The following is a 144,179-nucleotide window of genomic DNA, read 5'->3' on the forward strand; positions in this document are numbered from 1 at the left end:
TGGGGAAAATGAAAAGCATCCTTCAACTTGTATAAAAGAACCTTTCCTTGCTAAAGGATCCCAGGATTGTCATTACTTTATCTTGTCACCTATACCCCAGATAAGATAACTGCCAATATACTTTCTATAAACCACAGGGGAATTGGATTCTGTACTAGATAGATGCAAAGGATCCTTTCCAGTCCTTGAATAAGAAGATTTTATGGATCATTTCATAGTGGCTGCATTTCTCATCTCCCAACTATTACTAGACGGTTGCTTCTTAGGATCTTTAAAGAAAGCAGCTCATCAAGAGAAAATAGATCTGTGTCTCTGGGCTTCCCAGTTCTATTTACAGCTTGCTACTGTGCCTTCACAGCTTTTGGAAGAGTGTGCCAGAGAGATATCCTTGAGGCTTGCCCAGTTACCTCAATCACGTGGGCTGGGCAATTTTCTTTAAAGGTCCTGGACCAGCTCTGATATCAGGGAGCTACAGCTCTTAAGAGATAAACAAGGCTTTCTGCAGGGAGAAAAGGATTTGAAAAATAACCTGCCACAATGACAGACAGAAGCCCCTTCGAAACGGACATGGTCACACTGACCCGATATGTTATGGAAAGGGGGCGTCAGGCGAAAGGGACTGGAGAGTTCACGCAGCTGCTAAACTCCATGCTGACGGCCATTAAAGCCATTTCCTCAGCTGTGCGCAAGGCCGGCCTGGCCAACCTGTGAGTCCTGGGAGCAGGTGTGGGTACACAGAGCCACCCTGATACATGGGCACAGGGCCCAGGTGGGATGTGGGCAAAGCTATAGGCACTTGTCAGAAAATCTTGTCAAAGCTCTTTGCCTAGGTGCCCTGGACAGATGTTGCCTTTTAAGTTTCTGTCACATGTGCTTTGATAAAGAGGACTTTGAATTGTTTCAAGAAAGAACAAAATACCTGGAGACATGTTATAGAGAAAAAAAAGAAATATATATATAATTTTTCCAGTTGCCATGTATTATAATGCTAACAAGCTCAGTGGTTTGTTACATTAACACATATTGAATGATGGTGAGTTTTGTTTTTGCATTCTCACTGGCACAAAGGAACAGCCAGGAGACTGGAGAGGTCTCTTTATGCCTTTTGCAGAAAGGAGCATTTTATTGTCCCGACCTTTGCCAATACATTAGAGGCTAGGACCCATTTACCGATGTAGGCCCCAGCCTACAAAACAACTCTAATTTCTCCTCTGTGAACTCTTCTTTTTTCTTCTCTGCTTGGTGGGCAGAAAGCTGGGAGGACAAAATGCACAGTGTTCTGCACTTTGTTCTCATTGGTGCTTTATACAAGCACAGGAGGCCAAGTTCAGGCTATGGCTGCTGATCAACAAAGCAAGTGTACGGTTTAAGCCTGTAATAAAAAAAAAGCAGTCTACTTTGGGCTTCCCTTTTCATTGCAGTAATTCCAATGGAGTTCCTTTCAGAAGTTTAAAGGACTTATTATTATTATAATTAGTATTATTCCAAAATGAAGAAATAACAAAGACCAGTATTTGAAATATTTATTATTAACACTTTAGTGCTTTTAACACAGAAATGTGATAGCATTATATGACAAGATATGATTATCACAAGATAATTATAGAATTATTTGTACAAGGTTTTATGACCCAGTAATGGGATCCAGGTTAAGATGCCTTATGATCAGTTTCTTTGCACTCTGTGTATTGCTATCATTTGGAGATAATGGCCAAGCTCTACACTTAAGGATGTTCATGAATGTGAGATGCAGCCATTTGCCTCTGTCCTGCTTTGGTCAGACAATGAGGTCTGCTGAGTGACACTGAATAGTGACTTGGTCTCTGCCTGTATGTGGGCTCCACTTTGCTTAGTACTCTTTCCTGCTGACATCTCAGTATTATTGACCTGTCCTTTGGGCTCCAGCTCTGGGCAGGATGCTTGGCTGGGCAGTGGTTGCCGTGGTAGGGTTGTACCAATCAGCTGTGGAATGGAATCTATGCCCATTCATTGTCCAGATGAAGTGGACACAGTCAGGAATTGGATAATTAAGGTGCTCATCTGACTTGGCTTTTCCTTCCATGTGATCATGGGCAATGATCTATTCTCGCTAGGACCTCAGTTTGTAGAATGGACAGGATCCTAACAGTCCCTAACTTTTAGGGTTATTGTAACTGTTAGCAAGTCCATGTGATGATGATTTCGATAGTGGCAACCTAAATGTGAAGTACATGCTCTTCATTCCCACAGTTTAAATTTAAAGCCCCATTCCAGGGAAATTTGCTAGTTGGCTGGTTACTGCTGCAGAATGACCATTAGGTGGCAGGCGCAGCCTGTGGAAACAAGACATCAGAATTCCACATTTTCCAGGGGGCTGAATTTCCCTTGGTCTGTCAGGGGCTCCACATTCTGACGGTTCAAACACCACCTCCACCCCACCCCCGTCTTGCCTCTAAAAGACACCCTAGCAGCAGGAGAAGCGCATTGGTTGGGAATCCTTTCTAGCAAGATGCTGAGGTTGTTTTAAGAGGCCCCTGGTGTTGTTCTCAGAGATCAAAATGGTGGTACTCTGTCCCAGAGGAATTCTGCTCAGGAGAACGGAATTTTCATGTGTACCTGCCACTTTCCAGTTAGGGAGCCTCAAGTCCCTCACTCTTTGCACGTTCTTTTTGCAAAGGCATTTCTAGGCACACGCTCTATTAATGCAACTTAAAAGTGATGAGAAATTTTCATGGTTTCCTTCTTTTTTCCTGCAAAAATACTGAAACAAATATTGAAACCTAGGGCTGAGGGGAATGCCAGAATGCTCCCCCCTCCCCCCCCAAAAAAACCTCTCCACAGCTTTTATTGTCAAAATGTTTGAACATCCTGCTTGAAAATGGTCAGGAAAGCTTTAGTGTAGTTAAAATGCCAGAAGGTATTGTCCTGTGGGTAAAATGCCCCTAACCCATGCTCTAACTTGGACTGGTAGGTAGGAAATCAGGCCTCCTTGGGAATATGCCTTCATTCTTTCTAGAAGGTCAGGTGTGGCTATGGGTTTTTCACAGCGGGATGCCCAGTATCTTGAGGGAGGGTGAGGGGAGCCTGTTGAGGTGGCTGTGAAGGTGTGGTTTGTGGGGTGGTGGTGGGTGGTTTGCAAGCACAAGATAAACCTATTTCTCAACTCCACCCACCACAGGGCTTGGGAACTCCAGCTCTTCATTCTCCAGCAGCATCTGCTTCCAGAATCCACATTAAACAAGAGGTTGGGTTTGTGGTGCCTTTAAATTCTAATGCAAAATAACTCAGCTTGGTTGTTGCTGTTATTTGTTTATTTGCTTTTGTTTTGAACCAGAAACTACACTCTTTGCGGCCAGGCTACCACTATTGTTTTACAAGGCAGCTGGCTCAGTACACACATCACAGCAGATGTCAAGTCACAGGGCAGGGCTGTGTGGGAGGGAAGAGGCTGTCAGTCAGGGAAGAGAGTGGGAAATGACTTGTCCCCCTTGAGAGTAAATCTGAGGTTCTCAACTCAGGCCACCTGTTAGACCACCTGAGGATTCCTTCAACAAATAAATAGTGTCAAAAAGGGAGAAGATTACTGTTCTGCTCTCCCTCTTTTTTGTCATTCAATGAGCATATATTAAGCACCTCCTATGTCTCTGGATACTATGGAAATAAATATAGTAGTTCCACTCCTTGCCTCAGTGGGCAGATAATCTAGCAGAAAAAATATTCCCATAAACAGAGTGTGAGCCGATGTGGATGGGATAGCAAGGGTGTGCCTGGTGTATGGTGGTAACGTGAAGAGGGACCAGGGAAGCTTCCAGAGTGGGTTAGGGGACCCAGTAGGGAAAAGCTGATGGTGTGCAGGGAGTATTTCTGTGGAGAGAGAGCCATGTGTGAAGATGAAAAGGAGAGGAGCAGCTTGCTGGGTGTCAGTGGCCACAGGACCTTTGCAGCTGTTGGACTGCAGAAGGCTTAAGTTGGGGGTGGTCATGTGGTTCTTAGAGAGAAGAGCATCGGGTTGGGGCAGTAAACCCAGGGGTTGATCCTAAGGCAGATGTGTGCCCCATGGGCAATAAGTCCAGAAGCTGAGACTGGCCAAGTGAGGGAGAGAGGCACAAGAGAAAGTGCCAGTGTGGAAACAGGTACTGCCAGTGGGGCCTGTGCAGTCCCCCTCCCTCTGTGGGGACTTGGGAGTGCTGGGTGGACAAGTGATCTTCTATCAAGGTGGAAGGTGTGAAACCTTTGTATATTAATACTCTGAAACACAAAGGCTCTAGATAGAACTTTATAGTAATGTTCTTCCTGATACTGCATGAGAAGAGAGTGAAAATTATATTAAATTAGTTAGGTCAGTCTCCAAATTTCCTTCTTATTCAAGTAACACCACCCTAAAGCAGGGCTATTTTTAACTCAGCCAAGCAGGCCACTATTTGAGGATGAATATCAAATATTAAAACCCTAGGGCTGGAAAGTCTTAGTTCCTTATTATTTTTGGAGTCATTAATTAGAGGACTGTGCCTCAGGCAGGTTTGTAATTTCCAATAGTAAGACTGAATTCTGGTTAGCACGTTGGGAGGGCAGCGGACTAGGATAATACCCTGGAGGTGTAAAGAAAGCAAGGATGAGAATCACTGCTGTGGGACAGAGTATACTTGGTCTGTGATTATAACTTAGAGACTCAGGAGCCATGAAGGGAAAGGAGACACCCTGGTGGTGTGTTAGTGTCTGGACTTATTTGTTGGAGTTCAGGATCTTTTGGTGATGTCTAGTGATATGATTGAAATAATTTTTTTTTGTCTTCTTAGGTATGGGATCGTGGGAACCGTGAACGTGACGGGGGATGAGGTGAAGAAACTGGACATGTTATCCAATTCCCTGGTAATCAACATGCTTCAGTCCTCCTACAGCACCTGTGTACTGGTCTCAGAAGAGAATAAAGAAGCGATTATCACGGCCAAGGACAAGAGGGTACGTGAGGGAGGCAGGGTGCAGTTCCGCTCATCACCTCTAGATGGTGATACTGAGTTGAGAAGCCGGTTGCCTTGCATTTCTTTTATTTCTGCGATTTTCCTCTACTGCTTAATTTTGTTTTCCAGAAACAACTGCATACTTCTTTACTTAGAAGTCTTTCTTACGCTGTCTGGTAAAAAAAGACTCCATAACTAGCAGGTCAGTGATTCATTCAGGAAATAAATCAGAGTGATTTACCAAAATGCCTCAGTGTGTAGGGTACATGGGTTTTCATTTAACCTGCTGATCTGCAAGTGCTGGCATTTTGGGGAGACTTGAAAATCAGTAAGTTCAGTAAGGAATTGAGTTCCTGGGAAGAGTCGTACTATATAGCATCTTACTTTTTCCCTCCCCACTTCTTTTCACAGCCTGCACCCCCCCCCCACCTCCACACACTTCCTCTCAAGGAGATTATGGTTTCAGCAGAGGTTTCTTTATTTCCGACACATTGCCAGACTAATACAGAAAAGAAAACATAAAGATGGTGGCTCTCTTGCATTATTAGTACAATTGTTAACTTGGTTAGTGCAGGGCATGGCTGGGAGGGTCCATATTCACTCTGGTTTCATGAGCAGTTTACTAAAGAAAGAGGTTTTTTGGTGGTCGAAACATTCAATCACGTTCTTCTGCTGATACAGTAATACAAAATACATACTTGGACTTTTGTCCCTTGATTTATATACTGGGTCTTGGAGACAAAGTGCCATTTCTTTATGATTAGCTGGTAGTGTGGAAAAGGTAAAGCCAAATTTACTAAGCACCAGCCATATGCCAAGGGACTGTGCAAAGCACTTTACTCCTCTTGTCTCACATAACTGAAGCTAAATCAAAACTATTCTTTTCGACTTTCAGTTTCCACTCATATGACCCTCAAGCCTCTCTCCAATATGATCTACCATTGTCTTTCCCAGATGGCCTGAGCTACACAGGTCTTCATACTAGTTCTTGAATACTCCATGCCTACTCCCATATAAATTCCTTAAACACTTTCCAATATATGCTAGATGCCCAACAAATCTGTTGAATGAATACATGAATGAAATTACAAGCTAAGTTGGATTATCTGCAAGGAGAATGAGAAATATGAATTACCCCAAGTCTATGAATTACCCCACTAATTTGTGCTGTTTCCTTCCATCCTTGCACACTCCAGTTGAACAAGGTGATAAGAAAAGGAAATAAAATTCAACTTAAGCAATGGAAAAGTAATTTTACTGACAGTAGAAGTTACTCCCATTTTACTTCAAGGTTTTTTTTTTTTTTACCATATTTAATTAATAGAAGGGGATACTCCAATCCCCATCACTAAGTCTCTCATAGGGCCTCGCACAAAGGAGGCCTGTAAAAGTATCTGGTGACTTCTCCCCATGAAGTGTTGGCTGAAGTTGTCTGTGACAGACAACCCACAGCAATGTGGGGACATGTGAGGAACATGGTATCACAAGACCCTACCTGCTCTGTCTTCTGGTCTTCATGTCAGACATGTGGGTTGGATACAGCAAAATGCAGAAGAGTATTTTATTTTATCTATGCATACCAGCTATTTATACATACCATCTCTCTTAATAAGATGGACCCAAAGGCTCTGGGCTATTGCTCTGAGATTTTCCTCTTTTTTTTTCAGAAATGCTCCAAAATGAAAAAATAAAAGGCCTGTCTGGGAAGAGGGTCAGAAAGAATTATCAATAAATCCATAACTGACATTGCTCTCAATGTGGGTGGAGTGAGTCTGAGTTTATCCTCAGTTTCACCACCTCTTCCCTGCAAAATGCCCTGTTCAGACCTTGTTACCTTTCACCCCCTCAGCAGTTCTAAGTCTCCACGGACCCAAGTAGGAAGGGATGATGCAGCCAGAGGAGGTAGAAGGGAAGGTTTCTGGAGGTAGAGCGAAGTCCATTGCCCTGTACGGCCACAAATAATTTGTTGTCCGCAGATAGGCCCTGACCTTACAATTCATATATGCTGATACACTTCACCCTCCTTAAATAATTACATTTTTTTAAGAATATCCCTTTGTTCTTGGTCGCTTTTTGGTGTTGTATTATCTGCCCCTCACAGTTACTTAGGCTGTGTTGATCTGAAGTGGTTCTTCCTTCTGTGCATTTAGGGGAAATATGTGGTCTGCTTTGACCCACTGGATGGATCTTCCAACATCGACTGTCTGGCCTCCATTGGAACTATATTTGCCATCTACAGAAAGGTGAGTAGACAGTCTGATCTTTAATGCCTTGTTTCTCTGGTGGTTTCTGGAAGGTTCCTGGCCTGGGAGCCACAAGTCTGGAGTTCTAATCTCTATCCTCCCACTAAGTAGGCAGGCCACTATAGGCAACTCATGAACCTCACTTTGCCTCAGACTCCTTACTGGAGGAATTGAATTGGTAATTTTCTCTCCGCCTTCTTCACTGCTTTCGTGGGAAGGTAAAGTGAGAGGACAGATGGGGTGGTGTATTGAAAACCCCGATGAGACAAAACGTCAAACATGGTATTAGGTTCCAGGTAGCATCTGTTTCTTCTTTATGGATCTCAAATCTGACTGCATTACTTTTCTATCACTGCCATAGCAATTTACACACATTTAGAGCTGAAAATGACACCCACTGATGATCTCCTAGTTCTATAGGTCAGAAGTCTGGTAGGCGTGGCTAGGTTCTCTGCTCAGAGTCTCCTAAGGCCAAAATCTGGGTGTCAGCCAGCCTTGCCACACCTTTTGAGAGGTGGTGCTGTGCGTGTAAAATTAACTTCCAGGTTTATTTAGGTTGTTGGCAGATTTCAGTTCTAGTCTTTTGTAAAATGGAAGTCCTCGTTTCCTGGTTGGCTGATGCTGGGGGTCCTTCTCAGTTTCTAGAGGCTTCCTGCATTCTCTGGCTTATGACTGCTAGATTATTAAGTCTAGCAAAGGCAAAATAAGTCTTTCTCACATGTCCAGTCTCTTCGACACCCCCACTTTGCCTCATTGCTTGGCCTCCAGCCACATAAAGAGTTATCTGCTTTCAAGTGTTCATTCATCTCACCAGATTTGGGGTCACTGAATAATCCAGAATAAACTGCCTATTTTAAATAGGTAACTAGTTATATTAGCCAAGTCCCTTTTGCCATGTAATGTAAAATAGTCACAGATCCTGGGAGTTAGGACATCTTTGGGGCCATTCCATTTACCCCATATACCTAACAATATAGACAGGATCATATGGGTTGGTTTGTGACTATTCAGAAACTTCATGACCAAACACATAATCCACACTCTTCCTCAACTTGAGGATCAGGCCTTGCTCCAATCAGAAAGGCTGGCCTTTGCCTTTGTGGCTTTATGGCAGAAAGAGGCCAGGATTGTTCAGTTGGGTAACTTGCCCTCTGACTGGTTTTTGAGGCCCACCTCTTTGACTCTACAGTACGCATTCTTTCCACTGAACTACTTATGTTCAAACTAATATGAGGGAGAACTGGGTATGCTTCACAGTATCTAATGTGCTGTCTGTACATTTTGATAATGCAATAGATATTTTTGCTTGTCTGATTGTTGTCCAAAAAAAAAAAAAAAGGCGGGGGGGGCAGTAATTTGATTTTTCAGGGCAGGAGTTTAGTAGAAAACTAACCTTAGCAGAATGTTGGAATTAACGTAAACTTTCTTGGAAGAAAAACAAGGAACAGGTAAGTGGTCTATTCCTCCTGTGTTAAAGAACAAAATGGAAGTTGAACCAACTTGGGCTAGAGGAAGATGTTGCTTTCCCGATTGGTGTGTCTCCTTTCTCTCTTCCTTTTCTTTTCTTTCTTTCGAGGGAAAATAAGACTTTGGTTGGGGGAACAGGAGAGAAAAATATAAGATACTTTCTATGGTATTTGAGAAAGTTAAAGCTGAGATTTGGTATATGTATTATTGTGAAATAATAAATGCAATAAGTTTATTTCACATCTGTCACCTTATATAGTTACAATTTTTTTCTTGTGATGGGAATTTTTAAGATATACTCTTATTTAGCAACTTTCAAATACACAGTACTACATTATTAACTATAGTCACCATGCTGTACATTACATCCTCAGAACTTACTTATAACTATAAGTTTGTACCTTTTGATCACCTTCACCCATTTCTGCCCCCCACCCCAATCTCTTGCCTCTGGCAACCACCAACCTGCTGTCTGTTTTTATGAGTTCTTTTTTAATATATAGAATCAACATGTAAGTGAGTTCATATGGTATTTGTCTTCCTCTTAGTGACTTATTTCACTTGGCACAATGCCTTCAAGGTCCATCTATGTTGCTGTAAATGGTAGAATTTTCTTTCTTTTTTATGGCTGAATAATATTCCATTGTATATATACACCATATTTCTTTATCACTTCATCTAGCTATAGAAACTTAGGTTGTTCCATATCTTGGCTTTTTAAAATAATGTTGCAATGAACATGGGGAAGCAGATATATCTTCATGAGAGTGATTTAATTTCCTTTAGATAGATACCCAGAAGGTGAATTGCTAGATTATATGATAATTCTATTTTTAATTTTTTGAAGAACCTCCATGCTATTTCCATAGTGTGTGTACCAATTTACATTCCCATCAATGGTACACAAAGATTTCCTTTTCTCCACATCCTTGCCAACACTTGCTATCTCTTATCTTTTTGATGATATTCATTCTAACAAATATGAGACAATCTTTCATCGTGGTTTTGGCTTACATTTCCCTGATAATTGGTGATGTTTGAGCATCTTTTCATTTACTTGTTAGTGCTTCATATATCTTCTTTGGGAAATGTCTATTCAATTCCTCTGTCCATTTTTAATCATATTGGGGTTTTTTGCTACCCAGTTATATGAGTTCTCTTTATATTTTGGATATTAAACCCTTATCCTATGTATGATGACTTAATAGCTTCTTAAGGCCACCTGTTTTAAAAACAAAGAGAAATAATGGGGGAAGCTGTGCATGTGCAGGGGCAGGGGAGTATATGGGATACCTTGGTATCTTCATCTCAATTTTTCTATGAACCTAAAATTGTTCTAAAAATACACAGTATTTAAAACAAAAGGGTGGAATATTATTATACATAATATAGTATATTCACACTTGAATTTAGATGATTTTGAGTGCAGACATTTTGTCTTAAAGTTAAGTATAGGCTTTGAAGGCTAGTCCAAATAACCATGGATTATCTCTGAAAGTATTTCTAAAGAAGAGGAGAAAATTTAAGAAAACAATAAATCTTTTTAAGATGGAAATTATGAAAACAAGAAATGAAGAGACAATTTTGTGATGCTTCAGCAATGCCTAGTAAGAGAGTAGCTTGCTTTGGAGATTGCATGGGGCTGTCACAGCATCTCAGAAACCTGTCAGCACCAGGGTGATGCACATTTCTGACAAGGGCTTCTGGGATTCTCTGATAAGCACTGAGATAGAAGTTTCAGGGTAGTCAGAGAGTTGTCAGAGTTATCTTCTTCCCTTTTTCTCTAAGGAGAAATGCTGAACACCAAATACGACATCATGTACTCTTTTCAGCCCTCTGCCATGCAATTACCTTTTTCTTGAAATTGATATTTTCCATTTCCAACAAAGTCATGAATTACACAAAATGAAAACTCTCTTGCTATAAAACGTCCATAAGTGCTGGATAAAATATATCATCCACACCTTTACATGCATAGAGGAGCTCATTGAAATGAACAAGCAATAAACACAAGATAAGGGTCAGGGACCAGAATCACAGGAAACAAAACCAAAGTGCTAAGGAGGATACTGATGCTGGAGTTGTTCTGATGGGAAAAGTGGGTCTATTAAGCTGATTATCTAAGGGTGTGGGTTTTAACACCCTTACAGCATCAGGAGACCTCCTTCCCTCTGTATTATGGTTAACTTTTCCCTTAAAGTCTACTCTTTTGTTGACATAAGGGTAGGTAAACAAATGAAACACAAAAGAGAGTCCAGAAATAAACCCACACATGTATGGCCACATGACCTATGAAAAGATAACACTGAAGTTCAATTTGTACAGGTTGATATTTTCAATAAATGATGCCATGCCAACTGTATATGTGTATGAGAAAAAAAAATTAACTTTGAGCCCTACCTTGTACCACATGCAAAGATTAATTAAAGAAATATCAGAGACTTAATAGTAAAATGTAAAACTCTTAGAAAAAAACACAGGAAAATATCTTCATGCCACTGGAGAAATTAAGAAAAAAATCACTAGCCATGAAAGCAAAGTCCAATGAACTGGACATAAGAATTTTTGTTCATCAAAAGAAAAGATTAAGAGAGTGAAAAGGCAACTTCTGGACTAGATGGAGGCATAGGTAGATACACTTTGCTACCTCACACAACCAAAAGAAGGAAAAACAACCAATTTAAAAATAAAAAATAACCAGACCTGCCAGGAAATCAAACTGTATGGAAGTGTGACAACAAAGGTGTTAAAGAAGAAACATTCATCCAAACTGATAGGAGGAACAGAGATGAACAGCTGGGATGGAGAGAACCTGTGAGAAGGCAGTGGCTAGAGGACCAGGGTGGGCCAAGTGGCAATTGGTGGAGTGGGTGGTTCACATTTGCATGCAGATAAACCGGGAGAAACAACTGGGGAGAGAGATAGCCCTGCAACTGAGGGTTCCAGTGTGGGGAAATAAAGCCTCAAATCCTGTGACTGACGAAACCTATGGGGTTTGCTGCAGTGGGAGAAACTCCCAGGCTCACAGGAATATTTGTTGGAGACACCCACAGGATCATAGAATGTACACAAACCCACCCACCTGGGAATCAGCACCAGAAGGGCTCAATTTGCTTATAGGAAGAGGAGGAAGAGACTGAAAGTCTACTGAGAGCTGAGCAAGTGTCATTGTTCCCTCTTAGACCCCTCCCCCACATAGAGAGCCACATGCAGCACCTGGGTTGCCCCACCCTGGCAAATACCTGAGGCTCTGCCCCTGACTACATAACAGCTATGAAGAGACAAAAAATATGACCCAAATGAAAGAACAGATTAAAGCTCCAGAAGAAATACAACTAAGCGATGACAAGATAGTCAACCTAACAGATGCACAGTTCAAAACACTGGTAATCAGGATGCTCACAGAAATGGTTGGGTATGGTCAAAAAACAGAGGAAAATGTGAAGGCTGTGAAAAGTGAAATAAAGGAAAATGTACAGGGAACTAACAGTGAAGAGAAGGAAACTGGGACTCAAATCAATGGCTTGAAGCAGAAGGAAGACATAAACATTCAACCAGAAAAGAATAAAGAAATAAGAATTCAAAAAAACAAGGAGAGACTTAGGAAATTCTGGGACAACTTTAAACATTCCAACATCTGAATCATAGGGGTGCCAGAAGCAAAAGAGGAAGAGCAAGAAATTGCAAACTTATTTGAAAACATGATGAAGGAGAACTTCCCCAATCTGGCAAGGGAAATAGACTACCAGGAAGTCCAGGAAGCTCAGAGAGTCACAAAAAAGTTGGACTCAAGAAAGCACACACTAAGGCGCATCATAATTACATTACCCAAGATTGAATACATGGAGAGAATCTTAAAAGCAGCAAGAGAAAAGGAGACAGTTACCTACAAAGGAGTTCCCACAAGACTATCAGCTGATTTCTCAAAATAGACCTTACAGGCAGGAAGGGGCTAGAAAGAAGAATTCCAAGTCATTGAAAGCAATCACCTACATCCAAGATTACTCTATCAGCAAAGCTATCATTTAGATGGAAAGGCAGATAAAGTGCTTCCCAGATAAGGTCAAGTTCAAGGAATTCATCATCACTAAGTCCTTATATGAAATGTTAAAGGGACTTATCTATGAAAAATAAGATAAAAATACAATTAGGAAAATGACAACAAACTCAGAACTGTCAAAAACTGAACCTAAAGAAAACAAAAACAAACTAAGCAAACAACTAGAACAGGAACAGATTCATAGGAATAGAGATCATATGGAGAGTTATCAGCAGGGAGGTGGGGCAGGAGAGAATGAGGGAAAAGATACAGGGAATAAGAAGCATAAATGGTAGGTACAAAATAGACAGGGGGAGGTTAATAGTGTGGGAAATGTAGAAGCCAAATAACTTATATGTATGACCCATGGACATGAACTAAGGTGGGGGAATGATGGTGGGATGAAGGTACAGGGCAGAGGGGAATAAAAGGGAGAAAAAATGGGACAATTATAACAGCAGAATTAATACAATGTCTTGTAAAAAAAGAGAATGAAAAGGCAACCATAGACTTGTAGAAAATATTTGTAATACATACATCCAAAAAAGATGCAGACAACATAGATGCAGAATAAATGAAGAATTTGTATAATTCAATAAAAAGTACTGCCAATTTAATTCAAGGAATGGCTAAAGGCTTTAACAGGCACTTCAAAAAAGAGGTCCCCCCCAACCTAGTTAATAAGCACATGAGAAATACTCAACAACATTGTTCATCAGGGAAATAGACAGTAAAATGACAGTTAAACATCATTTATCCCTCCAGAATGGCCAAAAAATTACCAATGCCAAGTGTTGATGAAGAAACTGGAATTCTTATACATTGTTATTGGGAGTAGAATATGATACAAACACTTCAAAAACTTGATAGCACCTGCTCATGCTAAACATATTTATACACTATGGCCCAGCAAGTAGGCACCCAGGATAGATGCATGCTTGTGTCTGTCAAAAGATATGTACAGAGTGAGAAGATGGTGGAGTCCAGTGGTGGCAGCAGCAGTGTTGGCTTTGGCACAGGCCCCAGCCCAGATACCCTAGCAGTTCCTAGCAGTCCACTTCATGGCTCAGTGCCCATGGCCAGCAGTCTCAGTGATAATGGTGTTCACCCACCTGAGGCTACAGAGAGGCTAACACCAACCAGATCTGGACTTCCGCCAAGATAAAGGCGTAGGTGGAAGCACTGTACCTTCTCGCACAACCAAGTTTAAAAACAACAAAGTTTTAGCAACAAAAAAGCAGCCAAACCACAGAAAATTGAACTATATGGAAATCTGACAACAATGAACCCTTCAGCCAAACCAGTAAGAGGGACAGAGCCAGCAGCAGAGCAGAGTCGGGCAGGAAAGATCCACTGGACCTACCCGGGCGCGCGACCCAGGTGCACCAGCAGCCGTGGGTGGATCCCAGGTGTGGAGTAGCAGGCAAACCCACTGAGGGCACAAGGCAGTGGACCCACTGAGGGGTGACCGCGGTCACACATTTGTGTGCAGATAAACTGGTGAAGGAGCAAGCAATGAGATGGACCTCGCAGGCCCCTGCAGCGGGAAGCGGCAGAGGGGACTGCTATTGTCCCTCTCTGACCCCGCCCCCACACACAGTGTCACAAACCAGTGACCTGGGCGGCCCTACCCTGGTGAACACCTCTTCATACATAGCAGGCATGAACAGATCAAAACATGGCTCAAGAACAACTCAGAGCTCCAGAGCCAATAAATCTAAGGGATGAAGAAATAGCCAAACTTTCAGATGCACAGTTCAAAACACCGGTGATCAGGATGCTCACAGAACTGGTTGATTTTAGTCACAAAGTAGAGAAGTAAATGAAGGCTAAACTAATTGAAATGAAGGGAAATGCACAGGAAAGCAATAGTGATGGAAAGGAAACTGGGATTCAAATCAAGAGAGTGAACCAGAGGGAAGAAAAAAATGACCAAACAGAAAGGGATGAAGAAACAAGAATTCAAAAAAATGAGGAGAGGCTTAGGAACCTCCGGATATCTTTAAACATTCCAACATCAGAATTATAGGAATACCAGAAGGGGAAGAGGAACAGCCATGAGTGGAACACTTATTTGAACAAATAATAAAGGAGAACTTCCCCATTCTGGCAAAGGAATAGACTTCCAGGAAATCCAGGAAGCTCAGAGAGTCCCAAAGAAGTTGGACCCAAGAAGGAACACACCAAGGCACATCATCATTACATTAGCCAAGATTCAAATGAAGGAGAGAATCCTAGAAGCAGCAAGAGATAAGGGGACAGTCACCTACAAAGGAGTTCCCATCAGACTGTCAGCTGATTTCTCAAAAGAGACCTTACAGGCAAGAGAAGTATCCCAAGTCATGAAACCCAAAGACCTACATCCAAGATTGATCTATCCAGCAAAGCTTTCATTTAGAATGGAAGGACAGATAAAGTGCTTCTCAGATAAAATCAAATTCAAGGAGTTCATCATCACCAAGCCCTTATTATATGAAATGTTAAAGGGACTTATCTAAGAAAAAGAAGATAAAAAAGATGAACAGTGAAAGGACAGCAAACTCACAGTTACTAAGAACCATACCTAAAACAAAAGCAAACTAAGAGGACAGCTAGATCAGGAGCAGAGCCATAGAAATGAAGATCTCAAGAAGGGTTAGCAACAGGGGAGTGGGAGAAGGAGAAGGGGGAAGAAGGTACAGAAAATAAGTAGCATAGATGGTAGGTAGAAAATAGATAGGGGGGAGGGCAAGAATAGTATGGGAAATATAGAATCTAAAGAACTTGAGACACGTGGTCATAAACTAAAGGGGGGAATGGTGGGGGAGGGGTGTGCAGGGCGGAGGGGAATAAAGGGGGCAAATAGAACAACTGTAATGGCATAATCAATAAAATATATTAAAATACACACACACACACACACACACAAAGATATGTACAAGTTATTCATAATAGCCCCAAACTTAAAAATTCAAATACATATCAACATTAAAATGTTGATAAATTGTGATATATTCATGCAACAGGAAACTACATAGCAATGAAAAAGAACAAACTCCCAAGAGAGGCCTCTGACTTCCAGTTAAGATGGAGGTGTAGGTAAATATGGCTTTCCTCCTTGAACAACCACATCAAAATTACAACTAAATGATAGAAAATACATCAATCAGAACCATCTGAAATCAAGTTGAATGGAAATTTAACAATTCTGGAATTAAAGATAACCCTTTCATGCAGATTGCTAGGAAGGGTTGAGATGCTGAATGGGCTGGTCACACACCCACAGGTGGTGGATAAAAATTCAGGACAGATATCTTGGGAGTGAGTAGTCACAGCTCCACACTAGGACCCCCAGCCAAGGGTTCCAGTGCCAAGATGATAAGTCTCCATAACTTCTGGCTGCAAAAAACCAGTGGGGATTTTGTCTGTGGAAGAATCCTTGGGAGTCCCAAGCAGTTCCTATTAAGTACTCTGTACACAAACTTACTTGGGGTATGCCCTCTGAGCTCCAGCACTGGGGTAGAAGCATGAAAGGCACAAGTAGCATACAGGGAGGAACTGAAGTGTATGGAATCAAGGCAAGAGCTGGGGAACAGCTTTCTCCTGACAGAAAGGTGAGCAGAGGCATGGTTCCTTTTCTGAATTCTCCTCATACAGATCCACAGAGCCTTCAGGTGGGTGTCATATCTGAGAGTCAACCAGCCTGACTAACATTATTTGCCCAGCCCTGGAGATCTTCTGAGGCTTTTCCTCATCCAGCTTATGGGTCCACCCAAGGTATGCACAGTGACTTTTACATATGAATGGATGGATTTGGCTCATACTTTATAATTCCAAAAATGTCTAAAACAAGCAATAGCCAGCATCAGCAAGCCCCCAATTCCAAACCTCTTCCTGAGTGGCCCTGGGCCTGGCTTCACCTGAGAACTTCCAAACCCAGCATAAGTAACAGCCATCTTCATACTGCTTTGTAGCTCATGCATGGTAGCTTTGGGCAGAACACAGGTGGGGGCTGACCTTAGCCTGCAAACCCAGTGGACAGCTACAGACCATGTCAGAGCACCACCACCCTGCCCCTGCACAGCTAATCCTCCATGGCAGGTGGAGGCTGGTGGTCAGTGGCCATAGGCAGTCCTTGCTTCTGACTGGCCTGGGTAAACCCCTCTCATTGGCCTGCCAACAGCAATCAAGGCTCAACTACAAGAGGAGAGTGTACTCAACCCACACGGAGGATGCACCTCGAGTATCCAGCTTGGGTGAAAAGGGAGGCAGTATTATTGGACTCTACAAGACATCCACTACATTAGGTCATGCTACTAAGACAGGGAGTCATAGAAACTCTACCTAATACATAGAAACAAACACAAGGAGGCTTCCAAAATGAGAAGACAAAGAAACATGGCCCAAATGAAAGATCAGATCAAAACTCCAGAAAAAGAACTAAATAAAATGGTGATAAGCAATCTATTAGATGCACAGCTCAAAACAACGATTATATGGATGTTCAAATAACTTAATGAGGACCACAAAAGCACAGAAAAGATCTAGTCAGAAATTAAGGACACATCAATTAAAATAAAGAACAATTTATGGGGAAGCAACAGTAGAATGGATGAAGCAGAGAATCAAATCAAAGTAGAACATAAGGAAGCAAAAAACAACCAATCAGAACAAGAAGGAAAAAGAATAAAAATAAAATGAGGACAGTATAAGGAGTTCTGGGACAACTCGAGCATTCCAAAATTCACATTATAGAGGCAAGGAGGCAAGGAGAAGAGAAAGAGCAAGAAATTGGATATCTATTTGAAAAAAATAATGAAAGAAAACTTCTCTAATTTGGTGAAAGAAGTAGACATGCAAGTCCAGGACACACAGAAAGTCCCAAACAAGATGGATGCAAAGAGGCCCAGTCCAAGACACATCATAATTAAAATGTCAAACTTAAAATAAAGACAGAACCTTACAAGCAGCTAATTACCTACAGGGTAGTTTCCATAAGACTGTCAGGTGATTTCTCAAAAGAAACTTTGCAGAATAAAAGGGATTAGCAAGAAATATTCAAAGTCATGGAAAGTTGGGTCCTACATGCCCTGGCTGGTGTAGCTCAGTGGATTGAGCACAGGCCTTTGCACTAGAGTTGCTGGTTCAGTTCCTAGTCAGGGCTTATGCCTGGGTTGTGAGCCGGGTCCCCAGTAGGGATGTGCAAGAGGCAACCACACATTGATGTCTCTCTCCTCCTCTTTTTCCTTCCCTTCCCCTCTCACTAAAAATAAATAAAAATCTAAACAAACAAACAAACAAACAAACAAAAAAGTGGGGACCTATAGCCAATATGATTCTACCCATCAAAGCTATCATTTAGAATCAAAGGGCATATGAAGAGCTTCCCAGACAAGAAAAAACTGATGAGTTCATCACCACCAAATCATTATTAAATGAAATGTTAAAGGTAATTACTTAAGAAAACAAAGATCAAAACTAGAAGCAATAAAAGGCAATAAACTCATATCTGTCAACAATTGAATCTAAAAAACAAACTAAGAAAATGAAAAGAACAGAGTCTGAATCACAGAGAGCATTTTGATGTTTGCCATAGGGAGGGGTGTGTAGCAGAAGGAGTGAAGAGGTGAGGGGGTTAAGAAGTACAAATAGATAGTTACAGAGTAACCATGGTGATGTGAAGTGCACTATAGGAAATGAAGTAGCCAAAGAACTTATATGCATGACCAATGGACATGAACACAGGTGTATTGCTGAGGGAATGGGCAACACTGGGTGAAAGTGTGTGCTAGGTGAAGGGCAACTAAAGGATAACATTGGGACAACTATACTAGCATAAACAACAAGATATAATTTAAAAAAAGAACAAACTCATGCTATGAGCAAAAATGTAAATATAATCATGTAATGTTGGAAAATATAGTCAGAGACAGAAGAACACATGATTTGCAGTTTCATTTATATGATATTCCAAAACAGGCAAAGCTAATTATCCTTTTGGTGTATGGTTGATAAAGGCCAGAGTAGATAGAGGCTACTTTTGGGGGAGGGCATAGTGACTGAAAGAGGGCATGATCAAATCTACTCAATTGCTGGAAATGTTCTGCAAATTGAGGATGATAGTTACATGAATATATATTATATGTATGTAAAAATCCATTGAACTCTACAATTAAGTTTTGTGTGCTTTGCCATATGTGAGTTACACATAAATGAAAGTAAAATAGTCTACTTTTCCATATCTTCTACTACCAAATACATTAAGCCTTGGCAGTTGTCACTATCTGTTTTGATAAGTGAACAGGAAGCGTGTGACAGATTTAGATATTTTATTGGTGTAGGGAAAAAATAAAAAGACCTGAGAAAGATAACACTAAATTCTTTACTAACTACTCTGAGATTTTCTGAGAAGAGTTGTAGCAAAAAAGATTACTAATATGAGTGGGGTTTTGGTATCCTATAACCATATTGGAGGAAAAACATAAGTTTAGCCTTCTTTTTATACACTGAAATAAATTACAGATGTGTTAATGAGTTTGGTGGAGAGGTGGGAGATGAAACCAGAAAGAAATGGAAGACTACTTGTCTTGTCTTCATGTAGGAGAAGTGCTGTCTAAACATAAAAACAACAGAATAGAATAATAAGGGTTGTAGTGAATTATTTTAAGTACCAAAAACTCTGCACTGTAATTAAAAATGCTATAAATAAAATTAAAAGGCAGATAACAACCAAGAAACATATTTGTAACAGATGTAAGACATTAACATCTTTTACATGTAAAGAGCTATTAAATCAACAATAAGAAGGTGAATATCTTGATAGAAAAACAGGCAAAGACATGAAAGAAGCAACTTACAAAATAAGAAATAAAAATGGTCAATAAACATTAAAAGTTTAGCTTGTTAACTATAAAATAAAAATTAAAAACAAAAGAGATGTCATATTTTAACCTATCAAATTGTCCAAGTTGAAAAGACAATAGTAGCTTATGTTTATTTACTTGCACATTGAATTAAAATGAACATTCTTAGCAGTGGTATGTGTGCTGGCAAGGCTCCTCAACCCAGGTAAGCAGCAGTCAATCAAAACAACAGGGCAAGCCATGAATATGCACAGCAGAGAGCCCTGCCTGGAATAAGAGGAAAGTGGCAGAGTGTTGCATCATGCATGATCACGGGGTTCACCAGCCCAGTCCAGGTTTCTGAAGCAGTTAATCAAACACAAACTTTCAGCTGCCCTCCCCATCTCTGGTGTGGCTATGAACAGCCAGAACTGGCCATGGGCAGCCAAGAATAAGGAGGTACATACAAGTGTGCACACTTGGCTGCACTAGCTTAAACCAATTCCTTCTTGCCAGGTGGCACTTCAGGCACCACATGAATTCCCCTGACTTCAACCAGACTATCAAAACCACCTAGCTCACAGACTACACAGAGGCCACTTCTAAACAAGGCCAGTTTTCAAAATTGGGAGACAGAGCTATTTCAGCTAACTCATAGGAATAAACATATAGAGTCAAACAAAATGGGGAGACAGAAGAATATGCCCCAAATGAAGGAACCAAAGAAAAATAACAACAACAAAAAACTGAAAAAAAGCTCTGATAAAACAGAGATAAGTAATTTCCCTGGTGAAGAATTCAAATAAATGGTCATAAAGATGCTAAACAAACTTGAAAGTAGAAATAGAAGAACTCAGAGAGAACTTCAGCAAAGATTTAGAAAATGTAATAAAGAACCAGTAAGAAATAAAGAATACAATTAACAAAATGAAAAGCACACTAGAAGAAATCAATTTCAAATTAGTTAATATGGAGGAACAGATTAGCAACCTGAAAGACAGAATAATGAAAATCATTCAATCAGGGTAGTAAAAAGATAAGATAATTTTTAGAAAGTGGATAATATAAGAGAGCTATGGGACAACATGAAGCACATTAATATTCACACTGGGGATATCAGAAGGAGGAAAGAGAAAAGTGGGCAGAAAGTATACTTGAAGAAATAATGGCTGAAAACTTTTTAACTTTGGGGAAGTAAAAGGCAATCAGATACAGGAAGCATGGAGAGTTCCAATAAAGATGAACTGAGAGAGGCCTACATCAGGACATATTGTAGTTAAAATAGCAAATATTAAGGATAAAGAGACAGGCAGCAAGAGAGAAGCAATGAGTTACAAACGAGGTAAATCCTATAAGGTCATCACTTGATTTTTCGGCAGAAACTCTATAGGCCAGAAAGGAGTGGCAGGAAATATTTAAAATGCTGAAAGAAAAGAACCTAAAATAAAGAATACTATACCTGGCAAGGTTATGATTTGGAATTGAAGGAGAGAGAGTTTCCCAGAGAAGCAAAAACTAAAGGAGTTTGGCATCTCTAAATCAGCTTTATGGGAAATGTTAAAGGATCTTCTTTATGCAGAAAAAGAAAGGCCAATATTAGAAATAAGAAAATACAGGAAAGAAAATAATTTGGTAAAGGCAAATATATAATAAACACAGTGAATCAGCCACTTAAAAGAAGGTTAAAAGAGAAAGTAGCAAAATTAACTATAACGACCATAAATAAGGGACACATGAAAAAGATATAAAATATATGGTGTCAAAAACATAAAGTGTGAAGGGAGTAGTGATTTTAGAATGTGTTATCAGCTTAAAATTAACTTCTACAGATGTGGATGGATATAATGAACCTCATGGTCGCCACACACCAAAAATCTACAAAAAAAAAAAAAAAACACCCAAAAATAAAGAGAAAGGAACTCAAAGAAAACACTGAAGACCAGGAAGCCAAAAGAAAAAAGATCAAGAGAAGAATGGAACAGAGAACTACTAAAGAAAAAAACCACCCCAAAACCAACTAACAAAAATGATAATATAAATATAGTATCAATAATTACTTTAAATGTAAATGGACTAAATGCTCCAATCAAAAGACATGAGGTGGCTGAGTAGATTAAAAAAAGACCCATTCATATGTTGCCTACGTCAAAGTAGATTTTAGGTTTAAATACAAAACTTTAGAGCTTTTGCAATAAAGCATAAGACAAAATCTCCAGGAGCTAGGGCTTGGTGCAGAGTTCTTAGACATGGCACCAAAAGCATGATACATAAAATTTGAAGTGAACTTCATCAAAATTGAAAACTTTAGCTCTGTAAAGAACTGTTTTAAGAAAATGAGCTTACAAATACAAAATGAGAAAAGTATTTTCAAGTCATAAGTCTAACAGAGGACATATATCAGGAATATTAAAAAACTCTCAGAATTTAACAGTATAAAACTCCAAACAATCAGTGATTATCAGGGATCGGGGTAGTGGGCAAAAGGGTAGGTTTGACTATAAAGAAGTAGCACTAGGGAGATACCTGTGGTGATGGAGTAGTTCTGTATCTTGAAATGTTGGTGGATAAATAAGTCTACACATTATAAAATGGCATAGAGCTATACACACATTTAATACAATGTCACTTTCTTGGTTTTGATATTGTACTATAACATATATATACATAAAGGTATAGAAGATGTAACTATTGGGGGAACTGGGTGAAAGGTGCATGGGCTCTCTCTGTACTACCTACACAACTTCCTTTGAATCTATATATACCAGGTAGGGCCAAAGTAAGTTTACAATTCATATGGAAAGTAACATAATAATTAATAAATAATAACACAAAAATGAACTCTGTGTTTCATGTACTTACAACTATAAACCTCTTTTTGCCCCACCCTATATATTTTAAATAAAATGTTTTAAAAAGTAGAAAACAATCTATACTTTAACAACAGAGGTTGATTAAATTGGGGGGTTCCCATGCAATTCACAATCCAGCATGCTCATGAAAAAGTATGTATGCATGCATATATCTGTATGTGCATGTGTATAAATTTACAAGTATGTGTATGTGTGTGCATATCAGTTGAATGCAACAACCATGAGCCAGATTGTAGTAAGTGGTAGGAAAGAAGATATAAACAAGATAGTCAGTGCTTTCCATCATGCTGCTGACAGTCTATTTAGGAAGTCAAACATTAGGCACACTAATGAATGAGTTGAGAGCTTCAGAAGAGAAGCACCAAGTACCTGGAAAGTCAGGGAAGGCCACCACAGGGAAGCTGATGTTTCATTTGAGATTTGAAAGATAACTATGAGTTCCTCAGGCAAATAGTGGGAGGAGAAAGGAGAAAGCCTTCTGGCTAGAAAGAAGGGCTTAGGTGGAGTTCTAGAGCTCAGATGCAAGGTAAATATTCAAGAAAAGATAAAGAAGTTCATTGAAGCTGCAACATAGGGCACATAAGGCTTAGGGGTGGGGGGCAAAGATGTTGAACAAGGCTTGTCCAATCAGCATGAGGTCAGATCATGGAATGCCAGGTAAAATGAGTTTAGAATATTGGAGATCAAGGCTGTGGGAATCAATGAAGTGTTTTAAACAGAGCATTGACATAGACCTGAGTGGGGTAAGGGCAGAGTGGGAGGACCAGGTGGGAGGTAATGGTACCTCTGACCAAGGGATAGTAGAAAAGATAGACAGGAGGGCTTGGACCTCTGAAGAGTGGGTTGTAGAAGTGACTGGACTTAGTGACTGAGTGGAGGTTGTGGTTAGGGAAATGAAGGAAAGGGTGATTCCTAGGTTCCTACTGGTCAGATGATGGGGCTGTTTGCTCATATGGGGAGCAATATGAGAAGAGCAGAAAATTTAGGGGGTAAGACAGGGCAGATGAATTCCATCTTTGATATGTTTAGCTTGAGGCATTGGTGGGATACCTGAGTAAGGATGTCTGGTGGTCAGGTGGCTCCCAGAGTTGCACCATCAGAAGAGATGAAGATGGAAGTGTGGGAGGCATTGACACCTGAGTAAAGCTTGAAACTTTGGTTGTGGGTGAGAATGCTGAGGAGTGTATAGAATGGGAAGACAAGAGAGCTTTCTTGGTCAGGACTCTGGTATAAATGGCAGGGATGAATCAGGAAGCCCCAGGACAGAAATGTGGCCAGCCTTGGAGAGGCCCTGGGCCAGGGAAGGGTCAAGCTAAAAGAGCTATTTTCCCTCAAGTCTCTCATCTCGACTTCCTGTGGCTACTGTACTCGTTCTCCTCTCTGAAGACCAGTTTGGTTTCTTCTCTGATTCTTTGACTAATGACAGAAGAAAGATAGTCACCCCACAGCTCACAAATTTCCATTAACCAGAATGTTCTAGCCCCCAAATATAGATTTCTAGAGCAGAGACTCTGACTGGTCCAGTTTGGGTCAGGAATGCATCCCAGATCCCATTAAACTGTTGGGAGGGTTTGGGACTCATAACACAAACATAGCAGCTAAGAGTTCTTGCTGTGGGTAGGGTGGCAATGGAAAAGGTCCATTTTCTACTGGGTAAACACTCAAAGGCTGGGGAGGAACCAGGAGGAGCACCAACATTTAAGAAGAGGAGCTAAAAAAAGCAAATGAGAAGGCACATGTAGAGAGTTAGTAATCTATACTAGAGGGAAATGGAGAGAAGCTCTGGAGGGATGCATCTTGAGAAGGATGCAACAGCCAATGAAGGGATCCAACACTGCCTAGAGGGCAGGTAGGAGGAAGACTGGCAAAAGTGAACCAGATTTAGTAGTGGGGTCACATCTGGCAGCCTGGAGTGGAGACAGGAGAAGTAAGATAGTGTAGACAGGCATCCAAGACTCCAGGGGTCCCCTGATCTGTTAGGAACCAGGCCTTAAGAGAAGCTTGCCTGAGCTCTGCCTCCTGTTCCCAGGCTCACACCCCCACCTCCGACCAGTGGATGAGAAAGCTCAGCTGACTTGAGCCTGGTGCCAGAATGATTGGGGACCACTGCTGCTCCAGGATATTGATGAAGAGATAGATGGGGCAGTAGCTGGAGGGAAGTCTTGGGATCTAGAAAGTATTTCTTGTTATTTTTTAAGGCCAAGGAGTCTATGAGTATTTAAAGACCAGTGGAAGGAGTTGGACAGAACGGATTCTTTTTAAACTGCAGTGCAAGCCCTGGCTGGTGTAGCTCAGTGGATTGAGCGCGGGCCTGTGAACCAGACAATCGCGGTTCGATTCCCAGTCAGGGCACATACCGGGGTTGCAGACCAGTTCCCTGCAGGCCAGTTCCCAGCAGGGGATGCATGAAAGGCAACCATACATTGATGTTTCTCTCCCTCTCTTCCCCTCTAAATAAATAAAATCTTTAAAATAAATAAATAAATAAAATAAACTGCAGTGCAAGTTCCCCCAAACCAAGGAGAGGGTGTTATGCTTGCCACAGGCTGCAAAATCATGGCTTAGAGAAAGGAAAATCTCTGATGTGGGAGAATTCTGGTTTTCTATACAGAAAATGCAATCCTTCTGATGGCTGAACAAAGTGTTTTAATGTTTTTTTTTAAAGATTTTATTTATTTCTTTTTAGACAAAGGGGAAGGGAGGGAGAAAAAGAGGGAGAGAAACATCAATGTGTGGTTGCCTCTCATGTACCCCCTACTGGGGACCTGACTCCCAACTGAGGCATGTGCCCTGATAGGAGGATCTGAGCGGTGACTCTTTGGTACACAGGCCAGTACTCAATCTACTGAGCCACACCAGCCAGGGCTGAACAAAGATGTTTTGAAAGCTTCAGTGGGGATGACTACAGATTTTCATTGAAAAACCTGATACTACCTTTGCCTTCTACTTCCCCGAAGGTTCTTAAGAAACCGTGCCTTAGAGCAGTGGTTCTAAAATTTTTTTTTTGTGCATCAGAATTACCAGGAGAGCTGATTCTGAAGGCCCAGCATTTTTGATTCTAGAGGTCTGGGACATGGCCCAAGAATATGCATATCCAACTAGAATCACTGCTCTGGGGCCTGTTCTCAAAATCCGCATGTGGTCTGGGAATCTAGAAATAAAGTGTATACACACAAGTCAAGTGACAATATAACCTAGTGTAAAAAAATGTGTTAGAAATAGTGCAAGACTGTAAGTAAGGAAAAAGACTAGAAGGAATGTGCCTTATTTTATTTTGTTGTTGTTCAAGTACATTTGTCTGCATTTTCCCTACACCACTCCTCCTACCCCCAGCCATCCCAGTCTCTCTCCCGATTCCAACCCCCCCCTTGATTTTTTTCCTGTGTCCTCTATAGTTGCTTCTTAAAACCCTTCCCCCCTTTTCCTCCTTATCCCCTCCCCTCTGGTTACTCTCAGATTGTTCTTCACTTCAATGTCTCTGGTTATATTTCTCTTGCTTTTTCCTTTTATTGATTAGGTTCCGGTTAAAGGTGAGATCATATGGTATCTGTCTTTCACTGTCTGGCTTATTTCACTTAGCATAATCTATCCAGTTCTATCCATACTGTTGCAAAGGGTAGGAGCTCCTTCTGCTGTGTAGTATTCCGTTGTGTAAATGTACCATAGTTTTTTGATCCATTCATTTACCGATGGACACTTAGGTTGCTTCTAGCACTTGGCTGTTGTAAATTGAGCTGCTATGAACATGGGGGTGCATAGGTTCTTATGGAGTGGTGTTTCAGGATTCTTAGGGTATAATCCTAGCAGTGGAATTGCTGGGTCAGAAGGCAGTTCCATTTTTAGTTTTGTGAGGAAGTTCCATACTGTTTTCCATAGTGGCTGTACCAGTCTGCATTCCCACCAACAGTGCACTAGGGTTCTCTTTTCTTCACATCATCTCCAATACTTGCTGTTTATTGATTTGTTTATGATGGCCACTTTATCTGGTGTGAGGTGATATGTTATTGTTGTTTTAATTTGCATCTCTCTGAAGGCTAGTGTTGCTGAGCATCTTTTCCTATGTCTCTGGGCCCTCTGTATGTCTTCCTTGGAGAAGTGTCTGTTCAGGTCATTTGCCTATTTTTAAATTGGGAATGTGCTATTTTTTATTGAATTAACTTGCAGCCCTAGAAAAATAGTAAAATAATAAAAGTATTAAAGGTAAAATGATGCTTCAAATAAATCCTTAAAGAAGGATAAGATTTGGTTTTAAGACAAAGTTGTTAGGATGTTACTGGCAGATGATAAACTGGCCCCATGTTCCATTAGTTTTTGAGAATGACGCTGGCTTTGCTTCAGAAAATGTGGGTCCAGCCCCAGCTTCATCACTCACTGCATTCATGATGTTGTGTGAGTACCTCTTTGACCTCTATTCCTCTTCCTTTAGGAAAATAAAGTGTATTGAGCCTCTCCATTGTTTTACACATACACTATGAAAGCACTTTGAAAGATACAGAGTCCAATAACAATACAAATGATTATTTTACCCTTAAAAGTAATTCTTCAGGAGAGTTAAGAAGCTCACTCCTTGGAAAGGGTTCTGTTCAGTGGTGATAATATGCCATGTTTTTCTCTTCTTCCTCAGATGACAGAGGATGAGCCTTCTGAAAAGGATGCCCTGCAGCCAGGCCGCAATATTGTGGCCGCAGGCTATGCACTCTATGGCAGTGCAACCCTGGTGGCTCTCTCCACTGGGCAAGGAGTGGACCTCTTCATGCTTGACCCAGTAAGTATCCAGCATGGCATTATCAGCTCTTACGACTCCATGGAGCTCTGTACTTCAATTCTAGTCCCCTGGGATAATTTCCTGGCCATTTTTAATACTTGCTTTTGGGGCCAGAGAGCCTAGTTTTAGAGCCAAAACATCATAAAAAAACATTAAGGACCTTTGTCCAAGTGAGGGAATTTGAGGGGTCCTGCAGGTTCAATCATATCAATTCAGACCATGTTCTTAGAGTTTATTCCTCTTTGGTTTATGGGAACACAATGATTTAAGAATCTCAGTGCTGCTGATTGCCAGACAAACATGAATTCTTTAGAGCAGTACCTTACAATAGAACTGTGTATGGTAATAGATATGTTTTATGATCTATGCTGTCTAATACAGTAGCCACTAGCCTCATGTGACTACTGAACATCTGCAATGAGACTAGTGTGGCTGAGGAGCCGGGTTTTATCATTTTATTTCATTTTAATTAACTTAAAAAGCTGCATGTGACTGGTGGCTACCCTATTGGACAGCACAGGTTTGCAGGACCTCCCCTAATCTACATGTTCTTCCAAGTAGACAGAAAGACTGGTAGAAAACTGCTTAATCAGGTTCTGTGTTATGCTCCTTATTTCTCACTGTGAGAAAATGCTCAGTAGTATTTCTCCTCCCCTTGAGAAAATGCTCAAAAAGAAGAGGCACATCCTCAGGGCAGATGAAAAAATCAGACAGTATGATGCAGAGTAAAGGAAGAAATAATTGGACAAAGGCACAAGTGTTCAAATAAGGATGAATTTTCATGGCAAGTGTACATTTAAAATGTTCAGCAGAAAATTTGTAAAGTATTTGCAACTTATAGAATTTCTCTTTAAATTTTTGGATGCTTTGCCTGTCACTTGTGAACCACTTTGCCAAATATAGTCAGGTTTTGTGAAAATTCAAATAATTTTGATTGAGACCATTTCAAAGTTTCTTTTTTTATTTAATTATTTTTCAAGTACAGTATTCTGTCTTTTACTCCCATTCCAGCCCACCCCCGTGCTCCCCACCTCCCTCCATTTCCACCCCCTTAGTGTTGTCCATGTGTCCTTCACACTAGTTCCTGTAAATCCTTCCCCTTTTTCCCTTGAAATTTCCTCCCCTCTTCCCTCTGGTTGCTGTCCCCCTGTTCTCTACTTCAATGTCATTGTTTTTATTTTGCTTGCTTGTTTGTTTTGTTGTTTAGCTTCCTGTTAAAGGTGAGATCATATGGTATTTGTCTTTCAGTGCCTGGCTTATCTCACGCAGCATAATGCTTTCCAGTTTCATCCATGCTGTTGCAAAGGGTAGGACTTTCTGCTGCATAAAATTCCATTGTGTATATGTACCATAATTTTTTGATCCATTCATTTACTGATGGGCACCTAGGTTGCTTCCAGATCTTGGCTATTATAAAGTGTGCTGCTATGAACATTGGGATGCATAGGTTCTTTTGGATTGGTGTTTTAGGGTTCTTTGGATATAATCCCAACAGTGGAATTGTTGGGTCAAAAGGCAGGTCCATTTTTATTTTTCTGAGAAAACTTCGTACTGTTTTCCATAATGGTTGTACCCATCTGCAATCCGACCAATAGTGAACTAGGAACCCCTTTTCCCCACAATCTCTCCAACATTTGTTGCTTGTTGCTTTGTTTATGATAGCCATTCTGACTGGTGTAAAGTGGTATCTCATTGTGGTTTTAATTTGCATCTATCTGATAGCTAAGGATATTGAGCATCTCTTCATGTGTCTCTGGATATTCTGTATGTCCTCCCTGGAGAAGTGTCTGTCCAAGTCCTTTGCCCATTTTTTAATTGGGTTAGATGTCTTCTGAGAGTGGAGTCGTGTAAGTTCTTTGTATATTTGGGGGATTAAACCTTTGTCTGAGGTATCATTGGCAAATATGTTTTCCCATACAGTTGATTGTCTTATTTTAATACTGTTTTCTTCAGCTGTGCAGAAGCTTTTTATTTTGATGAGATCTCATTTGTTTATTCTTTCCTTTATATTCTTTGCTCTAGGGGACATATCAGTAAGAATGTTGCTGTATGAAATATCTGAGATTCTTGCCAATGTTCTCCTCTAGGACTTTAGTGGTATCATAGCTTATATTTAAGTCTTTTATCCACCTTGAATTTATTTTTGTGTGTGGTGTAAGTAGGTGATCAAGTATCATTTTTTTTGCATGTAGCTGTCCAGTTCTCCCAACACCATTTGTTGAAGAGGCTATTATTAGTCCATTTTATGTTGCTGCCCCCTTTTTTGAATTTTAATTGTCCATAGAGATTTGGGTTTATTTCTGAGCTCTCTGTTCTTTTCCATTGGTCTATGTGCCTGTTTTTATGCCAGTACCAGGCTGTTTTGATTACAGTGGCCTTATAATACAGTTTGGTATAAGGTATTGTGGTCCCTCGTATTTCGTTCTTTCTTTCTCAAAATTGCAGCTGCTATTTGGGGACATTCATGGTTCCATATACATTTTTGAAGTGTTTGTTCTATGTCTGTGAAATATGCCATTGGTACTTTAATAGGTATTGCATTGAGTCTGTAAATATCTTTGTGTAGTATGGACATTTTGATGATGTTAATTCTTCCAAATCATGAACACAGTATATGTTTCCATTTGTTTGTGTCTTCCTTGATTTCTTTCTTCAGCGTTGTGCAGTTTTCTGCATACAGGTCTCTTACATTCTTGGTTAGGTTTATTCCCAGATATTTTATTTTTGTTTTTGCTATATGGAATGGGATTCTTTTCTTGATTTCTGCTTCTGATGATTTATTGTTAGTATACAAAAATGCCTTTGATTTCTGGATATTGACTTTGTAACCCGCTGTTTTACCAAATTCATTTATTAGGTCAAGGAGTTTTTGAGTAGAGTCTATAGGATTTTCTATGTACACTATCATGTCATCTGAAAACAATGACAGTTTTGTTTCCTCCTTTACAGTTTAGATGCCTTTTATTTCCTTTTCTTGTCTGATTGCTGTGGCTAAAACTTCCAATACTATATTGAATATAAGTGGTGAAAGTGGACAACCTTACCTTGTTCCTGATCTTAGTGGAAAAGCTTTTAGTTTTTGCCCATTGAGTATGATGTTGGCTGTAGGTCTCTCATATATGGCCTGTATTATATTGAGGAATGCTCCCTGTATTCCCACTTTGCTGAGTGTTTTTTTTTTATCATAAATGGGTGTTGTACCTTATCAAAAGCTATTTCCACGTCTATTGATATGATCGTGTGATTTTTGTCTTTGCTTTTGCTTATGTGGTGTATTACATTTACTAATTTGTGAATATTGAACCATCCTTGCATCCTTGAGATGAATTCCATCTGCTCCTGGCGTATGGTCTTTTTAATGTATTTTTGGATGTGATTTGCCAATATTTTGTTGAGGAGTTTAGCATCTATGTTCATTAGCAATATTGGCCTGAAGTTTTCTTTCTTTGTTGTGTCTCTATCTGGTTTTGGAATTAGGATGATGCTGGCTTCACAAAAAGAGTTTGGGATTTTTTTTATCATTTTGCATTTTTTGGAATAGCCTGTGAAGAATAGGAGTTAGCTGTTCCTTAAATGCTTTGTAGAATTCTCCTGTGAAACCATCTGGTCCAGGGCTCTTGTGCTTCAGGAGATTTTTTATTACTGCTTCAATTTCATCAGCTGTTATTTGGTCTGTTCAGGTTTTCTGCTTCTTTTTCATTGAGTTTTGGAAGATTATATTTTTCTAGAAATGTGTCCAATTCCCCTAGGTTCTCAAATTTCTTGGCATACAGTTCTTCATAGTAATTTCTTACAATCCCTTCTATTTCTGTGGTGTCAGTTGTAATCTCTCCTCTTTCCTTTCTGATTGTGTTTATTTGGTTCCTCTCTCTTCTTTTCTTGATGAGCTTACTTAAAGGCTTGTTTATTTTGTTTATCTTTTCAAAAAACCAGCTCCTGGATTCATTGATCCTAAGAATTGTGCTTTTAGTCTCTATGTCATTTAATTCTGCTCTAATCTTGGTTATTTCCTTCCTTCTACTTGCTCTGGGCTGTCTTTGTTGTTGTTCCTCGAGTTATTGCAGGTGTAGGGTTAGGTTGTTTGTTTGAAATGTTTCTATCTTCTTTAGGTAGGCCTGTATTCCTATGATGTCCCTCTCAGGACTGCCTTCACTGTGTCCCATATGTTTTGAGCTGTTGTGAGTTCATTTTCATTTGTTTCCAGAAACTTTTTGATTTCTTCCCTAATTTCATTCTTGACTCATTCATTGTTTAATAGCATACCATTCAGTCTCCATGATTTTGGGTGTTTTGGGTTTTTTCTTTTGGGGTTGGTTTCCAGTTTCAGTCCTTTGTGGTCGGAGAAAATGCTTGGTATGATTTCAATGTTCTTGAATTTGTTGAGGCATGTTTAGTGTCCTATCATGTGTTTTATCTTCGAAAATGTTCCATGTGCATTGAGAAGAATGTGTATTTAGCTTCTTTGGGATGAAGGGCTCAATATATATCAGTTAAGTCCATTTCATCTAGGGCATTGTTCAATGCCACAATATCTTTGTTGATGTTTCATTTGGAAGATCTGTCCATTTTTGACAGTGGGGTATTGAAATCCCCTACTATAATTATGTTGCTGTCAATATTTTTCTTGAAATCCTCTAAGATTTTCTTTATATATTTGGGTGCCCCTATGTTGGGTCCATATATATTTATGATGTGAATATCTTCTTGGTGGATTCTTCCCTTGAGTATTATGAAGTGACCTTCTGGGTCTGCTTTATGGTCCTTTTCTTGAAGTCTATTTTGTCTGATATGAGTGTTGCTACCCTGGCTTTTTTTTCTTGTCTGTTTGCTTGGAAGATTTGTTTACAGCCCTTCACTTTTAGTCTGTGTAGGTCTTTTGTCCTGAGGTGGGTCTCTTGTAGCCAGAATATGTGTGGGTCATGTTTTCTTATCCATTCAGCTATTCTATGTCTTTTGATGGGAGCATTTAATCCATTTACATTTAATGTTATTTTTGATAGATACTTGTTCATTGCCATTTTTGTACCTGCGTTCCTCTCAGTCTCTCTTACCTTCCTTAAAGCAGTCCTTTTAGCATCTCCTTCAGAGCTGGTTTGGTGAAGGCGTATTCCTGTAGACTTCTTTTGTCTTGGAAGCTCTTTATTTGGCCTTCTATCTTGATTGAGAGCCTTGCTGGGTAAAGTAACCTTGGTTGTAGGCCTCTGGTTCTCATTACTTGGAATATTTCTTGCCATTCTCTTCTTGCTTGGAGTGTTTCCATTGACAAGTCATTAGCTAACCTTATTGGGGCTCCTTCGTATGTTACTTCCTTTTTCTGCCTTGTTGCCTTTAGGATTCTCTCTTTGTCTTGGAATTTTGCCATTTTAATGATATTTGTCTTGAAGTGGGCCTCTTTGGGTTCCTCTTGACTGGGACTCTGTTATTTCTGGATTATTGTGACTTTTTCTCTCATCAAATTAGGGAAATTTTCTCTCATTACTATTTCAAATAGGTTTTCTATCCCTTGTTCTTCTTCTTCTCCTTGTGGTATTCCTATTATTTGGATATTATTACGTTTCGTATTATCTTGCATTTCTCTTAATCCCTCTTCATTCTTTCTGAGCCTCTTTTCATTTTCTTGCTTTTTGTGGGAGTTTTTTTCTACTTTGTCCTCCAACTCACCGATCCGATCTTCTGCTTCATCAATTCTGCTTTTGATTATTTCAAATGTGTTCTTCAATTCAGAAATTGTATTCTTCATTTTCTCTTGTGCCTTGCTGATAGGTTTTTTTTTTCATGTTGACATAGTTTGCTGTGAGATCATTGTGGCTCCCCTATAGTTTCTGGTAACTCATTGTGAGCTCTTTGAACTTCCTGATAACCAGTGCTTTGAATTCAATATCTGATAGTTGACTTGCCTCTTTTTTATCTAACATTCTTTCTGAGGCATCCTCCTTTCCTTTCATTTTTGGATTATTTCTTTGTCTTCCCATTGTTTGTGAGACTCTTGTTGTTAGCCTCAGCTTCTTAAATTTATCTGTTCTGACTTCCTGGGTTTATGGTGTGAACTTCTGTGGTGGAATGCCTGTGAAATTCAGTGGTGCAGACTCTTTTGGTTATCCTGTCATTCTCCACTTCCATCTACTCCTTTTTGTTTTTTGTGATCAGTTGGAGGGGGAGGCAAAATGGTTTATGACAGTGAGAGAGTATTTTGATATTTACAGTCACATCCAGTAGAGAAGAGATAGAAGATCTTTAGGCTATATATACTGTTAACCATAATCTTCAACCCAACTTGCCACTTTTAAGAGAGGATGAACACAAGACAAGTCTCCCGTTGAAGAAGAAAGGCTAGTGAGTTGGATCTAGAAAGCAGTGAGGTTGTGGTCGGTCAGATTCTGGGGTAAGGTGAGAGTACAGGATAGTAAATAGGTGGAGTGTATGAGCAAATAGAGTTAATTACTCCAGTATCAGAATTGAGGAAACTGTGAAGTAGACTAAGATCCAGGAGATGTGTTGTGAAGTATTTACAGTTGTATAGAACAGCTATTATTTACAATAATATTAGAGCAACAATCATATGACAGACTCTGTGTGTTCTGTCTGGATAAGGGGTATGGAACTTTGGGTAGTATGCTAAATGAACACAAGTGACATGAAGAATAGAAAATTAGCAATACAATGTGTAAGAGAGAACAGAGAAAACCTGTCAAATGATACAATATAACCAGCCAAGGCAAAGAAGCCTATACAGACAGAGGAATACAAAGATATTATTAAAATATAAAAGATGTGGGAATAATGGAAAAAATTAATAATTATACAAATATGCAGCAACTGGTGGCTTCTCTCCTACAGCAAAGTGAAATTTGTCTCTCTGACTCTACTGTTGGGCAGCCTCTTCTATGGGTCCAGCTCTAGTCTTTTTGCAGTTTCAAGCTGTTTGTGTCTCTTGTGGGTAAAAGAAAAAAAATAAAAGGAAAAAAAGGCAGGACAATGGAGGAGAAAGCAATATGTTTGGAAAGAAAGGAAGAAGGAATAAAACAGAAAAGAAGAAAAAAGTACTGACAGATAAAACAATAATGAAATTAAAAAAATAAAAGATTACTCAAAAAAAGAAAAAGGAAAAAAAAGAAACATCTTTTGTTGATTTCAAACTGGCCAAACCAGTTTTTCTGAGGGGTGATTAGTGTGTTCTTTCTGCGAGCCCTCTCCCAGGAGCCAAACTGCCAGCACCTCTCCCCAGCTCCCTACGATGAAGATCTAGGCTTCCTCACAGCGCTCTTTTCCCAGGAGTTACCACTGTGGATTGGGTTGCGGGGCGCGTGTGCCCTGCCAGGCTGCCTGGTTCCCACCAGATCCAGCACAGACCTGTCCCAATTCTGTGAGGGAACTCCAGGCCCTCCACCCAACCTCAGGTTCACTGCCAGGCTGGGTGGGGAGCAGACCAGGTGGCTGTGACTATCGGAGTCAGAGCCCCACACTGTGCCTCTCAGTTCTCCAGGGCTGGTGACCACAGAGTCCATGGTTGAGGGCCTTTGTCCTTAGCACCCTCTCTGCAAAATCTGCCAAACAAGTCTGGTGCCCACCAAGGTGCGCTGTGCGCTGGGCACTGGTCCCCGGACTGTGCACCGGCTGAAGACCCTGCTGCTCCTGTCTTTGTTCCAGTCCCTTTGGCAGGCCCAGGGCTCCCGACCAGTCTGAGGGAGATGCACCGGGAGCCGGTCTGGAGTGCTGGGTGCCAACCCAGGCGCACTGCGCGCGGGCACTGAGCCCCAGATTGTGCACCCCCCAAAGTCCCTGCTGCTTCTGTCTTTGCTCCATCCCCAAGACTCTACTGTACTGCTGCCATCTCCCTACCATCTGGATCCTCCATGACCGTCAGGATATCTGGTCCCTTATTTTCATATATGCTGAGGAACTGCTGGCTGCCTGGCTTCTCCTCCGCTGATCAGCCAGGATTCTCTCCCTTGTGTTCAAGGAACTGGAATCTGCTCCGTCCTACTCTGTGGCCATCTTCCCTCCTCTCCCGAGACCATTTCAAAGTTTCTAGTGTTCAGTAACCCAAAAGCACTTGTTCAGTATTTCAATTTAATTTGAATTTACAAATGTTTATGGAGCATCTAGTATGTCCTAAAAGTCCCAAAGCACCATTCTAGGTGGAGATACAGCACTGATGAAGCAGGCAAACATTCCAGCCCTGGTGGAGTTTACATGTTGGTGCATGTGTGTGGAGAGAGGAGGGTAACAACATTTCAAAACAAAGTCAAACTAAACTTTATACAATGGAAACCCAGTATGTTTTCAAATATAAATTTTCATAAATAAACTAATAAGATCAAAACCCACTGATGTTTCAGTGTGCTTATCCCCTAAATTCTCCTTATTTTCAAAGAAACAGTCAAAACTGGAGAAATTATGTAGTTCAAAAATATTACTCTCAGACAATAAAACAACCTTTCTAAAACTGTTCTGCAATAATAGCTGACAGTTATACAGGGCTTATTAAGTGGTGGGTTGCTATCTGTTTCAAGCACTTTGCATGTATGAATGTGTTTAAGCCTTACAGCATCTCCCTAAGGTAGCTCCTCCTATTATTCCCATTTTTAGGTAAGGAAAATGAGGCACAGAGAAGGTAAGTAACTTGCCTAAAGTTATGCTAGTAGCCCTGGAGCCATGAGTCACACTCAGGTTGTGATATTGTGGTTTATAAGAAATGTATATATGTGGTCATTCAGATGACTGAAATGTATTTCTCATATATAGTTAATTTTTGTCCATGGTTCCTGCATGACAGCTCCTCAAACCTTTGGAATTTCCTAAGTGTTGGGAGCGATTAAGGTATCTTTTGTTATATTATTGAGATGGCTTTCAGAAAGCACCTTAGGACGGAGGCTTGTTATCAGTGGAGTCAACCATATAATTAAAGGTTTGGAATTTTCAACCCTAATCTCTGACCACCAGGGGAGGGAGAGGGCCTGGAGGTTGACCAAACCACCAGTGGCCAGTAGATTTAATCAGTCCTGCCTATGTAATGAAACCTCCATAAAACCCCCAAAAGATGGTGTCCAGAGACCTTTCTGGTTAGTGAACACATGGAGACTGGGGAGAGTTAAATGCCTAGAGAGGGCATGGAAGGTCTGTGTCATTTGTTTATACCCTGCCCTATGCATATCTTCAATTTGGCTACTCCTGCATTATATCCTTTTATAATAAATTGGTAATTCAGTAAGTAAAACATTTGTCTGAGTTCTGAGCCACACTATCAAATTAATCAAACCTGAAGAGGAGGAACTGGGTCTTCTAAAAACCTCTGATTTGTAGCCAGTCAGAAGCACAGGTAACAACCTGGGCTTGGGACTAGCATCTGAAGTGGAGAGTGGGGGCATTCTTGTAGGATTGAATCCTTAAACCCTGGAATCAGATGCTGTCTCTGGGTAGATAATGTCAGAGTTGAGTTGAATCAATTTGAATTCTCAGACACCCTGCTGGTGCGTCTGAGACACAAGTACATTGGAATTGTCCTAGAACACCTATTTAAAGCCAGTCTTGTACTTCTCTGTCTTACCAGTTTTGAGTAAACTTTTTTTGCAAGCAAAATATCTCCGAGAATATTCTGAAGTGGTTCTAAAGGGAATAGGTAGGTACATTTAGCTTAGGAGTGCAACTAAGGATTCTAAACATAGGTAGGACTGACAGCTTAACTGTACCTCAGAAAGAAGAAACAAACCCCTGTATAATCCCTGCTGATCCTTCTTTATTAGCATGAAATTCCTTTGGATCACATTACCCTACTAAAAAGTACATTTGAGCAAAGATCCAGTGTAAGAAGCTACAAGTTGTTTGGGAGGTTGACTTCAAGTTGAAGTAGCTTATGACAGTTGTCACAGATAGAAAAAAATCATGGAGAGTGGCCGACAGGTTACTGTGGCAGGGCCTAATGGGACTGAGTTCCTTTATGGGTCAGACAGACCTGTCTGACCTGTGAGTTTGCATAGATGATAATTTTATTTTGTCAGAGAACACATTTGTGTTCAGATACAGAGCGACCATCTCATGTTAACCATTCTCCAGTGTGGTATAAGCCACAGTGTTGAGACATTCATTTACAAATGGCAGATACTGTTTCTGGGTGACAAAGATATAGTGCCTAATAATAAGGTATCTTGTCCTCAAAGCTGTGGGAAGCTTTTTAATAGTCAGTGGTTGTGAGTGATCACAGAATCAAAACAAGGGAATATATCCTCCGAGTTAGGGCAAGACTCCACAGCCATTTCCTTCCCACAGTAGGGAATAGCTCTCTAGGCACCTGAGTATCCTCATCCCCAAGTTCAGAGAGGGATACATAAGAGAATGACATTATTTAGACAATAGTTTTGTATCTGTCTTGCTCTTTACTAATAAGCAAGAGAGAAAAGGATTATGGCTCAATGAAGTAAAGGATGCTACTGCATTCATGGGAAAGCTAAAGCTTTGGGCTAGAAATGGGCAGGTCTAGAGGACCAGGAAATAGCAATCACATGAATGGTCTGGTAGCACAGCAAGTCTGGTCTGAACACCACCCCTGATTTGTCTCTCATTCAAATGCCGGGGAGGAGTATCTAATTTACCACATTAAATCAAGTGCCTGACCTTGAACCAGAGACCATCATGAACATACCTATAATGAAGTAAGATAGGTTTACTGAGCATGGAGAATTCACTATAGAGCAACTGTGGGTTGTTGTGGTAAGATAAGAGAGAGTTGGGATGGGCTTATAATAGCACATATTTTGCGTGATGATTCTAAGGAGGATTTGAGACAGAGTTAGTCCTAGATTGGGTGTTGTCTAGAAGTGAGTAAAATTAATGATTACATACATCGATAATTTTTATCTAGGAGGTGGGAAGATTAAAGTGAGCATGGGGATTCAATGGTAAAGAAGCAGTTATCATTCAAGTTCTGCAGAAGAGAGGAATCTTTAGTTATTTTTGCAGTCACTGAGTATCCTTGTCACTGTCTTATTTCACACATGGTCAGCATGACCTTGTCTCTTTATATTGTGGGAATGTCATGTATGTTCATTAGGAACCTTTTAGTCTAGCTGCCAGCTCTGAGGGATCATCTTGGGGAATTTTCACTTTCTTAGTCTTCAAAATTTATCAAAATTGATTAGATTTCCAGGACCTGGTTTTTCCTCTAGTGACTGAGGGAAATAGCCAGTCTTTAAGATGATATATGCAGCTAACTAATCACATCCACAGGGACTTTCTGACAGATAGTGACCATGGTGACTATATGGGGACTGGGCATGATTTTATTTATACTTCTTTTTTTTCTTTTCTTTTTTTAAATTTTTTTTAAATTGATTATGCTGTTACAGTTGTTCTATTCCCCCCTTCATTCCCCTCCACCCTACCCCCCCCATCCCCACCATTACCCCCCTTTAGTTTATGTCCATGTGTCTCAAGTCCTTTAGGTTCTATATTTCCCATGCTATTCTTGCCCCCCCCCATCTATTTTCTATCTACTGTCTATGCTACTTATTTTCTGTACCTTCTCCCCCCATCTCCTCCTCCCACTCCCCTGTTGCTAACCCTCCTTGAGATCTTCATTTCTATATTTCCACTCCTGATCTAGCTGTTCATTTAGTTTGCTTTCGTTTTAGGTGTGGTTGTTAATAACTGTGAGTTTGTTGTCCTTTCACTGTTCATGTTTCTTTAACTTCTTTTTCTTAGATAAGTCCCTTTAACATTTCATATAATAAGGGCTTGGTGATGATGAACTCCTTGAATTTGGTCTTATCTGAGAAGCACCTTATCTGTCCTTCCATTCTAAATGAAAGTTTTGCTGGATAGAGCAATGTTGGTTGTAGGTCTTTAGATTTCATGACTTGGAATACCTCTTTCCAGCCCCTTCTTGCCTGTAAGGTCTCTTTTGAGAAATCTGCTGACAGTCTGATGGGGACTCCTTTGTAGGTGATTGTCCCCTTAGCTCTTGCTGCTTCTAGGATTCTCTCCTTCATTTTAATTTTGGCTAATGTAATTATGATATGCCTTGGTGTGTTTCTTCTTGAGTCCAACTTTTTTGGTACTCTCTTGGCTTCTTGGATTTCTTGGAAGTCTATTTCCTTTGCCAGATTGGGGAAATTTTCTTTTATTATTTGTTCAAATAATTTTTCCACTGGTGGTTGTGCCTTTCCCCCTTCTGGTACCCCTATAATTCGGATATTGGAGCGTTTAAAGATGTCCTGGAGGTTCCTAAGACTCTCCTCATTTCTTTGAATTCTTGCTCCTTGACTCTTTTCTGTTTGGCCATTATTTGCTTCCTTCTGGTCCACACCATTGATTTGAGTCCCAGTTTCCTTTTCATCTCTATGGGTTTCCTGTGGAATTCCATTCATTTCCCTTAATTTAGCCTTCATATGTTTCTCTAATTTGTGGCTATAATCAACCAGATCTATGAGGAAGCTGATGACCAGTGTTTTAAACTGTGCATCTGAGAGTTTTGCTATTTCTTCGTCACTTAGATTTATCTCTGGGGCTTTGAGGTCTCCCTGCGACATTTTTGGTCTGTTCTGGCCCTTTAAATGAGAGAAGCGGCACCTTGGACTCCCAGGTCGCTGGGTTGTGAGGCTGTATGTGGGGGCGTGGTCAGAGCGGGGAAATGGCGGCGCCCTCTATCGCCCACTCCCTCGCTTGCGCGCAATCAGGCAACCGCAGTCAACATGCTGCATCGCCTCCCCACTGTCTCCTCCGCAGTCGCTCACCCGGTGGGTCGCTCGGTCGCTCACCAAGTCCAATCCTGCATCTGGAACCTGCGCGTCCGGATTCGCGCGTCTGGATTCTGCGCCCGGGTCGACCAAGCCCTCCTTTTCAACTCCTCACCAGACGCCGGTTTCGCCCCTTACCGGTTGGGCTGAAGAATTTGTTGTTAGCGGACTTCCGAAAAGTTCAGTTTTCCGTGTTCTGGTTGTGTTTTCTGATGCTAATATTTAGTTGTCCCTAAACTTGGTTGTGTGCGAAGGTACGGCACATCCACCTATACCTCCATCTTGGCGGAAGTCCTTTATTTATACTTCTGAGAATTTCTTCAATTTTTATCAACTATTCCTTATGCCAAGTACATATAATTTCCGTTGGAAGAGATTTCCTCTTTACCTCATGTAAGAGTCACTGGGGACTTCTGGCCAAGATGGAGGCATAGGTAGATACACTGTGCCTTCTCATACAACAGAAAGGACAACAACAAATTTAAAAACAAAAAACAGAACTGACAGAGAATCAAACTATATGGAAGTCTGACAACTAAGGAGTTAAAGAAGAAAAATTCATCCAGATCAGTAGGAGAGGTGGAGGTGGGAAGCCAGTGTGGAGAGGATCACCCTAGCAGAGTGGGTGCTCCCACATTTGCATGCTGATAAACTGAGAAGAACAACTGGGGAGTGAGACACACTGAAATCCAGGGTCCCAGTGTGGAAAAATAAAGCCTCAAAAGCTCTGACTGAAAAAATCTGTGAGCGTTATGGCATTGGAAGAAACTCCCAGATTCACAGGAGAGTTTTCTGGAGATCCACCGGGTCCTAGCATGTACACAAACCCACCCAACAAGGAATCAGCACCAGAAAGGCCCAATTTGCTTTTGTGTAGCCCCAGAAATGACTGAAAGCCAGCAGAGAGTGGAGCAAGCAGCACTGTTCCCTCTTGGGACCCTCGCCCACTGAATGCATCAAACACAGCAGCTTGAGTTGCCCTGGTGAACACCTAAGGTTTCACCCCTTAATACATGATAGATGCACCAAGACAAAAAAAATTGCCCTAATGAAAGAACAGATCAAAACTCCAGAAAAAAATACAGCTAAGCAATGAGGGGATAGCCAACCTATCAGGTGCACAGTTCAAAACACTGATAATCAGGAAGCTCAAAGAATTTGTTGAGTATAGTCACAAAATAGAGGAAAAAATGAAGGCTATGAAAAGTGAAATAAAGGAAAATGTGAAGGGAACCAACAGTGAAGGGAAGGAAAAAGGGACTCAGATCAATGGTTTGGAGCAGAAGAAAGAAACACTCAACCAGAACAGGATGAAGAAAGAATAAAAAAACAAACAAACAAACAAGGAGAGGCTGAAGAAACCTCCAGGACAACTTTAAATATTCCAACATCTGAATCATAGTAGTGCCAGAAGGAGAAGAGAAAGAGCAAGAATAAGAAATGGAAAACTTATTTTAAAAAACAATGAAGGAGAACTTCCCCAATCTGGCAAAGAAAATAGACTTCCAGGAAGTCCAGGAAGCTCAGAGCCCCCAAGGAGTTGGACCCAAGGAAGCACATAACAAGGCACATTATAATTACATTACCCAAGATGAAAGATAAGGAGAGAATATTAAAATTGGCAAGACAAAATGAGAGAATTACCTAAAAAGAGTTTCCATAAGACTATCAGTTGATTTTTCAAAAAAGACCTTACAGACAAGAAGGAGATGGAAAGAAGTATTCCAAGTTATGAAAGGCAAGGACCTACATCCAAGATTGTTCTGTCTAGCAAAGTTTTTATTTAGATTGAAGGGCAGATAAAGTGCTTCCCAGATAAGGTGAAGTTCAAGGAGTTCCTCATCACCAAACCCTTATTATATGAAATGTTAAAGCAACTTATCTAAGAAAAAGAAGATAAAAAATATGAACAGTAAAATGACAACAAACTCACAACTATTAACAGCCAAACCTAAAAAAAAAAACCCAAAACTAAAATGAACTAAGCAAGCAACTAGAACAGGAACAGAACCACAGAAATGGAGATCGCATGGAGGGTTATCAGCGGGGGAGTGGGAGGGTCATAGAGGGGGAAAAGGTACAGGGAATAAGTAACATAAATGATAGGCAGAAAATAGACAGGGGAAGGTTAAGAATAGTCTGGGAAATGTAGAAGTGAAGGAACTTATTTGTATGACCCCTAGACATGAACTGAAGAGGGAGAATATGGGTAGGGGGTGGTTTGCAGGACAGAGGACAATAAAGGGGGGAAACTGGAACAACTGTAATAGCATAATCAATAAAATGTATTTTTACAAAAGAGTCACTGGGATACCAGGAACTTTTAATGGCTTACAAAATTAAATCACTATGATATAACAACTGGACCACAAAATAGTGTTTGAACTGTATCCCCACCTTTATGAAAAATCTTACTTGTATAACTTTTTCCTCTCACTGCTGATAGTCCAGGTCTTTCTGAAAATAGTAGGATTCACTGAGGGTGAAAACTTGGGTGAAAACTTGGGGGAACAGCTAGGTTCCTTATAAATTAGTAGTCTAGGTGACTCAATATTGTCACCGCTCTTTATGTAACTCAAAAAAAAATATCACTGGCAGGCTTCTGGAGGACCTGGAACCCCCCTGGGTCCTGCCAGGATGACCACATATTTTAATGTTTTCTAAATCTTGGGGAGTGTGCTGTTGGCTTCTAGCATCTCTCTTCTAACTGGTATTTTTGTTCAACTTTTTAGGCTCTTGGTGAGTTCATTCTGGTGGAAAAAGAGGTCAAAATTAAAAAGAAAGGAAAGATTTACAGTCTCAATGAAGGCTATGCCAAGTATTTTGATGCTGCCACTACGGAATATGTGCAGAAGAAGAAATTTCCTGAGGTAAGTGAAGGAAACCTATGGCAGAACGCTATCTCAGCAGGTTCCTGTTTCCACGGTGGCTCTGAAGGCCTGGACAAGAGGTTGGTGCTACTGTTTGTGGCTCTGATTGGTACGGGTGTGGCAGACTCTGCCTTTATAAGCAAATAATACCTTTTATAGCTAAAGTTTATCTATTAATGATAATACTCCCCAGTTGAGTTTTTTCAGGAGGAATTGTTTATGAGCCCATATTTTTAGAATTCAGAGGTTCAGACCAGAACCTTTCTCAAGTCATTTGTTTTCTGGGCTACTACCTGTATAGATTCTGGTCACTGAGTTATATTTGCTTTTTAGAGGGAATAATTATATTGGAAAGTCTCATTCATATGCTCTAATTTATGCCTTGTGTTTACCCCAAGTTTTAGTTTTTGATTCTCAATGTGATCACCAAGTTCTAGACTTCATGAGGCTATTAATACAGCCCAAACAATCTATTAAGCATATCCACCATACAGAGAGAGCTTTTAAGGCAGGAATGGGAACATGGTTGAAAAATTTCCAGATCAAGTGTGAAATCTGGCCTAAACTGGGAGTAGAACAAAAGGTTGTTTCTAAGTGGGACTCCCTCCCACTAAATGGGGGGTGTGATAAGGGAGGTCCCTTTTCACATAGTGGAATAGAATGCCAACCTGGCTGCCCCCAGATGCTCCTCAAAGGGATTGCATGGGACCAGGTGACACTCATTCAATGGGATGCAAGGGCCTGGCTTTTCTGCCTCAAACTGAGCTTTGAAGAGTTTACTTCTCTTTTTCTTTTTTCCCCTTTATTTTTTATTGTTGTTCAAGAACAGTTGTCTCCTTCTCCCACCACCACTTTCCCTTGCCCCACCCTCAATCCTACCCCCTACTTGGCTTTGTCCATGGGTCCTTTATACATGTTCCTTGACGACCCTTCCCTTTCTTTCCCCTGTTATCCCCCACCTTCCCCTCCGGTTACTGTCAGTTTGTTGTTTATTTCAATGTCTATGGTTCTATTTTGCTTGCTTGCTTGTTTTGTTGATTAGGTTCCACTTACAAGTTAGATCATAGGGTATTTGTCTTTCACTGCCTGGCTTATTTCACTTAGCATACAGGTGGCAAACACAAGGCCCATTGGCAAATCTGGCCTTCCACCTTGCTTTATCCAGCCTGGCACCTTGTTTCTACCTGGCAGCTGTGCTGAGCTCTTATTTAACTGTTAAGGAGTAGGTACATTTATACAGTCCTAAAATTGCATTTGGCTCTTTGAAGGTGACCACCAGGCTGATACGGTCCCTGGTGAAAATGAGTTTGACACCCCTGACTTATCATAATGCTCTCCTGTTCCATCCATGTGGTCACAAAGAGTGGAAGCACCTTCTTTCTTTCTGCTGCATAGAATTCCATTGTGTAAATGTACCATAGTTTTTTGATTCATTCATTTACTAATGAGCACCTTCGCTGCTACCAGCTCTTGGCTATTGTAAATTGTGCTGCTATAAACATTGGGGTACATAGGTTCTTTTGGATTGGTGTTTCAGGGTTCTTGGGGTATAATCCTAGGAGTGGAATTCCCAGGTCAAAAGGCCATTACATTTTTAGTTTTCAGAGGAAATTACATACTGTTTTCCACAGCATCTGCACCAGTCTTCATTCCCACCAATACTGGGGATCCCTTTTCTCTACATCCTCTCCAACACTTGTTTGTTGATTTGTTTATGATGGCTATTCTGACTGGTGTAAAATTATATGTCATTGTGGTTTTAATTTGCATCTCTCTGATGGCTAGTGGCACTGAGAATCCTTTCATATGTTTCTGGGTGGTTTTTAAGTGAAAATCTCAAAAGTACAATTTCCTGTGTTTCTCCTTTGTGAAGTAGTATTTACTATAACACACAAACCCATCAGATGTCTTGAGGGCAAAACTAAAGGATATAAATTGTGAGGCTGATTAACTCAAAGTGATTTATAAGTTCCCAGTCTTAGAGATTGTTTCATAGTCATTCCAATTCTAAGCTAAAAAGTGCCTTCTTTAGAACCTAAGGGAAAATGCATAGTTTACCTGTAAAAAATAAACTCTTTTGCCAAAAAAAAACTCTCCATAAATCTTTTTGAAGGGAAAGTTGTAAACTGAAGAAAAAAGTAATTACTATACATGTGACTAACAACAGGTGAATAATGTGACTACCTGAGGACCCTTATAAGTCATAACACAAGGACACAAGGATAAGCAAGTCCTAAATAGAAAATCATGCAAGTCACAGAAGGCACATAGATGTCCTATCAGCATGTGGGAAGGTACTAAAAAAATGCAACTTAAAAATCCAAGATCAGTTTTATATATGGGATATTGCCAAAGACTTAAAAAGATGACTAGTGTTCAGTGATGTGAGAAAATAAGCACTCTCATAAATTGTTAAGAAAAACAAACATCACAATCTTTTTGGAGAGCAATCTGGCAATATGATTTTAAATTTAAACATCCATACCTTTTGACTCAGCAGTTTATCCTAAATTACTCTAGGAATTTGTCCTAGGAAACTCACAGGTCAAATGAAAGAGATAAATGCACAAGAATATCTCATTGCAACATTGTTTATGACAACAACTGAAGTATCAGTTCATCAGGGTGAATTAATATATTGTGGGCATTCACAATGTCCCAGTGACTCCTATGCTACATGCCTGCGCATCCATTAGAAAGGTAAGTTCTTCTTCATATATTGATAGTGAAAATGTTCATAAAATATTCAGTGAAAGAAATGGAGTATTTCCTGTAATAACTATACACATATATGTATGTATGTATTTATGCACACAAATTTATGTATATAGTATCTATATATGCATAAAATGTCTCCAAAGAATGTGCCATTGTGTTAATAGTGGTTTCTGGTAGTTGAGGTTATAGGGTTCCTCATTTTCTCTGCATTGTGTGAATATGTGCAATGATAATGTGTTTCTGAGCAGCAATTCTTTTTATAGAAATTATTACAAAACTATATTTTGAAGAGGCCAACAAGAATGAGACCAAAAAAAAAGTTAAGTAGAAAAAGTTTACCTGGTAGTTACTTAATAAAAATAGCATTTTGGGGAGATTTTATATCGTTTACCATAATTTAATATAGTATAGCTTTAAAATTTTTGTAATATATTGTGATTTCTTTTTCTATTTTTTTTTTGTTTTAAAATAAATCCTCACTTTTGAACCCTCCCCCCCAAAGGAATCATTCCATTTTGACAAAGAAGTCTCCTTTCTCTCCAAAATCTTTGCCTTCTGGAAGCTCTGCTCTGGTATGAGCAGGCAGAGTGTTCCTCTCATTCCTGATTGCTCCTGAGGTCATTGCTTCCCCTTGGGATCTGTGTGTTCTGGATGCCATTGTCTCATACACCACATACACCCCAGTATGTGGGAAGTGGTACGGCTGATCCCTTTCCTCTCTGCCATATCAGCGAGAGCATCCTCCTTTGCTATCTCTGTCCCCGACAATAGCAGCTTTTGCTAATGCTGATTGCATACTTTTACTTCACGTGGATAATAGTAGCTAGTGTATATTGTGTCAGATGCTGTTCCAAGTGAACAGTCAAGTAACTTATCTCAGGTGATCTTACTAATAATTAAAAGAACCAGGATTAAAATCTAGATGGCCTGGATCCAGAGCCCATGTATGCTGTGCAACACAGTACTGGGCACGAAAGTATAGGGAGTTGTAACTGGCATTTATTTTTAGATGAAATAGAACAGAACTGAACTGAATGAAACAGAATGGAATGATGAGAATAGAATAGAATAAAAAATAGTAAGTAAAATAATTATTTTTGAAAAACATTTATTTCAGCCATGTATGTGTTTGGCTGAACACTGTATATTGTTATAAAATGTATTCTTTTTAGTTTGAAAGCATTGTTATGCAATGTGGCCTCTTTATGACTTTCATCAAAACTATGACATGTAACTCAGTATCTCTCTGCACTCTGACTTCTGCCAACATCTGGAGTTATTTAAGAGTCCATGGGTCCATTCAGTAGCTGGTTCATTTAGTGCCTTAACTCCAGGTGTATTCATCCCCATTCAGTTCATCTAGGTGTTTCTATACCTAAATCCTAGGGATTATCAGTTCTTAGGAATTGCTGAATTATGAAACTGTAGACTTTCATGTTTACTCTTCAAACAACCCCCTAAGTTTTCATATATCTTATACTCTATTTTCATTATTTGTACTGTAATAATGAAATACCCAGAGACTGGGAAGCTTATAAACAGCAGAAATTTATTTCTCACAGTTCTTGAGACTAGAAGCCCAAGATAAAAGTGCTGGCAGATTTGATGTTTGGTGAGAACTCTCTTCCTGATTCATGGACAGCCATCTTCACATTGCATTCTCATGTGGTAAAAAAGGTGAAGGAGCTCTTGGGGTTTTTTTTAGAAGACACGCCATTTAAGAGGGTTCCACCCTCATGACCTAATCATCTCCCAAAGTCCTCACTTTCTATAATCGTAGCATTGGGTTTAGGATTTTAACACATGAGTTTTGGAGGGACAAAAATGTTTGGTTCATAGTATACTGCTATGTCCCCAGCCATGATATGGGAGTTCGTCATGTCCCTTGATTCTTCCTTTTTGTCCCACATATTGTCAGTGTTCTTTTATCCTTGTCTTCTGTTCCTCTTCTGACCTTAGCGACACCCCAATAGCCTAACTTATATTATTAACCATATCAATCTACCTGCCTCCTCTACTTGCTTACCTCCTTATCCTTCAACATTCTTCTGACCCTGAATTAATCTCCAGTTGACCCTTCACATCAATTCATGCACTGAAGAATATATTCATCCAAGCAGATGGTGGCACTACAATTGCAGTCACCATGTTTACCAGTCTGTTCATGCCCCTCGGCATCTTGTATTTGACCTTGGTTCTATCTGACAGGGAAAACATATCCCATCGGCTCTCCATCTCACACCTGCAAACAGATGACAATCTCTTCCTTTTTAAATGACTTCAGGTTCAAGGTTCATCTTCCTGCCTGTGCTGTTGGTTCCATCTCTTCATCCTTGCTCCATCTTTCTTCTGTATTTTCATCCTTTTGCTCTCTACTAGTTACTCTCCCTCAGCCTATGAATATACATCTTTTTCATCCTAAAATTCTGCCTTCCACATACTTTTGCAGCTCCAGCCGATGTCAAAATCCTCTCCAATACATTGCAATCAACACATTCACATTCACAGATGCACACACTCACACACACATAAATGATTCATTGTTTTGAACTCCTTTTCTACTATTCGGTCCTCTAAAATTGGGCCTTTGCCCCTACAACTTCATGGGAACTGTTCTTATCAAGGTTAATTATGAGTTCCTTGTGGTCAAGTTCACTAAAACTTTTCTGACTATATATTATTCATTCCCTCTGAGCATTTGGAATTATTGATCACTGCCATCGTGTTGGATTTTTCTTCTCCTCTAACTTCCATGACTACTCTTTCCATTTTACTGCCTCTCATCTCAAGGATGTTTCTTCATCATTATTTTCCTACTGTTAACAGAACTTTAAAAGTAAGGTTTGAGGTGTCATCTAGTTTGAGAGTGGGAAAGAGTAACCCATGTGAATTGAATGGATCAATTAAAAGTTAATATTTCTCAATAGAGGATATGAAGTTTTTTTCGACCAGGCAAACTAATTCTCAAGTTTATACTAAAAATGAACAAACAAAAATAGGTAATACAAGAAAATATTAAGGGGGTAAAGATAATGAGGTGAAAATTGTGGTTCTACCAGATACTATAAAGCCTCAATAACTATAACAATGTGGCATTGGCACATGAACAGTCAGAGCATCAGAGCACTGATCAGAATAGAAGTCTGAAAGCAAATATAATATACATAGGAATGTTGTTTATGAGACAGAGAGAGCCAAACCAACGAGTGAGGATGCACTACTCTCAAACTTTTAACATCCCTTTCCTGTATTTTCTTTCTAAGTCTGCCTTTATGTCTCCTTTCCTTGGTCTATAAATACACTTAAGTGTCTCTCATTAAAAATAGAATAACGAACAACACTCCCTTCCTTCCTGTGTCGCCTTAGTTAACCACTCTTTGTTCTACACACAGCAGCCAAATTCTCAGGAAAAAAATAGATTTTATACATTATTTCTATCTCTTCCCTTTAAAAATATTTTTTATTTAATTATTGGTCAAGTACTGTTTTCTGTCTTTTACTCCCACCCTAGTCCACCCACCCAGTGATCCCCACCTCCCTCCCATTTCCACCCCCTTAGTTGTTGTCCATGTGTCCTTTATACTAGTTCCTGTAAATCCTTCCCTTTTTTCCCCTGAAATTTCCTCCCCTCTTCCCTCTGGTCACTGTCCCCCTGTTCTCTACTTCAGTGTCTTTGGTTATATTTTGGTTGCTTGTCTGTTTTGTTATTTAGCTTCCTGTTACAGGTTAGATCATACGGTATTTGTCTTTCACCACCTGGCTTATTTCACTCAGCATAATGCTTTCCAGTTTCATCCATGCTGTTGAAAAGGGTAGGAGCTTTCTCTTTCTTTCTGCTGCATAGAATTCCATTGTGTATATGTGCCATAATTTTTTTATTCATTCATTTACTAATGAGCACCTAGGCTGCTACCAGCTCTTGGCTATTGTAAATTGTGCTGCTATGAACATTGGGGTGCATAGGTTCTTTTGGATTGGTGTTTTAGGGTTCTTAGGATATAATCCCAGCAGTGGAATTGCTGGATCAAAAGGCAGGTCCATTTTTATTTTTCTGAGAAAATTCCATACTGTTTTCCATAATGGTTGTACCAGCCTGCAATCCTACCAACAATGGATTAGGGTCCCCTTTTCTCCACAACCTCACCAACACTTGTTGTTTGTTGCTTTGTTTATGATTGCCATTCTGACTGGTGTAAAGTGGTATCTCATTGTGGTTTTTTTTTTCTCTAGAGATGTTTCCTGCATGGTTTGTCTCCTCGGTCATTGTCCAAAGGACTCTGAGAAGCTGTAGGAATATGCAGGCACAGACTCAAGGCCCGGCTTTCTCTCCAGCATTGTGGAAAGAGACTGTACATCACAGGGCAGAGCCCTATGCTCCCCTACACCACCTAGACAGAGACCAGGGAGAGTGACCTCCCGGATCATTGTAGTTTTAATTTGCATCTCTCTGATAGCTAGTGATATTGAGCATCTTTTCACATGTCTCTGGATCTTCTATATGTCCTTGTTGGAGAAATATCTATTCAAGTCTGTTGCCCACTTTTTAATTGGGTTGCTTGTCTTGTTAGAGTGGAGTTGTGTAAGTTCTTTGTATATTTTGGAGATTAAACCCTTGTCTGAGGTATCATTGGCAAATATGTTTTCCCATACAGTTGGTTGTCTTTCTATTTTAATACTGTTTTCTTTAGCTGTGCAGAAGCTTTTTAATTGATGAGGTCCCATTTGTTTATTCTTTCCTTTATGTCCCTTGCTCTAGGAACACATCAGTAAAAAAGTTGCAGTGTCAAATATCTGAAATTTTCTTGCCAATGTTCTCTTCTAGGACTTTCATGGTGTCATGGCTTATATTTAAGTCTTTTATCCACCTTGAACTTATTTTGGTGTGTGGTGTAAGTTGGTGCTTGAGTTTCATGTTTTTGCATGTAGCTGTCCAGTTCTCCCAACACCATTTGTTGAAGAGGCTATTATTAGTCCATTTTATGTTGCTGTCCCCTTTGTTGAATTTTAATTGTCCATAGAGATTTGGGTTTATTTCTGGGCTCTCTGTTCTTTTCCATTGGTCTATGTGACTGTTTTTATGCCAGCACTAGGCTGTTTTGATTAGAGTGGCCTTGTAATACAGTTTGGTATAAGGTATTGTGATCCCTCCTACTTTGTTCTTCTTTCTCAAAATTGTAGCTGCTATTTGGGGACATTCATGGTTCCATATACATTTTTGAAGTGTTTGTTCTATGTCTGTGAAGTATGTCATTGGTACTTTAATAGGTATGGCATTGAATGTGTAAATTGCTTTGTGTAGTATGGACATTTTTATGATGTTAATTCTTCTGATCCATGAACATGGTATATGTTTCCCTTTGTTTGTGTCTTCCTTGATTTCTTTCTTCAGTGTTATGTAGTTTTCTGCATACGGGTCTCTTACCTTCTTGGTTAGGTTTATTCCCAGATATTTTATTTTTGTTTTTGCTATATCAAATGGGATATTTTTTCTTGATTTCTGCTTCTGCTGTTTCATTGTTGGTATACAAAAATGCCTTGATTTCTAAATATTGACTTTGTATCCTGCTGTTTTGACAAATTCATTTATTAGGTTGAGCATTTTTGGGGTAGAGTCTATAGAATTTTCCATGTACACTATTATGTCGTCTGCAAGCAGTGACAGTTTTATTTCCTCCTTTCTGATTTGGATGCCATTTATTTCTTTTCTTGTCTGATCACTGTGGCTAAAACTTCCAATACTATATTGAATAGAAGTGGTGAAAGTGGACAACCTTGTCTTGTTCCTGAGCTTAGTGGTAAAGCTCTAAGTTTTTTCCCATTGAGTATGATGTTGGCTGTAGGTCTCTCATATATGGCCTTTATTATGTTGAGGAATGCTCCCTCTATTCCCACTTTGCTGAGTGTTTTTATCATAAATGGATGTTGTACCTTATAAAAAGCTTTTTTCACATCTATTGATATGATCATGTGATTTTTGTCTTTGCTTTTGTTTATGTGATGTATTACATTTACTGATTTGCAAATATTGAATAAGCCTTGCATCCCTGGGATGAATCCCACTTGATTATGGTGTATGATCTTTTTAGTGTATTGTTGGATGTGGTTTGCCAATATTTTGTTGAGGATTTTAGCGTCTATGTTCATCAGCCATATAGGCCTGAAATTATCTTTCTTTGTTGTGTTTTTGTCTGGTTTTGGAATTAGGATGATGCTGGCTTCATAAAAAAATTAGGGAGTCTTCCATCATTTTGGATTTTTTGGAATAGTCTGTGAAGGATAGGGGTTAGCTCTTCCTTAAATGCTTTTTAGAATTCTCCTGTGAAACCATCTGGTCCAGGGCTCTTGTGCTTCAGGGGATTTTTTATTACTGCTTCAATTTCATCAGCTGTTATTGGTCTGTTCAGGCTTTTTGCTCCTTCTTCATTGAGTTTTGGAAGATTATATTTTTCTAGAAATGTGTCCATTTCACCTAGGTTTTCAAATATCTTGGCATATAGTTCTTTACATTAATTTCTTACAATCCTTTGTATTTCTGTAATGTCAGTTGTAATCACTTCTCTTTCATTTCTGATTGTGTTTATTTGAGTTCTCTCTCTTCTTTTCTTCATGAGCCTACTTAAAGGCTTGTTTATTTTGTTTATCTTTTCAAAAAACCAGCTCCTGGATTCATTGATCCTAAGAATTGTGCTTTTAGTCTCTATGTCATTTAATTCTACTCTGATCTTGGTTATTTTCTTCCTTCTACTTGCTCTGGGCTGTCTTTGTTGTTGTTCCTCAAGTTATTGTAGGCCTAGGGTAAGGTTGTTTGTTTGAAATGTTTCTATCTTTATTAGGTAGGCCTGTATTGCTATGAACTTCCCTCTCAGGACTGCCTTTGCTGTGTCCCATAAGTTTTGGGTTGTTGTGAGTTTATTTTCATTTGTTTCCAGAAACGTTTTGATTTCTTCCCTAATTTTATTCTTGACCCATTTTTTTGTTTAATAGCATGCTATTCAATCTCCATGATTTTGAATGTTTTGGGTCTTTTCTCTTGGGGTTGGTTTCTAGTTTCAGTTCCTTGTGATCGAAGAAAATGCTGGGAATGATTTCAATTTTCTTAAATTAGTTGAGGCTTGCTTTGTGTCCTATTATTTGGTCTATCTTTGAAAATATTCCATGCGCACTTGAAAAGAATGTGTATTTAGCTTTTTTTGGGGATGAAGGGTTCTATATATATCAGTTAAGTCCATTTCATCTAGGACATTGTTCAATTTCAGAATATCTTTGTTGATATTTTGTTTGGAAGATCTGTCCATTTTTGACAGTGGGGTGTTAAAATCCCCAACTATAATTGTGTTGCTGTCAATATCTTTCTTGAAGTCATCTAAGATTTTTTTTTTATATATTTCGGGTGCTCCTATGTTGGGTGCATATATACTTATAATGTTCATGTCTTCTTGGTGGATGCTTCCTTTGAGTATTATGAAGTGACCTTCTGGGTCTCTCTTTATGGCCCTTTTCTTGAAGACTATTTTGTCTGATATGAGTAGTGCTACCCCAGCTTTTTTCCCCTGGTCGTTTGCTTGGAAAATTTGTTTCCAGCCCTTCACTTTTAGTCTGTGTCGGTCTTTTGTCCTGAGGTAGGTCTCTTGTAGGCAGCAAATGTGTTGGTCATGACTTCTTATGCATTTAGCTATTCTATGTCTTTTGATTGGAGCATTTAATTCATTTATGTTTAAGGTTATTATTGATAGGTACTTATTCATTGTCATATTTATACCTGTGCTTCTCATTGTCTCTCTCTTTTCCTTTCTTTACTTAAAGCAGACCTTTTAGTGTTTGTTGCAGAGCTTGTTTGGTGGAGGTGTATTCTTTTAGACTTCTTTTGTCTTAGAAGCTGTTTATTTGCCCTTCTATCTTGATTGAGAGCCTTGCTGGATAAAGTAACCTTGCTTGATGGCCTCTGGTTCTCATTACTTGAAATATTTCTTGCCATTCTCTTTTGGGTTTCCTCTTCCCTTGGGTATCCTGGTGTTCATCACTGCTTCCACCTACTCTTTTTTTGTGTGATCAGTTGGAGGGGAAGGCAAAATGGTTTATGACAGCATGAGAGTATTCTATGATATTTACAGTAGCAGCCAGTAGAGAAGAGATGGGAGATCTCCTGGCTTTGTATAGTGATACCCATAATCTTCAACCCAACTTGCCACTTTTTAGAAAGGATCGAAAGAAGATAAGGCTCTTGTTGGGGAGGGAATGTTTGTGATTTGGATCTACTAAGGAGTAAGGTTGGGGGAGGTCAGATTCTGATGTGAGGTGAGAATAAAGGATGGTAAATAGGTATAGTGTGAGAGAGAATAGAGTTAACCACTACAGTATTATAGTTCAGGCAACAATGAAGTAGGCTAAGATCTGGGGTGTGGGTGTTGTGTAGTATTTTCAATAGTATGTAACAGCTATTATTTACAATAATATTAGAGCAACAATCATATGACAGAATCTATGATATACCAAGATTAGGGAGTATTGGCCTTTCAATAGTGTGCTAACTGGGCAAGGGGAAGTAAAGGACAATAAATTAGCAACACGCTATGATTGAGGGGACAGGGAAAACCTGTCAAGTGATACAATATATCCAGCCAAAGTAAAGAAGACTATAAAGAAAGAGGAGGAATAAAAAGGTACTATTAAAATAAAATATGTAAGAATAATGAAAAAATTATGAAAAAATTCAAATATGCAGTAAAGTGTAGTTTTTCTGTTATAGCAAAGTGAATTTTGTCTCTCTGTCTCTACTGTTGGGATGCCCCCTCTTTGAGTCCAACTCTGGTCTTTCGGAGTTCCAAGTTTTTTGTCTCACTTAAGGGTGGGGGGGTGAAAAGAAAAATAAAAGGCAGCAGAAGGGAGGGAAAAATGGTAGGTTTGGAAAGAAAGAAAGAAGGAATAAAGGAAGAAACAAGAAGAGAGAGGGTAAAAGTGTTGAAAGATAAAACAATAATAAAGTTAAAAAATACAAGATTATTTGAAAAATAACAACAACAAAAAACAAAAACCCTTGTTGTTTTTTAGCTGGTCAAACTGTTTTTTCTGGTCACACTAGTTGCAGCAGTCTGAGGGGCATTGTTGTGGCCTTTCTCCCTTCTGGGTGAACTCAGCTAGTCTCATGAGTGCTCTCCCAAGATCTGGTCTGGTGCCTCTCCCCAGCGCCCCACTGAGAGCAGACTTTCTCCAGGATTCACAGTCCTGGGCTGTGGTGTGGGCGCATGCTCCTGGCCAAGCTTCCCTGGTCCTGCAGGCTTGGGTGCAAACTTTTCCCAGTGCTATGGGGGAACACAAAGGCGACTCTCAATTCTCCCAAGCTGGCAACCACAGACTCTATCAGGTGATCAAAGCCCTCTGGTTTGCTTCCTCATGCCCATTCCTCCCTCTGACACTTTAAGCAAACAGCTCTCTCCTGGAGTTTTTCAAACTGCACCCAGCTGGGTAGGGAGGGAGCTGATAACCCAGCTCTCTCCCCAAAACCTGCTGCCAGCCCTTGGCTTCCAGAGACAGAGGCTGAAAAAAGTTTTTTTCACTACAGTGTCCAGCAGAAGTAATGCCCCCTTTTTATTACAAAATCTTTTTTTTTAATCAAAAGCATGTAATTCTGTAACATAACAATTTCACACTCAAGTACAACATTCTCCTACAGTTTATTATCACCAAGTCTGTATTATATGAAATGTTAAATGAACTTATCTAAGGAACAGAAGAAGATAAAAAACTATGAACAGTAGAATTATAACAAACCCATCAAAACTGAACGTGAAATACAAAAACAAAAGCTAAGCAAACAACTAGAACAGAAACAGAACCAGAGAAATGGAGATCACATGGAGGGTTATCAGTGGGAAGGGGGAAGGGAAGAACTGGGAGGGAAAGGTACAGGAAATAAGAAGCATAATTAGTCGGCATAAACTATATGGAAGGAAGTTAAGAATAGTATAGGGAACAGAGAAGCCAAAGAACTTATATATACAGACCATGGACATGAATTAAGGGGGTGGTGGGAATGCTGGAGGGTGGATGGTGCAGGGTGGAGTGGGGATAAAGGGAATAAAAAAATGGGGAAAACTGTGATAGCATAATTAATAAAATGTACTTAAAAATAAAATAAAAATAATATGCCAAATTAGCATATTTAGACATGGCATATTCTGCTTCAGTATATATTTCCCTTTTTTTGACAGTTGCTCTCAGAGATTATTTTGGGATATAGTGTCTTACTCTAAGTAGTCCTATATTTAATGAGTTTAATCACTGGTCATGGTATGGGAGTTCCTAATGAACGAAATGCTTAATTATACGATGTTTTTTAATTCCTAAACCCCTGGAACTCAGAGGCCACAACTGGATATGTAACCCTGAGCTGGTGCTGGCTAATTGCAGAACTCACTACATTTTGTCTCTTCCTTCTTTGCTAACTAGGATGGCGGTACTCCATATGGGGCCAGGTACGTGGGCTCCATGGTGGCTGATGTGCACCGCACCCTGGTCTACGGAGGGATTTTCCTGTACCCAGCGAACCAGAAAAGTCCGAAGGGCAAGGTAATCATCCTTTGTCCACTGGCTGCATTTGGTCAGGGAGCCAGTTGGAGTTTTCTTTCTGTTCATGTCTGTTTTTCAGCTACTGCCTTGTCCTTGGTATGTCTCTCTATGATTGGGCAGGTAGAAGAGAAAATACATTTTCCATTAGTAAATTTTGAGGCTGTTGTAGGTTTGGAGGGGAAGGCTAAAGCTATCATTGGTTATTTCTCTGGCCTTCCCTTCCTTTGGCCTCATGCCCATTATTCTCCATGAGTCAGCTGTGTTTATCTCCCACTTTCCACATGCTATGTCTGACTTTTAGTTTCAGCACCAACTGATTGTGTGCTGAATCTAATGAAACTTATAGACCCATTTCCCAGAAAAAGGTGTGTAGACATACATCACATATGTGTTCAGGGGATTCACAGATGTCCTGAAGTCCATCCACAATCCTCTAGAAGGTTTCAAATAAAAAAAAGAAAATATTCTAAATATCTGATAGAAAGATGGATAATTAAAAAGTGATGTAACAAAGCAATAGACTATTTTGGAACCATAGATATTATGCTTATAATAAATGTTTACTAGCATAGATAAAGGCTTAAAAAAGAATTTTAAAAGCATGATATCAAATTATATAGACTTTTGGTACTTGCATTATAGTAAACAGGATATCAAGGGACTCCCTTGTATTGCAAAAAAGTAAATCCTGTATAACATATACTTTAAAAAGCATCTCAGGACTCACAGTAAATAGGAAAAATTTCTGAGTCTGTTCCCTGACTCCCAAAAAGGGGAAAAGAAATCATGAACTAGCTGTGGAGTAAGCAAAGTGAGAACCAGAGTTCCTTGTGGGCCACTTCCCCAAGCATTTTAATTGTGTGGTCAGGATGGCAAGCCTTGGACTGCTATAAAGATGAGGGAGCTAAACCTGAGCCTCTCACATTAAGCTGAGACCCTCAAAGTAAGCTCAAGAGAGTAAGGGTTAGTGGTTCTCTCCGGCCTTTGGCAGAAGCAGAAACAAAAATTTTTAATATAAAATTATCCCCAACTTCCACTGACAGGATTCTCAAAATTAAAGAGCAAGCAAAAATTAGTTTCTATGAAAAATCACAAATACATATGGAAGTGAGATAGTATGAGTGACAGAGAACAACAAATAATACACTTAAATTATAAGAATTTCAGATATTAGGAATGTCAGATACGGAATACATATGAGCTATGTATGAAATGTTTTGAATAAAAGATAAAAATCTCAGAGCTAAACAAGTAGCAGAGATTATTAGAGAGATCCAGGGGTGGTGAAAATAAAACATATATGAATACAAAATAAAAGAACTTCAACTCTGAACTCATTCAATATTTCTGGAAAGGTAGATTCTGAAGGTCTTGTGTCATTTTATGACACAAAACTGAAAATACTGGTATTATCAAGTAGGAGTCTTATGATCCAAATGTATCAATCTTGAATACACCCTTCCATGGAAAGGTGTTTGATATTTAGCCAATCACAGAAATCATGGATAAGTAGGCAAGTCAAAATAAAGAATTGCCATGTTTTCTAATACACCAACCACCAGCACCCCACCCCTGTGTGTGTGTGTGTGTGTGTGTGTGTGTGTGTGTGTGTGTATATTGGGGTGGGAGATTTGAATTTTTGGAATGGCTGATTCAAAGCCATGATGAGAAATCTAACAGCACATGAGAGCGTAGAGAAGATTTTTAATATGCAGATTGGCATATCAGGCATTTCTCTTCACATGAGTGTTAAGCTCATGTATATGAACCTATTGTACAGAAAAGTATACATAAAAAGATGAGGAAACTCTTAAATAGAACCGCTCTTACCACCTATTCAGTTCCAACAGAAAGAACATAGAGACTGATTATTACTAATTATTAAAATGATTTAAAAGTTGTCAGAAAATACCCATAAATAATTATATAAATGTTTTCATAAGGAAATATAATTCTGTATATAGACCTATATTAACCACATCATAATCACTACAAATATTTAAAGTACCATCGTTTCCTGGCCTCTATGTTTTAACTATGATGGTTTCTGTGACTACATGTGTATGGGGGAGTATTGGGGAGGGAGGGGTTGTTTGACTCTTTTCCTGTGTGTGCTTGTCTCTGGAGCAGCATGTAAATTTTAACCGCAGGGGGAAAAAAATAGATCACACGGCCTACAAGCCAAGGCACCACGAACACCTTGGCATTGTGTTTTAAGGTGAATTTACTGCAACAATGAGATTTTAAGGTTAGGTCAAACCTTGGATCCAAGACAAGCTATCTGAGAATGCTGTGTTTATTTTTTATATTATTTTTGAAGTGTCTGAATCAACATGGTACAAAGAAAGGTCAGTTGGTTACAACCTGATACTTTATTGCTTGACACCACAAAACCCCTGCCCTCACACCTCCGGGATCAGGGTAAGCAGAAGAAAGAGCCAAGCTCTTCAAGTTGCCAGGTAAGAATCTTTCTGGTGGCTAGTCCAGGAAAGCATGGCCTCCAGTGTCCCTCCTGTGGATGATCAGGGACCAAACTAGTTGACTCAAGTGTGTCCACATGCATTGGGGCTTCTCTGTGTCCCTGCCAGGCTGCCCACAATTCTAAAGTCAGGAGGTCTAGGGTTAGGGCATTGCAAACTGTTTTACCAGAATGGTAAGTAAATGCCCTGGAGTCTTTGCTTACTCTCTCCTGAGTGCCTGGCTTCCCAACTTAGACTAGAGGTACTTTATTCTTCTCCATGAAATATCAAGAAATTAAAAATCAGCACAAGATATGACTGTTTCTCCAAGTAGTTTCAACATGTCTTCAAAATGGATCTGGAGAAAAAAAAAGGAAAAGTCTGTACAGACCCAAGTAAACCACTTTCTAAACTGATTAGAGAATTTAAAAAAATACGGATTTTGCACCTATGGGGAAAGGAATAAGAAGATAGTGTGATCATTTAGTCAGAGAGTGCAGCTAAAATGTAACCTTGAATCTGATGTGATATGATGTAATATGATGTGTGTGGTGGGGGGCAGTCTGGGGAAGAAGCCACAACATAATCACAGAAATAGTCCCAAAAAGGACATTTATTCCCACCCATTTCATGGTTCTCATAGTGCCTATTAAAAAAGGTAACAAGTACTATGATCAGAAGAAGCTCAGCCCGACGTTCATGTGCACAGTTTGGCAAGCAGGGCATGGGCTGATTTTACTCCCTATTTCTGCCCTCTATTGGGAGCCCTCGTGCAAGGCATGTCGTAGCCTTGTTTGGACAGTTTCTTTGTGTCAGGGAATGGAGATGCCACAGTGACCAACCAAGATAAATGCCCACAAGGGAGGGTACCTAAGGAGGAAGTCAGATGTCAAATGAACCTCACTGCTGCAACTCTTATGAAAGTGAAAGTGCAGGATGCTATGGACTATAAGCAATGGGAGTTAACTTAGTCTAAAGAGCCAAAAAATAGGCAATGTCAATACCAGCAAACTATGTAGCCAACTTGACACTTGAGACATGGAGTTCCTTTCCACTATCTAGGACACTGTTGTCATCCTGAGAGACAACCCAGATCTGAGGTGACCTTCCAATCTCACCAAGCTTGACTTCTCACAAATGGTGTCTCCTAACCAGGACTACATAGTCATTTACCTCATTATGAAACCATTCAGAAAAGGGTACCAAGAATTCATCCTCCCCAGTGAAGAGGCAGGTGTATCATTGAGGTCATAAGTCAAGCAGTTTACTGACTAGAGGTGCTCAGCAGCTGATATGCCCAGCCTCCTGGAAGGTCTAGATCCAGGTCAGCCCTCTCTTCTGAGGTGCACAAGCCTATTCTTTTTAATAAGACAGAATTCCAGCAGGAACTTCTCATCGAGCTTCAGAGGCATGGCTTGAGATTTTTGGCAACTTACAAAGTTTGTCTGCCTGACTTTCTCTGCAGCTCCGGCTCCTGTATGAGTGCAATCCTGTGGCCTACATCATTGAGCAGGCGGGAGGCTTGGCAACCACAGGCACCCAGCCTGTGCTAGATGTGAAGCCTGAGGCCATTCACCAACGAGTGCCCCTAATTCTGGGGTCCCCGGATGATGTGCAGGAATATCTCACCTGTATACAAAAACACCAGGCAGGCAGGTAGTGAGTCAGAACATGCAAACCCTATTCATTTTGTCTCGTACCTTGTGTGTTAAGGACCCTAAATGAATGATAAGCAGAAACAGTAGTGAGGAGTGACAAAAGGACCATCCACCCAATCACAAGCAGAAAAGCAGCAGCAAATCACTCATGACAAGTCTAAAGGCCAGATGCAACTTTGTGGCCAGTGTAAATGGCTAAAAATAAAAATCCACATGTGAAAAGAACAATTTTGATTTGTCTTTTGTCATGAACAGTGGCAAAAAGAGTTGTAATTCTAAGTCTGTCAGTTCAAGTAATCAGTAGCTATCTACTTAGGTCAAAAAGTATAGAGATCAGTTATGAATTTGTCTGCTTGACTTAAAATTTGAACTTAGTGTCTTATACTGTAGTGATTGATTTTCTTTCTTAAAATAAGTATGTGTACTGAATATATGCATACTTTATGTATATATTTAAATGGCTCCCTTAATTTCTTAGCAGAGTTCTTGCATTATTTTGAATAAGTTCAAGTTAGAAATCTCATGGCTTTTAAATTCTAAAATTGGATATTGAACTTTTGGGGGGAGCAATAAGTTGGATGACTGGTAAAAGTTGAAATGGAAAAATGAGGTTACCTACTGAGAAAGCAACAACATACTAAGCAAAGTTAATATTTAAAATTAACACCTACTTTTCTCAACCTATTGACTTTGTATTTTTGTTTTGGGGAGAAATATTTTAATCAATCCTAGGGCTTAACCAGAGTGCACTGGTTGAATGACTCTTCATTTGTCCATATTATGTCAAATTTGGGATAAAGTGGTATATGCATCAAAAAATCTCAGCTTGTTTTAACAAGACTTGAGATAGATATAGATATAGATATAGATATAGATATAGATATAGATATAGAAACTTTGAGGTCAAAAATTGTTAATGAAGTATTGGTAAATCAAATCCAGAAGTATTTAAAACAAAGATACATCAGGATAATGTCAAGTTTAATTTAGAAAATCAAGAATGATTCACATTAGAGAATTTTTTGTAAAATGGTGGCATAGGTAAACACAACTCACTTCCTTGCATGACAGCATCAAAATTACAACTAAGCTACAAACCAATGGTTATTCAGAACTGGCACAAATTGAGCTGTAAAGAAGTACCACAACTGTGGAATTAAAGAAGAAACCATATCAAGACTGGTAGGAGGGGCAGAGATACAGAACAGGCTGCTCCCACAACCACACATGACAAATAAAAAATGGAAGAGGTATTTCTGGAGTGAGGGGTCTCGGCCCCACACCAGGCCCCCCAGCTAAGGGTTCCAGTGCCAGAAAAATAAGTCTCTATAATGTCTAGCTGTAAAAACCGGTGAGGATTGAGGCTGTGAAAGACAGAGGCTTCTGGAGTCACAGGCAGTTCCTCTTACAGAGCCCATGTATGGACTTACTCAGACTCACTCCCTCTGAGCTTTAGCACTGAGGCAGCAGCCTGAAAGGCGCTTGAGGCATACAGGGAGGAGCTGAAGTGTCTGTTATCAAGAAGAGACCTGTGGGACAGCTTTCTCTAAGACAGAAGTGCTAGCAGAGGCCATTGTTCCTTTTCTGAGTCCTCCCTTGCACAGAGCCACAGAGCCAGCAGGTAGGCACCATAGCTGAGACTCCATCAACCTGAATGACACAGTTTGCCCCACCCCAGTGATTCCCTGAGGATCTTCCCCACCCATCTTTTGGGGCCAATAAAGCTGTTTTCAGTGGCTTTTCTATATGAAAGTCTTATCTTGCCTCATCTTCAGATTTTCCTAAATTCTCTCAAACAATCGATATCTGGCTAAATGTCCACCAGATGGGGTAAATCCCTCGGTGACTCTGGTCTCTCAGAGAGATACCAATAACTCTAAGTGGCCACAAGCCCAGCACTAGCAGCAGTTGGCCTTGGTTTACAGTGTGGCCTCACTTATGTACTTCCAGGCCTAGCACAAGTAGCAGCCAACTGCAGATCACTCTGTAGTCTATGCCAGGGGCTCACAAGTATTGGCTGACCTTGGTGTACACCTCCCTGGTGGACTCAGAGCCTGCAGATCTCATGAACAGCTGCATGGACACATCCCTGCACAGACCATGTCAGAGTACTACCATCCAACTACTTCTACAAGCAACACACTAAAAGAACAGACTCAGTGGGCACCAAAGCCCTGCTGAAATAAATTCTGCTCTGTGGAGTGGCCCCTGTGTAGCTGATCTTCCATGGTGGTCAGAAGTTGGTGGTAAGTGGTCACAGATAGTCCTTGCAGCTGATTGGCCTGGGTAAATTCCTCCCATTGACCTGTCAACATCAATCAAAGATCAACTACAAGAGGAGTGTGTATACAGCTCACATAATGAGCACACCTCAAGTACCCAGGTTGGATAATAGGGGAGACTGTGCCACTGGGTCCTACAAGACACCTACTACATTAGGCTACACTACCATGCTAAGGAGTTGTAGTAGGTCTATAAAATACATAGAAACAAACATAGGAAGGCTGCAAAAATAAGGAGACAAAGAAACCTGGCTCAAATGAAAGAACAGAACAAAACTCCAGGAAAAAGAACTAAACAAAATGGAGACAAGCAATTTGTTAGATACAAAGTTCAAAATACTTGTTATAAAGATACTCAATGAACTGAAGAGAAGATGAACGCAGAGAGAACTTCAACAGCATTAAAAGGAACATGAAAACCATAGAAAATTAGTCAAAAATGAAAAATACATTAACTGAAATGAAGAACAATTTACAGGGAATCAACAGTAGATCAGATGAAGCCCAGAATCAAATCAGTGATTTGGAATATAAGAAAGTAAAAAAACACCCAATCAGAACAGTAAAAAGGAGAAAGTGTCCAAAAATAAGGATAGTGTAAGGAGCCTCCCAAATAACTTCAAGTGTACAAACATTCACGATATGGGAGTGCCAGAAGGATAAAAGGGAGCAAGAACTTGAAAACCTATTTGAAAAAATAATGACAGAAATCTTCCTTATCTTGGTGAAGGAAATAGACATACAAGTCCAGGAAATGCAGACAGTCCTAAACAAGATGAATCCAAAGAGGTCCACAAAAAGATACCTCATAATTTAAATGCCAAAGCTTAAAGACAAAGAGAGAATCTTAAAAGCAGCAAGAAAAATGTAGTTAGTTACCTACAAGGAGCTCCCATAAGACTTTCAGCTTATTTCTCAACAGAAACTTTGCAGGCCAGAAGAGATTGGTATGAAATATTCAAAGTGATGAAAAGTAAGGACCTACAACCAAGAATACTCTACCCAGCAAGGCTAACATGTAGAGTAAGGACAGATAAAGAGCTTCCTGGATAGGAAAAAGCTAAAGGAGTTTATCACCACCAAAGAAGTATTATATGAAATGTTAAAGGGTCTTTAAAAAGATAAAAAACTATGAATAATAAAATGACAATAAAAACATATCTATCAATAATTGAATCTAAAAACAAAATAAAGGAATAAAGGAACATGCAGAACAGTAACAGACTTATACATACAGAGAATATGTTGATGGTTGCCAGATGGGAGGGGGGCCAGAAGGAGGGACAAAAAATGTGTTGGGATTAAGAAGTATAAATTGGTTGATACAGAATAGTCATGGGGATGTAAAGTACAGCATAGAAAATATAGGAAGCAAAGAATATATATATATATACAAGACCCATGAGCATGGACAACTGTGTGGGGATTACTTGAGAGAGTGGGGAGGGTCTGGGTGGACAGGGTCAAAGGGGGAAAATTGGGACAACTGTAATAGCATAGATAATAAAATATAACTTAAATTTAAAAATGATTCACATTAGAAAATCCTTTAAAATAATGCATTAGGTTAAGGCAAAAGGCAGCACTGTGGAGGAGGGGAGATAGGAGAAGCTATGGGAGAAAGTAAGGCTCTCCTTTTCCAGTTGAGCTTTGGGCAGGGTGGTTCATAAAACTTAAAGGAGATTCCCACTTGATTCTAATTCAGGACTCAACATCGTTCTTCAGTCCACTATGGCTTGGCTGCAGTGACGGAGGTAGACAACTTTTAATACATAAGTAAAAAAATACATGAATCAAAAAAATTTTTATCTTCCCAAAAAGAAACAAAGAAATTTTTTTCCCAGCTCTGGCTGGTGTATGGTGTAGCTCAGTGGATTGAGCGCAGGCCTGTGAACCAAAGGGTCACTGGTTTGACTCCCTGTCAGGGCACACGCCTGGGTTGCAGGCCAGGTCCCTGGTGGGGGGTATACGAGAGGCAACCACACATTTATGTTTTTCTTCCTGTCCTTCTCCTTCCCTCCCTGTCTCTTTCTCAATGTAAAGAAATAAAATCTTTTGAAAAAGAATTTTTCATATGAAGAATTCTTATTCTTTTAAAAAAATGTTTTATTTATTTATTTTTTAGACAAAGGGGAGGGTGGGAGAAAGGGAGAAAAACATCAATGTGTGGTTGTTTCTCATGTACCCCCTACTGGGGACTGGACCCCCAACCCAGGCATGAGCCCAGAGAATCAAACTGGTGACCCTTTGGTTTGCAGAACCATGCCCAATCCACTGAGTCACACCAGCCAGGGCAACATTCTTTATTCTAATCAATGGGCTACTGATTAGATACTTTGTTAGACACTCCATTTGAAATATATATCTCAGAGATTCAAACTGAAATATTCACTTCAAAATCTCTTATGAATACCTTGATTTGCTGAGTTTACAGCACATAGTGTAAAGACTAGAGAGCCAGGAGGAGAAGGTTTTCTTGGAGCTGAGAGACAGAACTTTCAATCATGGTGTATGTTGCTTTGAAGAATGATAGTGGATGCTGAGGGAAGATCTATTCACCATTCATATGCATTCTTTTTCAAGCTGAGGCTCTGGGTTTCTTCACATCAAATTCCAGAACAGGGAAATAGGGAAGAGCATGGGACTCTCATTCCATTCTCAGAGGCTATGTATCAAAGATGTCAGGAAGATGAAGGCAACAGTGCCTGAGGGACTGGTGCTTCCATAGTCAGGGTCTAGAAAGACCAATGATTATGCTCCCTGTCCAAAGTGAGCTAAGAATCCTTTTTGTCTAGGTTTCTCATTTTCTCCTGACTGGCTTCCCAGTATGGAAAGAACCCATTGTTCTTTCCATTTTCAATCATTTCTCAAATGTACACTGTACAGGTATATATTCCCAGTTGGGGAAGGTGGGACTATTCACTGGTTTCCATTATATTTTGGGCAGATGGGCTTTAGCAAATGGAAAGCAGACTCATTCACACTTCAAAAAAGAAAAACCATATGATCATTTTAATAGATGCTTTTTAAAAATAAGAAGGAAACACGCTCTTTCAAATTAGTGGGAGAAGAATGTCTGGTGTATGAATAATTAGCTAGTCATTTGAGAAAAAATAAGATTATATCCCCAAAACATACAGCAAATGAATTCCAGAATTGAATATAAAGCATAAAAATATAAAGGTATTACAGAAATATAATGAGGACACTATGACCTTAAATTGGACCAAAAGACACTAAGTAAAAGGTATGTGGTTACACTAAAATAAAAATAACACTCCACAAAGTTAAAAGACAACTGATAGCTTAGATGGAAATATTTGTAACATATATAACAAAAAATGAATATCGACAATCATATATATTAAGAGGGAAAAGACAAACTATCTGTAGAGAAAGAAACTAAAGATATAAAACTGCAATTTGCAGAAAAGAAATCAGAGTCAATAAACATCTGAAAAGATGGTAGCCTCCTTGATGATTCACTTGAGTTAATTTTTGTGTGTGGTGTAAAATAGTGGTGAAGTTTCATTCTTTTTCATTTGGGCATCCAGTTTCCTTCTTTACTTAAAGTCAACTGATCATGAATGTTAATAATTTCTACACAGTAACTTCACAGCAACCTCTAGAATAGTGTCTGACTAAAGAACTGGGCACCATAGCCTACTCTGAAGTACAAACAAGGATAATGACCAAGCTATCATGGTAGGTGAAAGGGGCATTTTGCAAATAGATATGATGGAATGCCATCTTTGTAAAAAAATTTTAAAAACACACAACAAAACTACATGTGGTTTTTCTTGGTAAAGACAAATTAAAGAGGACTATTAATGTTCTGAATTAATAGTTATGGTTACTCCCCTGAGGAAGGGGAATGTTCTGGGGAGGTAGAGTACCAAAAGGGGTATTTGCTTTACTTCCAGTGCTTGACTCAAAACTATGACAATGTATTCATACATAACTCAGGTGTGTCATTTCATTTGGACAACAGATTTTATTGTGTGCCTATGGTTTGCCAGGTCCTTAGCACTGTTCTTAGTGCTGAGGATGGAGAGGTGAACAAAATAAAACTCCTTGATCTCTGTACAGATTCAGTGCTGATGTGTGCAGAGACACAATAAATAACACCAACAAATAAAATGAAATAGTATGTCAGATGGTATGAATACTATAGGGAAAAATAAATCAGGGGATGGGAGAACAGTGCCAGGGGAATTTGTTCTAATTTTAGTTAATGGAGAGGGTGACATTTCAGCCACTTTCAAATGGAGGGGATGAGCCTTGTACACACCTAGGGGAAAGCTTATAGGGAAGGGGACAGAAAACACCTACAAAGACAGTTTAAGTAAAATACTATTTCAAACATTAAAAAAGTACTGTATTCAAGTATTTAGGCATCCTTCCTCCATGATGTCACTCTCACCACCTCTCAGGAATGACCTGGCCTATATTCGATAGCTCAGAAAGTGAATGGGAAGAAGATAAATGAAGGTTCCCAGCAAGGAAATGTTGAACTCTACCAGAGACTGTGTTTTCTGGTCTATTCCTTAACAAAGGAGGTTCTCAGGCACAAGGTTTCTGTTGTGAAATGAAGCTCACCACCAGGCAGCTATCTTTTGAAAGTTAGACTGAAACCCAGGACAGTAGGATAACCATGTGACAAAGGCTCCCAAGACTTCCAGAGAGAATGATGGTGGTAAGGGAGGAAGTGCAGACTGGCATTACTACCTTCATACAGCTGAGCTCCAAAAATCCAAAAGAAGCCCAGGGGAATGAGCACAAAATCTCAGAGGCAGTGATCTCAGCAGAGGACTTATTGTCAGAGATCAGAACTTCAGTGTCCAAAAGAGCAGCAATATTCCCTGTTGCAAGGTAGGCCATCTTGGGTCACAAATACTTTTTGAGGAGCATATGTAATATTCAGTCTTATTTCCATTATTTTCTATGTTTCCTTCATATATTTATTACAATCTTTTCTCCTTCACAAAGAAAAACAGAAAACAATTCATGTCATCCCGTGAAAGAGGTACCAGAGAGTAAAGAACACATTAATTATCACCAAGTTAAAACAAAGAAGCAATGCATGTTTTAAGTGTGTGAGAATGTCTTTCTACAAGGTATTATTTCTGGTACTGACCCCAGCCATGCTAGACTTAGATGAGAGAGGACATGTGAGGAGGCAAAAGATTCCCAAACCTTCTTGTGTCTTTTTTCTATTTGGCACATTTCTAAATTCACTGCTCTAGTGATAACCAGGCTAAGCCATGCTGAATTCTCCTATCTCTTAGATTTCTCCCATCTTAGTTGATTCCCTTGTGGACTATAGCATTTTGTTGAGCTCAATGAATCCTAAGAAACTAAAAGAAAACTTGTGATAATAAAAGTTGGCCTCGATGCACGTAATGAGTGGCTGAAAACCATTTAAAGATGACAGATTTCTTGTCCTGCATGGATGTTCACCAAGTCTAACTTGTCCAACTGGCCTTGACTGGATGAGTCCTGTTGTGCCCTCTGGGTTGCTGAGTAGAACGTGAGGCCAGCTGTACAGAAATAGGTACATTACTAACCCAGGGCTGACATTCCATATTACCACAAACTCATATGCTTAATTATGAGAGTCTAGAGGCTAGAATTCCAAACCAGAGTGTCTGCTGGGCAATATTCCCTCTGAGGGCTGCCGGGCCTGAGTCTATTGTTGCCTCTTCCAGCCTCTGATATTAAATTTATGTTTCAGATAAGACTTTCATGTAATTTAACTTTTTTCATCTTTATTCAATTTATGCTCATTGGCTTATTTTAAAAATATGATTGGCGTAGCTTGGAACTTTTCACAAGTTTAAGTTAATACCATGTGTTTGAAAGTTATAGGAACTTCTAATATGTGTTTAATTATTTAGACATCATTTAGTTTGAAACTATACCCAAGTTTAAACATGTCTTTAAAAATTACAAAAACTTATTATGTGTTTAATCATTTAGAAATCTGAGATGTCTTCACACTTTCTCTTGTTCATATCAGCACCTAGGCAATTTCTCAGTCTGAGTCTGGATTCCAGGATTTCACGGACAGCACCTGAGCTGGCCTGTTATGGTGAAGCAGGATGACAGTCACCAAGAAATCCCTTCTAGTGGATTTTTCAAAGACAAAATGTAAAAGTTTATATCTTTCAAAGATGGTCACAACCATATATTCCATGTCACGTGCTGTTAAGTGACCTCACCTTTTCCAATCAGGTAATGTCCTCTCAGCCCCCTTTCCAAGAACCTGGGCCCTCCAGTGACATCCTCCAAATATGACACAGCAGCAGAGACTTCACTTGGGACTGAGACAAAGTCATAAGATGCCCTGTAGGTCCTCACTGGGCACACTGTCTCTAGGTACACTCTTCTCAGAATGCATCTTCATGCTGTGAGATCCCTAGCCAGGGAGAGGCCCATGTAGGTACTGTGGTCAGCAGCCCAGGCTGAATGCCCAGGTCACACCAGCATCTAGGAGAGTCACGTGAATGAGTTTGCTTGCATATGAGCCCAGTCAAACTTGCAGATTGCAGCACCCATTAGAGACTTTCAGTGGAAAACCACATAGGTAAGCCCAGTTAGGAAACGGGAAAGACTGTTTTTTCAAGTTGGTACATTTCTAGATGTTTGTTTTACAGTAAGAGATAAGCAGTACAGTTTTTACCCTGCACTCTCCAGTGGTTCCCCTGTGAACTGCAATCCCACATGTGGACCCAGCCTCATCTTCCTCACCTCAGCTCACTCACTTCCTACTTTCTCTAAATTCGGTTTCTCTTTTCTCAAGGATTCTGACCATAAGTCTGCTCAGAGACTCACCTTTTTATTCTGTCTGATTGACTGGCTCCTCTAGGTTCACATCAGATTTCTCTTCCTCCTGGTGTTCCCAGGACCTCCCTCTCCCTAGTTACACCTGCTCCTATTTGAGGTTGGGAATGTCTCTTCCACAAGGCAATGACTGGGACACAGTTGGGAGTTACATCAATCCAGATGTTTTAACATAGGTCCCAATCAGCAAAAAGGATTCAGTTCAAAAGCCCTCAAATTTTTTTTGTGAGCACACTTGTTTAGTACTATCACAGAACCTGTAGACTTTCACTCTAAACACATTTGTCATTTCATTTAAAAAGGTTATAAATTGAAGGACTTATGAGGGAAGCCCGCAGTAAGGGTCCAGCTGGGCACATGGTCCAGCACAGATATACCTGAACAGTGGCTGCTGGAGGTCTTGGAGGCTAAGACCCCAGCTGTCCTCTACTTCATGTCCTCATAAGGAATTATGGGATCCATTAAATAAATACTTCCATCTATTTATTTTTCTCTGAGTGGCAACATAAGAACTTTAAACACAAAGACAACAAATGGAACTATATACTTCTTTAGACTGTAGGAAATAGGAAATTTTTCAAAGTAAATCCTGGCTCTGATTTGGGTGGCTCAGTGGGTTGGGTATCATTCCAAAAACCAGGGAGTTGCCGGTTTGATTCCTGGTTGAGGCATGTGTCAGGTTGGGGGTGTGTGGGAAGCAAACAATTTTTCCTCCTCTCTTTTTCCCTCCTTTCCCCCTCTCTAAAAAGAAAGAAATAAAAATAAATAAATAAATAGATTTAGGAATGAGGTAGCTAGAAGGAAATCAGGCCTCAGACTCTCGCTTCTGATGCCCTTACTTGTCTCCTGCCTCTGAAACCATAGCATTATATCCAATTTCAGTTCTAAATTCAGGAGTTTATTCTTCATCCCTTTCAGCCTCAAAGACACACATTTTTGGCACTCCACTGTTTGGTGCTTCCCCCACTGCAAAGTAGCCACATGACTTTTATAAACAGTAGGAGAAGATGTTTCAGAAACTGACACTGTGAAATTTGTCCTGTAACTCAGCTGGATTGTAACCATCTTGAGTCAAATGACCATGATCTCTGAGGCTCCTTTCTATCTGGAAATCCTATGTATGTGTAACCACTTATTTAATATGTGAATTTTTCCTTATTAAAATAATTTACCTTTGTCTTATGGATCACTTGTCAAATTTTGTTCCATCTAAGGGTTAGTTCAGGCACAGCCAACGGGCAGCTGACCTAGGAGCTGCATATTTATCACTAGGAGAGCAAGAAGGCCCCTTGCCATCCTTCCAATGGGCCACTGGCACCTTTAATTATGTCTCAAGAGCCCAATTACACTTTTTGCCATGGAAAAGGTTAACATTTTAAAAACAAAAAAAAAATCCCAGCTCTACTTTGAAATTGAGTTTTATTTTAAAACATAAAAATATACATCCTTTTAAAACATAAAAGTGCAAAAGTTGTTAGGCAAGTCAATCATACCAAACTCTTTATACAATAATTAAAGAAGTGGCAACATTTTAGCAGTATAAGATATCACACAATTCAGATCACAGCTTAGATCTTCAAGACTCAAGTGTTTTATCCCACACAATATGGTCTGGTCAGTTTTCAGATAAAATTCCTCCTTTGGACATTCTGTCTTGATTAAGTCTCTCTTTATCACCAGTATCTCATACCGTAGGATAGCTGGCTTCAGTGGCAATTCCACAGTGGTTGTCCCGGTCTCTGGCCATCTTTATGTAGCCATTCATACCCCAAACTGTACCCCAGCTGAAAGTAGAGAGGGTTTTCTATCTTATATAAAGAATCAGACACATTTATCTTTGTTAACAATAATGGCTGACACTTAAACAATGCACCTGAAGCCCACACAAATTCAGAAAGAAGCAGGAGAGTCAGCTGTTCTTTTTCATGGCTGAGTTCAAAACCTGCACATGACTTCTATCCAAAAACTTCTCACAGAAGTACAAAATTAGAAATTGAGAAAGAAAATTCTTGGGGCCAGATGTGTTTCAGAATTTTTTAAAAAATTCAAATTTAGAAATGCAGTGGTAACAAAACTGTATCAATGCCCTGGCAAGCTTAAGGACCTCTGGCCAGGATGGAGGCATAGGTAGATACACTATGTCTCATCACACAACCAAAAGAAGGACAACAACTGATTTAAAAAAAAACAACTAGAACTGCCTGCAAATCAAACTGTATAGAAGTCCGACAACAAAGGAGTTAAAGAAGAAACATTCATCCAGAGCAGTAGGAGAGGCAGAGATGGGCAGCTGAGGTGGAGAGCACTGGCAGCAAGGTGGCAGTTGGCAGACTGGGTGGTCCCACATTTTCATGTGGATAGACCAGGAGGAATGAGAAATGAGACAGACCCCACAACCCAGGGTTCCAGTGAGGGGAAAGAAAACCTCAAAACCTCTGACTGAAAAAACCTGTGAGAGTTGCAGCGGCGGGAGAAACTCCCAGCCTCACAGGAATATTCATTGGAAAGACCTACAGAGTCCTACAATGTACACAAAACCACACACCTGGGAATCAGGACCAGAAGGGCCCAATTTGCTTGTGCATAGTGGAGGAAATTACTGAAAGCCCAGCAAGTGACATTATTTCCTCTTGGATCCCTCCCCCACATACAAAACCACAATGCAGCAATGTGGGTGGCCCCACCATGGTGAATACCTAAGGCTCTGTCCCTTACTACATAGTATATGTAGGGACATAGTATATAAGGGACATAGTATATGTTCTAAGACTAAAAAATAAAAATAAAAAGCCCAAATGAAAGAACAGATCAAAGCTCTAGAAAAAATACAACTAAGTGATGAGAGATAGCCAACCTATCAGATACACAGTTCAAAACACTGGTAATCAGGATGCTCACAGAATTGGTTGGGTATGGTCACAAAATAGAGGAAAGAGTTAAGGCTATGAAAAGTGAAATAAAGGAAAATGTACAGGGAACCAAGAGTGAAGAGAAGGAAACCAGGACTCAAATCAACAATTTGGAACAGAAAGAAGAATTAAACATTCAACTAGAACAGAATGAAGAAACAAGAATTCAAAAACATGAGGGCAGGCTTAGGAACATCTGGGACAACTTTAAACATTCCAATATCTGAATCATAGGGGTGCCAGAAGGAGAAGAGGAAGAGGAAGAAATTGAAAACTTATTTGAAAACATAATGAAGGAGAACTTCCCCAATCTGGCAAAAAAAAATAGACTTCCAGGAAGTCTAGGAAGCTCAGAAAGTCACAAAGAATATGGACCCAAGGAAGCACATACCAAGGCACATCTTAATTACACTTGCCAAGATTAAAGATAAGGAGAGAATCTTAAAAGCAGCAAGAGAAAAGGTGACAGTTACCTACAAAGGAGTTCCCATAAGATTGTCAGCTGATTTCTCAAAAGAGACCTTAAAGACAAGAAGGGGCTGGGAAGAAGTATTCCAAGTCATGAAAGGCAAGGACCTACATACAAGATTACTCTCTCCAGCATAGCTATCATTTAGAATGGAAGAGCAGATAAAGTGCTTCTCAGATAAGGTTAAGTTCAAGGAGTTCATCATCATCAAGCCCTTATTATGTGGAATGTTAAAGGGATTTATCTAAGAAAAATAACATAAAAATATGAACAGTAAAATGACAACAAACTCATAACTATTAACAACTGAACCTAAATAAAAACAAAAACAAACTAAGCAAGCAATTAGAACAGGAACAGAACCATAGAAATGGAGATCACATGGAGGGTTATTAGTGTGGAGGGGAATGAGGGAAGAAGGGGGAAAAGATACAGTGAATAAGTAACATAAATGGTAGGTTGAAAATAGAGAGGGGGAGGTTAAGAATAGCATAGGAAATGTAGAAGCCAAAGAACTTTTATGTACAACCATGGACATGAACTAAAGGTGGGGAGGGGGAATGTGGGTGGGAGAGAGGGTTCAGGGTGAAGGAGAAAAAAGGGGTGAATATGGGACAACTACAATAGCATAATCCATATAATATATTTAAAAATGCTCTGGCAAGCTTGAGATAATATCTTCACATTATAAGCATATATTCATGTTTGTGTTCACCTTAAGTGGGATTAAAGACTTCTGGGATTTCAGAAGTGTGTTCAAAGGTTTGAGTACCTATATCCAAATACTGATTCCAAAAAGGATTCCCTTTCCAATATCAAACATAATTATTTGTGGCATTTTTTACCTGTTCTTGACAATCCAATATTTATTATCTGGTAGTGCTCCTTCAGAGCCATAGCCAACAACCAGAACACCATGATTCAGGTCCTCACGGCTGCATTTTGGGTCATAATAAATACCTGAGAAAGTAAAAGTCAATGTGGGGTGAGAACCTTCTAGTGACACATGATAGCAATTCAGCCTATCAACCACCATAAGGGAGGCATCCCAAAATTCAGTCAAATAACATAAATCTAGGTAAGATTTAAAAACAAGATTTTTTTGCCCTTGCCAGGTGGTTCAGTTAATTGGAGCATTGTTCCATAACCCAAAAGGTTCAGTTCCCAGTTAGGGCAAAAACCTAGGTTGTGGGTTTGATCCCTGGTCAGGGCATGTACGGGAGGCAACTGACCAATGTTTCTATGTTTCTCTCTCACATTGATGTTTCTCTCTACCCTACCCCTGACCTTCCTCTCTCTCCAAAACCAATAGATATATGCTCGAGTAAGTATTAAAAGAAAATAAAAGATTTTAAAAAATCTAGGCTAGGGTGCTAGGCCCTCCTGTAATGCTAACAGAAATATAAATTGCCACCAGGTATTGTATGTGCCCTAACCAGGGATCAAACCCACAACTTTTTGATAGATGGGACAATGGTCCAACCAGTTGAGCCACCTGGCCGGGACAACCACTATCACTTTTAAGAACAACTTGTCAAGAGGCATAAAAGACCACTCACTGAAACCTTATTCTACTTTAGGATGTCAGTCTAAGAAAACAGCTCAGAACACAGAATTAGTTGAACCAAGGGTTTTTCCAGTTTTAATTTCAGTAGTAAAATTCTTTGAAAATTAAAAAAAAAACTTTTTATCCTCACCCAAGGACATTTTTTTGTTGCCTTTAGAGAGGAAAGGAAAGAAAGAAAAGGAGAGAGAAACATCAATGTGAGAGAGAAATATTGATTGGTCGCCTTCTTGTACATGCCTCAACTGGGGACTGAACCCACAACCTGGACATGTGCCCTGACCAGGGATTGAACCTGTCACCATGTGATTTGTGGGGTGATGCTCCCACCAACTGAGCCACACTGTCCAGGGCAAATTCTCTGAATATTTTAAAGGTCTACCAATTTTTAAAAAATCAAGTAAATTAAGCTGTATTGATCAAATTATGTAGCCACCTGACATATTTACAAAGCACTTAAAATCATGGGGATGTGGTTTAAGTATTGTCAAATGGACAACATCTGGTGCAAATATTACATATATGGGATGCCCACCTATGTTAAATTCACACACCCAGAAATTCTACATTGAATTCTACATAAAGAAGAGCTAGTCTTCCTGTATGTCAGGGTGGTTTTTTATCATTTTTCTGCCTAAATTTATATAAAGAGAAATGCTTACCTCTTTTATAGAATTGGAAGGATATAAGGCTTGCATCTATACCAACAGAAATGGGCCCCACACTTGCCACTGCTTTCATAAGAGATGTCTCCCGCTTATAGATGTTCACATAACCAGTGTCATTGGCAGCAGAAAACTCAGGCTTGTATTTGCAAGATTCATCCTTTAAAGGTAGAAGGGGAGGGGCCTGATTACAACCCACTTCCTGGAGAATGAGTTCAAGAGAGTTTGTAGTTTAATGATTTCCAAAAAAAGATTGTAGTAAAGCATTCCAAGAGGTGAAGTGCTATTGGTTGCTCTGAAATCGAAGAACTAGCTGGTGTGTCTATTCAGTGAGATATTCTCAGTCTACCTGCCCATGAGAATTTTTTTCCTCTGGAGAAATCTGTACTATATACAAAGTGGTGTGTAAATCTCCATGTAGCATGGAAGTAGGAACAGCTATATGGTAACCATCTAAATGGAGATTTGGGTAGTTCTGACAGTTTGCAGATATAGATTGTGCAGATGTAGATTCTACAGCCTAAACCGTGAATTTTGAATATGGCATTTGCTTTCTCTGAGGGGTTCAACTCTCAAAAACAGTGATGAAATAGTAAGATAAGAAGTGTGGAGTTTGGAAGATGTGGCCAAGTAGGTGGAAACTGAGCCCCCTTGCTTGTGTCCCCAGCATGAATTTTTGACTGATCTGAAAAGTGACCTGAAAAATCAACAAAATCTTAGCTGATAAAAATTTTTGAAGCCAAGGAGTGTGGAGGGAGGCTTTGTTCCATCCAGTAAGAGATTTTACAAGTTAAAGGGGAAATACTCTGCATGAAGTGACTGAAGCAAAGAAGAGAGCAGAGGAGACACAGTACAGCTTGGGGGCTCCCACCTCTCTCAGAGTAGGGAGGCTTGGTCCTGCACAGGGAACCCCCAACCCTTATTGGGAGAGACTTGGGAGGATATACAGTCTGGGAGACTTGGGCTGCACACACACACCAAGCAGAATATCCATGGCTGGCAGCACCAAGTGGGAGAGTCTAGGAGACAAATCCTGGCTGTCAGAGGTACGGGCAGGCTGTGGCCAGCCCTGAGCAAGAAAGACCTTTTGCCTTTGGGATAGTGAAGTGTGTGGAGAGTTTCACAGTGGCCCAGAGCTTCAGTATGGATGCTACACAGGGACGTTTTTAAAGAGAGGAATGAAGGTATGGCCGAGCAGAGAACCTGCACACATGCACAGCTGTCCTGCCAGCAAAGAGGCCAGATTCAAAGCACAGTTCATGCCCACTGAGCCCAGCTGGCCAGGAAGAGTAGAAGGCTGCACAGTGAAGGGATTGTGGGGCTCCACCCAGTGCAACTGATGTGCAGGGGGCTGCATGCTGAGCAAAAGGTTTGAGTCTGAGTCTCCTGCAAGAGCAATGAGCCAGGAACTGGATGGGCTGGAGCTGAGTGCCTGAGATTCTTTGTAGTCAGGCAGGGCCACGCAAACTTCAGAATACAAACCTATGGGAAGGAGAAAAATGTGCATCCCCCACATGCGGGATTGCAAACTCTGTAAGGCCAGGCTCAAGAGTCCCCTGCCTGGTGTGTATCCTTAGGGGTAAAAAGGATCTCCAAAGGGGCCCTTTATGAACTTTTCTCAGAAACTCTGCTGGCTCCTCCTCAGGACCTATCCATTGAACAGCAGAACAGAGAGATTAGAAATTGGCACAGCAAGAGTTACTAAGGGCCCCACCCAGCCTTGGCTCTCACACAGAGCTGCCATCAGCACCAAGCAGTAAAGAGCTGATCCTTTTACACAGATTGATCCCTCACATGAAACAGACAACTAATTCATCAGAAGCTATAGATTAGTAAAAATTATCTGGGACAGACTAAGATGCATAGCACAGGGGCAAAGAACATACCCACCACCTTCCCCGAAGGCTGAACAGTACCTCCTGAGGAATGATCCAGGGATCTCACCCTCCTGATTGCACCAGAGGCCCCCACAGGAGGCAGCTGGAGATGGTACATGTGGTGCTGTTGGACATTAAATGAACCACCCCTTGGCCTTGTGCTGATAAAAAGCCAGCAGGACAGAACAGTGGGGACCAGCCAAGCCTGAAGGAGACAGCCACAGACTGTGTATTGCTTGTAGCTTTGAACAGGCTGCTTAAAGCTAGACTGGGACTGCAACTGACATCAGGGACAGATCCTGAAGGAGAAGACAATGGATGAATACTAGACCCTGCTGGAACAAATTCCGCCTTATTATTTTTGTTATTGGTGTTATTTTGTTCTACTGCATAGCTTTTTGACATTATTTCTTTGTCTTCAATTTGTTCTTATCTCACTATTTTTATTTTATTTTACATATTTATTAATTTTATTATTTTAGTTTCAATTCCAAACTCAAATTATACTCTTCTTTTCTCTTACTCCATTTTGCCTTCATCCTTCTCTTTCTTATTTTTATATTAAATATTTTTCCCTTTCTACTCCTTGTTTCTGTTCCTCACTCTATTTCTCTTCCCTCCATCCTCTCAAAACCATCTTTGTTTTCATTAGTCATCTCACATTCTTTTCCCCTTTCTTATAAAATCCTTATTGTCATTCCACATTTATTAATATTTGTTCAGTTGTCATTGATGTTGGGGTTGTTGTTACATTTCTTCAATTTTATCCCTCAGTGATCACTATTTTTTATTTCAAATCTTATATTTTACTGTTTCCCATCCTATTTTATTTCACCTTCTTCCTGCCCTGTCTGATTTTCATTTTAAGCTTTATTTTCTCTCTTTCTTAGCCTTGTTTCTAATGCTTACGTGTATTACTTCTCTCCCTTCTGTCCTCTCAAAATCAGGTTTTTTTTTACTTTAGACATCTCACAATCATTTTCCCCTTTTATTTCTTTTTTTCTTTCTTATAATATTATTCTCTTTCCACTTTTATCAATCTTTGCTCCTTTGTGGTAGATATCACTGCTGTGGTTTTTCTTCAATTTGGTTCTTATTTTTTCAGGATTTTTTCTCCAAATCCTCATATTGTACTTTTTCCTTGTCTTATTCCAGTTTGCCCTATTCCCTCCATATTTTATTTATGTGGTAAATTGCATTATCTCTTTTTCTTCACCTTATTTCTATTCCCTACTCTTATTATTTCTTCTCTCCCTGCCCTCTCAAAATCATTTTTCTTTCCATTGGTTACCTTATATTCTTTTCTCCTTTCATATAATATTATTATTTCCTTTCCTAAATAAATATTAAGCTCATTTGTTGTTAATATCATGGTAGTGGTTGGGGGGTATTTTTACTACTGTGGGTTTTGTTTGCTGGATTGTTTTGTTTTGTTCTGGCAGCTCCTGTACAAGAGCATATGAGATGTGGTGCACTCTCAGTCAGCCAGCCAGAGGGGAGAGCCCAACAATGAATAAGTCAACCAAAATCTAATTACAAAAAAAGAGCCCACAAAAACTGTATAAAATACATCACTAGAGTATCCAGCTCAGGAGTTCGGGAGATTGTACCACTGAATACCACAGGTCTACTACCACAGAAGTTTAAGGGAACAGCAGGATAATATGAAACATAACTATTCACATCATAGAGATTCCAGAAGAAGAAAAAAAAGGAACAAGGGATAGAAAAACTGTTTGAAAACATAATGATAGAAAAATTTCCTAACTTGATGAGGGAAAAAGTCATGTAGGTTCAGGAAGCACAGAGGATCCCAGTCAAGATTAATTTAAAGAGGTCTACACCAAGACACATTATAATTAAAATGGTGAAATTCAAAGACAAAGAGAGAATCTTAAAGGCAAAAATAGAGAAATAGCTAATAACATACATGGGAGCTCTGATAAGGCTATGAGCAGATTTCTCAATAGAAACATTACAAGCCAGAAGGGAATGGAATAAAATGTTCCAAGTAATGAAAATCAAATACCTATGACCAAGACTACTCTACCCAGCAAGGCTCACATTTAAAATGGAAGGCAAAATAAGGAGCTTCCCAGACCAAAAAAAAAAAAAGGCGAAGAGAATACATCTCCACCAAACCAGCATTGCAAGAGATGCTGAAAGGATTGCTTTAAGAAGATAAAGGGCTGCTTTAAGATGATAGATAGATAGATAGATAGATAGATAGATAGATAGATAGAAGAACATAGGCACAGTGGGAAAATATGGCAATGAATAAGTACCTATCAATAATAACCTTAAGTGTAAATATATTCAATACTCCAATGAAAATACATAGGATAGCTGAATGGATAAGAAAACATGCCTCACATATATGCTCTCTACAAGAGACCCACCTCAGAACAAAAGACTTAAAGAGGCTGAAAGTGAAAGGATGAAAAAAATATTCCAAGCAAATAGACATGAAAAAAAAATTGGGGGTAGCAATACTTGTACAGGCAAAATAGACTTAAAAACAGAGGCCATAACAAGAGACAAAGAAGGTCTCTACATAATACTTTAGGGAGTTTTCCAACAAGAGGATATAACCCCTATAAACATATATGCACCCAACATAGGAGCACTGAAATACATCACAAAATCTTGGAGGGCTTTAAGAAGGAGATCTACATCAACACAGTCCCTATAGAAGATTTTAACACCTAACTGTCAACAATGGATAGATCATCCAAATAAAAAATCAACAAGGATATTGTGGCATTGAACAACACCTTAGATGATATGGAACTAATTGATATTTATAGAGTTTTCACCCCAAAGAAGCAAAATATACACTCTTTTCAAATGCACATGGATCATTTTCAAAGAAAGACCACAAAACAAGCCTTAACAAATTCAAGAAAATTGAAACCATATCCAGCATTTTCTCAGATCACATTGTCTTGAAACTAAAAACCAACCTCAAGTAAAAAACTCAAAAATATTTAAATACAAGGTTACTGTACAACATGTTATTAAATAATGAATAGGTTAACAATGAGATCAAAGGAGAAATAAAAAATTACATGAAAACAAATGAAAATGAACACACAACAACCCAAAACCTATGGGGTTTGTGTGGACTCCCTCACAGCAAAGGCAGTCCTGAGAGGGAAATTCATAGCAATATAGGTGTAACTAAAGAGATTAAAAAACTCAAATAAACAACCTAACCCTACATCTAAAAGATCTAGAGGAACAACAACAAACAAAGCCGAGAGTGTGTAGGAGGAAGGAAATAACCAAGATCAGAGCAGAATAAATAACATAGAGACTAAAAGGACAATTCAAAGGATCCATGAATCTAGGAGCTGGTTCTTTGAAAAGATAAACAAAATTGACAAATGTTTAACCAGAATCATCAAGAAAAAAAGAGAGAGGACCCAAATAAATAAAATCAGAAATGAAAGAGAAGTAGTAACTGATACCACAGAAAAACAAAGGATTGTAAGAAATGACTATGAACAACTATATGCCCCCAAATTGGAAAACCTGGGCAAATGAACACATTTCTAGAAATATACAATCATCCAAAACTGTATCAAGAAGCAGAAACCCTGAGTAGTCTGATAACAACTAGCAAAATTGAAGCAGTAACCAAAAACCTCTCAGCACACAAAAGCCCTGGCTGGAAAACTTCACAGGTGAATTTTATCAAACATTCAAAGGAGAACTAACTCCTATTTGTTTCAAACTATTTTTAAAAATTCAAGAAGAGGAAAGACTCCCAAACTCTTTTTATAAGGCCAGCATCATCCTAATCCCAGAACCAGATAAATGCACATCAAAGAAAGAAAATTACAGGCCAATATTGCTGATGAACATAGATGCTAAAATCCTCAAGAAAATATTGGCAAACCTCATCCAACCATCTATTAAAAGGATCATACACCATGATCATGTAGAATTCATCCCAGGGATGCAAGGATACTACAATATTAGCAAATCAATAAACATAATACATCACATAAACAAAAGGAAAAACAAAAATCACATAATCATAGCAATAGATGCTGCAAAGCATTTGATAAAGTACAGCACCAATTTATGATAAAAAAACATTTAGCAAAGTGGAAGTATAGGGAGCATTCCTCAACATAGTAAAGGCCACATATGAGAAATCTACTGCCAACATCATACTCAAAGGGCAAAAACTAAAAGCTTTTCCTTTACAATCAGGAAAATGTCCACTCTCACCATTCTTTTTTTTTTACTTTATTTTTTTCCTCAAGTTATTTTTCAAGTACAGTTTTTTTGCCTGTTTCTCCCATCCCAGCCCCCCACCCCGTGCTCCCCACCTCCCTCCCATTTCCACCCCCCCCCAGTTCTCATCCCTGTGTCCTTCATATTTGCTTCTCCAAATCCCTCCCATTTTTCCCCCTTAAATTCCCTCCCCTCTCCCCTCTGGTCGCTGTCCCCTTGCTCTCTATTTCAGTGTCTTTGTTTTTATTTTGCTTGCTTGTTTGTTTTGTTGTTTAGCTTTCTGTTAAAGGTGAGATCATATGGTATTTGTCTTTCAACACCTGGCCTATTTCACTCGGCATAATGCTTTCCAGTTCCATCCATGTTGTTGCAAAGGGCACTCTCACCATTCTTAATCAACATAGTACTGGAAATACTAGCCATAGTGATCAGACAATAAAATGCATCTAAATTGGGAAGGAGGAAGTAAAACTGTCACTATATGCAGACAACATGATAGTGTACATAGCCTAAATAGCCTCAGCAACCTTGAGAGAGGAGAATAAAGTTGGAGGGATCAAAGTATCTCATAAAACTAACAGATCAAAATAGCCTGGTCCTGGTATTCACAGATATAAAACAAACATTTCAAAATTTATATGGAATCATAAACAACCCTGAATAGCTGCAGCAATTTTGAGAAAGAAGAACAAAGTAGGAAGGATCACAATACCTGATATCAAACTGTGTTATAAGGCCACAGTAATCAATGCAGTCTGTTACTGGCATAAGAACAGACACATAGTTCAATGGAACAGAATAGAGAACCCTGAAATAATCCCATCTCTCTATGGTCAATTAATATTTGCCAAAAAAGGCACAAGCACACAATGGAGTAAATTTAGTCTTTTCAACAAATGGTGTTGGGAGAACTGGACAGGTACATGCAAAATGATGAAACTCGACCACCGACTTATACCATACACCAGAATAAACTCAAAATGGATAAAAGACTTAAATATAAGTTATGGTACCATAAAAGTCTTAGTGGAAAACATAAGCAGTAAAATTTCAAATATCCCACATAGCAATATTTTTGCTGCTATATCTCCTAGGGCAAGGGAAATAAAGGAAAAAATAAACAAATGGGACTACATAAAGTTAAAAAGCTTCCATGTGGTCAAAGAAACCATCATCAAAATAAAAAAGGATCTTATTGTACAGAAAAATATATCTATTAAGGATATTTTGAACAAGGATTGATCTCAAAAATAAATAAAGAACTCATAAGCCAGGCAGTGAAAGACAAATAGTGTATGATTTCATCCGTAAGTGGAATCTAATCAACAAAACAAACAAACATGCAACATATATCCAGAGACACTGAAATAAAGAACAAACTGATAGTAATCAGAGGGGAGGAGAAAGGGGGATAAAGAGGGAAAACAGGGCAAGAGCCATCAAGGAATATGTATAAAGGAAACATGGACAAAGCCAAAGGGGGTAGGTTCTAGTGTGGGAGGCAGGGATGGATGAGGTGGGGGGCATAGTGGGGTGCAAATGGAGACAACTGTACTTGAACAATAATTTTGAAAAAAGAACTCATATGACTCCCATCAGGAAGACAAACAATCCAATTAAAAAATGGGAAAAGGAGCTGAATAGACACTTCTCCAAGGAGGATATATAGATGGCCCATAAACATATGAAAAGATGCTCAACATCACTAGCCATCAGAGAGATGCAAATTAAAGCCACAATGACATATCATTTCACACCTGTTAAAATGGCTATCATTAATAAATCAACAAACAAGTGCTGGTGAGGATGTAGATAAAGGGGAACCTTAGTGGACTGTTGGTGGGAATGCAGATTGGTACAGCCACTGTGGAAAACAGTATGGAGCTTCCTCAAACAATTAAAAATGGATCTGCCTTTTGACCCAGCAATCCCACTGCTGGGAATATACCCTAAGAATCCAAAAACACCAATTCAAAGGAACTTATGCATCTCTATGTTCGTAGCAGCACTATTTACAATAACCAAGTGGCAGAAACAGCCTAAATGCCCATCAGTAAATGAGTGGATCAAAAAACTGGTACAGTTACGTAATGGAATACTATGCCTCAGCTGAAATGACAGCATGGATGGGACTGGAGAATATTCTAACTGAAACAAGCCAGGCAGTGAAAGACAAATACCATATGATCTCACTTATAAGAGGAATATAATGAACAAAATAAACCAACAAGCAAAATAGAACTAGAGACATAAAAACATGGAATGGACTGACAGTGGCTGGAGGCAAGGAGGATAATGGTGAAAAGAAGGGGACAGGACTAGTCAAAGAACATGTATGGATGACTGATGGACATGGACAATAGCGTAGGGACTGACTGAGGGAGCAGGTGATGGGCTGGGCAGAGGGGGACAAAGAGGGGAAAATTGGGAAAACTGTAATAGAGTAACAGTAAATTTTTTTAATATAAGAAATATATTTTACCCTTGCATGATATGGATAAGATGCCTCTGAGTCCAGGCCTTTGTTGTCCTTGACATACTGGAAGGCATTATGTACTAGGCCCCCATTACAGCCATTATTGCCTTGAGGCTGAGAGCAGTCCACCAGGTTCTGCTCACTCAGGGAAATAAGTTTGCCAGTTTTCCGGAACATCTGTCCTTCAAGGGTTCCAGTTGCACTGAAAGCCCAACAGGAGCCACACTGCCCCTGAAAACAAAATTCAAAAGTGCTTAGTCTACAAAACAAATAGCAAGACTTTGACAACAGCTGGTATATTTAAAAAATGGAAACTGCACACTGTTCCATGATCTACCATTTCATGGAAAGCAACTCCTTTATGACTTTACTCTTGGAGAGAACCCTGGTGAATTCTGTTATACCTGATCCTTCACGGGAGTGACATAGCCTTTCTCTCTCCAATCCACATATGGGGGGATCTCAGCAGAGGGAGATTCTTGAAACAATTTCTTTTTCCTGTACTTCTGGTATTGAAAACCATTCATCACTTGCCTAAATTCTTCATTGGTCTTCGAGGGAAAGGAAATAGGATGTTACAAAGGAAGAGATTATTTTGGAAAAGTACTAGGACAGGGAGCACAAAAACTGAAGCCTCCTGTGCCACACTTACCATGTCACCAAAGGCATTCATTGCCATGGTGAAGCTATGTTTCCCTTGGCTATGTTCCTGATTGTGCAGTTCAATCATTTTCATATTCTTCTCCCACACTGCTCTCCTCCATCCTTCTTCATTCTAGAGACAAAAAAATAGGCTATGACATTTATTTTTATTTAAACCAACTCACCTTCACTAGTGATTCCTGTTTATTCACCAAATGGATTTACAGCAGAGAGGAAGACAAACCACTGTCAGTGGAGGTTTTATACTTCTGGGAGCTGTTCTCCAGCACCCATACAGCAAGGATGTATGCCCGTGTTGTGTCAGTGATGGCATAACAGGGGTGTTATGAAGTTATGGCCTTAGTAAGGGCTGGTCTCAAGAAACTACTCTCTGCTTTAAACTCTCCACAGCAAGGGCCATTTTCTGCGGGTTCCCTCCGAGCAGTTTCAGATGTTATCAACCTCGTCATATAGTTTCTTGTGTGTTGTCTTCCACTGGTTCCATCGTACAGCTAATCTGTGATCAAGTTTTGGAGCAGCTGAGGTTATTCCCAAGCAAAGGGCAGCCAGGAAGAGTGAAGGATTCATGTTTCAGAAACCTAAGACGGAAAAAGAAATGAGTCTCTGATTAGACCCATCTTCTGAAAAGCTACCCTACTTTTCTTCTGAGATGTCTCTTCTACAATGGAGTGAAAAACATTTAATTTATCCTTGCAACTATTTACACAAGGTCTGTGGAGGAAGGCTAAAGACATAAGCAGAGAAAAACAGCCCGGAGACTCCCATTCCCACGACCAGACAGAGTAAGGCTCACCGGGGGTCTGAAAAACAGCTCAGGGTCAGGCAACACAGTTTGCTGCGGGCCAAACCCTGCAAGAGGTGTGCCGCCCCGCTCCCAGCCCCTCGCATCCGCCAGCAGCTTCCAGAGGATGTCCAGGCGGTGCAGGCAGCGGCGCCTCCCACTGCCCAGCGGTACGCTGGGTCAGACCTGCGGACGTCGGCTGGAATCCTGAACCCTCGACTCCAAAGGCTGGCGGCCGTCCCAATTGCCGGAGTGGCCCGGCCGCACCAGGCTGAAGCCAGGGGATGCTCACCTGCGGAGGCAGGGGCTGCCAAAACACTGCAAGTGCTGGTCCGGGCTGGGCTGTGGCCCTCAGGCGGTCCATTTAAGGCCCGCGATTTGCTCTGGCCCGGGCCCCGCCCCCCTACCAGCCAGCGCTGAGATTGGTTGAGCCGGTATGTGGGCGGAGCCTTCAGGTGCTTGGACTCAAGAAGCGCGACGAGGCTTGGTCCCAACCTGTCCCTGGGCAGGTGGTACCTACCTCAGTGGAAAACTCGGGAAAACGAGCTGAGGGCCTCGGGACAGCGCTAAGGAGGGTCTCGCTCCTTCCTGGGGACCTGGGTCAACTAAACACCCCGAATTTCTGCTCTTAGCGAGCGGTTGATGGAAAAAGTGTACGGGACGCTCCAAATGGATTTTCATTGTTACCCTGCCTCCTTTAGTCTAGAGTTCTGGTTAAAATCTCTCCAGCGCGGAGAACAGTAAAATCTAGCCTAGTGGTTCCTGTTTATTCCGCAGCAAACTGTGGGGCAGGCTGTAAGATTACTGTGGTAAGTTTAAATATTAAACGGAAAGGATGAGACTAAGAAACTGTTAGAAAAGGGACATGTAGACTGTTTTTAAAAAAATGCTGGAAGAACATGCAGGGGATAATGAGCACAAGACCAGAGCTTACTGAATTTTTGTTGATTGATTCACTTAATGAATGGGTTGACTGTTTTAACTCTACAGGAAAAGCACTGTTTTATTTCTGTAAATAAAACAAGACAAACATACCATGTTTCTGATTTTTGTTCCTTAAATTCTTGATTATGTACTTTAATATTCAATATATGAATATATTTTCATCCATTTAAAATATTTTCACAGACTGTCATTTAAATCCTGACATTAAGTGTAAAGTGGAAATCACTGAAATAAAACTCACTTAAGCAGATTTCTTATATTAAATCTCAAGAAAAGCTCATTGAGGAAGATGATAAATCCAAAACACAAAGTAAGGAGGTAAACACAGTTTCTCCTTTCCTTCTTTTATTAAACCACATGTTTCTGTAAATAACTCAGAAAAGTCCATTATTTTATAAGTGCCTTCTTACAAATATCAAAACTCTTTTCCATGAAACTGCAACTGGTAGTAAACCGCTTTACAAATAGGTAACTTTTAAAAGAATAATTCTTGGTTCATTGAATTTAAACAAATTGGAGGGGGTTATTATATTGGGAAAAGGTGTTAAGTGATCTTGGGCTCTCAAATACCATCACACTAGACTTGTTCATTCCCCTACAGTTTAAATTTTCCAGAGTTAGGGTAAAGAATTATGTCTCATTTTTCTAGTGAGCCAAAGAAATCTAGATAAATGCATGCAAGAATATGCTTTCACAGATGCCGCATTTTAAATAGGAATCAGGTCAGCCTATCAACTGCATTTTATGAAAGGCAGAGCTGAGGATTGGTCAGGTGACTAAAATGTGACCATTTTAATAATAGTACTCATTTAAGTTATCTCACAAAGAAATGGAGATAGAAGAGTAGGAATAAGAACAAAATGGTTAGCATAATGCATCTTTCTGTAATACAGTATTTAACAAATTTTGTATAATTAGATAATATAATTTCTTGCCTAAATAGCATTCTCCCATATTTCTCTGTCATTTAGATATTTCTTGGTTTCCTTCTAGATTTGGGACACATTTGGCATAAAAAGAATCCATGCTTTCTCCAGTGCATTGCACCACATTCCAGAAACTAAAGGGATGGCGTTCTTTGGAGCAGTACCTGCCACACAGCCTGCTGTGGGGCTAAGGTGCAGGTCAGATTTTCCTCCAGCAATCTTCTCCAGCTGTGACCCAAGGGAAACTGTAGAACCATATATTAGAATATGTACTTACATTTCCTGAATGATTGATTGTGTTGAACTCCATGGTATAATTTTTGAAAATTAGTAAGCTTCAGTCATTTACAGTACAACATAAATTTTGTAATCATCTAAGAGCTTCAGCCTCCAGTTATGTTTGAGCTTCTATTTCCTCAAAGATCTTAAAATAAAAAATTTAATGAATTGGATTTTAAAATTGCATGGATTGCCAGACCATTTGAAAGGATGTCCATTTCAACAAATAATGCTGAGAAAATGGGATATCCATGTGAAAAAGAATGAAGTTGGACTCTTACCTTATACCATATACAAATGTTAACACAAAAATGAATAAAAAACCCAAGTATAATAACTAAAACTATAAAACTTTAGGTGAAAACACAAAAGAATAGTATCATGATATTGAACTTAGTAACAATTTTTTGGTTATGACACCAAAAGAACAGACAACCAAAGAAAAATAGATAAATCAAACTTTATCAAAATTAAAAACTTTAGTTCATCAAAGGACACTCTACTTAATAAAAAATAACTCACAGAATTCAAAAATGTTTGCAAATCATATCAGATTGGAATCCTCCCTCTACAGTTGTGGTAGAAATATAAAATGGTGCAGCTACTGTGGAAAACATAGAACAAATAAAACATAGAATTACCATATCCAGTAAATCCACTTTTGGCTTTATGGCAGGGGGCACAGAACATAATGGATTTTTAAAATATATTTTATTTAAAAAATAAATGCTATTACAATTGTTCCATTTGATTATGCTATTATAATTGTCCCACTTCCCCCCTTCAGTCCCCTCCACCCTGCACACCCCCTCCCACCCACATTCCCCACCTTTAGTTCATGTCCATGTGTCATACATATAAGTTCTTTGGCTTCTGCATTTCCCATACTATTCTTACCCTCCCCCTGTCTATTTTCTACCTACTATCTATGCTACTTATTCTCTGTACCTTTTTCCCCTCTCTCATCTTCCCACTCCCCTGTTGATAACCCTCCATATATTCTCCACTTCTGTGGTTCTGTTCCTGTTCTAGTTGTTTCCTTAGTTTGTTTTTATTTTTGTTTTAGGTGTGATTGTTAATAATTATGAGTTTTCTGTCATTTTACTGTACATGTTTTTGATCTTCTTTTTTCTTAGATAAGTCCCTTTAGTATAATAAGGGCTTGGTGATGATGAACTCCTTGAACTTTACCTTATCTGAGAAGCACTTTATCTGCCCTTCCATTCTAAATGAAAGCTTTGCCAGATAGAGCAATCTTGGATGTAGGCCCTTGCCTTTCATGACTTGGAATACTTCTTTCCAGCCCCTTCTTGCCTCTAAGATCTCTTTTGAGAAATCAGCTGACAGTCTTATGGGAACTCCTCTGTAGGTAAATGTCTCCTTTTCTCTTGCTGCTTCTAGGATTCTCTCCTTCATATTAATCTTGGCTAATGTAATTATGATATGCCTTGGTTTGTGCTTCCTTGGGTCCAACTTCTTTGGGACTCTGAGCTTCCTGGACTTCCTAGAAGTCTATTTCCTTTGCCAGAATGGGAAACTTCTCCTTTATTATTTGTTCAAATAACTTTTCTACTTGTTGCTCTTCCTCTTCTCCTTCTGGTACCCCTATAATTTGGATATCGGAATGTTGATCTGGAGGTTCCTAAGAGTCTCCTTATTTTTTTTGAATTCTTGTTTGTTCATTGTTTTCTGATTTGATGTTTTTTTTCTTTCCTTTGTTCCACTCCATTGATTTGAGTCCCAGTTTCCTTCCCATCATTATTGGTTCCCTGTACACTTTCCTTTATTTCACTTACTGTAGCCTTCAGTTTTTCATCTAATTTGTGACTAAATTCAACCAGTTCTGTGAGAATCCTGATTACCAGTATTTTGAACTGTGCTTCTGATAGGTTGGCTACATCTTAGTCTCTTAACTGTGTTTTTTCTGGAGCTTTGATCTGTTCTTTTGTTTGGGACATTTTTTGTTTTTGTCTTGATGAACCTGTTACCTAGTGAGGGTCAGAGCCTTAGGTGTTCGGCTAGGCAGGGCAACCCACTCTCTGGGTTGTGATGCTGTATGTGGGACAAGGGTCCAAGAGGGAACAATGGTGCTTGCTTTGCTCTCTGCCAGACTTCAGTCTCTTCCCCGGGTTCCCACAAGCAAATTGGGCCCTTCTGGTGCTGATTCCGAGGTGGGTGGGTTTGTGTACATTCTAGGACCCTGTGGGTCTCTCAACAAACTGTTCTGTGAAGCTGGGAGTTTATCCTGGCACCTCAACCCCTACGGGTGTTTTCAGTCAGTGTTTTGAGGCTTTATTTCCATGTTCTGGGGCCCTGGGTTGTGGGGTCTGTCTCACTCCCCAGTCTCACCTGGCTTATCTTCAGGTGAATTCAGGACTGTGGGATTCACCAGCTGTGTTGGGCACCCTGCCCCTCCACGATCCGCTGCCTGGTGTGCCTGGATCCACCAGCTGCCTGGAGTCCACCAGCCACCGCTTTACCGCAAGCCCTCTCCATCCTAGCTGCCTCACTCCACCTCTCCTACCAGTCTGGATAAATGTGTCTACTGTAACTCCTTGGTTGTTGGACTTCCATACAGTTCAATTTTCTGTCAGTACTGGTTGTTTTTTGTTTTTAAATTGTTGTTCTTCTTTTGGTTGTGCAAGGAGGCGCAATGTGTCTACCTACATCTCCGTCTTGACCGGAAGTCAGTCAGAGCATTATAGATTTGTGCCATTAAAATGATGGAAAGCATCTTGGAGCAGGATAATTAAGGAGATGACCTGTGGCACTTTTCCCCACACTCCTCATCCCCACCCTCACATTTGTAATCCATAAACTCTCTTTGGAGACCAGAGCATGTCTTCTACAAATCTGACTGGTGTGCTCTGTCACCCAATGATGTCTCCTCCCAAAGTTGTAGACCACCAGCTGGGCACAGGGTGTTGTTACTAAAGAAATCATTTAAGAGAAGTAGTTTGCTGCTTCCTTGGACCAGAACTGTGTTCTGTACTGAGCTCTCACATGCTATTTCATCTGGCTATGTTAGCTGGGATCCCAAAGAAAAGTCAGATTCCTTATTCAGAGGGTAGGTTAGTTCTCAAAAGAGAAAGCTGGGTTCCTCAGTGGGTCCTATGGATTTGAGAGGAAAGTTTAGATGTGCTTAACCCACAGCTATAGGTCTTCTCTGAGAACAATGAAACCAGGATAGGGAGGCTGCAACCACTGGCATTGTCGGGACACAGAGGACATGAGAAAAACAAATAAACAAACCACCACAGTCTGTAGAATTCTAAAGTTTGTATTGAGAGGATTTATCTGTTTTAGTTTTTGAGGTGATCATGTACTGAATAGAGATGCTTGATGATATAGTTGTATTTTCTTTTTTGTGGTCTCAATTTTTTAAAAGAATGTTTTATCTGTGTCTTTAGAATTGGTGAATAAGTGAACCTCATTTTTAAATACCTGACATTGTCATTGGGGCAAAATCATTGGTGTTAGGCTTACAAAAGAGACATTTAAATATCACAGGTAAGGTGTAAAGACTTTACTTGTGAAAAGTGGTCAAGGAAGAAAATACCCAGGAGGCCCAGGGCAAACAACCCTCCTGGAAGCAGGGGGAGAGGTGGAGGCCCCATCCCTGTGTCTAGCAGTTTGCCTTCTGCGTGGCTCACCTGTCTTTTCCTCCTTTCAGCATGCCACCAGGTAAGCCAGTACTGAAGTCAAGAACCTGGTTCTGGGGAGTTTTTGGTGCTGTATCTCACTACAGCATCAGTGCCCACATTGCATCCTTCCTGGTGACCCAGGCACCCAGAGTCCAGTTTGCCAATTAAGCCCTGCTGGCTTAAAGCACATTTCAGTGACTTTTTTTTACTGGAGAGAGGAATTTGGCACCACCCCTGATATTTTTATGCCCCACCCACAGCTGGGACCTCATCTGTAAAATTGGTATACAATAGTACCCATCTCCTAGGGCCATGGTTCTCAAAGTGGGTCTCCCAGTAGCATTAGCAATCTTGGGAGCTTGTTAAAAAAGCCAGTTCAGGAACCCTATCCCAGACACACCGAACCAGACATTCTGAAGGCAGATGTCAGCAATCTCTTTTCACAAGCCTTCCAGGTGATTCTGATAGGTGCTCAAGTATGAGAACTGTGGTCATAGAATTGTTATGAAGAGTAAATGAAGAAGCATGTGTAGCCTTCTTAGAACAGTAGCGGGCTCCTAAAGCACCCAGGTATTATTTAGCTATTAACATCAGCATCCTCACATCATCACAGAATTCCTTCTAATAAAGTTGTAATTCCCAGTAGCACCAGATACCCACAAATGGAGATGCCTTTCCTGTAGAACAAGTTCCTGGCACATCCATGTGCAAGCTGACTCTGAATCAATGCAAAGGGCTTCTCTGTTCTGACCACCTGCCATCATGGTACAGAAACTGATTTTACTTGTATGATGTTTTCTACATATTTATAGATGTGGAATTATTTACATAACATGAAATTCACCACTTTAAACAAATATTTCAGTGGCATTTTTTTCAGTATTTTATGCAACTACCAACACTATCTAATTCCAGAACACGCCCATAGGTAAGGTACAGAGTTTTTGTCTTCAAAAGAAAACTTCTACCCCTTAGTCCCCATTAGTCTCAATTTTATCCTGCCCCATTCCCATAATCTACTTTCTGTCTCTTGGAGTTTGTCTACTCTGACATTTCATATAAATGAAATCATAAAATATATGTGACATTTTATGTCTGGCTTCTCACTTTGCACAATCTCCTTAAGGTTTATTCTTATTATAACATATACTAGTATTTCATTCCTCTTTATTTCTGAATAATCTTTCAATGCATGAATCACCATTTTTATTCATTCATTAATGAATGAGCATTTGTGTTACTTCCACTTTTTTGTTATTATGAATAATGTTGCTATAGACATCTGTGTACAAGTTTTTGCATGAAAGAATGCTTTCTTTTCCTTGGGTATAAACATGGGAATTGGTATGTAGCACTTTTTGAGGAAGTACCAGACCATTTTCCAAAATGGCTACAACATTTTACATTTCCATCAGCACACTATGAGGGTTCTGACTTCCGCACATCCTCTCTAATGCATCTTATTGTTTATTTTTAAATTCTCTCTGTGCCAGCAGGCAGAAGTGACACCTCATTGTGGATTTGATTTGGGTTTTCCTAATGAGTGATGATTTTTTACTACATTTTAATGGGTTTATTGGTTATATATACATATTCTTTGGAGAAATAGCTATTCAAATTATTTGCCAATATTTGTCAGTTAGGTTATTTGTCCTTTTATTATTGAGTTGTAAGAGTTCTTTATATATTCTGGGTGTTTTATATTTATGAGATATGTAATTTGCATTTCCCCCACTCTGTTGGTTGGATTTTTTACTCTCTTGGTAGTGTTATTTTATAAATCACATTGAAATACACACAATATAAAATTTACCATTTTAAGTATACAGTTCAGTGTCATTAATTACACTAACATTTTGTGCACCCGTCACCACCATCTATCTCCAGAATTCTTCTCATCTTGCCAAATTGAAACTTTGTACCCCTGAAATAATACCTTCATTCCTCCCTGCCCCCAGCCACTGGCAAGCATTATTCTACTTTCTGTGAAAGTAACAACCACTGAATTGTACATTTTAATCTGGTAAACTTTCTGATATGTGAGTTATATCTCAATAAAGAAGAGAAAGGGGGATTACAATAGAAAAATGAATTTCTTCCTTATCTACATAGGGATGTGCCAAAAATTAAAATACTATATATCTGCAAAATATTTTAGGATGCCTATTAATTATTTGAGTGATAATATGGGACATGATGCATTCATAGTTGAAATGTTCTGGGAAGGTAAAAAGAAAAAAAGCAGACTAAAAAAGACACAAGTCCCGGTGCTTGGATGCAGCTTGACCTCAAGCTGTGTGATTTTAAGTAGGTTACATAATCTCTCTCTGGGCCCTTTTTCTTCATTTCTAAGAATGCAAATATAAAAGGGAAAAGTTGGACCAGATGAGGCTCAACCTTCTCAGGGTTAGATCATTTACAATTATTAGTTTGTTTAAAGTCAAAATTAGGCTTAATTTTTTTAAAATTGTCAGCTTTATTGAAGTATTGTTTAGATAAAATTCACTAAGTGTACGGGTCAATAGTTCTGTGCCACCACCACCACCAGCACACGGAGGGTATGAAACATTTCCATCACTTCACACAGTTCTCTCCTGCCCCTTTGCAGTCTATCCCCGCCAATGTCTCCTTACTCCTAAATTACTCTCATTTTATTAGGAGCCATGATCTGGTTTAAAGAACACAGACCATTACTTTTTTTCAGAAATTTTAATTTCTGAAAATAAATATTTAAAATAATTGTAGAAAATAATGTAGTAGCTAGTTTCATATCTAAGATATTCATTCAAAGGTTAAGAGGAGGTCTTGTTTCTGATGTTTTACAAAGGAAATCTTTAATATCAAATAACCATACTGAGATTATAATATTTTTGTGGTATAAATTGTTTAAGCTGTTCCATAAGCTTTTACGTTGCAAAAAAAGTGGGGGGCTATGTTGGTGTGTGTGACTTCATAAAGTTTATCAGAGATAATCATGAAACAATGTAGCAATCATTTAGCCCAAAGATCATATTCTCTAAATGTAATATATCTTTGTTAGGGACCTCTGCAAGGGAGCAGCATGGGCTGCTGTGCCTGTGGGTCAAGGTCGAATGCTAGGAGCTGGGCTATGGAGCAGTGTTCCCGGAGGAGGGGTGGCCATGGGAGCTTTCAGAGTTGGTGATGTGACCCAGGAGGCTGGGAGAGAGCAGGCTGGAGCTGGCACAAGACAGGGAGGCAGGCACCTGCACCCAGAAAGCTCACTGACAAGGAGCAGCCAGAAAGCCGAAGTGGCTGCAGCTGCAGGTGAACGCAGTGCCTGTCAGAGAGGCCCCAGAGGATGACGGTGGCACCTGAAGCCAAAAAGACAGGAGTCACTGGAGTCTCAGAATTAGTGGCCCAGTGACCCGAGAGGATGCAGTGGTGGTGCCAGCAACTGGCACCCACCCAGACGGTGTGCACTGGTGCTGCACAAGTGCAGCTCCTGGTGCCTGCACACTGGGGTCTGTCTGGTACAGGCCTAAATTATTTGTCCAAACCCGTCAGGGTGTGACCCAAAAAGGCTCGTCCAGTGCATCTAAAGGGTCATTTGGCTGTGCCAACCTCCCAAGAAGAGAGAGGAAATACCCTGCTAGACCCCATGAGCTAGATGTGCATGTGACACAGGAAGGCTTTGGGTGGGGTTTGTGGCAGTGACTGGAATGGCTTCGTCAACCCTTGGGTCTCTGGTCCCAACTATGGAAGGGAGCAAATGTGCAGTACTCCATGACTGAAAATCAGTCAGCTGCTGTATATGCTGCCCTGTTGGCCACAGAGGCTATAGCAGGAACTGCCCCTGTGACAGTTAGGACCACGTATCCCATTACAGTGTGGGTCCGGGACTGGATGGCCAAGTCTTGTAGTGGGACATCTCAGAAGCTCACATTAGCTAAGTGGGTGGCCTATCTGCAGCAAAGGAGTATTCTGTCCACTAACCCTTTGCAGGCTGAGCTATAGGAAGTGTTAGGTCCAGTGATTCACGTAGATGAGAAATCTAATGTTTCTGTCTCTATAGAAGAGACAGAAGCTAGCCCCTTCCAGGAGGGGCAGGTACCTATTCCCTCAGACGCCTGGTACACTGATGGGTCCAGCAGGGGCCATCCTGCCGGGTGGATGGCTGTGTCAGTCCAACCAGAGACAGACACAATCTGGTTTGACACTGGCATGGAACAGAGCAGCTAATGGGCAGAACTCTGAGCCATGTGGCTTGTGGTAGTCAATGAAACCCAACCCTTGACTGTTTGCACAGATAGTTGGGCAGTGTACCAGAGGCTAACATTATGGATCTCTGCATAGCATACAAATAAATAGTTATGCGTAGACCATTGTGGGGACAGGCTTTGGGGCAAGACTTAATGGGAGTTAGGCCACCAGGATCAAATCTCTGTATATCATGTTACTGAACATACACCTCTTGCTTCCCCTGGGAATGATGAGGCTGATATTCTAGCCAAGATGTGGTAGGTAGAAATTGTACTTGCCAGCGCCTCAGGAAGGGAAGCTGCTCAGTGGCTATACTGTCACCTCTTACATGCTAGGCAGAAGACAACGTGGCCCACTATCAAATCTTGGGGGTCACCTGTTACATTGGTAGAAGCACAAGAAGCTTGTGAGACCTGTGTTTTCTGCTCATGAGAGCATTCCCAAAGGTCTGTGGGAACTTCTGGACAGGTAGTGCAGGGATGGGTACCACTGACCCTGTGCCAGGTGGATGTAATCGGACTCCTACCTAGTTTAGAGGGATATAAGTATGCTATTACAGGTGTGGACATGGCCACAGACTTCTAGCTGCTTATTCTGCATGGCACCCAGATCAGAAAGCAGTAATTGCTGTACTGGAGTGGTTATGGGCTGCTTATAGATTATTCTTAATCATTGAAAGTGATCAGGGGATGCATTTCACTGATGCCTTGGTACAACAGTGGGCTTGGGACTTGCAGATTGACTGGAAACTTCATGTAGCCTATCATCCCCAAGCTGCTGGAATGATTGAATGGTAAAATGGTCTGTTAAAGCAGGGCCTGTGAACTGCAGCTGCCACCCCTATGCTGAGGGGTTGGATGAAACACTTATGGGCTGTCGTCCAGACTCTAAGTGAGAGGAGTCAGAGTCAGGGCCCAGCCCCGGTGGAAGTGTTACTCCACCACACTGCAGCACTAATTTAGCTGCGGGTACAGACTAAGGATGCCTTGCTGGAACCAGGCACAGGAAAACAGGGGAATATTCTCTTGCCTGCTCTGGAGGGCCTAGAGCAAGGGTAAACAGCCATTTGGATGTGGCCTTCGGAAATCGAAGCCCACCACATGAGTTGGGTGGCTCTTGTTGCCCCTTGAGTCAAGGGGTGGAAAGAAACTTACAAATACTGCCCTGGGTGGGTGATTGGGACATGGACCCCAGTTTTAAAGGTGACATATCCACAAAGACCACAAGACCACAAGAAGACCCAAGATCCAAGAAGACCACAAAATGCTTCTTTGTGGCACCTTTGTAATTTCCCTATGGCCCATTTTGAGTTCTCTCTTGTTATTGCAAATAGATGCTGAGCCCCCAGTTGAGGCATGAAAGGTCTGGTATTCACACCCAGGAAGACCCCCTCTGCCAGCCATTGTCTTATCAGCTGACCAGAAGCTTGCTTGTATATTGCCAGAGGGTCCTAACTTGCCTTTACTGGTGCCTTTAACTGCTCTGTCTTTTCGCCCTTAGAGTGCAAGATAACACCTTAGTGGACTGGGCTCATACCTATGCCTTAGTGGCTGACCAATCAGCATGCTGGGTCTGCACTGAACTCCCCCAGAGCATGTTGGCCAGCCTCCCATGGTGCATTTCTCCTGCTCTTGTCTCAAATTGGACTTGGCTTCAGAACCAGTGGAACAGTGAACATCCCTTGTGGAATGCTGCCTGGACTGACATCTATGCTCAGGCAAAGCTGCAGTATGAATGGACCCTGCCGTTAAGCAGCTACTCTGTACGGAATGGCTCAGGGTGGCTCACAGCTGAGGCTGTGGAGCTGGCTGGGCTAATGCCCTTTTGCATTGAGAACTCCAAAGCACAAGCCCAGGTGGGCTGGACTCTGACAGGTCAGTGTCACACCCATATCCTTGGACATGCTGGGAGGTACAGAATAGTGTGTGGGCTGCTGTTCCCACTGGGACCCTCTGGGTGGGTGGTCCACATGAGTGGCCTAACTTGTATGGGAATTGGACTGGCCGTCGTACCTAGGGGTGGCCAGATTGCCTGTGTTTGGCTGTGTGCTGTTGAAGCTTGTATGGCGGCTGTGGCAGTGCTTGTGTTTTGCTTGCTTGTTGCTGTAACCTGTATGTACTGCTGTTGTGGGTTATGGGTGTGGGGCTCTGGCCTCCTCATTGAGGGAACTTCATGGAAGACATCCTCGCATAGATTGTAAGGTGAGGAACCCAGAAGGGGTGGGTTGTAGGGTAAGTGGAGGCAGTCTAGCTTTCTCACCCAAGTGTCAGGGTAGCTAAGGGAAGCTGTGTTCCTGTAGTTTTGAAGGGGCCTGATAACTAGTGTTCTCATAGCCTGAGACTGGGTCTGATAAACTGTTTTCATAACGTGAGGTCGGCTTCCATTTGCAGAATTATGCCGTGTTATGTAATGTTCTGGCAGTTTTCCAGCTTTGCTCCCCTCTAGTACTTAAATAGGTAGGAATTCCTTCCCTGATGGGGGTGATGATGAGAGACACATGTAAGGGGGCAGGTGCCGCAAGGAGTGCCATGCTGGGGAGCAAGGGCCATGACATGTGCTACACAGAAACATGCAGATAGACACGCAGTTTGCAGCACGAGTGGCTCACCCACCCATGAATAAAAGCATGCCAGACATCCAAAGGCTCCACGGATATTTTTCCATCTGCACAAATACCACGAACTTGTAAGGTCTTGATTGACCATTGCAACACAGCCCTGAAATCTTTCTTAGGAAAAACTCAAGTACCAAAGTTGCTGAACTGAGTCTGACTCCACTGGTCTAACACCTGGTGCCATTATTGCCACCAACAATTCTACTTATATAAAATATCTAGAATGGGTAAATAATAGAGACAGAACATAGTATAGCAGAGGTTACCAGGGGCTGAGGGAGAGGTAGAGTGAGGAGTTATTGCCTAATGGGTACAGAGTTTCTATTTGGGATGATAAAAAAGTTTTTGGAAATAGAGTGATGATGGTTGCCCAACATTGTGAATGTAGTTAATGCCAGTGAATAGTATATACTTATAAATGGTTTACATAGGAAATTTTATACTATATATATTTTACCACAGTTTTAAAAACAGATAAAATACTACAGAGTGTACAGTGAAATTCTCAACTTCACACAACATAATCTCCAACCTCTTAAGGAATGCTTGCCTAAAAGAGTGAGTTCTTTTAAAAATTGCTAGTATAGGATAAATTGGTAAAACTTCTCCACAGGGCTAAAGAAATAAACAAACAAAATAAACAAAACATAGCCCTGGTGTTGCCTTTGTTTTTATTCTCCCCTTCAGGTGGGAGAAGGAAGGACCCAAACATTCCCAAAGGGGAGCTCTGAATGGGCCAAAAATGTTAACAGTTTAGAGGTTGTGGCTCCACTCAGGGATGTCCTGAATTTGCAATGATGCCGTTTGGTTATCCTAGACCCGCTGAGTCACAAGCAGATGTCTGCTAGAAAGGGCTTGTTCTCTAATGAGATCATCTCGAATTGGGCTGCTGATCAGCTCATGTGTATTTTTGACACAAAAACTGATGGCATTCCTAACTTGTGATTTCTGCCCTAACCTATAAGTTCCCAGAGAGCGCATAACAGACTGTGAACTTTGTGTCCACTTCTGGACCAGTGGACTCATGACCTTCCCCCTTTGGGGCAGTCTCAATGCTGTTGGTGATTACACAGTTTTGGGTTTTCCAGATTAGTTGCAGTTTGCAACAACAGACTGATTAATGGACCCAATTTTCCTTCTGTTTTTCCTGGTACCTACACTTTAGTAAAGCGAATCGATCATTAAGTGCAGCTAGTCCCAACAAAGAATGTTTTCTAGGTACTCACTGGATACATATTCAGGATGGAAGCGTATTGGTTATAAAAATCCATTTTGAAATTTTAAAAAATTCAAGATTTTCTCCAGATGGAATCACAAACATGATGTGTCTTTTCAGTTAAGTTACATAAAAATATTTTTCTGCAAAAATACTTTTATTCCATTTGCATACAACCTTTCCTAATGAAAGTCTAGATGAAAGCAGAGGATGGTTTTTTAAAAGTTATGATTGCTGAGAAGGATGTGCACATTTTGCAACAATGGAAGAAAAAACAAAACCCCAGTATCTGAAATGCATGTGGCAGGACATTAATTATCTTTGTTTTGCAAAACTGTTCCTGGAAGCCTCCCCTTGTCCAGAAAAGAAAACTTCCTGATCTGCCTCTTCACCTGTTGGGAATGTTCTGATTCAGACTGACTACTGAAACTTGATCACAGCCCACAGTTCTGGGAAAGCCTAGATGGCGTCCACCCCCAGTTCTTGCACTTCTCATGCAACATGCACACTCCTTAAATGGGTGAACTGCTATCACAGTCAAACAAAACTGGAACTGACTGATTTCTTGCAGTCCCTCTAAAATTAAGTGTTGGCAGCAGAAATGACGCCAGGTATTAGACTGGTCGAGTCAGACAAACCTTGGTGCAGCAACCTGGGTACTTGAGTTGTGGCTAAGAAAGAATTCAGTTCCAAGACTGTCAACATAAAAAGCACCCAAACTTGTAAGAATTTTTTATGAGTTTATTTGAGCCAAACTGACACCAATTGCTGGGAATTGAAATCTCAATGGATTGAGAAAATGATCCAGAGAATGGCAGTTCTGCACCCTGCTTTATACATTACAATCAAAAGAGAGGGTGTTAGTTGGTTACGTGAAATCCACTGGTGATAGATTAGGGAGGTAGAGAAAGCAAAGTGAGTAAACTTCTGGTACTGTATAAAAAGTGAAATGATAGACATATTTTTAAAGAGTCTTTTTTTAAAGAAAGATGTTATTTATTTTCTTTTAGAGAGAGGGGAAGGGAGGGAGAAAGAGAGGGAAAAAAAACATCAAGATCTGCCCTGGGATTTAAACCCAGGCGTGGCAGCCACACGGAGCAAACCACTTGGTTTTAGGGTGCAACCACACGGTTTTGGGGGAACCACACAGTTTCGGAGCTCTCTTTACTACATGGCTTAGGAAGCAGGAGAGACAATGCAGGACTTTGTAGGGAAGGAAAGGGGTGAAAGCTCTCTTGCTGATGGGACATGAGATGGTGCCACATGGTTTTTGGATTAGGAACTGGAGATCGCTGGCCACACAGCTAATGGTGCTGGGCACCGCAGGAGTCCTGCCAGCCAAGCACAGATTATGAGGAAGAACTAGGGGCTACCTGAGCCACTGACATCTATTTCTTTTCCTGAGATATGGTACCCCTGACTGGGCAAAGGAGAGAAAGGAAGGAGTATGTGTGTTTGTGGGTGTTTTAAGGGGCTTAGGGATTTTAACAAAGACATTAAATAATTACTCTAAGTCTATATAACTTTTGAATAGATAGTTCCTTTCCTTTTCACCACACTCTGGCATTAAGAGCCATAATTCCAATAAACTGGCAGTGGGCAAGGAGAACCTAGTACAGGAGGGCTCTGGGAGAGGGGGGATCCGTTCAGTAACAGTGTCTTGTCTCTCTTCATGGGTCTGTTTGGTAACACTTCAGTCCTAAGGGCTTTTAAGGGTGGAAATATAAGGGGAGGTCCCAGTGGAGGATTTCAATAGAATCCTCCACTGGGACTGATTCAATAGAATCAGTTTTCCAGGTGTGTCTTTTCAAGGTCATGATCTTTACTGATTGGTGCCAGGTCAGGGGGTCATTAGTCAATGCAGCTAGTCCTGAGGTTAGCCTTGTATCTCCTGTCTGGTTTTGCTGCTTTTCTGGGCCTTGAGCTGAAAAACAACTGACACCTAGATGTATTTGATGTGGGTCAGAACCTCATTGTCCTGGGGGCTTAGTTCTTAATGGCTGTTCCCTGGTTTCTTCCCCCTCTAGGAGGGTCTAGTCCACATGACTAGGAACATGCTAGTAGAGGAAAGGTCAAGGGAGGGTTTGAACTGCTTGACCAGTGATATGAAAGGTCAGGGAGCATGACCAGGGTTACACTAGGAGAGGAAAGGTTACCCTGGGGGTGAAGTCCTTGTTTTCTCAGTTTTGCTCATTGTTAGGCACCTGGAGCTTTCTGCCCTGCTGACCTTCTGTACCTAGTCCATTGTTCTTGCTCTGCTCATGTCTGTCCAACTGCCTATTACAAAATGACTTGACTAAGTTTTTCCAACTCAACTAGAAATCCTAAGACAGGAAGCCCCACAGGGGAGCCCTACTGGGAGCTCTGCTAACCCAAGGCCTATTATGTTTCTTGCTTGGAGTACACTGACAGTTGATGTGTTTGTCTGATGACTACACTTCTTTTGTATGTCCTCTGACCATAATGGCACTGCCTCAGCTGGAAGGTGTTCAGGTTAGCTTCAACTTACTGCTGAGGCTTTTCTGTGACTAAACTGATGCCTCAGGCTGCATAAAAAGGATTCACAGAGAAACTTGGGGAGGAAGCCACCTGGCTTTCTAAGAGAGCTTTATAATTAGATTTGTTTTAAATCTCAAAGGGCATAACTGACATCACTAACTCAGGTTGGTCTTATCCCACTGTGTGGGGCATTACTGATAATTATTTTGCTATAAAGATAGTTTCGGGGAAGCTCCCAGCCACTGCTAATGAGAATAAACCTACCAAGACATGATCTGCTTGGGGAGGAAAGGCTGACCAGTCTATCAGAGGAGAAAGATCTTGAGCCTCTTTCTCAATGGGCTTTTGTTGGGTTTAGCTTGCATAGGGATGCATATCAAAGAAAGGAGGTACAGTTTACAGACAACATTTCTGGGATCATGGGGGGTCTTTCTGAGTCAGGGTCTGGTAGACAGGGTGACACCAATTGGCTTTAAAACCTTGTGAAACAAACTTATTTTGTGCCGGGACCCTTAACATTTACATCGAGGGAATTCTTAGCAAAGCAGGTTTCACAGGACTTATACATTCTTTCTTAGGTTTAACCCCCGCCACCGGGAACCACCTGTTCCAGCACAGGGATGCACCATCCTTTGGCATTATTTCAGGCCTGAATCAGGTGTGGGAAACAAGGCAGCCAAGAGATTAGGATAGAGATTTTATAGGTAGAATGAGAATTCAGGCTATGATAAAACCAAGGAGTGAGGGTCTTTTGTCCCTCCTCCACAATCCCCTAAGTTTTTCCCTGATGGCCCCTATGACTGTGCCTGTGTTAGGTTCCTTCCTTGAGGAATCTTACCTGTTGCTGACTATCCAGTCATCCTCCAGGGGCCAAGCAGGGTGAAGTAAAGGGGGAAGAGGCTGTACCTCTGCCAGGAGGATAAGTTTTGTCTCCTTAATGGCTTATGGCCCCAAGATCCCCTAACCTTGGGGCCTTTTTGCCTGTTGGAGGGATTACAGCTCCTGAAACCAGGCAGGATGGTTCCCAACAGATAGTTTGTCCAAGGATCAACACAGTGGACTATGCTAAGAAGAGCTAACATATCGGGCCTGAGACATCATCCTTAGAAAGGTGCTCTTACAAGACTGGCATCTGAGGACTTAGATTTTGCACCAGTTCTCACAAGCCCTAACTGGTGGCTCATTGTGCCTAACCTGTTTATGAAAGAAATGTGGTTTGTGCTGAACACCTGCTTTCCCACTGGGAATCTGGAGTTTTGGTACATGGCAGGCAGAGGGTGCCTATGTGATCAGCACCCAACCTTGGGCACTGAGTTACTAATGAGCTACCCTGGTTGGCAACACTTTGCACACACTGTCACATATCAGTGCAGGAGGAAGTGAGCATGTCCCATGTAACTCCACTTGTTCAGAAGTCTTGCAAGTTTGCACCTAGGTTCTCACAGACTTTCCCCCATGTATCTTTTCCTTTTGCTAACTTACCTCTCTAGCCTTTCATTGTAATGAACAGTAATTGTAGAGTATAACAACTTCTGGGTCCTGTGAGCTCTCCAAGTGAATCATTGAGCCTGAGTGTGATCTTGGGAACTCTGACACAGAAGCCTTGCTCTGAGCCTATTCTTTTTGGAGGAATATATAGAATTTGTGATGTTCACAGAGCATTTAAAAAATCTTTCACTAATATCGCACTTTACACCCTGACTGAGTGGGGTCAGTTTGTTGGAATGTTGTTCTATACACCAAAAGGTCAGGGCACGTACCTAGGTTGCAGGTTCAATCTCTGATCAGAGTGCATATGGGAGGCAATTGATCAATATTTCTCTCTCACATCAATGTTTTTCTCCCTCTTCCTCTGTCTCTAAAATATAATAATAATAATAATAATAATAATAATAATAAGCTTTAGTAATCTCATAAATACCAGAAGAAAATATCCCTATTTCTCCCAAATTCAGGTGTCAGCAGGGCCATGTCTCCTCTGGAACCCTTGGGAAGAATCCTTTCTTGAGTACAGCTTCTGGCATATATGAGCAATCCTTGGTATTTCTTGGCTTATAGATGTATCACTCCAGTCATATGGCCATCTTCTCCTTTTGTGTCTTCATATTGTCTCCCTCTGTATATCTGTCTCTGGGTCCAAACTTTTACTTCCCTATAAGGGTACCAGTTATATTGACTTAGGATTCACCCTAATAACCTCATTTTAACTTGATTGCTTCTATAAAGGCCCTATTTCCAAATATGGTCACATTTTGAGGTTCTAGTGGTTAGAACTTCAACATAATATTTTTTCGGTAGGACACAGTTCAACTCATAAGAAGCTCCTGAATCCATTTCTATTAGAAGCTCATAGATAAAATTCTCGCTCATCTGTCTTTTGAATATGGCTGCTGTAATTTCTAGGAACACTTGAAGAACATGTTTTTTTAATTAAACATGTTTTAGGTAGTTGGACAGTGTGTAAGATAGTGCTGAAAATGTATGTTGGGCCAACCTAAGATAGTGACAAGGCATATTCATAGGAACTATAAGAGAAATGTATGAACTGTGTAGCTAAGATAGTGAAATTTATATTGAATATGTTACCATCTTAACAAAGTAAACGTGTATTTTGAGAAACAACACACTCAAGATTAATTAGAAGGCAACTGCAACAACAAGGCCCCCAACTAGATATAAGTAGTCAAAATAGGTAAGAAGAAAAAAAGGAGTAAGAGACTGACTTAGTGATAAACCTGGAACCATGTCGGATTTAGATATTCAGGAAGAGTCAAAGGCCACTGTGATATTTTAAGCTCAATAGTGCTGCCATTAATAAGCACTTATAATCCCTTCCCTTCCCCTCCCTCCCCCACAAACCAAACCAAAATAACTCAAAAAGAGCAGGTTTTGGAACTGAAGTTCTAAAAGGAGCTGAAAAATTACCTTCTCATTCCTGGTCATGACATGACACAATGATGACTTTCATCACAGTGAGGGCTATAGGCTGAGCCCAGGGACCATGACCACAGGCAGAACTAAAAACTAAAATGTGGGTGTATCTCATGGATGAAGACATATTGTGTGTATTTAATGAAGCTATTGTGCTGAGGCTTCACTCGTGTGCTGTTGCCCAGAAAGTGAGTGTATATTCTCTGTGTCCATCTTCCAGGGAAGCAGAAGACCATAAGGAAAGGAAGCTGGCATTCATCGGGTGGGTCCACAAGCAAGTCAATGCAGCTTCCTCTCTAGGACATTTCTCTCTGGGCCCGGATCTCTGGGGTTGGCTATTAGGAAGAGGGGCTATCTAGCTATATCTCCGGTGGTAAATGCTAAATTGGCTGGTACTGCATAGAGACTGAATGGGGGCTCAAATGAATTAAACTGAAGGAGCTAGAGAGCCCCCCAAGTCCTGAATCTCAGTTCTTTGTTATGTTTTTTGTGAATTTTTATTTTGACATATCCTTCCATTGTTTTTTTTTTTTAAAGATTTTATTTATTTATCTTTAGAGGGGAAGGGAAGGAGAGAGGACGAGAAACATCAATGTATGGTTGCCTTTCGTGCGTCCCCTGCTGGGAACTGGCCTGCAGGGAACCTGCCTGCAACCCTGGCATGTGCCCTGACTGGGAATCGAACCGCGATTGTCTGGTTCGCAGGCCCATGCTCAATCCACTGAGCTACACCAGCCAGGGCTACCTTCCATTGTTAAAATTGTATGTATACATTTCAGCATTTTACCACTTTACAGTAAGCACCTATAGAAGGGCACTTCTCTTACAAGTCTATTAGAATATACACGTGAATTTTATTTTTCCACAGGTCAGCTGAGAGGTTTGGTTCATTTTAACTCAGAAGTTGATCATATAAAATGTATGGTCCTATCAGTGTTGTTCTCCTTTGGAACAAAGAGGTCAATCTCACCAGTTATATAAGCAAGTATGTAACTTATTATAAAATACAAGATCTTTTAGGAAGTTATAACTTCAGGATACTGAAGGGTCCTTGAGGAGAGGCATTTTGGCTTTTTTGTGGTCCTATAGGCAGAAGAGGAGGCTGATACATAGATGGTGCTCCCATAACACCTTCTCCACCTAAAAATAGACTTGGGAGAATGGATTGGTGTGATCCTCAGAATCAAGGCCTGTCAATGTAAAGTGGTCTGCTCTATCTCTTCCAAAATCTTTATCACTGACAATGAGACTTCTTTATATACACTCAGAATTTTTCCTAAGAGACAGGAGGATACCAATGTGACTGGAGAGAGAGAGATGCTAACTAGCAGAAGTGGTTGGGCCACCCCATAAACAGCCAATCTACAATACATAGTAGCTTTGCCTTCATAGGATAAACACTACTGAATACAATTTCATTATGCTGCTGACTGTTGATTAAGAAACTACTTGTGAAATGTGCCATAAGACAGCATATGAGAATATAATCAAATATCTAAAACCAAAACGCCAATAACACAAGATTATAGATTTTGAAATTAATTACATTGTAGTCAACAGTCTCTAAAATTTTAATCTTTAGATAAATTTTCAGATTTCCTATGGCCTAGCATATGGACTGTCTTTGTAAATGTTCTACATGCATTTGAAAGGAATGTTTAGGTCAACTTACCTGAAAGTATTTTTTAATTGTTAATATTCTTGTGGATTTTAAAAACAGTTGTTTTATTAATTACTAAGATAAGGGTATTGTATTAGTCAGGGTTAACAAGAGAAACAGGATGTGTAGACATTTATTTTAAGGAACTGACACATGGGATGATAGGGATTTGCTGGAATACTAGAAATTCTGTCCGGAGTAAATGTTCAGTCTTGAGCCTGGATTGCATGAGGCCCACATACATCATGGAGAGTAATTTGCCTTACTCTAAGTCTACTGATGTAAATGTCAATCACATTTTTAAAAAATACCTTCACAGCAACATCTAGGCTAGTGTTTGAGCAAGCTACTGGGTGCCACAGCCTAGACAAGTTGACACACAAAATTAATCATCACTGTCCACCCCTCATCAACTAAGCACCCATATACACCTCTTAAACTCTACTTAATCTCCATATAAAACAATAACATGGTCATACTTCTGCTAACATAATAAAACTGTCCTATATCCCACGAAAAATGTGCACTAACCCTTTCCCTGAAAGAGAATTCAAAGTCCTTGGGTGATGTTCACTCTTCCCTTTGATATCCTGTTAACTAAAATACTATTATATAAAATTAATGCATATTTTTTGATCAGGGATAAGAGAAGTAAGAAAAAAGTATACACACATATTCATGACAAAATAAAGAAAAAATACTCATTATAACATAGTCCTCATTTCTGTAGCTGGTATTTATAACTATCTTATTCCACTACTCATTCTGTATTCCCTTTGCCCACAACAAGCACCTCAGTTGGTTGTGGGTATTTGCTTTGCAGGGTGACCTTAATCTTAATTTCTGAAGGATCTGGGCAATTAGTAGTCCTGCCTGAATTGGGTTGCTACAGTTTTCCATTGATTTTAATCACAAGACATAGTAGCACTAAAAGACAACCTTAAAGGGATCCCTTATATCCCATATATACACTGATTCAGAACATATACAGCTTCCTAGAGAGGAAGCTTTCTTGTTCCAGCCATACAAGGTATTGCCAGGTAGCAAGTAGTATAACTGATTCTTTAAAAGGCTGTTCTACTGTTCTATGAAGCCAGTTGATTCAGAATGGTAGGAAACATGGTAAGAACATGAATTCCCTGAGCATGGGACCATTGCCATACATCACTTGGTATAAAGTGAATTTCTTGATCCATAGAAGCAATCTCATGATGGTAGATGTGGCATTCTATAAGAAACATTGCATGCAGGCAAATCAGTATCCAGAGTAAGTGTCTATTTCAATGTAATTGTCACTTTCATAATGGAAGTAGTCCAATGTAATCAGCTTGCCTCCAGGTAGTTGCCTGATCATCCCAGGAAATGGTATCATACTAGAGACTCAGTATTGGCCTCTGCCAGGGGCTAACTGAACACTCAGCAATGGCCAGGCAAGACTTGGTGATTGGAAGTCAACATTTCTGAGCAAGTGCATTACCACCTTTCCTGCCATCAAAGATATTTGTTCATAAGCCCATTGGGCAATACAGGAGTGGTTGGAGTAAGAGGCTGGCTAGTATCCATTTTGATTATCAAATTTTCTTCTGCTGAGGTTATTGTTTGGTGAGCATTCACATGGAGCTTAAATATCTCTATGGTTTTGCTCCAATCGGAGCAGTCTATTCACATACCATTCTTGAGACATCCTTGTCACCAATTTTCCAATCATGTTCCCTCCAAGTCTCCATTACCAGATAACATCCAGTTCCTGATGGGCAACTTAGGTCTCCTGGCTTTTAATTAATTTTTCAGTATCTACTAAAGTCCAGTAGCAAACCATCTCAAAAAGAAAGTAAAGAGAATGTCAGGGCTTTACTTGAAAGTCCTAAGGGCCTGTGCTGTGATCCACCTAAAGGGCTACTAAAAGCTCCAAATAGAATCTCTTTCTGCCACTGCTATCTCAAGCACCATTGGATCTACTAGATCATATGGCCCCAGTGAAAAAGCAGTTAGCACAATAGCCCGGACTTGTTGCAAAGCTTTTTCTTGTTCTGAACCCCACTCAAAACTAAGTTTTCTTTTTTACAGCACTTGATAAGTGGGCCAGAGTAGCACACAGAAAGAAGGGACATTACTTCCAAAATTTAAAGACACCCAAAAAGTGTTGTGGTTTATCTTTCCTTGTAGGAAAGGCCAGATGTGACAACTTATCCTTTACCTTAAAAGAGTTATCATGACATGCCCAAAATTACTATAATTTTGGAGTGGGATGTCCCTGAATTTTTATCAGATTTATTTCCTACCCTTTGACAAGCAAATGTCTTACAATTAGTCTAGAGTAGTTTCTACTTCTTGCTCACTAGGTTCAATAAGCATAATGTCATCAATATAATGAACCCAATGTCATGCCTTAAGGAAGACAAATATTATCAAGATCCCTGAGAACTAAATTATGATGTAAGGCTGGAGAGTTGATATTCCTCCGGGGTAAGACAGAGATGTATTACTGGCCTTGCCAGCTGAAAGCAAACTGCCCTGTGGTCTTTAAAACTGGTATAGAGAAGAAAATGTGCCAGATCAATAGCTACATACCAGGTACCAGGGGATGTGTTGTTTTGTTCAAGTAATAAAACCACATCTGGTCCAGCAGCTTTGGAGTTACCACCTGGTTAGGTTTAACATAATCCACTGTCATTTTCCAAGATCATCTGTTTATTTCACAGGCCAAATAGGCAGGTAGGATGGGAATGTGATGAATACTACCACCCATGCACCCTTTGTGTGCTTGATGGTGGCACTAATCTCTGCAATGCCTCCAGTAACGCCATATTGCTTTGGTTTACTATTTTTCTAGATAGAGGCGGTTTTTCTACTTGGTGTTCTCGACCACTCCATGGTTCTGGGAACCAATGTGGGGATTCTGTCCATGGTTATTACCATGATTCTTTTCAGAACAGAGAAATAACCACAGGGTGGGTTTGGGGACCCACTGTGAGATGGGTCTGAGTTAAAACCCTATTGATTATCTAACTTCCACATGCCCCTACTCTTATTGATCAAGTTGTCACTCTGGTGAAAGGCTGCAGGCTCCTTTGTGGAAGCCTGGGAAAAGAGTAACAGTACACTCTTTTGTCAATGTAGCAGGGTTCTTTTCCAAGGTGGCCTAGCCACCCCTGCATTCAAGAGGTTATAAACCTATAAACTGGCTTAAGTTTGGGAACTGATTTAGGGGCTGTGTGTTTTTCTTTTTAAATTCAAGTTAGACTTCTGTTCAGTTGATCTAGAACACTTTAAAGTATACACATTAAGTTAAAAGAATAGATTGCCTGTCTATTTTATTTCAAGGAACACTATCATCTTAGTTTATTGTGCTGCCATAACAAAATATCACAGACTGGATAGCCTATAAACAACACAAATTTGTTTCTCACAGTTTTTAGGGCTGGAAGTCCACCATCAGGGTGCCAACATGTAAGTTCTGGTGAAGACTCTTTCCCAGGTTGTGGAGCGCAGGAGGAGACAGGGAGCTCTCAGAAGCCTCTTATGTAAAGGCACTAATTCCATTCACAATTGCTTTGTCCTCATTTCATAATCACCCTCCAAAGGATCCACCAAAGGAAAGACATGGTGGTGCTCTTCAAGGATTTTGGGGGTGCTCTTACGCATTTATTTTATGCAGTTGTCATAAAAGCTGTGCCCTCTGGAACCTTCTGAGATGAATAGCAAGGTCTAACATAATAAATCCACTCTAACATTCCAATCTGTGTAAGCCTTGGGATCCCTTTTTATATGGCACACTAAGACAGTTCTGATATTTCACTTTCATCTAATGTAGGCCATCTTTTGGCCCTTGTTTTGAGATGAGATAGTAAGAAGCTAGGAAGATTCCTGGGCAAGTGGAATGGGAAACTGAGACAAGAAGATTAAACAAGTTGCTCAAATAGTTTGAGCAACTTACATCTGGGTTGTGAATCACAAGACCTTACCTCCCCTAAGCAAGGACACTTGAGAGCAAATGGTTTATACATCTCCTCCCTCACCACAGAATACATATAGCTTTGCTGGCTATAAACTACAGGTGTCTGGGGAAGAGAGGAATGGCTTGAGCTTTGGAAGAGGCTGTGGGACTTCCCTTTCAGCTCCCCTCCTCTTACTCCTGAAGAAAAAAAACAGGTCTGCGTTCCCCTTAGAAATTCCCCCCTCCCATAAGTCTCATGTTTCCCCTATATAAATAAACTTGCTTCTGAAAGCTCAAGAGAAGGTGAGTGTTAGGATTTTTACCCACCACTTTCTCACATTACTGGCCTCTGATATTATAAAAGAGCAATTACAATCCGATCCTTGTCTCTGATTTTTGGCTGATTGGTAACAGGCAGCATGAGTCCTGGGCTTGATTGCCCTCTGGTTTCAGTTTAAACCAACAAATCAAATTGCTAGAGCCCTTTCTATTCCCTCAAAGCTGGAACATTGAATACAGATTATCTGTTTAGTAGGCCTATATCAATAATTTAGCCTAATTCAAATTTATGTTCCTTCTATCACTATCTTACACCTTTTATATCCATTTTCACACACATTCCCCAGATTTCTGTCTATATAAATTGGGAAAATCCTATACTTCTCTTGGAATGCAGTACACTTTTTTGGTGGTCATACTTTGAGTCTCACTTATCAGGGCCTTCTGGAACTTGAAGAATCTATATAGGTGTAGAAACAAAGAAGGGTAGTGGGGATGGGTCCAGAAAATAATTAGCAGTATGTGAGTCATCTCAAGTATTTCTTACTGGCACTTTTATTTTTGATCTTGGATCACATTAGCCGGCTTGACATTTCTAGTGATTAGTAGCCATTGTGAATGATATGCTGTATAGTTTCTGAATTATATTTTCTTCCTTTCTAAAAACTGAGGTTTTTTCATGAGGCAGTTGAATCATTTGTGGACCTCCTTTTGCTGTGTCAGGATTTGTTTGTACTTTGATAACATATGTTTACTATAGTACTAGACTTAATCCTAGAGCATGGTCCTTTGCTAGGGTGCAGTCCTTACTGAGGACTAAAGTTTCACTAAAACACCAAGATACTTATTAGAGTTTCTCCTCTCTGAGAGAAGTGCTTACTTCTCTCAGAAGTGAGTGACATCTGGTTTCAGGATTTAGCTCTCAGTCCCACAGCAGACAAATTTTGCTTGGGTTTATAGAGTTTCAACCTACATAATTAGTCCTGCTCTTGGCCAAGGTTCCATGTCAAAGTCTGCAGTATGCTACAAAAATATATTTGGTTCTTTTTTCCTGGTTCCTGGCACTGAACTCCTAAAACTCTTGAAATTTTCTGAGTAATAGAAGTATCTTTTGTTATTTATAATGAACCCCTTTTTTTATACCTTTTATGAATTTACGCTAATGAGGTGATTTAGTCTGGAGTTCCTAAATACTTTCAAGATGAGGCTGGTCACCAGGAAGACCAAGTAGTTAGCGTTAGATAGACCATTTAGACCAACCTACAAACCTCCAAGAGAGGGAAGGGAGGGCTATGGATTGAACTCAATAAATAATCTTGAACAATGAGTTTTAGAGCTTCCAGGTTGGTGAACACATCCACTTGCTAGGAGACAGGCTGCTAATAATAACCCTGTCTGCCAAGACTTAGAAGAGCAGATGTTCATAGAGATGTGGAGCAACTAAAATCTCATACGTTTTTAATAGGTGTGAGAAATGGCCTAGCATCTTGGAAATATTTGGCATTGTTTTGTAAAGTTACATATACACTATCCATAAGATCTAGCTACTAAACTCTTTGGTATTTACACATGAGAAATGACAAATGTTTACAGAGACATTAGTACTCAAGCATTCATTAGAGTTTAACTTATAATAACTCCAAATTGGGAACAGCTCAGTTGTCTATCAATTGGTAAGTGGCTAACAAATTGTGGTATATATTAATGCAAAAGAATACCATTCAAGAATAAGAAGAATAAACTACTGATGTACAAAAAATGTGTATGACTCTCAGAAGTGTTATGCTAAGTGAAAGAAGCCAGACAAAGGAGAGCATGTACTGTATGGTTTCATTTATATATAATTATTTCACAAAGGCAAATTTATTATGATAGGAAGTAGAAAAGTGGTGCTAGGACCCTGGGGAAGTGAAAGGACAATAATAACTACAAAGAGTTACAAGGGATCTTTTTGGTGGGATAGAAATATTTTATAGCATGACTGGTGATAGAAATCAACAATATGCATTTTTCAAAACTCAGTAACTGTACAATGGAAGTTGCCGAGTTCCATTTTCTGTTAAGTACACTTCTATGAAAGTGGTTAATATTCAAAAAGGAAAAACAGATTACATTCTAGAGAGAGTCACACAGACATGAGGGGACTGTCATTCTCCAGTATCACATTTCTGTACAGGCTCTCCTCAGAGCAGAGCTCAGGTGCTTCCACTCCTCCTGGGTGAACCCTGCAGCAATGTCCTGGAATGACACTGCTGCATGTAACAGTACATTTCTTTTCAATATGAAGAGTTCAGAAACAGGAGACCTGAAAAGTATCTTTGTAAACTATTTCTTACCATGTTTAATAGTGAGAGTTTAAGACAAAACGTTATGGAGGATGCCTGTTTTTTAATTTTTTAAAAAGATATTTTATTGATCATGATATTACAGTTGTCCCAGTTTTCCCCCTTTGCCTCCCTCCACCCTGTATCCCATTCTCTCCAGCAATTATCCCCTTTAGTTCATGCCCATGGGTCATGCATATAAGTTCTTTGGCTACTCCATTTCCTACACTGTTCTTAACATCCTCCTGTCTGTTCTGTACCTACAAATTTGTACTTTTTAATTCCTGCATCTTGTCCTCTATTCTCTCCTTTCCCCCTCCCAACTGATAAACATCCAAATGATATCCATATCTATGATTCTGTTTCTGTTCTGCTTGTTTGCCTAGTTTCCTTTTTAGAGGCAACTGTTGATAGTTGTGAATTTATTGCTATTTTAGTGTTCATAGTTTTGATCTCCTTTTTCATAAAAAAGTTCCTTTAACATTTCATGTAGTAATGGTGTGGTGATGATAAACTCCTTTAGCTTTACCTTGTCTGGGAAGCACTTTATCTGCCCTTCAATTCTGAATGACAGCTTTGCTGGATACAGTAATCTAGGTACTAGGTCCTTGCTTTTTATGACTTTGAATATTCCTCACCAATCCCTTCTAGCCTTCAAAGTTTCTGTTGAGAAATCAGCTGATAGTCTTATGGGAACTCCTTTATAGGAGTTCTCTCTGCTTTTCTCTTGCTGCTTTTAAGATTCTCTCTTTATCTTCAAGTTTTGGGATTTTAATTATGATGTGTTCTGGTTTGGGGCTCTCTGTGATTCCTGGACTTCCATGTCCATTTCCTTCACCACATTAGGGAAGTTTTCTTTATTATTTTTTCAAATAAGTTTTCAATTTCTAGCTCTTTCCTCTTTCTGGAACCCTTATGATTCATATGTTGGTACATTTGAAGTTGTCCCAGACACTTGCTAACCTATCCTTGGTTTTCGGGATTCTTTTTTTTTCTTGCTATTCTAATTGAATGTTTTTTTTCCCTGCTTATGTTCCAAATCATTGATTTGATTCTCAGCTTTATACACCCCAATGTTGGTTCCTTGTAAATCTTTATTTATTTCACTTAGTGTAACCTTTATTTCTGCCTGGGTCTTTTTTTTATGCTATCAAAGTACCCGATGAGTTCCTTGAGTATCCTTATAACCAGTATTTTGAACTTTGCATCTGATAGATTGCTTATCTCCAGTTTGTTTAGTTCCTTTCCTGAAATTTTGTTCTGTTCTTTCATCTGGGCCATATTTCTTTGTCTCCTCATTTTAGCAGCCTCCCTGTGTTTGTCTCTATGTATTAGGTAGAGCTGCTTTGACTCCCTGTCTTAGTAGTATGGCCTAATGTAGAAAAGTTCACCTATAAATTGGATGGAGTGGAGCCTTAGGTAATTGCCATGGTAGGGCAACCCATGTAAACCAGGTTGGTGGAGTCTTTGATATGGTATCACTGCTCCGTGGCTCTGTGTGTGGGAAGGTTCAGAAAGGGAACATTGCCATCGCCTGGCCTCTGGTGTTTTGTCCATGAGGAAGCTGTTCCCTAGTACCTTCCCTGATGCTATACACTTCAATTTCTTCCTGTATGCCACTGGTGTCCTTCCAGCTGCTGCCCTGGTGCTGAAGCCCAGAGGGAGTGAATCTGTGTAAGCCTTAAGTTCTTTGCAGGCCCTTTAAAAGGAGACTCCTGAGAATCCTACAATTTCTTCCAATGTCCCAACCTTCACTTCCCCACTGGTTTTTACAGCCAGAAGTTATGGAGCCTTATCTTCCTGGTGCTGGAACCCTAGGCTGGGTGGTCTGGTGTGGGGCTGAGATCTCTTGCATCCAAGGTATTCCTCCAAATTTACATCTACCACACATGGGTGTGGGACTGCCTGTTCCACATCTCCCTGTCTCAGTGTCTCTGTACCTCTTCATGTCTCCACATCTCCACCCCTCCTACCCATCTGGATGAATGTGACATCTTTAATTCCTTGGTTGTTACAATTCTACACACCTTGAGTTTCTGAAAATTCTGGGTGATATTTGTTTTGCAGTCCAGTTGTAATTTTTGCTGTGATTGTATGAGAAAGTGAGCAGTGTTTACCTACACCTCCAACTTGATCAGAAGTTCTGAAGAATGCCTATTATACCTCTAACTTTGTCTTATACTTTGGGGTATTCATGCAATTAGTATAAATATTATTCTTATGCCTTAATAAATTTGTATTTATTTATATTATACACGTATATTGTCAGTTAATATAATACTGATTGTAATAGGTAGAATAATGGTACCCAAAGATGTTCATGGCCTAACCTGTGAATACACTACCTTCCACACAAAGAAACTTTACAGATGTGATTAAATTTAAGTACTTTCAAATGAGGCTATTATGATTAATTATCTGGGTAGGCCCACCCTAATCACATGGATCTTTAGGAGCAGAGAAGCTTTCCCAACTGGTCAGAGAGACTGACAAAAAAATATGTTGGGTGGTGGGGCTGTCTAACATTGCTGGTTTTGAAGATGGAAGAAGGTGGCCATAAACCAAGGGATGTGGAGTGGCCTTAAAAGGCAAGAAAACAGATTCTCCCTTACAGCCCCCAGAGAGGAATGCATCCCAGGGAGATCTGTGTCAGACTTCTGACTCTCAGACTTGTAAGATAATAAGTTTGTGTAGATCTAAGCCACTAAATTTATGGTCATATTATGGCACAATGGAAAACTAATACCCTGATTGAGTTTATTGCTTTATTTTTTAAGATAAATTACAAATAAGCTTTCTGTAATCTCCTGTGCCCCAGTAAACTGTCCTGAGCACTCTCTAGCGTACATATACCTCACTCATAATCCTCTCCTGGGCTACAAAAAGATACATGGAAGCATAGGAGGTATTATATATGACCAGACTTGTCTTTAAGGAATAATACTCTAGAAGAGGAGTGGAGAATATCTTAAAGGGAGAAGAAACCAACTTAAGAGGTGACCAACAATCTTAACACAAAGCAATGGGGATGAAGCACAGAAAACAACCTGTAAGAGAAAGAAACAAAATATGGTCATTACTTTCTCATGCAGTTACAGAGACAAGGTGCACATGAGCAGTTGGGTGGATACTTATGCTGTCAAATGAACTCAAAAAGAGTCTGGAGGCTTTGGCTAGAGAGAAATAATAAAGGTTTATTTAAGAGTCTGGAACTTTCAAACTGAGAACACAGCTAGGCAAAAACCCAGAAGTGTTCCAAAGAAGAAGAAAAAGTTAAGACTTCTTATAGTAAAAAGTACAATACATTGTTGAGAATGATCAGTTCTGCTACTTGCTTAGCTATAGGATTGGTCCAGAGTGGTCATCACTCAGATGTCAGATGGTCTGGAGATCACCAGTATACCCAGGCATTTACACAGGACTATAAGTTCCCAGCCTACTTAAGACAAGAATAGAATCATCTCCTCATGCCTCAACCTACTCAATTTTAATAATTTAGCAGCTTAACTATAGTGACTTCATTTTATTTATTCATTCTACTTTTAATGCCATAACTTGAGCAAAATAACAGGTGAATGGGGCTGGGTAGAAGGTTACAGTGAGCCAAATTTTGCTATTTCTACTCAAAATTTTTGTGAACAGAGACATGAATGGCCACCTTCCACAACTGATTATACAATTTTGAAGCATACAAGAGAAGTCCAGGATGCAGATAAAAATTTAGGAGACATTAGCCATTAAAATGATAACTGAAGTTATTAGAGAAAGAGAGCCGACTCAGAAAAGACATATAAACCCAGGAGAGAAAAAGCTCAAATACAGATTTCAAAATAACATCAATATTTCAGCAATAATAAAAAACCAGCCATGGAAGCTGAGAAGTAATTTTCTGAATGGTAGTAAGATAACAGGATAGAACAGTGTCTTGAAAAATGAGAGAAGAGATAATTCAAAGCACAAATGATTCCTCTGATTGAAGATAGTAGAGTGAGAAAAATATGTTTACATTTTCTGCCTCCAAAAACAAGTTCTGGTAAAATACAAAACCTTCTATACATTTATGATACAGAGAAATACACTAAAGGACACCAGCAGAAGGCTAGAAAATTTCAGAGTAATTTATCCTGTAAGTTACAGGGTAGATATGGTATCATATTTTAAAACAGAGGAATAGTGTTTACATCTAATATAAATATAGAAATGGTAGAAAGAAACAAGGCTCTAATAAAGGTCCAGAAAGGTGTCCAGCTCACACTGAACAAGACTTAGGACACAATAAAGCAGAGAGGATTGCCCCACCATGGTGAATACATAAGGCTCTGCCCTTTACAATGTAACAGGTGCACTGATACAAAAGCATATGGTCCAAATAAAAAAAAAGATCAAAACTCCGGAAAAATAACTAAGTGGAGAGGAGAGAGCCAACCTATCAGATGCAGTGTTCAAAACACTGGTTATCAGGATACTCACAGAAATGATTGAGCTCAGCTGCAAAGTGAAGGAAGAAATGAAAGCTACACAAAGTGAAATAAAGAAAAATATACAGGGAACCAATAGTAAAAGGAAGAAAACTTAGACTAAAATCAATAATTTGGAACAGAAGGAAGAAATAAATATTCAACTGGAAAAGAATGAAGAAACAAGAATTCAGAAAAATGAGGAGAGGCTTAGGAACCTCTGGGACAACTTTAAACATTCCAACATCTGAATCATAATGCTGCCAGAAGGAGAAGAGTAAGAGTAAGAAATTGCAAACTTATTTGAAAAAGTAATTAATGAGAATTTCCCCAATCTGGCAAAGGAAATAGAGTTTCAGGAAGTCTAAGGAAACTCAGAGAGTCCCAGAGAAGTTGGACCCCAGGAAGTACACACCAAGGTACATCATAATGACATTACCCAAGATTCCAGATAAGGAGAGAATCTTAAAAGCAGCAAGAGAAAAGGAGAGAGTTACCTACAGAGGAGTTCCCATTAGCCTCTTAGCTGATTTCTTTAAAGCAACCTTGCAGGCATGAAGGGGCTGGTAAGAAGTATTCCAAGTCATGAAAGGCAAGGACCTTCATCCTAGATTGCTCTAGCCAGCAAAGCTATCATTTAGAATGGAAGGGCAGATAAAGTGCTTCCCAGATAAGGTCAAGTTAAAGGAGTTCATCATCACTAAGCCCTTATTATATGAAATGTTAAAGGGACTTATGTAGGAAAAAGAAGATGATAAAAAATGACGAACAATAAAATAACTACAACCTCACAACTATGAACAACTGAACCTAAAAACAAAAATAAAAACTAAGCAAACAACTAGAATAGGAACAGAATGACAGAAATGGAGATCACATGGAGGGTTATCAGTGGGGAGTGGGAGGGGTAGAGTAGTCAGGGGAGGCACAGGGAATAAGAAACATAATTAGTGGCACAAAATGGATGGGGAGGTTAAGAATAGTATAGGAAATGGAGAAGCCAAGGAACTTATATGTACAATGCATGGACATGAACTAAGCTGGAGGGTAAGGGGTACAGGGAGGAGGGGAATAAAGGGGAGAAAAAAATTAGGACAACTGTAATAGCATAATCAATAAAATATACTTTAAACATAAATAAATAAAACAATCGTTCATTAAATGCTTGAACTGTTTCCCATGGTGGGGGGCAGAGAAAAGACCTATAATATAAAACTTGCAGAAGGAAACAGGATTTATTCATTCATTCATTCATTCATTCATTCATTCATTCATTCATTTAATCATCATCTGAGGATGCATTTTCATTGCTTTTAGAGAGGAAGGGAGAGAGAGAAACATCAATGTGAGAGAGAAGCATTGACTGCTTGCCTGCCACCTGTATGCACCCTGACCAAGGATCACACACACTAAAACAGAGGACAGAACCCACAACCTAGGTGTCCCTGCCTGGGAATTGAACCCACACCTTTCAGTTACAGGATGACACTCCAACCAACTAAGCCTCACCCTCCAGGGCAGGACATAATTTTATTGAGATTACTTTGAAAGGACAAATAAAAAGCATAACTCAAAAAAGAAAAATGGTTATTTAAAAAAACTGATAGGTTAAAAACTTCTACTCTTTGTAAGACACTGTAAAGAACAGAAAAAATCAAACTCAGAAGTGAAAATATCTTCAAAAGATTGAAAGAAACACCTAAAAAAGTGCATTTTACTGTATATAAATTACACCTTAGTAAACAAAAAAGCTCCTCAATCAGGCACCTATGTCAGACTCATGTAGGTGTCCCATGTTATGTCTAACTCCCCATTCTGGCCCCACTCTCCTCAAGTGTCTGAAGAGTAGCACTATACATCCTTCAATACATTAAATACATTAAAAAGACCATACACCATAATCAAGTACGATTCATTCCAGGGATGCAAGAATGGTACAATATTTGCAAATCAATAAACATAATGCACCACATAAACAAAGAAAACACAGCAATCACATGATCACATCAATAGATGAGGAAAAAGCATTTGATAAGGTACAGCACCCAATTATGATAAAAACACTGAGCAAAGTGGGAATAGTGGGAGCATTCCTCAACATAATAAAGGTCATATATGAGAGACCTACAGCCAACATCATACTCAATGGGCAACAACTAAAAGCTTTGCCACTAAGATCAGGAACAAAATAAGGATGTCCACTTTCACCACTTCTAGTCAATATACTATTGAAAGTCTTAGCCACAGGGATCAGGCAAGAAAAGGAAATAAAAGGCATCCAAATTTCAAAGAAGGAAACAAAACTGTCACTGTTTGCAGATGACATGATAGTGTACATAGAAAACCCTACAAGACTCCACCCAAAAACTACTTGACCTAATAAATGAATTTGGCAAAATGGTGAGATACAAAGTCAATATTCAGAAACCAAAGGCATTTTTGTATAACAATGAAATATCAGAAATAGAAATCAGGAAAAAATTCCCATTTGCTATAGCAACAACAACAAAAAATAAAGTACCTAAGAATAAACCCAAGGAGATAAGTGACCTGCACTCAGAAAACTATAAAACACTGAAGAAAAAAATCAAGAAAGACACAAACAAATGGAAGCATATACCATGTTCAAGGATTGAAAGAATTAATATTATCAAAATGTCCATACTACCCACAGCAATTTATAGATTCAACACAATCCATATTAAAATACCAAGAACATATTTGACAAATATAGAACAAACATTTCAAAAAGTTATACGGAATCATAAATGACCCCAAATAGCTGCAGCAATTTTGAGAAAGAAGAACAAAGTAGGAGGAATCACAATACCTGGCATCGAACTATATTACAAGACTACAGTAATGAAAACAGTCTTGTATTGGCATAAGAACAGACACATAGATCAATGGAACAGAATGGAGAGCCCAGAAATAACCCCAAGACTCCATGGTCAATTAAAATTTGACAAAGGGGTCAGAAACATAAAATGAAGTGAAAATAGCCTCTTCAATAAATGGTTTTGGGAGATTTGGACATCTACATGCAAAAAAATGAAACTCTACCACCGACTTACACCATACACAAAAACAAACTCAAGATGGATAAAAGACATATATAAGTCATGACACCATAAAAGTTCTAAAGAAGAACATAGGCAGGGAATTTCATATATTTCATGTAGCAATATTTTCAATGATATGTCCTCTAGAGCAAGAGACATAAAGGAAAATAACTATATAGGATTTCATCAAAATAGAAGTATGGCTAATAAGAATGACAACAAAATAGAAAGAGAACCCAGTGTATGGGAAATATATTTGTCAATGATAACTCAGACAAGGGTTTGATTTCAAAATATATAAAGAACTCACAAGACTCCACTCCAGGAAAACAAAAAAAAAATTTAAAAATGGGCAAAGGACCTGAACAGACACTTCTCCAAGGAGGACATACAGAGGGCCCAGAGACATATGAAAAGATACTCAGCACCACTAGCCATCAGAGAGATGCAAAGTAAAACCACAATGATATACCCCTTCACACCAGTGAAAATGGCTATCATAAAGAAATCAACAAACAAGTGTTGGAGAGGATGTGGAGAAGAGGGGACTCTAGTGCACTGTTGGTGGGAATGTAGACTGGTGCAACCACTGTGGAAAATAGTATGGAATTTCCTCAGAAAACTAAAAATGGAGCTGCCTTGTTACCCAGCAATTCCATTGCTGGGATTATACCCTGAGAACCCCGAAACACCAATCTAAAAGAACCTATGCACCCCAATGTTCACAGCAGTACAATTTACCATAGCCAAGTGTTGGAAGCAACCTAGGTGCCCATGAGTAAATGAGTGGATCAGAAAACTATGGTACATTTACACAATGTAATAGTACACAACAGAAAGAAAGAAGGAGCTCCTACCCTTCATGACAGCATGGATGGATCGGAAGAATATTATGCTAAGTAAAATAAGCTAGGCAGTGGAAGACAAATACCCTATGATCTCATCTATAAGTAGAAACTAATTAACAAAAAAACAAGCTAGCAAAATATAACCAGAGACATGGAAATAAGGAACAAACTGACAGTAACTAGAAGGAAAGGGGGAGAGGGTAATGGAGGAGGGGGAAAGGGAAGGGTCATCAAAGAAAATGTATAAAGGACACATGGACAAAGCCAAAGGGAGGTAGGATGAAGGGGGGAAGTGAGGATGGGTGTGGTGGGGAGGAGTGTTGGGGGGGGGAAATGGAGACAACTGTACTTGAACAACAATAAAAAAGAAATGTTAAGGAAAGAAAAATGTCAATGGTACTTTCACATAATGGAATACAATGCAGTTGCAAAAAAATAAAATAAGGAAGTTTACAAAGTACTAATATGGAAAAGTGTCTAGAATATATTGTCATGTGAAAAAACAATGAATAAAACAGGGTACACAGAATACAAACTGTTGGCTATGAATGACAATAAAATTATCCATATTTGCTTGTTTTTCATAATTAAACAATGGGTGGATATACAAAACACAATGAAGTCAGTTTCCTACAGGAAACAGAGGACACTAGGGTAGATGAAGAGAGGGCTGGCCCTTGGAATGTCTAAGCCCTTGGAATGTCCTACATGATCAAAGTCTCTTTACTTTGGGTGCCTCGGTCTATGCCATAGAGTCTATGCTAACAGTGTGATTTATGGTGGGGGCCTTGGGCTGTGTGGTATCAGTTTGACTTTTGGAGACTAAGGTCAACCATGCAGTAGTTCAGCCATGGCTATGTGATTGGCCAATAAAATCTATAGAGTGTAGACCAAAGGAACTGGAGATCATTTAGGGAGAGTGGTGATGGAATTTACTCCCTCTGCCTGGTTACCCCCAGACTTTACCCCCCACCCCAAGCTCTGCAATCAAGTGGCCTTTCCTGAGCAGTCTGGCTCTTACCCTTACTCTTACTCTTACCCTTACTTTTACTCTTACCCTTGAGAAGAGTTACTTTACTCTTCTCAGGGTTGGCTCAAACCCACCAATGTCACACCATGCAGTGGCTTTAGCAGGTAGGATCATTACTAAGTCTGGTTCATTCTGGGCAGGAGGACCAAGAGCTGCTTCTGCCCATGAAAATCTCGATTCTGCTCTTTTCTGGGCTCTTTTGCCTCTGCTCTGAAGCTCTGCATGGAGATCTAAGATCAGATGAGTGCTCTTTTCACAGAGGCACCTGGCTTCCACACTGACAAAGCATGGCTTTGTTCTAAGGGAGTTGGGACCTGGACTAAGAATCAGAGTAACTTTAGGATCATAAACCTGACTCTCTTGAAATGTCAAACTTAACACAGAAACAACCTGCAGCAGCAAGGGCTAGGGGCCTCAGTATAACCCAAAGAGATCTGAAGAGGCACTGGAAGTTCCAGAAAACATTTGTCACATGGTGGAATTCTATGCACATCCACTTAGAATTTTGTCCCAGGATTCGGGTACAGTTCAATCTGCTGAATGCTGTGAAGATACTAGAAACAATTTGAGTTTGGGAGTAAAACACATTAGTCTTTGATTGTAAGCTTCATCGCTGGCTAGCCTGTGACCTGAGCCTTTGTTTTTCAAATAATGCATTAGATTTTAAATTAAATTTTATTTTATTGTTTTAAATTTATTTTATTGAGATAATATCAGTTAATAACATTTTATAAATTTCAGGTGTACAACATTATAATTTGATATATGTATATTCTACTAAGTACATACCAGAATTTGACTCCAAAGGCAAGGGAAACAATAAAAATAAATGGGTGCACCTCAAACTACTTTTCCCCACAGCAAAAGAAACCATCAACTGAACAAAAAGGCAGCCAACAGGATGGGAGAAGCTATTTTCAAATAACGCATTGTTTTTAAAATTGCAAATAACTATACCTACCTCCTGGTTGGTTGTAAGATTTACTAACTACTCAACAAAAGGAAAAGCAGTTATTGTTTATTCTTAGTGATGATGCTCTGCTACATGTTTTACAGGTGACATTTTTTGGAAGGCCAAGAAATAGTCATAAAATTCTCATTTTCAGGTAAGACACCTGACTGTTATCCAGATTCCTTCCCTCTTTGTGGATTTGTCTCCCTGACTACAGGTGACAGAGCTAGAATTCACCTGGGTCTATCTGCCGGCAGAGCTCTGGCTCTTACTCAGACCTGTGCACAGCCTGGACTTTCTGGCATATTCTACAAAATTTTCTTTGAAAAAAAGCAAAAAGTATTTCTTCCACTCCTATGTCTTTTAAACTCAAAATCACCAAAAGAAGCCAAGGTACATATCTCTTGGGAATAAAGCTGTGAAACATAAAATAAAATTTTATGTAAATAAAATGGTAGAAAATGAAGCACAACATTACACTAAAAGAATAGTGTCTGTGACCAACATGTTTACTTCAAGAAAGAAAAAAAAAAGCTAGTTAGCTTTTCAGAGATAAAGACTACTGGAAAATACACACAATGAAAATAAGAAAAAGGTTACTATGTAAACCATGCATCTTCCAGAGATGGGTATAAGAACATCTTTTAATTAAATTTCATATATTGTGTACGTTTTTGGACAATATTATTTTTCAGCATTCATCATTTCTATGACAATGACAGATTTTTAAAAAAATTGTATCCTATGCACACTAGGGTTGGACATTAATAGATTCATTAAGAAGTTAGCACAATCTTTGTGGACACAAGCATAAAGCTTAAACACTCAGCAGCTTTCCTAGGAAAGGCTGGTCCCTGCCCGCACTTGGGACCTTACCCCTAAGTCCCGCTGGGTGCCAAGGAACCTAGCCTAGGGGTGTAAAAGCCACCGGCCTCAGGCTCCCCAGCCCATAGATAAAGTCAGAAGGGAGGAGGAGGCGGAGGTCCATGAGACTGGCTGGCGCTGGCGCTGGCGAAGAGGGTGGGGAGGGGATGAATGCCTGCTGAGGGGCAGCGGGCTGGGCTTCGAGGGCCAGGAGGAAGGTTACCTCCCGGCTCCCTGACGGGTGGTGCTTCCTGCCCGCTCTGTCGAGACTGGGCAAGTCACCAAGCGTCTCTGAAAGCGTCCCAGCTAACTCGAGTCGGTGGGGATGACTCGGAGGTAGCTTCCCATGCCACAATGAAGGGAGTCTCTCTGTCTGACCTAGCCGGGAACAGAGTCCTCTGTATGGATGGATTCCTAAGGTCGTGGATTTGCCCTCTTAATAGGATTGAATTCTCCGTTTTTGTAAATATGGAGCTTGTTCGGATCATGTGCGCTTCTTTTAGGAAGAAGAAAAACATAAACCTTTAAAAGGTAAATGTGACTGACAGTGGTGACAGTCTAATAAAGCTTCATCCCAACTGCAATTATTCATTTTGCGTAGTCTCAGAAATCAAGAGTAAATTTTGTCACTTGGTTCTTTTCATCCCCCTTAAAATTATATGCCAAACAGGTCTGTTAGTAAGCCTTGTTATTCCTTTAATACTTCATAGATGTTTCTTGTTTTCCTTATTTTAGGTAAATATTTACACATTTATTTTTAAATTAAAAAGCATGCTTAATTGATCAAAGTACTTCAATGTGCAATCAGATAATAGAAGTTTCCTCCCAACTCTCCACCTTTCTTCCCAAATGTAACCAGTGTTAACTAGACTTCACTCAATGGAGACACAAATAAACACACATTTTTAAAAAACACTGTCTATTTATTCACTTATTTTCACACTTAACGTTGTTTTATGGTCCAGTTTTCTGATGGTCATGCTTTGTGGAACAATTTTTTTCCTGGCTGCATATTATTCCATGTAGGGTTGTGTCAGATTTTTTTTTTATTTAATTCCTTTTCGATGGACATAATTCTTTTGTAATTATCATCATAAATAATGTGCAGTGGATATCTTTGTCTATATATCTCTGCAAACTTTAAATAGCTAATTGAAATGGAAGTATTTTACCCATCTCTTAATTATTTTTTTTATTGTTGTTGGTGAGTTTAGAATTTTTCCACACATTTTGGATATTAATCCCCTTTATAAATATATGGTTTGCAAATATTTTTCCCATTTTGTGGGTTGTTTTATTTTGTTAATAGTGACTTTGTGATGCAAAGAAGTTTTTAATCTTGATGAAGGTTATTTTTGTCTATTTTGTCTTGCCTGTGCCAAACCCAATGTCATGAAATTTTGCCCTATTATTCTTCTCAGAGTTTTATTGTTATATTTTACACTTAGATCTTTACAGTTAGTTGAATTAATTTTTTGTAGTGCTATTATTTAAGGGTCCAAATTCATTCTTTTGCATATGAATATCCAGATTGCCTAGACCATTTGTTCAAAACATTGCTTTTCATTAAATGGTCATGGTGCCCTTGTGAAAAATCATTTAAGCCAATATGTGAGGGTTTATTTCTAATCTATTTTTATATATCTGTCTTTATGATATTCTCACATTGTTTTGATTATTGTAGATTTGTAGTAATTTTAAAATCAGCTAGGGCAAGACCTCCATTTTTTTCAAGATTGTTTTGACTATTTTGGGTTCCTTGATATTCCACATAAATTCTAAGATTATTTTTTTTAATTTCTGAAAAAAGTGCTGGTGGGGATTTAATAGGGAGGATGTACAATTTGTAAATCATTTGAGTCATATTGACATCTTAACAATATTAAGTCTTCCATTCATGAACATGAGATATCTTTTCACTTATTTATATCTTCTTTAATTTCTTTTAGCAATCTTTTGTAGTTTTCACTGTACAAGTCTTTCACCTCCTTGAATATCCCAAGTATTGTATCTTTTTGATGCTATAATAAATTTGTTTTCTTATTTTTAGTATCTTTCATTTTAGTGACAGAAATACAAATTACTTTATTTATTTTTAAGTATGCTTTATTGATTATGCTATTATAGTTGTCCCAATTTTTTTCTCCCCTTTATGTTCCTCCATCCTGCACCCCTACTCCCTCCAGCATCACCCACTCCTTAGTTGACATCTATAGGTTGTACATGTAACTTCTTTGGCTTCTCCATTTCCCATACTATTCTTAACCTCCCCCTGTTTATTTTGTGTGTACCTATTATGCTTCTTATTCCCTGTATCTTCCCCTCTGTTCTTCCCCTCTCCCTCCCCACTGATAACCCTCCATGTGATCTCCATTTCTGTCATTCTGTTCCTATTCTAGTTGTTTGCTTAGTTTTTATTTTTGTTTTTAGGTTCAGTTGTTCATAGTTGTGAGGTTGTAGTTATTTTATTGTTCGTCATTTTTTATCATCTTCTTTTTCCTACATAAGTCCCTTTAACATTTCATATAATAAGGGCTTAGTGATGATGAACTCCTTTAACTTGACCTTATCTGGGAAGCACTTTATCTGCCCTTCCATTCTAAATGATAGCTTTGCTGGCTAGAGCAATCTTGGATGAAGGTCCTTGCCTTTCATGACTTGGAACACTTCTTACCAGCCCCTTCATGCCTGCAAGGTTGCTTTAAAGAAATCAGCTAAGAGGCTAATGGGAACTCCTCTGTAGGTAACTCTCTCCTTTTCTCTTGCTGCTTTTAAGATTCTCTCCTTATCTGGAATCTTGGGTAATGTCATTATGATGTGCCTTGGTGTGTACTTCCTGGGGTCCAACTTCTCTGGGACTCTCTGAGTTTCCTTAGGCTTCCTGAAACTCTATTTCCTTTGCCAGATTAGGGAAATTCTCATTAATTACTTTTTCAAATAAGTTTTCAATTTCTTTCTTTTCCTCGTCTCCTTCTGGCACTGCTATGATTTAGATGTTGGAATATTTAAAGTTGTCCCAGAGGTTCCTAAGCCTCTCCTCATTTTTCTGAATTCTTGTTTCTTCATTCCATTCCTGCCGAATATTTATTTCTTCCTTTTCCTCCTAATTGTTGATTTTAGTCCGGGTTTCCTTCCCTTCACTGTTGTTTCCTTGTCTGTTTTTCTTCATTTCAGTTTGTATGGCTTTCATTTCTTCCTTTATTTTATGTCCGTACTCAACCATTTCTCTGAGCATCCTGATGCTCATCTGAGCATCAGATGAACTCTGTATCTGATAGGTAAGCTATCTCCTCAGTGCTTAGTTTTTTTTTTCTGGAGTTTTGATGTGTTCTTTCATTTGAGCCATATTTCTTTGTCTCAGTGCACCTGTTATGTTGTAAGGGACAGAGCTTTAGGTATTCACCAGGGTGGGGCAACCCACTTCTCTGCATTATGGTGCTGTATCTAGGGGAAGTATCAGAGAAGGTACAATGCTGCTTGTTCAGCACTCGCTTTGCTTTCAGTCACTTCCCCCACTACCCAGAAGCAAATTGGGCCCTTCTGGTGCGTATTCCAGCGTGGGTGGGTCTCTCCAACGAACTCTCCTGTGAGACTAGGAATTTCTCCTGTGGCTGCAACCCACACAGGTTTTAAAGCCAGAGGTTTTGAGGCATTATTTTCTGCACTGGAGCTCTGGGTTGCATGGTCTGTCTCACTCATCAGTTATTCCTCCTGGTTTATCCACATGTGAATGTGGGACTACTTGATCCACCAGCCACTGCCTTGCCTTGCATCCTCTTCACTTTGGCTGCCCATCTCCTCCCCTCCTACCAGTCTTGACATTTCTTCCTTAACTCCTTGATTATTGGACTTCCATACAGTTCTATTTTCTGGCAGTTCTGGTTGTTTTTTATTTTCACTTGGTTGTTGTCCTTCTTTTGGTTGTGCAAGGAAGTAAAGCATACCTACCAAGGTATACTGCATAGTGACCATAAGTCCAGAAATACAACTAATTTTTGTATGTTAGTTTTGTGCCCTGCTATTTTGCTGTATTCATTTATTAGCTCTAGCTGGGTGGGGTTTTTTGGTTTTTGGTTTTTTTTTTCAACTCTAGGATATTCTATGTATAAGAGTGTATCATTTGCAAACAGATAGTTTCTTTCTTTGCAATTCTATGTTTTGATTTCTTTTTCTTGCCAAATTCCTTTGATATTGCCGAAGTGCCCTGGCTAAAATTTTCAGTACTATGTTGAGGAGAAGTGTTAAAAATGTTCTGGCTTTGTTCCTGACCTTAGAGGAAGACTTTCATTTTCCACTGTTGAGCATTATGTGTGCTGTGGGTTTTTCACATATGGCTTTTATTATACAAAGATAGTTCAAAACTGAGATGTTTTTAACACACCTTATTTTTCATTGTTTTGTTTTGGAGGCAGTTTACACAAATATGTGTTTATTAGTTATGAGGCAAACATATTCACAAATTTAAGGGGAAAAGTCATGTTTGTTAATATTGCTTCTTTTACCTTATTCAATTCTGTCCAATAGCAACAAATATAGTAAATGGTTTGGCATCAAATATGCTTTTAATAACATAAGCTATGCATATCATAGTCCCTTCACTGTGTGCAGCATCATATCCAGACTCCTTGGAGTGACAAACAAGGCTCATCATGATTTAGTCCCTGCTGCCTCTCTGACCCTGGCTCAAAAAATTTCCCCAGCAGGTCCCTTCAGTGCAGCTATAGGGGCAGAGAGCTTATGCAATGGGTGCATTTTCTCGGTCTCTTTTTGCCTAGAATCCCCTTCCCACCTCATCTTTCTCTATTGAACTCCATTATATAATATTTCGAATTTCATTTCTTCCTTCTCAGATCCTTCTCTTTTACCACCTTTCTAATCTAGCTGCCCAAACATGTGCTCAGCTCTATCATAAGTTTTGAAAATATATTACAATAGTCTGCTGTGAACATCTCCCTGAATAAACCTTGAGGTCCTGGAGGCATGGTTAGCTCTTTTTTTTTTTTTTATCACTATCCCCTCAGGATTCTGGAGTATGGCAGATGTCACAAGTCAGTGCTCCACAATATTACCTGACTAATGAAATGAGCTGAATTTCAATTTTATCCAGCTACCTACCACTTGCATAAACCTTCATTTATATTTATTAAGCTCTATTATGGACAAAGTAATATGCTAAGGTCAGGAGATGCAGAAATATCATGATGAATGTACCACAGCTGCCTTTATTAACTGCCAGACTAGAGGTAAATAAGTATAAGGTGCTACCAAGTTAGCGCAGAAGGCAACCACTTTTTACTGATGAGACATTAAGAAGACATTTGATTTGGATCTTGAGAGATGAACAGAATTTTGTCAGTCCATAGAGCAGAGAAGCGTTTAGTTGAAGGCCACGAATCTGAAGGGTAGAAATATATGAAGTTAGATGACCATAGAAAAAATATGGGCTTATTTAAGAAATGCAAACAATACAAAAGTATTTTAAGTCACCAATTCTACAGTCAGAGTGGGATTCTAACATTTTCATTATATACATACATAATATTTTTGATTATGTGCAGTTTTTGTTTTACAGAAATAAGATCATATATATTCTGCAACTTGATTTTTGACTCAGATCATGAATGACTTTCTATGTTGCTACATCCATATCAATGAAACCTTAAGCCATATTTTGGTATGGTTGGATGTCCATTGAATAATTTTACTTTTTGAGGGAATGATGAAAAGAAATTTGATTGATTTTATTGTTCTTATGGTTTATGCATAGGCACATGCATGCTCACATAAAAAGTAGTTACCCAGGTATTTTTACATAGAACAGTGTCAGACCTACCCAAGAAACATATTCTTTTGCCTCTTTTTCTAAGGATTTGATTAATTTCTCTCTTAGATTTATTTTAGGTTTCATGAGCATCCCAGTCAGATTGCAGGAAGGTTGAAATAGAGAAAAGCTATAACTTTATAGGAATAAATAGGTAAACTAATACCAACTGACAGGGTCAGCAGACTCAATCAGCACTGCCTAATGAGATAGTATTATTTGAATAGTGATGGCAATTAGATTTCTTCTCTCATTTCCTTAATTTGCTGATATTTGCCTCGATGTGAAAGAGTTATTGTCTAACCTCTTTAAGAAATTATTTTCCTTTGGTAGGAAAAAAAGAACATGTGCAGATCACTGTCAATTATTTATGATTTATTTTCTTTTCTGCCAAAATGAAACTGTTATTAGTAACACCTGTAGGCTTCTAGAATATTAGAATAACAGCATAGTTTTGTGCATAAAAACAAAACCATTCTACCACAAAGTAGTAAGTCAATGTAAACATTCTTACTTTCTTTCATAAAGTAAGTATTCTCTAAATTTTTACTCTTTACCCAATTCATTTGGTTGAATCATAAAAAACTGCCAATATCCAGCAACAATAACAATTTCATATGGTTCAAAATAATACAACTATAAAAAATAAACCTATTAAAATTACGGTTATTTAACAGACACTTCTAATTTTCTACATCTAGCTAAGGAAGTCAGCTTAAAGTAGAACTTTGTAGAGAAAACAAACCTAAATCCTAGCTTTGATGTGCTCTTCTATATGCGAAAGTGCATGTACATGTACACGTTAATATTCAAAGCAATGAGTGTTGCATGAAATCACCCAGAATGTTAGTAAATGAGAGAAGATACCTACATGTGCTTGTATCAAGCATGTTTTCATCAGTAATATACCAAACTTAGAAAAAAAATTCCCTCTCCAGACCTATTAGTATTTTCCTACAATAAGCAGGCATGAGTTGGTTAAAAGCACACATGTATGAACTGAAAATCTGTTTGTGGTATGTCTGGAGGTGGGGCTTCTAGTATTGTTCTGGCCCTGAAACTACATTGGTGACTTTGGGTGAGTTAACCTTCTGGGTCAGATTCCTCCCTGAGAGAGTCTCCCCTAGGTAATATCTAGAGTGTCTTGCATTTTAAAAATCCTGCTGAGTCAACTACAGACTTGCCTCTCAGACATGTATATTATCATTCATTCCCTTGTCTTAGAAATGTACACTTAGAACAATAACTAAAAGGAAGGAAAATAAAATGTTTGACCTGTTCATGGTGTAGGCTATTTGATCAAAGCAAGACTCTACTTGTATGACTGACAGGTCATGGTACACATGACTCATCCTCTGTGCTGATGATATAATTCCTATTATTTAAAATAATTGAGGGGCTGTTAAAAGAAGAACAGAAGAGAGAAAATCAAAAAAACTTTTTGGGTCACAGGGAGACCTCTCTGGGCAGCCCTGGATCTCACCTAGACTTGGGCCTCATTCACAGTTGTCAATAACAACTGCTCTTACCACATCCATTTCAGGGGTTGTTGTGTCCCGAACAGACACACCCATGGGTGTGATGTGGGTGTCTTCTTCTTTGGGACTGTTGTTCAAAGTTAAAATAGATGGTTTGAATTACCCAGCTACCACTTCTCATACACTCTGGGGGCAAAGCCAGGTTCAAAAGGATCCCTTAAAAGTTACTGTTGCCCCTGAATATTTCTACTGAAATTTTCACTTTGCCATTGTGCTTCAACTTCTGATGAAGGATTTACTTGTTTAACCAGGATGATGAAACTGAAACCAGCAGTTTCTCCCACTTTGCTGTAGTCACTGGGCTTTCCACTAAGGTTGGGTTGGCCTCTGGGCACCCAAGAGGGCAAGCATGTGTGGGATCAAAGGGTGGAGGAAGGCAGAGTTGGCTGCACCAAGGGATCAGAAAATGGGGTATCAGTTGTGTGAAGAGGAAGGAAGAAAGAAAGAAAAGAAAAGAATCTTGATTTATTTGGACATTTTAACCATTGTTAACCCCGCAGGGTTTATAGCCCTAAAAAACTAAGCAACTGTGAGAGAGACACACATAAAGAAACACAACAATTTAGGACCAGTTGATTCTAAAGTAGAGTCTAATCAGAAATATTTAGTCTCAATTTCTCATGTTCATATTTGCCATTTGACCTAGGTTTCCACAGACCATTAGACCTATGCTCTAATGTGGTGTCTGACCAGCCAAGCTCTGTGCTCTCAGTTGTCAGCTGGGAGGGTGTTTTTAAAACAAGGGTTTCATGATTTTTGATTCTCATGGATTTTTATCCTGCATATGGTAGTCATTTCAATACAGTTTCTTCCTTTGTTTTCTTACTGATTTCCCCCATGAATATTATATAAAGAATAGCTGGAATGATTTTTGATAAATCTTCATTGCCCAGATCCATTGTCCTGTTAGCTCAGACCTCAACCTAAACCATTGTTGGTGTAAGTGGGTAGCATGATAGAACTTTCAAAGCTCTTCTCTCAGAAAAAAAATAAATTAAAAAATCACTCTCCCCCAAATTTTAACATGAATTTAAAAGACACATTTAAGTGGGAAAATTTCCTCAATGGCTTAACAGAGATGAGAAAAAATATATATATTTAGTTGACATTATTTAATTTAGTTGCCTATAAAACATTCACTTAAAAATATAGATCAAGGTTCTACTTTGAGCCACTATGATTAAAAGAAATCACAATAGACCTAGTGTGAAATGACAATCAGAGCTAATTACAAGTTAATGCTCTGTTTTTCCCCCAATTATCATTTTTCGAACAACTTTATTGAAGTTTAATTTATATACCATAAAATGCACCCACTTGAAGTGCATTATTAAGCCATCACTACAATACAGTTTTAGACCATTTTCATCAACTCAAAAGATTCTTTGTGCCATTTATACCCAATTACATTTTAAAGTAAATTACAGGAAGAGACACTTGTGTAAAAATATTTAATATTAAATTTTTTAGTGGAAAAAATGTTTCTCTTCTCTTTGGGAATGTGTCCCTGAATCACCTATCAAAATTGATTCATAGCCCTTCATCACAAAGCATCTGCTCCAAGCAACAGATTTCTTTCATCTCCACATTGTCATGGGCTAATTCACCTTTCTGGGCTTTTGCTCCTGCAAGTCCTCTTGTCTAGAACCCTCTGGTCTGGTTCCCCCATTGCACTGGGAAGGGTTTGCACTGACAAGGTCTCTCTGATTGTGTACCATGTTCACTTAAAAAGAATGTATATTCTTTTCTTGTTGTGTGGATTGTTCTGTAAATATCAGTTAGATCTAATTGGTTGATGGTTTTGTTCATTTTTTTCTATGTCCTTCTTGATTTTCTATCACTGTGTTTTATCAATTACTCAGAGAAGAGTTTTTCTAGTTGGTTGATGGTTTTGTTCAGTTTTTCTTTATCTTCCCTGGTTTTCTATCAGTGTGTTCTATCAGTTACTCAGAGAAGAGTTTTTTAATTGATTTGAGAGAGAGAAAAAGGAGGTGGGGAGAGGGAGGGAAGGGGAGAGAGAGAGAGAGGGAGAGAGAGAGAGAATGAATGAGACACATCAATTTGTTGTTCCACTTATTCATGCATTCATTAGTTGCCTCTTATGTATGCCCTGACTAGGGATCAAACTTGCAACCTTGGTGTATTGGGACAACATTCTAACCAACTGAGCTACCTGGCCAGGGCCTAGAGAAGAGTTCTGAAGTCTCCACTTTCATTGTAGATTTGTTCATTTTCCTGTCAGTTGTGTAATTTTTTGCTTCATCTATTTTGAAGCAACCCTGTTAGGAGCATATATATGTTATATGTGTGGACTATTATATCTTCTTGGTTAATCTTACCACTATATAATTAAGGCCCCCACTCAACCTCTGAAAAATTTCCTTGTTAAGGAGCCTACTTTTCCTGATATGAATACAGTCATTCCAGTTTCCTTTTGATTAACGTTTACAGGGTACAAATTTTATCACTTTCATTTTTTACCTACATATGTTCAAATATAATATACATGAAGTGAATTTCTTGCAGAAATCATAAATTGAGGGACATTTAAAAAATCTATTCAGATAATCCCCATCTTTTGTATAATGTGTTTGGGCCATTCATATTTAATGTAGTTACTGCTATGCTTGTATTTAGGTCTACTATTTTATTATTTGTTTGTTCTCTTTATTTTCCTTCATTTTTCCATTTTTCTGACTTATTTTTGATTATTTGAACATTTTTGTTTCATTTTAATTTATCTATTGAGTTTTTATTACAGCTTGTTGTATAATATCTTAGTGGTTGCTCTAGAGATTTTTAAGTATATTTTATTGATTATGCTATTACAATTGCCCAATTTCTTTCTCCCCTTTATTCCCCCTCTGCCCAGCATCCCCCACACTCCAGCATTCCACCTCCCTTAGTTCATGTCCATGCATTGTACATATATGTTCTTTGGCTTCTCTATTTTTTATAATATTCTTAACTTCCCCCTCTCTATTTTGTGTCTATCAATTATGGTTCTTATTCTCTGTATCCCCCCTATTCTCCCCCTCCCCATCCCTACTGGTAACCTTCCATAGGATCTCCATTTCTGTCATTCTGTTCCTATTGTAGTTGTTTGCTTAGCTTTTGTTCTTTAGTTTTGGCTGTTGATAGTTGTGAGTTTGTTGTCATTTTACTGTTCATAGTTTTTATCTTTTTCTTAGATAAGTCCCTTTAACATTCCACATAATATGAGCTTGGTGATGAGGAATTCCTTAAACTTTACTTTATCTTGGAGAACTTGCTCTGCCCTTCCATTCTAAATAATAGCTTTGCTGGCTAGAGTAATCTTGGATTAAAGGTCCTTGCCTTTCATGACTTCTTGTACTTCTTTACAGCCCCTTCTTGCCTGCAAGGTTTCTTTTGAGAAATCAGCTGATAGTCTAATGGGAACTCCTTTGTAGGTAACTCTCTCCTTTTCTCTTTCTGCTGTTAGGATCCTTTCCTTATCTTTAACCTTGGATAACTTAATTATGATGTGCCTTAGTGCATTCTTCCTTGGGTCCAATTTCTTTGGGACTCTCTGAGCTTCCTGGACTTCCTGGAACTCTATTTCCTTTGCCATGCTGGGGGAGTTGTCCTTCATTATTTGTTCAAATAAGTTTTCAGCTTCTTGCTGTTGTTCTTCTCCTTTCTGGCATCCCTATGAGTTGGACATTGGAACATTTAAAGTTGTCCCAGAGGTTCCTAAGCCTCTCCTCATTTTTCTGAATTCTTATATCTTCATTCTGTTCTGATTGGATGTTCATTTCCTCCTGCTGTTTCACATTATTGATTTAAGTTCTGGTATCATTCCCTTTGCTGTTGGTTCACAATATATTTTGCTTTATTTCACTTTGTGTAGCCTTCATTTCTTCCTTACTTTGTGACCAAGCTCAATCAATTCTGTGAGCATCCTTATTATTTACCACTGTTTGGACTCTGCATCAGGTAGGTTGTCTATCTCCTTGTCCCTTAGCTCTTTTTCTGGAGTTTTGATCTGCCCTTTAATGTGGACCATATTTCTTTGTCTTGGTGCGCTCTTACGTTGTAAGGAGGCAGAGCTGTAGGTATTCACCAGGGCAGGGCAACTCTGCAGCTTGCTTGCTCCACTCTAGCCCCACTTTCCAATGAATTCCCCTGTGAAACTGGGAGTTTCTCCAGCCTTTGCAACCCCTACTTCACAGTAGTAAAAGTTTTTGGTACAGTAGTAGAGGTTTTGAGTCTTTATATTCCTGGTCAGCCAGCCCCACTTTGCTAGCACAGTCTGCCGCCTTGCCTTGGGTCCTTTCTGCCCACCTGGCCACCCATCTCTGCTCCTCCTACTAGTCTGGGTAAATGTTTCTTTAACTCTTTGGTTTTCAGAGTTCCATGCAGTTTGCTACTCTGGCAGTTCTGGTTGTTTATTGTTTTTAAATTGGTTGTTATCTTTCTTTTGGTTTTGCAAAAAAAGCTAAGCATTTCTACTTACACCTCCATCTTGGCTGGAACCCATGCTCTAGAGACCATAATATTTATATCTATCATTTCACTGTCTACTCAAATTAATATTTTACCATTTCAAGTAGATTGTGGAAGACTTTTCAATATAAGTCCTTTATCCTCACCCATTCTAATAGTATTGTCATATGTATTACTTCATCATAAGTTGAAAATTCCATCAGACAATGTTACTTCTTTTTTCAAATATTATACATATTTTAAAGAAGTTAAAGGAATATTTATGTAAATATGTACCATTTTTTAAATCTGTTCCTTTACATACAATTTTATCCAAGCATCCTTCTGGTATCTTTTCCTTTTTACTTGAAGAACTTCATAAGCCTGTCTGCTGTTTATTAATTAATTCATCTGAAAATGTCTTTCTTTCTTCTCATTACTAGGATATTTTTATGGAATATTGAAATTTGGGTTTACAGCTCTTTTATGTCAGCACTTTAAAATTGTTGCACACCTCTTCTGGTATCTATGGTTTCTGAAGAGAAATCTAGTCATTCAGATATTTGTTTCATTGTATAAAATATATTTTCTGACTCCATTTTTCCCCAACTTTATTAAAATATAACTGACATAAGTTTGTGTAAGATTAAGGCATACAATGTGATGATTTTATAAACATACATATAGTGATATCATTATCTACTATAATAAAAACTTAAGTACATTTGATTAAATATTATGAACAAAATTTCGTCTCCCAAATCTTAAGATTTATACAGAGTGAAAGCACGAACTTGTAACCACTGATTCCACTGTGTTGTGGACCACTCTGCCTAGTTTCAGGAATTGTAACTCTACCCCTGTAGCTAAAGATGAGTCAGTGACCTTTGGAATTCGAGCTGCAGGAGACAAATCTTGTCTCTGGTAGCAAATGCTGCCTCAGTTTCCTCCCTGCCCCCAAAGCAGGTCTGAAGTCATTGATAGGCAAGACCCCTCTGAGGAGAGGCAACCTAGACCAGACATGATCACCTGGGAAGCCATCAGTGAAGGACTTGGGTGGGGGGGCTGCAACAAAGAGCAATGGCTTTCTCACCCCCTGGCTTTGAGATAGCCCGAGTCCCCATGCCCCCTGGGAGAAGTGCTTCCTGGCTCTAATCCCCTTAAGCCTGAATACCTGATGGGGAGAGGTGCAGCTCCTTGCCTTACTAGAGCATGTCCTGGGGAAAATCTGGCATCACAAAGAATGCCTGAAAAACCTGTGAAATCTGCTCTGCTAAGAGTGCTTTCATTCATATATTAAGGGTTCGAGCAAGAAACCCTAAAACTCTGTTCCTGACAGACTCTGACTTATAGTAAGGCCTCAGATTTCTTTGAAATGTTATCTACTGTTTGATCCTTGCCACCCTGTATTCCTGTGTATTAGAACCCAATAAAAGGCTATGGAGGAGGGGGCTTGAGGCCTTTTTCCCCTGAGAAACTGGCCACTGCTCAAGGCCTTTTTCCTCTGGGAAACTGGCCACCTCTCCTCCCCAAGCAGATCACATCATGTCTCATTCATGTTTACTCTCATCCGTGGCACATGGGGGGATTGTGAGGAAAGTTGCCCCCACACCACTGTATTTCAAGGATTGTTCAGTTCTTTGATCTCCTCTTACATGCAAATTTAAATACAAAGTTTTCTATATAGGATCTAAATAAGCACATAAATTTCAACAATATTGTAATATTTTATTTCATTGTATAATCTTTTATATTTTTTAAAAATGACTTTAAAGTTTTACTTGCTACTCAAAAGAGCACAGTAAAATAAATATTCTTATTTTTTTTACCCATCCTTGAATAATGCTAGAGGTGAAATGCAGTGAAAAATGCTCTACCGGGGAAGAATAAATATTGGAGGAGTTTGTTGATTTTATGATTCAACTTTTTCATTTTATAACAAGAAATGTAAGACCAGTTTAAAAGCTAAATTTTTTGCTTATAATCTTCCAACTCCAATCAGTGCCCTGTTCATTACATTTTGCTATTTGTTCCAAAAGTTTTAAATGTGTGTTATTTTAAGATGTATACTCTCAAGGAGATTGGGAAGATGGTGATGGAATAGGATGGAGCAGATTCCACTTCCCCCTACACATGGCAGAAAAACCTGGTCGATCTATGGAGGAACAAAGCAAACAGCCAACAGTACCCCAGCATATATGAAAATAAGAGACCATAAATTGTAGCGGATACTGAAAAACCAGATGGTAAGGAGACAGCTGCAGGACAATAAGGTCTCAGGGACCAGCGCAGGGACAGGGGTGGTGGCAGCCTCAGCCCTGTGCCCAGCACCTGGCACCCAGCGTTGAGTCTACCACGGACTCCTTGGGAGTGGCAGGACTCCCACAGAGTCCTTGGGAGAGAGCTGGGTCAACTGCTCCCTCCCTCCCTGGCCAAGCAAGGTTTGAGCAGCACCGGGAGAGAACTGGTTGCTTGAATTTTCAGAGAGGGGAATAAGGACAAAGTGGCAAACACACAAGGACCGTGATCACTCGCGGAGTCTGTGGTCACCAGCTTGAGAAAGTTGAGAGTTGCAGTGTCAGGCTCTGACCCCGATAGTCACTGGTCTGGCTGGAGAATTGGGCTGTACTGAGTAGCAGGCTTGAGTAGGAGGAATTTCTCAAAAAGTGAAACTGTTTGGGGGATTCTCCTGTGACAGCTGCTTGGTCGGCTCCCCACCCAGCCAGACAAAAGGCCCTGCATTACCCCATAGCACTGGGAAGGATTTGCACCCAAACCCGCGGACCGAGGCAGCCTGGCCAGGCGTGTGCTGCCCCCCACACCCCAGCCCATGGCAATGACCCCTGGGGAAAGAGTGCTCTGAAGAAGACCTGGATCCCCTGCGTGGGGTGCTGGGGAGAGGCACCAGAGTAGCTCTTGTGAAAGTGCTCGCAAGACTGGATGAGTACACATTGGGAAGGGAGGAAGACCACACCAATTGCCCCTCAGCCTGCTGCAGCCAGCGAGACCAGAAAAACTTTGATCAGTTTGAAAACAACAAGAGGTATTTTTTTGTTTGTTTGTTTTTTAGTAATCTTTTATTTTTTAATTTTATGATTGTTTTATCTTTCAATATCTTTTTCCTCTTTCCTTCTTTCTTGTTTTATTTCTTCTTTTCTTTCCAAACTTATCTCTCTCCCTCTCTTCTCCTGCCTTCCCCCCCCCCACAAGTGAGGCAAAAAACTTGAAACTGTGAAAGGACCAGAGTTGGATCCAAAGAAGGGGCATCCCAACAGTAGAGACAGAGAGACAAATCTCACTTTGCTATTGCAGAGAAACTACAGTTACTACATATTCGTATTACTTTTTCATTATTCTTACACCTTTTATTTTAATAGTATTTTTGTATTCCTGTTCTTTCTGCATAGTTTTCTTTGCTTGGCTGGTTATATTATATCATTTAACAGGTTTCCCCTGTTCTCTCTTCCACAGTATATTGCTAATATACTATCCTTCATGTCATTTGTGTTCCTTTAGCACACTACTCAAAGTTCTATACCCCCTATTCATGTTATCCAGATCACATAGACTCTGTCATATGATTTTTGCTCTAATATTATTTTAAATAATAGCTGTTCCCTACAATTGTAAATACTTCACAACATTCCTCCCAGATTTTAGCCCACTTCAGTTTCCTGAACTCTATTACTCTAGTGGTTAACTCTATTCTCTCGTACACTACACCTATTTACTGTCCTTTACTCTCACCTTACCTCAGAATCTGACCTCTGACAACCTCACTGTTTTCTAGATCTAACTCACAATCCTTCCCTCCCCAACAAGACTCTTATTTTCTTTCCATCCTTTCTTAAAAGTGGCTAGTTGGGTTGAAGATTACAGTTAATACTATATATTAAGGATCTCCTATCTCTTCTCTATCAGCTGCTACTGTAAATATAGAATACTCTCTTGCTGTCATAAGTCATTTTGCCTTCCTCTCCAACGGATCACAGAAAAATAGTAGGTGGAAGCAGTGAACACGAGCATACCCACTGGAAGAGGAAACCCAACAACAAAGGAACCACCAACAATAAAAACAGAAGAATGTGAAGGAGGATGTGGAAACTACACAAACCTCAACCCAAGACCTATCTGGAAATACAACTAAATAGTGGAGAAACTACCCAGTACAAACAACAGAACAAGAGCAAATGAGAATCATCAAAACCTTGTACACATGGAAGAACTAGCATCAACACAACCTGCCCTCACCAGCACAACAAATTACAAGAGGTGGTGGATATAGAGACCATCAGTAAACCAGCTGGTGGGAAGGGCCCACAAGAGAAGGACTCCAAAACAATCAAAACACAAAGACAAACCCAGAGCCAATGTAAAGGACAGCCTAAGACCAGTGAGCTGGGGAGATCAAGGAAACTACACCAATGATTCTCACAGGTATTATACCACAGAAGTTCACACCATAAACCAAGGAAGCCAGAACAAATCAATTTAAGAAGCTGAAGCTAACCAGAAGAGCCTCACAAACAATGCAAAGACAAAGAAACAATCCCCAAATGAAAGGAAAGGAGGAAGCCTCAGAAAGAATGCTAAATGAAATAGAGGCAACTCAACTATCAGATATTGAGTTCAAAGCAATGATTATCAAGAAGTTCAAAAAGCCCACAATGAGCTACCAGAAACTACAGAGGAACTACAATGAACTCACTGCAAACTATATCAACATGAAAAAGAAAGTAGAAACTATCAGCAAGGGCCAAGAGGAAATGAAGAATACAATATCTGAACTAAAGAACACAGTGGAAGGAATCAAAAGCAGGATTGATAAAGCAGAAGATCAGATCAGCATCCTGGAGGACAAAGTAGAAAAAAAAAACCCAGAAAGAGCAAGAAAAGGAAAAGAGGCTCAGGAAAAAAATGAAGAGGGATTAAGAGCAATGCAAGACAATATGAAATGTAATAATATCCGAATAATAGAGATACCAGAAGGAAAAGAAGAAGACTAAGGGGTAGAAAACCTATTTGAAAAAGTAATGATGGAAAACTTCCTTAATTTGATGAGAGAAGAAGTCACACAAATCCAGGAAACACAGGGAGTCCCAATCAAGAGGAACCCAAGGAGGCCCACTTCAAGACACATCATCATTAAAATGGCAAAATTCCAAGGCAAAGAGAGAGTCTTAAAGGCAGCAAGGGAGAAACAGGAAGTAACATACAAGGGAGCCCCAATAAGGTTAGCTGCTTACTTCTCAAAGGAAATGCTCCAAGCAAAAATAAAATTGCAAGAAATATTTTAAGTAATGAGAACCAGAGGTCTGCAACCAAGGCTAATTTACCCAGCAAGGCTCTCATGAAGATAGAAAGCCAAATAAAGACCTTCCAAGACAAAAGAAGTATAAAAGAATATACATTCACCAAACCAGCTCTGCAAAGATGCTAAAGGGACTGTTCTAAGGAAAGGAAGGAAAAGACAGAGACAAAGAGGAACACAGGCACAAAAAATGGCAATGAATAAGTACCTATCAATAATAACCTTAAACATAAATGAATTAAAGCCTTCAATCAAAATACAAAGAATACCTGAATGGATAAGAAAGCATGACTCACACATATGCTGCCTACAAGAGACCCACCTCAGGACAAAAGACCTACTCAGACTAAAAGTGAAGGGCTGGAAACAAATTTTCCACGGAAACAAAAAGGAAAAAAAAGCTGGGGTAGCAATACTCATATCTGACAAAATAGACTTAAAAAAAAAAGAGCAATAAAAAGAGATCCAGGAGGTCACTTCATAATACTCAAGGGAAGAATCCACCAAGAAGACATTAGCATCGTAAATATATATGCACCCAACATAGGAGCACCAAAATATATAAAGAAAATCTTAGAGGAATTCAAGAAAGATATTGACAGCAACACAATTATAGTTGGGGATTTTAACACCCCACTATCAAAAATGGACAGATCTTCCAAACAAAAGATCAACAAAGATATTGTGGCATCAAACAGTGCCCTAGATGAAATGGACTTGACTGATATAGATAGAACCCTTCATCCCAAGACAGCTAAATACACATTCTTTTCAAATGCACATGGAACACTTTAAAAGATAGACCGCATAATAAAACACAAAAGAAGCCTCAACAAATTCAAGAAAACTGAAATCATACCAAGCATTTTCTCTGAGCACAAGGGACTGAAACTGGAAACCAACCCCAAAGGAAAAAACCCAAAACACTCAAAATCATGGAGATTAAATAGCATGCTATTAAACAATGAATGGGTAAAGAATGAAATTAGGGAAGAAATCAAAAACTTTCTGGAAACAAATGAAAATGAACTCACGAAAACCCAAAATTTATAGGACACAGGGAAAGCAGCCCTGAGAGGGATGTTCGTAGCAATACAGGCCTACCTAAAAAAAAATAGAAACATTTCAAACAAACAACTGAACTCTATGCCTACAAGAACTGGAGGAACAACAACAAGGACAGCCCAGAGCAAGTAGAAAGGAAGGAAATAAGCAAGATCAGAGCAGAATTAAATGTCATAGGGACTAAAAGCACAATTCTATGAATCAATGAATCCAGGAGCTAGTTCTTTGAAAAGATAAACAAAGTCAACAAGCCATCAAGCAGGCTCATCAAGAAAAGAAAAGAGAGGACCCAAATAAACACAATCAGAAATGAAAGAGGAGAGATTACAACTGACACCACAGAAATACAAAGGATTGTAAGAAATTACTATGAAGAACTATATGCCAAGAAATTTGAAAACCTAGGGGAAATGGACAAATTTCTAGAAAAATATAATCTTCCAGAACTCAATGAAGAAGGAGCAGAAAGCCTAAACAGACCAATAACAGCAGATGAAATTGAAGCAGTAATCAAAAAATTTCTGACACACAAAAGCCCTGGACCAGATGGTTTCAGAGGAGAAATCTACAAAGCATTTAAGGAAGAGTTAACCTCTATCCTTCACAAACTATTCCAAAAAATCCAAAATGATGGAAGACTCCCAAACTCTTTTTATGATGCCAGCATCATCCTAATTCCAAAACCAGACAAAGACACAACAGTGAAAGAAAACTTCAGGCCAACATGGCTGATGAACATAGAAGCTAAAATCCTCAACAAAATATTGTCAAACCGCATCCAACAATACATTAAAAAGATCATACACCCAAGTGGGATTCATCCCAGGGAAGCAAGGATGGCTCAATATTTGCAAATCAGTAAATGTAATACATCATATAAACAAAAGCAAAGACAAAAATCCCATAATCATATCAATAGATATCAAAAGCGGAAATAGCTTTTGATAAGGTACAACACCCATTTATAATAAAAACACTCAGCAAAGAGGGAATAGAAGGAGCATTCCTTAACATAATAAAGGCCATATATGAGAGACCTACAGCTACCATCATACTCAATGGAAAAAAACTAAAATCTTTTCCACTAAGATCAGGAACAAGACTAGGTTGTCCAGTTTCACCACTTCTATTCAATATAGTACTGGAAGTTTTAGCCACAGCGATCAGACAAGAAAAGGAAATAAATGGCATCCAAATCAGAAAGGAGGAAACAAAACTGTCACTGTTTTCAGATGACATGATAGTGTACATGGAAAATCATATAGACTCTACTCAAAAACTGCTTGACCTAATAAGTGAATCTGGCAAAACATTGGGATACAGAGTCAATATCGAGAAGTCAGAGGCATTTTTGTGTACCAACAATGAAACAGCAGAAGCAGAAATCAAGAAAAATATCCCATTTGATATAGCTAAAAGAAAAATAAAATACCTAGTAATAAACCTAACCAAGGAGGTAAAAGACCTGTATGCAGAAAACTACACAACACTGAAGAAAGAAATCAAGGAAGACACAAACAAATGGAAACATATACTGTGTTCATGGACTGGAAGAATTAACATCATCAAAATGTCCATACTACCCAAAGCAATTTATACATTCAGTTCAATACCTTATTAAAGTACCAATGGCATATTTCACAGACATAGAACAAACACTTCAAAAATGTATATGGAACCATGAATGTCCCCGAATAGCAGCTGCAACTTTGAGAAAGAAGAACAAAGTAGGAGGGATCACAATACCTTATACCAAACTGTATTACAAGACCACTGTAATCAAAACAGCCTGGCAATGGCATAAAAACAGGCACATAGACCAATGGAACAGAACAGAAAACTTAGAAATAAACCCAAATCTCTATGGACAATTAATATTCGACAAAGGGGACAGCAACATAAAATGGACTAATAATAGCCTTTTCAACAAATGGTGTTGGGAAAACTGGACAGCTACGTGCAAAAACATGAAACTCGAGCACCAACTTATACCATACACCAAAATAAATTGAAGGTGGATAAAAGACTCAAATATAAGCCATGACACCATTAAAATCCTAGAGGAGAACATTGGCAAGAAAATCTCAGATATTTCATGCAGCAACATTTTTACTAATATGTCCCCTAGAGCAAGGGACATAAAGAATATACAAATGGGATCTCATCAAAATTAAAAGCTTTTGCACAGCTAAAGAAACAGTATTAAAATAAAAAAAGAACCAACTGTATGGGAAAACATAGTTGCCAATGATACCTCAGACAAGGGTTTAATCTCCAAAATATATAAAGAACTTACACAAATCCACTCTAACAAGACAAGCAACCCAATTAAGAAGTGGGCACAGGACTTGAACAGACATTTCACCAAGGAGGACATACAGAGGATCCAGAG

At 39.6% G+C, this 144,179-nt stretch overlaps 2 protein-coding genes and 1 non-coding gene across 5 annotated transcripts; 1 reads left to right on the plus strand and 2 right to left on the minus strand.

Moving 5' to 3' along the window:
* The first annotated feature begins 480 nt into the window (after window positions 1-480).
* Window positions 481-60,351, plus strand: FBP2 (fructose-bisphosphatase 2). Its single transcript, XM_053656431.1, has 7 exons — window positions 481-707; window positions 4,776-4,938; window positions 7,088-7,180; window positions 27,002-27,142; window positions 42,606-42,743; window positions 55,908-56,027; window positions 59,952-60,351. Exons 1-7 carry the CDS (start codon window positions 538-540, stop codon window positions 60,144-60,146), a joined length of 1,020 nt encoding a protein of 339 aa, XP_053512406.1. The 5' UTR covers window positions 481-537; the 3' UTR covers window positions 60,147-60,351.
* LOC119040370 (small nucleolar RNA SNORA73 family) lies at window positions 49,692-49,892 on the minus strand. The gene has a single exon (XR_005080841.2). It is a non-coding gene; the product is annotated as a small nucleolar RNA SNORA73 family (small nucleolar RNA).
* Window positions 60,352-70,797: 10,446 nt separating the features above from the next.
* LOC119040361 (procathepsin L-like) lies at window positions 70,798-85,263 on the minus strand. 3 transcript variants are annotated; one of them, XM_037133329.2, is made up of 8 exons: window positions 85,211-85,263; window positions 84,579-84,715; window positions 84,127-84,249; window positions 83,879-84,025; window positions 83,481-83,705; window positions 74,874-75,036; window positions 73,493-73,607; window positions 70,798-71,053 (listed from the first exon to the last, which is right to left on the minus strand). In XM_037133329.2, the coding sequence occupies exons 2-8, from the start codon at window positions 84,702-84,704 to the stop codon at window positions 70,954-70,956; spliced, it is 999 nt and encodes a 332-aa protein (XP_036989224.2). In that variant the 5' UTR covers window positions 84,705-84,715; window positions 85,211-85,263; the 3' UTR covers window positions 70,798-70,953. The 3 variants fall into 3 exon arrangements, with proteins under 3 accessions (XP_036989224.2, XP_036989225.2, XP_053512400.1); XM_037133330.2 differs by lacking the exon at window positions 85,211-85,263 and adding an exon at window positions 84,931-84,977; XM_053656425.1 differs by lacking the exons at window positions 84,579-84,715; window positions 85,211-85,263 and adding an exon at window positions 84,361-84,415.
* Window positions 85,264-144,179: the final 58,916 nt, after the last annotated feature.

The sequence above is a fragment of the Artibeus jamaicensis genome, unplaced genomic scaffold (genome assembly GCF_021234435.1).
Source record: "Artibeus jamaicensis isolate MK-2021 breed Jamaican fruit bat unplaced genomic scaffold, CSHL_Jam_final scaffold_1964, whole genome shotgun sequence".
NCBI lineage: Eukaryota > Metazoa > Chordata > Mammalia > Chiroptera > Phyllostomidae > Artibeus > Artibeus jamaicensis.

Bases quoted from the DNA above. Each gene is read 5' to 3' on its own strand.
- FBP2 (XM_053656431.1), top strand. From the start codon at position 538: ATGACAGACAGAAGCCCCTTCGAAACGGACATGGTCACACTGACCCGA. The intron at 708-4,775 runs GTGAGTCCTGGG...TTGTCTTCTTAG, and splicing joins AAGGCCGGCCTGGCCAACCT to GTATGGGATCGTGGGAACCG. The intron at 4,939-7,087 runs GTACGTGAGGGA...CTGTGCATTTAG, and splicing joins TCACGGCCAAGGACAAGAGG to GGGAAATATGTGGTCTGCTT.
- LOC119040361 (XM_037133329.2), bottom strand. From the start codon at position 84,704: ATGAATCCTTCACTCTTCCTGGCTGCCCTTTGCTTGGGAATAACCTCA. The intron at 84,026-84,126 runs GTAAGTGTGGCA...TTTCCCTCGAAG, and splicing joins TGAATGCCTTTGGTGACATG to ACCAATGAAGAATTTAGGCA. The intron at 71,054-73,492 runs GTAAAAAATGCC...CTCTACTTTCAG, and splicing joins TATTGGATTGTCAAGAACAG to CTGGGGTACAGTTTGGGGTA.